The following is a 144179-nucleotide window of genomic DNA, read 5'->3' on the forward strand; positions in this document are numbered from 1 at the left end:
AATTGGTAGGTTTTTGGTAAGATGGTTATCAGCTGCAAGGCTAAAACACTGCATAGGAAGCACAGTTGAGAAGGGATTATTTCAAGAACCCAGAATGAACTCCCACAGGAAGCAATAAACACCTTAAAAGTAATTTTCTTTTCCAAACACACTTTGAGCTTGTTTTTACTAACAAATACAGTATATGCATAGGGAACTAGAACAACAAACTGCATTTGACAGTGAGTTCTTGCTTATTGAAGTCTGGGAGAGTGCTCACATGCAACAACTACAATAAACACCACAATAAACATATTTATTGACTTGTCAAAGTTAGAAATTTATAGTAGTAGCATGGAGTAGCTTACAATGCTCAGCTGAGATAATTAAATAACATTATTACTTTTTGATAACATGATCCAGATTATGCATATTTTTCTTGCGATACTTTTAAGGAATAGATCAACTGCATTTCTTGTATAAATGTTATGAAAAACAATCTAGCTGGGGAAAAAGTATTGTGTTTAGTGCAAAATCAACATTCGACACTGAAAAATGGTGCAAAAAACACTGCTGAAAAATTTACAGTAAGCCAGTAATTCTTACAATTTCACAGTTTGTTAAGAAATTCACGAAAAGTGTTTGCTTTTTGCTTTTTGTGTGTGTTAAGCCTCATTTTGAAGGCATATTATTACTTCACCTGTAGCAGTGCTGTTTCCAGAGAGGATGTTTCTAGAGGCAGAGACTTACATCTATAAAAAAAATTTTGTTACCTTCTCTCAGTTCCTCTATGCACTCTCCAGAGCTATCATTACTGGCAAAAAGTAATTATATAATGAGATTCTTTGAACTACTAAACTGCCCCTGCCTAATGGAATAGGCATTGGAATGGAATTGTTAAAAACTGTATTTTAAATATGTGCTTATAAAACAGTTAAAAGGTGTTTTGTGAGTATGATTTGGGTTCTTCCCAAACATAACAGTCAATGCAGTTACAAACAAAGGTGCAGAAAAAATTAAAGTTCTACAGTTTGAAACTGTGACTGTGTAGACAAGCAATTTTCTCTTAAGAGAAAAGCTAAATTACTGCATCAGAAACTTGAAGCTATCTTTAAGTACATCTTTCGACCACCAAACAAAGACTGCACAAATCTAAGGACTTTGGTTAAAATAAAAGGGTAAGAACTAGAAGAAGTAGTTCTCTAGCACTAAGGCTGTTTGTCTGTGGCCCTAAAAGGTAGTTCCGTCCTTTTCAATTTTGTTAAATAAAGATATTCTGGCTTTGAGAAGAACATATTCCCGAATATCTCAGATTTGACCTTTTCTTGAAACTATTGCCCTATTTACTGTATCAGAAACTTACATATAAGAACTTGAAAATGCCATGCTTTTCAGCCATCTCTGTCATATACCATAGTTAATACTGCATTTAAAATTTAATAATGTAAAACTGACCCCCACCAAAAATATATCAGGTTTTAAGGTTTATTTCTGAAATGCTGATATACACCGTATTAATTACACATTTTTTAAAAGTTATCATATTAGTGAAACGGGTTTAAGTTTTAATATAATGACAAAATTAAAGATATGAAGATATCTGAATGTGGTAACAATTCTGTTGTCACACTGCCATCCAGGTGTTTCAGTCTTATTTCTGGCCAAGCTGGGACAGCTAAACATGAAGAGACAGAAAATCATTAGGTTGCTAATCTTATTCTTTCAAACTAATATCCAGTTCATACAGTAAATATTTCTGTCCTATAAGCTTTGTTTGTCTCTGACAACCAAAAGTATGCTGTTAATAGAATATTTAATGCATACCCTCAGAGGAGAGGATCTGAGCTTCAAATCTTCAGATTTGAATAAATCTCAGAGGTACACAGTCAAGACAACAAAAATGTTAATTAAGCTGAATGAGGAGTTAAAAGCTGTTAAGTACCATTTGTCTCCTTCAAGTGCAACAAAAATTAATTTAATTCTTTAAAATGTAGTTTTGAATAACAACTTATTCTCATCTTAGTAGGACATAAAACCATAGGTGGTGACAGCTACTGAAGGGCTGCTATTTGCTGACTACCATGAATAATTTTTATTTTGTATTTATAATGGAATGAGGCATAGAGAAGTAATGGTGATGATGATGTTTAAAACCACTAAAATACAGATTTTAGTATAGGTATGGACAACAAGCTTACACTAGGCCAGCATTTATATACATACACACATCTTCTAACTGTTGCAAGAACAGCCTGGAAAGACATGTTATTTGTGAATGTATCAAGAACTAACCCAATTTTTTTCACTAGCATTTCTAAAAAGGCAATTATGAACTTGTTCTCCTGCATTACCTGTGAACTCACATTCACAACACAGTCTTCAAAAGATAATGAAAAATAACGGCTTCAAGCCCCCACTTCAAGCAAACAAAAATGATTAACAAGAATATGTATTAATCCTTCACAAATTAGTTTTTTTTGGTAAAAATCCAGGGAGAGATGTAGAGTTATATAATTCAATACACAGTTAAAGAAGTAATAAATATTACAGAGGTTATCAAAGTTATCTACCTGTTTTATAAACTGTGTAGCATTAAAAAGTTCGCTGCAGCCATACAGGACATGTTTGCCTTGTTTACCCTAAAAAAGAAAAATCCATAAGAAATAAAGTGTTTAACAGAGAGCAAAAGTGGCTTAAACTAATTATATACTAAAAGAAACCAGTAAAATCTTGATGACGTTGAAGTCTTACACTTTTGGCTGGAAAACGAATAGTTGCTCCACTGCAGGAAAAAACCTGTAAATAAACTGAAGTGGAAAATAAAGGACCAGAGGCAGAAAGTGGAAAAATGGGACATCTTATACATTTAAACTCACTAGAATGCAAAGCTCTCCGATGTATCTGTGAATGGTTTCAGGAAGCTAACAACCTTACTTGAGTAAAGCCTTACTCCCCAGAATAACTGGGCGATTCGCTAAGAATAGTGCCAACATATTTACTGTTTCTTTTGGGTTAAAGCCTGAAAACTTCCACCTGTAGTTTATTTCCATATGATGATGATATTAAAACAGTACTTTTTTTTTTAGAGGAATTCTGAAACAAAATGTTAAGTTCCCTCAGATGCATAATAAACTTAGTTTGCAGTTTAACAGTATTCGCTAGATATAGTAATGCTACCAAAGTGCAATGTTAGCATTTGGGAAGTGAAAATTAGTTTAAGTTATACATAGTTTCAGACTGAGTTTACTTCCAGTGTTGGGTTAATAATTCCCTGAGTCTTCAGAGTTCTAGCACAGGCTTGAGAAATCTGTTTCACTGATAAATTATTTTGCCTTTTCCCATATTAGTTAGGTAAAATTTACCTATTAAAGAGCAAAATAGGAATCATTGACAAAATGATTGTTTCACATAAACTGCTAATTGTGCCATTTCAGCAGAAAGTACCAGAAGCAGATTTAAACAGTCCTTAGCTGGTGGGGATGCCTACTGGGGAGATGGTAATCCTGGTTCAAGTTCTCATCTTTATTGAGTGTTTTGTAGTAATAAGCTATTCTTGTTGCTGAGCAGGATCTTGAGCTTTCATCTTCAGATGTTTCAGGCCATTCTTTCAAATCTTGATATCTGTGTTCTAAACCAGTATTTTGACAGATTCCCCTTTCCATACTGTGATTGAGAACATTTGCTTCTGCCTTGTACTAAAATTTTAAACTATACAAATAACTGTGAAATGAGACTGTTGCCTTTCAGGCAGCTCTAAGAAACATGAAGGTACACTTCCAGTTTGCCACACTCTAAAAGTGTAATTTTAAATATGTGTATGTAATTCATGTTCATTTCTTAGTTTATTCAAACAAAGAGCTATATCTGCAAATAATGACTGGAGCCAAGTTGAAACTGCTTTATATCTAAAAAACCCTCAAACTTCAGTACTCTTCAAAGTCCAGTATTTCTTAATGACTGAAAAACTATGATTGATTTAAATTTCTTGTGATTGGAACAGATTAACAAGTAGTACTTTTCTAACCATCTGCAAAAGGAAATGAAAGGATATGCTACATTCTTTTGTACAAAACAGTATGCTAGCCTTCCCTTGGAGGCTTCCTATGGATTGCAATTCTGGTGACATGGTTTCAGCATGTTGAACTGATCTTGGCCAATATATTTATTTTAAGGCACAATCTGCCTTAATGACACTATAAATATTTGCTTTTTGATATTGTGAGATAGTCCATTCTAGCACTGAACTGCAAATAATTGGATTTGAGTGTTCCTCTTAATTCTTGTACAAAAAAACCCTCAGAATGTCAAAGCTGAATGAACATTGCTTCCTGTTTTAGAAAGTTTTAAAATATTTTCTCTGTGCTTTCAGATGCAAACTGGCAAAACAGATAGTGCTTAGAAAAATAAAGCAGTGAATAAAATCTCTGTGGTATCTGCTTGCAAGAACATGTTGATTTTCTCAAGCAAGGGTTGTTGATTTTTCTCTTTTTTTTAATCTGGAGGAAGACTGATTGAATATGAGAATAATTAATAAACTACATACATCTGTTGAAACTATAGAGGCTGGAAGTGTACCATATGGAAAAGCAAATTTTATTGGATAAGCCTGTAAGAGTCACCTGGGAGAGGCACCCAAGTCTCTAGGTGGTGGTAGAATTAAGGTTTTCATTAATCTTGTCTTCTGAAGAGCAAATGGCTAAGTGGAATAAAGGTGAAGGAGTCTTTCCCCTTGGGAGGTCACCTCCCACTGCTCATGTACACCATCTGATCGGAGAAACGTACAGCACCCTTCAGCTGTGACAACTGTTCACAGGTTCCAGGAGAAGAAAAAGTATGTTCAGCCTCTGACTCTCCATAAGATCTAACATTACCATTCATGTAGTTTTCAGTTCCTTCGGTACTCTCCCTCTGTTTATCAAATGACTTCCTGTTTGCCCTCTTATTTCTCAGAAACTACAGTTTCCTGTCACTTTGTATGAAGTGCCGAGTGCTTAACTTGTCATCTTACAAATGCCCTGTATATACACGTACACAGCAAACCTCAGTTCTGTCAGTGTGCAGCTATAATCAGTGAAGTGTAGTAGCCTCTAGGGAATTCAGAGATTTTTTTTTTAGTAGGAAGTAACAAATATACACCACAAATACACATGTTGCCGGGTATCTTTTTGAATTCGTATGGTACTGAAGTGGCTTTGGGTAAACTAAGGAGCAAGCTAAATGTTTGACAGTGCACTCTGCTACAGGCAGATGCCTCACTGAATTAGTTATCAAGGATGGTGATAAGTCTAAATGACTTTAATTTCCATTCCTCTTCTATCCTTTCCCCTATCCAGACCATCTTTGTTCCAAAATGGCTGCCTGTTAGAGGGGAAAACTCAGCACACGTGTTCTGACTTTTCATTCTTCATGATTTACCTGGACATAAAGCCCTCATGTGCTTGTTTTTTGGAAGAAGTGTTTTTCAGTGACTAATGCTCCATATTTATTCTTTTGTGTGAAAAGCCTCAATCCAGTCTACCACAGGACAGGACAATTGTACCATGAATAAGGTTAGGATCAGAAAAAAAGAATGGCATGCTGCTGCTCTTAAATAATTTTTTACCTTCTTCAAAATTTTACTAAGATTCCTTTTGTATTTTTTTTATTCCTGGAAAGTGCTGGGATACCATCCCCACTCCCAGGAACTGTAATGATTTAGTTACTTTTCTCCATCCACTGATTTTGTGTTCTGCTAGACTGGTCATCTGGAACCAGAGAAATTAGACCTGTTACACAGTTGGTTACGTATTTTCTTCTTTGTGCCTATGTTTTCTTTGTGCATATCTTATGATTTCTACACAGAAGTAAATGATGCAGTGTAACAAGAATGAGCTTCCATTAACTCACGAGTGAAAACTTTTAAATGTGGGTAAGTAATAAGCACTTAGATACTGATGCTAATCTGATATTTGCTTTGACAGATAGCATAGTATTTACATAGGTTTTTGAAACCCTTTACACTCAAGTAAGATTGTCATAAAATAAGATACTGTAATCTGCAGGTTGTATTTTGAACTGACTCTACATTCCTAAGCTGCATATAAAAAAGCATTGTGGTATCTCTTTTGTAATATTTATGAAAACTAAAGAATTCTGAGCAGTTCCTTACTTTCAAGGTTACGATACGCTACAGCTGCTTTATTTAAGAACAGCAAATGAAAACTAGTAACAAGACTCTAAAACAGTAAGAACAGCCAAACTGACAGCATTTAATGTATCAGTACAGAAGAGAGGTTAATTCACTTAGCTATATCTGCTACAGTTTTCAACCATGCTGGTGTGTATGAAGACAAGATAAAGAAGAATGCATATTATTTACTCAATTCCAAAGTGCAACAGAGCAAAATAGCAGAAACAGGTCTTTCTTGGTCTGAATTAGTAATCCACAATTTCTACTGATTTCTTATGTACCTTTTTCCCAGACTCTGTATAGAACAAGGATTTTAAGGCTAATTTCATAGACTTGATCTTCCAAATGCTAAATATTACAGAAAACCTGCTATGACTGGTTTCTATCAGTAAGTTATATACTACAACCAAAGAAGTACACATACCTTTATGTAGTCAATAAGATTTTGATATTCAATATAGTTGCCTCCTCCGACTACAAACACTATGGCCTAAAAGGCAACACACACATTATCAGAGTATGCAATGAAATTCTCATAATTTCAGTAGCAAAATAGCAAATCATTAAATCCAAAACAGAAATAATCACAATTTTCTATTAAGAAGTACTTGATACAGACATGGTTTCAACACATTACTTTTTTTGTGCTTTCCCTTCCCACTTACTACTGGTAATAATCTACAATATTACAGGTAAAGGCCATCAGTATTTTCTGGGCTACGCTTAAAAGAGAACAATTAATGACGAGACAAAGGAGACTTAATAGTTGTATTGTTATTACTGACATTTTTGCTATGACCATCTGTTAGCCATATATAAGATACCACATGGTATTTCTTTTGTTCTGGAAGATAATTAGAACATTTCAGGAGAAATCTGAGACTTTTGTATGTCTTTGCCAAGGCAAAGATTTTGCTTATGAACCTTGGTAGTCAGGTCAGGTAAGTAAGACTTCTACTATTTGCAAATATTTATGTTGAAAAATACTGAAAGTTACAAGCATTTGTATGAAATGACAACATTAATTATTTTGCTTCTTTCCTTTAATTGCAGAGACTATTTAAAATAGTCATGTACATCAGTGGTCAAGACTGCTGTTTAAGGCTGGACAGAGGATTAAATCTAGAGAACATTCTCAAGATTTGGTATAAAAATGGGGTTTTAAATTACTCAGTACCCAATTAGGATATTAGTAAGTCCTTGTATTACCTTCAGAAGAATTTGCTAGATTTTTTTTCTCCAGTATTAGTTCATGCTTACACAGTTCTTTGAAGATGAAAAGCCTTCTTCAGAATAACAGCTAATTATAATTAATACTAGATATAATTAGTTTTAAGTGCTTTTTTTGCAAACAAGGCCTCTCATTTTCTTAATCATGATTATCAAAAATGACTGGTACTTCAGGATGTATTTATTTTTAACACATTGAAAAAATAATTCCTATGTGACTTACCTCCTGGAATGGATTTTTATTTCTTGGAACTGAGCTATAAAAAAAACCACACAAAAACATACAGTTCATATTTTATTAGACATGAATATAAATATGCAAAATAAGTAATATACACATCATGTTTATGAAATACTATATAATATTAGACAAAAGTATAAAATAGAACAATAATTGCCTTTGTGCATTCATCCTCCAAGTGTTTTATTTAAATTATTTGTTACAGAAAATAATTCATTCTACAGGACTGAATACATGAGTAAATAGGAGTCTTACTTCATCATTTTTAAGGTTGCTGTTTGAATCATAAGCTTTATGACAACAACTCTTCCAGAGTTTAAAAGCTCTAACTATGGTGCTGTTACCTAGGAGCAAATACCATGAGTAAAAAATGTCACCAGCATTAGCACAGTTCATGGCACTTACAAATCCTGCCTACTGGAATCTTAACCAGGTAAGCCAGTCAGTTTGCAGTGGCTGGATATAGCTTCAATCCTGCCTATTGGAATCTTAACCAGGTAAGCCAGTCAGTTTGCAGTGGCTGGATATAGCTTCAATCCTGCCTATTGGAATCTTAACCAGGTAAGCCAGTCAGTTTACAGTGGCTGGATATAGCTTCAAAATCTCAAAAACTACTCTAGGCAGGAGGTATGTGGGATCAGAATTATTTTGGGAGGAAAAGGTAAGTTACAGTTTGGTGGTACAGACTCTTCCTCTCCATTTGAATTCACAGGCAGGTAGCACGGACAGTGGGAGAAACCTTGCACCTTCAGGAGGAAGGGGAAAGCGAAGAAAAGGCTATGAAGGGTCAGTCTGCCCTCCTGCCCTTTGCTCACACACTACCACTACCTTCCTATCTGTAGCCCCAGGCAGTCAAATACATCTTATGTTCTAACACGGATTAAAAGCATTACATTTTCCCCTTCAGCTTACCTTTTCTCTTATTCCAAGAAGTTTTCTCTGAGAGACCAACAAAAATTGACTCTACACAGATTCCAGTGTACCAGAAAAACAGGTTTTAAAAGGGAATGGCTATGTCTAATATGTTGCTTTGTCCATCATGAATATTGCAGACTCCCCATAAGCAGAAGTGTTACCCCAATGCTCTCTTTTGAATATCATATAGCAAATCCACATACATTTTGTGTCATCCTTTCAGAGGACGAGGCCTGTTTATATTTGACATAGGCTTTACACAGGATATAAAGGTACTCTTTAGCTAAGACTGAATTACAGGAATGCAGTTCCTACTCTATTTAAAACATAATAGATAGCAATGCCAATATTTTTTAAAATAGTACTAGATTAGAAAATAAAATTAGTCACTTTTTAATATTGTCCCATTAATTATATTATTTGATTTCACTATTTTAAACAAGTAATACTTTGTCATGCCAGCTAACCTATGTTTTTTATCATCTACATAAATATTTGAAGGGAGAATTAGACAAACCCCTATATGGCTATATTAAGAGTTTTGTTGTCATGATCAAATATGATTTAAGGAATATAACTTAAGTTTATGCACAAAACCCAAAAAAAACCTCAAACCAGAAATTAAAAGCTTTTCCCTGCGATGACTATTACAGCTACAGAGAATGGCACGTTTATGAACTGCTGTAAATGCTTATTTTTACAATGTTTAGAGTAACATAAGAGCAATACGGAGTGGGTAAAAAAGCATATGTACATGAGAAAAACTCTTTGGCTTTAGTGAAACAAATCTTTGCACTTTTGCACAAAATCCACCAGAAATGCTACAAAAGCATTACAAAACAACGAAAGTTAAAATTAAAATACAAAATACTAGCGATTTTCTTCTCTGACACTTTCAAAATCTGCTTATCTTTGAAACTACATAATCTGCAATACTTTTCAATAAAACTTACATATTATCTGAAATTTGTTTTTTACTTTCCATGTTTCAAGAACAGATGAAGCAAGTAAATAAAACCAAGTCTGGACCTATTTTATCCACATTTGTCCCCTAATAAACTCCTGCAACTAAATGAGCTGATGATTGTTTTCCCACAGGTTTGACGAAAATTATTTTTAGAAGGTATATTAAAATAAAGTATCTTTGTTTCTAGGATGTTAAATTAGGTGTGACTATCAGCCAGTTATTGATCAAAGATACAAAGCGAAAGATAAAAATTTATAAACTTCTAGTGTAATTCCTCTTCCTCTCTTTTACTGGTAAAATAAACTATATCCAAATCTCCCTTCATATGCACATAAACATAAAATGTGCACCTACCCACACAAAAGCAAATGCAGTCAACTTTTAGCGGGTTGTTTTTCAAACAGTGGAAAACCACAAAGTTTCAGAGAAACCAAGCAGTACAACTATGAATAACTCTAACATTTATTATTGCTAAATACTAGTACAAATTCCCATGACTGAACTGATGTACATGTTAGCAGCATGTTCAGTCACTGGAACAAAGATTTTTTTTTTGCAGTGTTACAAGATATATCTGGTTGATCCAAGTTCCCATTGTGAATTCCTTCAACACCAACTGTCTTGACTTAGAATCAATGACTAAAATTAATTACTTGTAGTCAGCAAGTAAAATAAAACCAGATTTCTTAAGTTAGCCTTTTCACAGAGTACAAGGAAAGAAGCAAAACTCATAGTAAACTCACCTGTCACTGCCTCGTAGCATCTTGGGGTCAAAATACCGGTAGTCATCTGTCTCCTATTAAAAAGTATGTTTTTATCTCAAAAGTTTGGCATTTTTTAGCTTGTATCTATTATGTTAAACACAGTTCAAACCAACATAATTTCCCATCACATAATTCAAAATTAATTGTGGTGTCCACTAATATTTATAAAGTTTGGACATAACTGAACCAATACAGAATAAACAGCAGTGAGAAGCTGTAAGGGTACTATTAAGCTTTTTATTTCTGGTTCATCTAAAATTGACTATCACACACTTTCCAAAAAATACACTGGTTGCATAATAAATCCCAAGAGAAAGGCAGTATGCAGAAAGAAAAAGTACGGTGTTATCAGCTTTATAGGAACACCACACGGTTAGTTATAAATGCTAAAATTTTCCAGCTTACAGAGATTTGCTATTGTTTTAACATTATAAAACAAAACACTTCTGTGGCAATGAATGCTAAATACAAGACAGATCAAAATCTGCTACTGTTATGTAACTTATCCTTCTCATTTCATGATTTATGACTACTATTAAACCAAAATTAAGCTCTTGAAGAAGAAATGTGTTCCACAAGCATTTGAAAAGTCTGACTGTCTAAACTATACAAAAAAATTTTTTCTTCACACAAAACATTGAGGTACTTCCAATATTTTTATTGGCAACAAGTAGGATTTTTACCAATTATAATGGTTGAAAAACAAAACTTCTTAGTAACTCCTTTTGACAACTACTTGGCTTTCTGCTGTTTCTACACTACATTTTCATCCAGGTACTCTGTGGATAAACTGTATGCACGACTACAATTGAGTTCACCTGGGTGCATACATGGAAAGACCTCTCTTTTGATGATTCTGTACTACAGAAAAAATACTTCTTGAGTAGCAGACAGATTATCTGGGGAATTTATTAGAGTCAAAGTATAACTACCTCTAATACTAAAAAATATTTAATATACATGTGGTTACACACACAGAAAATAAATCTATTTTATATTAAGAACTTTTATGTAGTTATATAAAATAACTCTCTTATCCTGAAGTTTGGCTTTAAAAAAATTAATTTAGATCTAATTTCACACTGAACCTCTGTAAAATGCTTTTATATGCTCCACCGGCAATTTCAACTACATTTGTAGTCTGCCAGCATTCATGATTTTGGCAGCTTTGTACATAAAGGTGATATAGTGACTTTGAAGTAATGAGAGAGCTGGGAATGGACAGAGATTGATAAACTAAAACTGAGAGGTATTTGAGAAACATTTACCTGGGATAAAGAACTGCACTTTCTCTGCTTGTTAGAATGAATTACAGATTAATGCCAGAACTAAAAATGAGAGTTAATACACATATTACAAACATTTATTCCTGAATGTATTACTCCTGTGTTTTTTCACTGTCAGCCTGTATAAGTAGACACATGAAAAGTGGCTAAGAAATCTAAATGTTATAAATTAGTTTATTTTTTGTTGTTGTTTAAATACACCATTCCTGTTGAAACCAGTTCTGAGGGTACAGAGAAAAGAAACTCTATTTGATTTTATTTGCTTTAAGAAACAGCTAGCTTGCCAACAAAAACAACTGTATAGCTGTTTCCTTACACACAACTGAATTGTGTGAATTGTGACTTCCTGAAACAATTCAAGAAGAAAATGCATACTTTTGCATACTTAATTGTCAAGATTTCAAATTAAAATGGAAAAAATCCCATGGAAATGTCATTAACTCTCAGTATGTATTTGTTTTTCTGCAGAATCTAAGATGACTAATTTGGATTAAGGAAACCCTCTATTTTTAGAATTTTATTTTGTAATGCATGAAAGGTAATCCTACAATATATCCCAAATCTGAAAGATACCATATACACTAAAAGGGATGGTATTAACCAAAATACAGTTTCATTAATATATATCACAAATAAGATCTATCTACCTCTTAAGTCAATACAAATGTACATTCTGTATTCACTGAAGCTAAACCCCTTTGTGAAGCTTTACTTATCAAAGATTGTCCTAACTCAATAATCAAATTATTTTGTAGAAGATACTTAAAAGAACCTCCATAATTCTATAGTAAATGAGGATCATTTTCATACCTATGGGTTAAAATTCGTGTATACTTGACAATAAGATTTTTTTTGTTTTGTTTTAGGAAGATTTAAGGTTTTAATCGATCTATTAAGGGACACCAAAACAAAGCAAGTATGTTAGTAGATTTATGAACAGAACATTCCTTTGTGAAAACATTATCTTAAAAGCAATTCCTTAAAAACCTGCTTTGACCAACAAATATTATTATTTTAAAAACCCCCAAGTAACGGATTACTTTAAGGTCATGAAGGAATGCTTCTGAATAAGTATTTCAAGAAAAAATGTAACTATAGTTAATCTACACAAATTAAAAAAATTACAAGATGGTATTATTGCCCGTAAGAACTGTTCTAGCTGTTCCTGCTTCTGAAAAACTTGGAAAGCACAGGTATAGACCTGTGTCCTTGCTGGTAAGCTTGTCCTTGTGAGACAAAAGAAATAGCAGGGACAAGTAGCTCACAAAGTGATTTACAGACAACCTTACAGAGTTTTGCATAGGGTATCATTCTAAATAGGTTTAAGATTTCAACTGACAATATTTGTGAATATTTGTGGTACAAGTTGTACATTTTATATATTTACTTTATTGTTGCAGTTCATATCTAGAAATTAATTTAAATTATTTATGTTCATTGTAATAATTGTTTGACTTCTCAATAATCTGCTCTAATCTTGCATTACAACTTTTATTCATACACTGATCACTGTGGTTAATAAGATTTAATGAACCATAACAGAGATTTTTTTCTGTGTTGTAAAAATATTAAATCACGAGGGCTTTTTTTCCCCTGCCTTTGTATTTTGCCTGCAGTGCAATAGTTTTCTATTCTGGGGAACAGAAAAAGACTCCAAATATCAGAAGATAAACACAGAAGCCGCCACAATGGTGTATATCTACGCATTGACTTTTTCCAGATACAATTTCACTTCTGTTGGTGGTACAGCAAATCTAAATATATTCCACAATGACTCTCTGGCTTGCTTCTGTTAGCTGAAATTTACTCCAAAACTTGCTGTCAATTTTCTTGCAGGTTGCGAAAATCATTTTTTAGGGCTTGCCTGTTCTCCTATGACTTGAAAAGTAGTTCTCCCTGTTTCAGGCCATGAATATCAAAACATGACATGCCAGTGGAATGTGAAGCTGCTGACTGACAGACTGGCTCAATGACTGCTTTTTTCAGTCAGAAGATCAATATTTTTTCCGAATTATCAAAGTGGTGCTGGCTGTTTTCTACTAAGTAAAATGTGGCAATATCAACTCAGAACCCCCACCCTATATGACTTGTAAATTTTTCCAAATCAACTCCTAAACTTGTAGCCTAAGGAAGCTAGTGTTTATTTTGAAAAAAATTGTTTTGTTTTACACCTACTTGTAAGTTTTCTGTAGTTTTAATTTCAGCTTTCTGTGGTAAGTGTTCTGGGTGACATCTACTGGTTGACTAGCTAAAATTAGCTCTGTACATGTTTTGCAACTCTTGCAAATAGGAACAACAATCCACTAACACTGAAAAAAGTGTCAATTCCTTTGTTTGTTAAGAGAAAGCAAATTATCACTTAAGAATCATGACACATATCATCAATGAAGTACAGTTTAAGAGAATAAAGGATTACTTGCATGTTGATAATTTTCATATTTTACAATTATTTTTCTCCCTTTATATATAGTTAATAGCTGAAGGTGAAAGTGGACTAAGAATGTTTTGAATCTACTAACAAGTGTGAGATATTATAATTATACAATTATAATATATATAATACATATAAATATATAATATATAAATATAATGTCTGATGCGGATGTCATTAAATGAGGAAGATTGATATGATGTGGCAAACATATTAAAGCTTTCTAAATACTTTTAACAGGTGATTTTTTCAGGACAAGTATGTGAACAGGTTGGTCATATGTAAGAGTTTTGCAGGAACTAAATACACGGCAAGAAAAATGACTGCACTGATTATATACTAGGCATAACCAGACACAGGGCTATTTTTAGATGTAAATTCTAGCAAATGCCTTGACTATCTAGCTAACACGTAAGCATTTCAGAAGTTTGTAATACATAAATTTCAAATAATCTGAGTAAATTTTCACAGAAACAAGCCAAAAAGAGGACTTTTCCCGACAACAACTATCTCTGCTTGCAAACAGAATGACTGAATCAGTAGTAAAATATTTTCCTCTATATAGCACAGTTTAAAGATGTGGGAAATGAAATTTTCTCTAATATGCCTCTTTGTAACTACTTTACTTATGAAATTGTGCTCTTTTAAAAAAAAATCACCTTGATGCAAAGAAAACTTCAACCCACAGCTTAACACAGAAATTTAGGAGCAACAGAAGCTCAGTACAGCAGAAGAGTAATAGAAGCTCAGACCAGGAAAAACCTCAAAAATACTAGTTCCAATGAGACACAATAAATTGTCATTGTTTAGAAACAATTTAAATAAAAAAAGTCTTAGTAAATAGTTATGAAAATGGTTCTATTCTTGAAATACAGATGATTGGATTTAACTGCATTATCATGAAAAAAATTAGCCCCGTTATATTATATATCCCAGCCTCAAGATTTCATTTGTTCCACCTCTCTCCGTATGAATGCAGTTGTACTCACAGGGTTTGACTTCATCTCCATGAGATTGTCCAAAATGCGTGTGACTGGCAGATTCTGTAAAACATAATGTGAAGTTAATGGAATGCTGAAATGCTTACTAAGAACTATTTGCAGGTACACTATTATTTATGGAAGAGTTTACAGAGCATTTGAAATACTAATTTCAACATTTTCCCTCTTATATTTTGTAAAGGTTAAGCATATTTATCATCACCTAAATTACTCTTCTGTACAGAAAATGCAAACATCTGAGGTGCATCTAGCCAGAGGATGAACGTAAAGTACAAAAAGAGTGTGAAGATGGGAACAGAACTGTATTTAGGTATAAGCAACATATGCAGACGTGATCACACATGAACTTTTATTAAAAAAATTCTTTGCAGTTAAAGGAAAGAATTTTAAAGCTGAAGATGATAATTAAGGGTGTGATTCTAAGCAAAAACTAATGTTGTCAAAGAAATGGGTAAAAAAAGCAACCCTGGCAACAAATGTTTGGATGAACTGCAAAGGAATAAACTGAGGCGAGATTCAAGACCACTGTTCCGTATTTAAGATGGGAAATTTTAGCTTGGACAAAAGATCTAAGTATTAAACAGTCAAACTATTTCAGTTACAATAAACTGAGGGTGAGTTTACATAGCAACAGAATTGGAAATGTGTCTTGTTGACAGAATATATCAAAAGGACATTCCAAAGGACGATCTACACAGTACCCTGAAAAATGCTTAGTAAAAAACGAATGTAAATCCCCAAATGACTGAAGGAGAAATAAAGTTAACTTTAATAAAAATACCACAGACTTACATTAGGCTTAAAATATGAGAAGAACAGCATTTTATTTGGCTAAGCTAAAATACTCAGAGAAGGAATTAAAAGCCAGAAAAGGCATATCCTGAAAACACTGGCAAATTGACTTCTTTCTCACTCAGAACTCAAAACAATGCAAGCCATATTGTCAAGAATAATACTAACTCTTTAAAGCCACACATTTAAAGAAGTGACAAAATGTTAAATAAAAGAACAGGAAGTCTCCTTTAGAATATAATTATCTTCTATTATTACAAGTAAGAGTTCATCTGAACAGTTCTCTATAAAATATAACTTCCAAGCAAGCTGCATATTTAAAAGTTTCCTCAACCATTTTTGGTGGTATACTACTGATTTGTAACTTGTAATGCAACTTATCATATCTAGTCACAGTTAAATTCCTGCACAATTAGCTTCATTGAATAACCTACAAAAGCAAGATCCCATTTTTACAAGATAGTTGATACCTTTCATGCGTAAATTATATGTTTAACAGGGTAAATAAACAAACAATGGCAATGATAAGATTAAGTAAGTCAAAAAGATAAATGTTTAATTAAGATTTCATTTTAATTAGTTCTGATATGATGTATTTCTAAACTAAATTCTGATTTTTCAACTAAGAATTTGATGATCTTTTTCTTAGAAATATTGATGTCAAAATATTACAGAATGAAGATTATAAACTAAATATTGATTTATTGGCATCTGATGAAAGTACATATTGGAGAAAATAATGTGTCTTCTACAGGGAAGCACTTCTGCGAACCACAATTCAAAATTTCAGCTGCAAGTTATACAACCAGTTTCTTTTTTGTTGTTGTTTGTTTTCTTTTGGGGGGTGTACATTGACATTTGCATGCAAATTATCCTCAGAAATATTTTATAAAGCTTAGTAAATATTTGAAGGTGGCCATGTCATTATAAACACACTTTGATTTTCATGCACATTACAAGATTATGGTTGCTGTACATTACTTATGTGGGAAAACTAGAAAGGCTTGAACTGTAACTGAACAGAGAATTTACACTTTTCAGCCTTTCAATCATTCTGGAATAGATTCACTTAATACATACTGTTTTAAGTAAAGACACAGATTTTTTGTTTATGTTTATGTGGAATACTATTTTGAGTATTCCACAGCTACTCTTCTTATAATGCTGAAATCAGTCTTAATTGCACATACTGGAATCTAATTCCTTACAAAGAGGGATTCAAAGAAAATGTGAACATTATTTGTTACTTATGTAAAAACAGGAAATTCCAAAGTGATAGATCTATCCAGAGATTTATGTTTACTTTTTTATGTACAATGGATTTTATTAATATGATAGAGGTACTGAAATCTGTTTTCCCAAATATTCACAATACTCATGTAACAGACTTTTTAATTGTTTTTTTAAACTTACTTGTTGCTTCAGTACCAAATTCTTCACTCCTTCCATTACAAACTGTGATCCTGTATTCATAACACGTGAAAACAGACTGAAAAAAACAAAATAAAGATGATGTGTAAGACCTTTTTTATATTTTTATTCTTAAGCTTTATACTGACATCCAATTTCCATTAATGTTGATGGGACTTAAGTACCAAGTAATTCAATTTTTCATAAAACATATTCTTCATACCACACAGCAAGCAAATGTATGGGAATACATCTATAATCGGGCAGTTAGATCCTTGCCTATCAAGAGGAGTCTTGAGCTCTAGTCTTTAACCCACTGAATAGTTTATTTTACAACTTCAGCAAGCATTTGAGTGTTCAAGTGAGTGTTCTAATCACAGTTAACAGAGTCCTAATCAGAGTTAGCAGAGATGCTGAGCACCTCCAACAATTTTTCCAAGTGAAACAGCACCGGAATTCACTCCAACCATACTGCGCCATGGATTCCTTATGACAGTGACAGCACACTCCTGAAAGTAAAGTTGGTATGAGGATTCAAATCCTCTCAAGCATGGAAAGACTCAAGTCCTATACCCTGGATGGGATATATGTACCCTTAGCACAAATAACTATGCCTTTTGACAAGCAGACAGACACCCTGTCCATGACACTGTAATGAAAGAGCGGTGTGTTCTTGCATCCCTGACAGTCCAAGACCAAGAGAGAACTGATTTTGAATATACAGAGCTGTTCTTATCTTCTGCCATTGACTATGTAAGGGTTAAAATGATGGACGTCACAGATCCAGTTCCTGGTGCTGAATTCTATTCCTGTGAGAGTGAATTTAATGTATAAGTGAAGATAGCACAATATTAAGATACTTTGTGGATTTAGTCACAGATCCATTTACTTTCCTCTATGTGTTTCCTATGCACTGTTAAGGGGAGATGAGTGCTTGTAATTGTCTGTAACTTAAAACTTTTACAAATAGAGAGATACTTTGTTCTGAGCCATGTATAGTACTAATCACACTTTCAGTACTACTAAAATAACCTAAAAGAACTCAAAGGCTTACAGAAGATTAATCAAAAGCATACCCCAATGGTTTAGGCGTTGTGTTTCCATAGCTGGTTGGAGCTGAAGCCATCTTAGTGAAAGCCCTGTGAAAGCAGTGATAGAAATCAAATATTTATCTCATGGCACATAGGGCTGTAGAATGTTCCCCCCTAGTCATCTGAAAGTGAAAAAACTTCTGCATCTCAAACTCTTTTGGGAAGTAATTATTTATTATATGCATCCCTCTTGTCTACAAATACAATAGGAATTAGATTTGATACTTAAAAAACAAAGACTTTATTTTGCTACCATGTAAAACTAGAAAAACTGATAGGCAGCATCACTTTTTGGTATGAACAAAAAAACCTTTGGAGTTTGAATTAGCACAACTTTTCATTTAATTCAGTAAGTTGTTTCTGTCCTGGATCATTAAGGGCACTACTATGTGTCATTGTTCAATAGTGTTCTGGCATTACTGGAGGTTAGTTTTAAAATAACATTTGCATGTAGTACCATAACAGTAAAAAATTACACCAGAATGAATGTTTAAGGACAATTTATGATGTATGAGAAGTAACACAACTCTTGAATACAATGCTGGGTTCTGCAAAATGACCCACTAGCCTCATATAGGATAAAAAAAAAAAATACTTACTTCCATTGTTTTATGTAGCTCAAAGGAGCGAGATTACAACCTGCATCCATCAATGCTTTTTTATACTGCTCCAAATCAATCTGCAATTATGAAGTGGAGAATTACATGAGGTTGAAGGTACTCTAATATCTGTATCTAAATATTAAGCAAGCAGTGCAAAGTTATAGCATTAACCAAAGTAAGTTAAAAACTAATTATGAGTCTTAATTCTATTTCCTACAAAGTATGAAAATATAACTTAAAATAAAATTTGCCAACAGCAGCTCTTATTAAATCCTGTGCACTTTCAGATATGGAAACAGTCTTTATATCAGCATTTTTAAAAAATCCCTGACAGAATGTTGGTTTCTGTAGAATGTCACAACAGCAGATACTAAATGAAGAGGAGCTAATATACATTTATAAGAACACTGTCTATTTGCCTAACCAAACATTTTTTCCATCACATAATATTTCTACAGTGCAAGAAGATTTTTCCTTGAAATTAATAATCTTAAATTCAAAAGAAATATTAAGAAATTGTTTCCTGAATTATTCAGATATTGGTACAAGATGTATTTCTCCTTTATTCATCTGCTAGTCAACTGACTCAATTATTCTTTAATGTACAAAGATAGAGTGAAAAGAGTCATATTGCTTTATCTACTTCTATTGAGTAGTGGAGCAGAATAATACAGCATGCTAAGATGAGTCTTGCAGTAACTGATCTAAATATTCCTTCTTACTAGCCATTCATATCCTTTGAAATGGTGGTTAAAGCTTTGTGAGCAGACTTCTTTGTAACATTACAAAATTTATTTAAAGTTTTAATATTTCCTGGGCATTTCATACTTCTCTTTAAAAAGAAGCAGAAATATCTACTTACTGCTGAAACAATACAAAAAATCCTGTGTGGTAGAATCTGGTTTTAGAAGCTGTAAAGAACATACAAACCTCTGAAGGTGCCTGAGTTGAGCTTATGTAATAGATGAGAAATAATCGCATTTTATCTTCCGGGGTTCCTGCTGCAGTAAAAAATATAATAAAAAACTTCAATTATAACTATGCTGCTACATTAATTGCTCTTCAGTAATCATATATATATACATGCAGACCTTTAGTTATGACCATAACTGTTATGACCATAACTGTTATATCTATAACCAGGGGCCTGTTCAATGTATAAAACTGGTAGAATGACATACAGTAACATTATTACAAGTTGGGTTAGATATACTATTCTTTCTGAAAGTTTTACACTTTTCCCTTTTGCTTGTAGTGAGTATTATTCTTCAAATAACTTAATAAATAAGTTATGCAGTGGAATTATTACTTGTTTCATGTGGAGAGTGCAAGCATTAGCTAGGAGTAGGTCCATGAAAAAGTAGACTAAAGAAAAATCATAAAAGTAAAAGCCACAGCACATTTGTTTACGTCTACGACTTGTTTACACAGCTCTATGGTTGACTGTACTGAAATACTTGAGATTCACAAAAGCACTTATATGAACTTTTGGTCAGGAAAAAAGCGCCTGAATTTCCAACTTCTCTTCAGAAAGGATTTCACCTCCTGAATCATATGTCACACTGTCTGTTGGAGAAAAACACTTCCTATTCTTAGGAAGCATTATTAATATGACAATCAAAATTTACCTCTCCAACCAAAATGATGACGTGGCCATGACTTGAACTATAACCTACTACAGCAGATTTTGAACACCATCTTCTATTTTGTCTATAAGAGAATCACTGTTAATAAAGACTATAGTTTCAAATGAAGATTTCAGAAGTACAACTTCTCAAAACAAACATTTCAAATTAAAATTCATTAAAAAACCTGATATCTTTAGTACAATATAAGAATGCAGTTTCTTGTACTCATGGTTAAGAAAATAGACTTTTTTTCTGTTTTGTTTTTGTTATTTTTTCTTTTTCTGTTTTGTTTGTTTGTTTTGGGTGTTTTTCTCCTGCTATGGAATGTGGATCATGTTAGCAGGAGATCATCTAATCTAATCTGCAACATTTGTTTGTAAGTGAGCATATATTTAGTTTGGCAGAAGTTAAGAGTAAGTGCCGTTAAAATGAACATTTATGACTTGGTACAATCTTCTCTGGAAAGTAGGTTTCACTAACCTTTACCAAATACCAGTAAGTCAGAAGATCAAGAACTGAAGAAACTTTGTATTTATCTAAACCAAAAGCCAGCTTTCAAGGTAGACATCCACCTGGAATTCACTTAAACATTCTAAATATACAGTGTAACTGACTCTGGTTTCTGTATTTGACTTGGAAACTTGGATTCTAGCATGCCCCTTTATGGCTCGTTTCAGTACTTTGCTCATCACTAAGTTTCAGTTTCAACTGGATTAGGCTGGCATGTAATAGCATTTCCTCTCCAGGCCTGTCTGCAGTGCCTACAATGCTCCTAGAAAGTTTGTGCTCACAGAAGTGTAAGTGGTCTCACTCACATATGAGTCTAAGTGATATTTTGTCTTACTAAATAATAATAATAATAATAATAAATGTGACTGTATTGTGTATACTTTACTAAATTGTAGGAAAAACACTTTGCTTGGAAGAAGTACTTTACTCTTGACATACTACTGATGTAATCATAGTAAACAGCCTAAAGACTCAGGTCAGCTGCCTGTAAAATATTCACTACCTTTTTTCTAGGCTGTAGTCTGTGACAGCACAGAGAGCCAAATGGCTAAACAGTCTGAAGAAACTTAACTTAGCAAATGTAGAACAGACCAATTGTATTTTCCACTCAAAAACCAGCAGGCAGCCTTTAGGGCTACTGACTAACTAGCAGTACTAGCTAACTACTAGCAAAGAAAAGCCAGTAGCTCCCATTTTGTCACTCCATGATACAGTAATACCCACTGAACTGGGAGGCAACTAATAGCCCTGAGTGGTAGATTAGTCCATGAAGCTGTTAAGTGATCACAGCTCAGTACTTTTGTGAAGAGCTCTGCAGATATCACAGTCCACAAGACAAGTATCCCCATAGATAATGCAAACAAATAGTTCACTGCTAGGAGCACTGGAAGACGTGATATATTATTCCTTCAAAATGTTTTGAGTTGGTATTTCTCAGTGAATCACACAGCAGGAGTCTGGACAGTTTTACAAGAAGCACGCCCAGGAATAATCACTATGATTTAACTTAAATCCCTTTGTTATATGAACTTATCTTAAAACTAGGCAATGCACATAAAATGCTAACATACTACCATGAAAACCTGAATACTTAGCTTACGAACTAAAACTCGAGCTTGTAAATCTAATCTTTCTCTTGCATAAAACCCAGGAATCTTGCTAATGGGAATGTTGAGATGATACATCAGTCTTGGAAAACAATTTGCTTTATACTGCAATCTAAAAAGGCATAGAAAATGTGGATTCAGGTAAAAAGTAACTGATCCAGTAGGACATACAGACAAGCATAAAAATTTCTGTTTTCATATCTAAGTTTATGCAAACGTAAAAGCTGAGTCAAAATAGTACATGAAAAGTTAATTCTTAACATTGAAAAGGACTAGTTTGTATTGTTGCTTAATAAAAGTACAGATTATACATTTTCTTATTAACTTCATATTAAAAATTAATGTATGTACTGAATTACAGATTGATGTTTGACATTAAATTTTCTGAAAATTTTTTAGTTTCTAGACTTGATCCGAGATCTGTAAATTTTTAGCTCAAGACTTCTACCAATCTTCTACTGCCTTTGATTATATAGCACAGACACTACTAAAAGACTTTTGTAAAAAGTCAGCAGGATGTATATATACTCTTTATATAAATATGCATCATTATACAAACTCCAAGCCAACATTAAGTCCAGTAGGTAGCTAAAAGACTACACACATAAGCATGCAGTAACAAAACATTTTCTAAAGAGTATACTGGGAAAAGAACAGGAACCTTGGGTCTCTAAGTACGTGGGATTTGCCAATATACTTTGCCAATATGCAGACAGGTCAGTGATTACAATTTAAGTTTTACGATCTTGCTCTGCAGGTTATTTGTTCCACCCAACTGGTATCCGATCGTACTGAAATCCATCACAGGGTTATGACATACCTCAGGTTGTGAGAGATTGAATGCGAGTTGATGCTATGATACTACAAAAAGCTGAGAACTCATTTGGATCTCAACCTTTCACAGAAAGACCCTTAATGACTCCTGCTAATCGAGAATCTGAGTAACCTCAGTGTACAATGCTCTGTTATGTATGAACCACATCTGAAAGAGAAGCTGGGATGCATTGCTCTTAGACAATGAAAACAGACAGGCCATAGCTGGGTCAATGCATGCAAAGCTTCAGCTGAGTCTCAGTGAACTGGCCAATTTACATCTAGCTCCCCTTCTCTCCACCTTCTCCCTTTTATCTTTTTCCTCACACAAGCAAGAGCTACCTACATTGCAGCCCCTTGATCTAACCAAATTCTATGAAATGCCATTTTTCATTCTGTTTCTGAGGTATATATACATTACAAAACATGCAGTAGGATTTATAAGGATCAGTACTCTTCAGACAACAGAATTCCATGCTATACTAACAAATACTGGAAAAGCACAAAAATTAAAATATCTTGACTTTCAGAAACAAGGAGCTGGGAAAGGATTTTACTGGAGCTGCAAATGTTGCTAATATTTTGGATATTACTCAACTGAAATCCTAAACTCTCTAGACTGCTGCTGAAGATCAATCAGAAGCTGTTTTCTTTACAAGTCTTGCACAGGTTGCACATAAGCTCTCTACCGACCTTGAAGTCCAAGCAGGTACAGATTTATTGTGTATACAAAGTTCAGATTTGAAGTACTCACCATCTGGGTCAGAAATCATGTCCAGAAGAGATTTATCCAGAGTAGATTTGCTCATTATTTTTTCCTCATATTCAAAATACACATCCAGCTTTCGACTCTGTTTAGGAGTAAGTGTTAGGGTTAACATCTCAACACAAAGAATATTTATTTCCTCTTTAAAAGGGTATGTAGCAAGACTCTTTTTAAAATTTTATTTTTAAATAAAGTATCAGTAAAAATAACTAATCCTTGCATTATAATATGCTTCTATTAACTCTCAGGATGTTGATGTATATGTAATTATCATACTAAAAGTGAAAATGCAAGTTAAGAAAGGGATGTCCAACGTGAATGAAAAAATAATGGTCAGTGACTATTATGTCAGATTTATGTTGAACCTCCAGTCTCTCAGTCAAGGAGACAATTATTCAATGCAGGTAAGTGGGGGAAATTCCTTTATACATTAAGGTATCATCCCAGAGAAAAGTTGGCAATTGCCAACTTGGGCTGGTAATGAAATACTACCTCGGATCAAAGACTTAGAATAGTTCATTCACAACGAAGATAGATAGGTTTAATATTAGATTATCTTCCTAACACTGCAAAACAAGTCTGTCGTTATACATGACATATAGATGTTGAGAAAATTCTCTTTTAGGGAGGATGGCACAGGGACTACACAAAATTATGGAGGCAAAAGCTTTCTGGAATATATCACATGGCCATGCAACTACTGACTGCATTGCAGCACATCTGCACAAACAAGCTTAGCACTTCTTGATCATGGATTTACAATCTAAAAGTAGAAAAATGCAATCCAAAACTTATTTTAAAAAGTTCCATTACAATGCAAATCATTATGTGTGTCTGAACATTAACATGTAGCATCAAAATAAATGTTACAACTACTCAGCTTACAAAACCTTAATATCTGGTAACTAACTAAATCCTGGTGTTTGGACATATTCAGCTATGTACTGGCTCGAAAAGGAAACTGTCAGAATAGATCTCCATCTTAATGCTTTGGAAGTGTTTCAGCTCCACAGCATACCCATTGGGAGACTGAAATGATACTGCCAGAGTGAGGCAAGAGTCACCCGTGCGTTTCTTGGGTTAAGTGATTCAGGGAATTTTGCCTGATAATGCCAAAGCATGCAAAACTGCTATGGGACCTTCTACCCACTGCAGCAGTTGTTGTAACAACAGCAACATAAAAACTTTAGAAGTCTGGTTTTCACATGTTTCTGAATTTATTTAGAATTATTCCTGAGATCACAAATAAGAAAATGGAATTTCAAAAACTTATTTCCCCACCGTTCAAAAAAAAGGTACTTCTCTAACCTAAGGATATTAAGATATTGTAAAGACCTGGAGTGGATAAATAAAAGAATATTTTTACATTGAAAGCATTTGGCAATCAGCTTATGATGCAGGTGATACAACACTTCCATTTCTCAGTCACTATTTACTGAACTCCTTGAAAAGCAATTACTTGCAAAACAGCATCTTAATTTAAACCTTTTGTGGAAGCTTGTAATTACAGCTTATAAAGTAAATTACCTTGAAGAGTGCTCAAAAAATGACCCTTTGCTACTTTTAGGGGCAGAAGAATGTCTTCTTTTGATTGTCATAGTGACTGTAACTACATAGAAGGTGCATGAAGTGAAAAAAAAGAGACAGAGCTTCTTCTTGAGCTTATGTTAGAAGAGTAGTTAGCCAAAGTTAATGTGATTATCAGTGGTTATGTTACACTAGTTTAAAGTCTGAATAGAACTGAACTACCAGCCTTTTTCCAAGTCCTAAATTCAGATGCAATTTGTTATCTGGCACATCAGACATGTTCTGAGACTTCAATTCTACAGTATCTTGGAGACTATCTGCATTATAGTTTCCCATAATCTCTCTAGAGACATAAAACAATTGCAAAGAAACTACAATTTTTCTAGTCTTTCCATTACATTTAGTTACTTTTTGTGTTTTAACTACATTTGTATCTCCTTACGTGAAGCCAAATTTAATGGTTTTAAGTTTAAATTATTTTTCCCAGACAAAAGGTATCCAATAAACAAGAGATTGTCTTGAAATGTGGAAACTTAATCTTATTAAGATAAATATATTAATGTTGAATTTGGTCATGCCCATATTATCTTAGCTGGTGATCTGTTTAAGACAAATTTATTTAGATGGCATGTAAAAATGTCCAACATAAAAAGATTCACTACTTCTCTGTATTTGTTTACAGATCAACTTTTAAAGAAAATTATGTAATTCAAACATGAATTACTTTGAATTGTAAGAACAGATTCACAATTGTTAACTTACTTGGAGCACAAGCTAGGTAAAATTCTTCTCAGTCACGTGCAACTTTATGACTGTTTGACTAAGACTACTGAAAAAACCAGATTAACAGCAGCAAAGAAACGTGAATTTAGCACTTTTTGGAGAAAAAAAACCCAAACAAACTGAAAATCCTAAAACGTCCACATTTTTTTTCTATCCACTTCCTATTCTTTTTTTCTATCCACAATAGGGACATCAGAGATAAGCAGCATTATACAATTTTTGAGACTCTTTTTGATGCAATGAACAAGAGACGGATCATTACGATATGTCTAATCAGCTGCTTCTTCACTAGATAACTAATGAAAGTTACTAGCAAAGGTGCTAATTAGGGCAGTATTTTTTTATACTGGTTTTTAGGAATTAGATGGACACCTAATCAAATTTTATATGGAATACTGAATAGCCTTGAACACTACTAGTTACCTTTTGATAGATATCCCAGACATGCCACACCAACCAGACAGTTACTTCTTGAAGAGCCAACTTGTCTAGGAAGTACTGGTAAGATGCAGATGTCTCATTTAATTTAAGTAAATGCAATTTTGCTCACTCAATGGCAAACTCACAGACATGCCAAGAGGAAAAGCTGGGGATTAGGAGTTAAACAACCCTGTAGATTCAATAAAAAAACACAGCAAAGGAGAGGTTTTTATGGGTGCCAAACTGGCAAACAAGGTGAAGAAAATAAATAAAAATAAAAAATAATAAAATAAGGATCCATTTACATTTACAGTTATTCCTTTTCTGCCTCCTGCTCTTGATTTCTTACTATGACATCTTTTCCATACCAATCTCATTCAAGAGACCTTTCTGGCCACCATTTCAGGGACAGGATCTGTATTGCAGTTAAAGTGCCACACTTTACCTTGCTTTTTTTAAAATATATTTGTGAAAGTTTTCAACTTATCATCTTTAGAAACAGGCTGTTTGTAAGCCAAAACATATTTTAGGGAAAATTACTGAAGTACATGGGAAAGTCTACTTGAGTGCTGTACTCCAAAATGAACATAAAATTCCTTCTTTTTTAAGCAAAGAAGTGGAAGCAGGACTCAATGAAATATCTTAGAGTGTCATTTTTGTAAGGACTTGTTGGAAGCTCTCCTATCCTTTTTACAGTACAAAAGTTCTTAACTTTAGGGACAAAGAGAGAGAACATGCAGAAGAAGAGAGAAGAAATTAAGAAACTACTTGAGGAATTTCTCAAAGATGCTGACTGAAAACAACCAGAAATAACTGCCCCCAGAACGAGTGAGGCTGGTCAGGTAATTATAGTGTGTTCCTATCAAGAGGAAGGGAAACTCTGGAAGAAGGCTGGAAGTGGCAGTCATAGCCAATTCCCTTTCAACTGAACTGCAGAGAATGATGATGGAAAGGTCACCATAACTGAACTCAGAAAAAGTTGTTTTTGCTGGAAGGTTATTGAATGACAGAAAACCAGCATGGACTACTGCAACATATATATTTCACAAACACGTATTGTTTCTCTTACTGAACAATGAACAACGTTCACTTTACTGAACAACATTAGAGAATGAATGCAGCCCACAGATGACCATGGGAGTGAGAACGTACTGGGTCTGGCTGAGATGGTGTTCATTTCCCCATAGCAGCTGTCATAGGGCTGTGCTTCGCATTGGTAGCTAGAAGGGTGTTGATAACAATTGATAACACATCAGTGTTTTGGCTACTGCAGAGCAGTGCTGGCAAAAGCATCAGCACTCTCAATAGTCCTTCCTCCCCCCATTGATGACAATATCCTGGGAGGGGACACAAGTAGGCCAGCTGATCCAAACTAACCAAAGGGATATTCCATACCATATGATGTCAGCTCAGATATAAAGGCAAAGGAAAGGAGGGTGAAAGAGGCCATTCATCATTTACAATGTTTGCCTGCGGAGCAACTGCTAAGTGTGCTGAAGCACTGCTTCTGGGGAAGTGGCCAGACATTGCTGCTGATAGGAAGTAGAGAATAAACCTTGTTACTTTCCTCTTAGCTTGTGTGCATGCAAACTTTCACTTTTACTTTATTAAGCTGCCTTATCTCAACCCACAGGTTTCCCATCATGTCCAGCTGGGAAGGGAAGTGATAGAGCAGCTTGGTGGGCACATGGCATCCAGCCAAGGTCAACCCACTACACATGGTATAAGACAAAAATGCAACCTTATTTAAAATAGAGTAGTTAAAATAGTGGAATTCCTTTATAAAATAAGAATTTGAAAATTTGAAAGGCTACTGCCAATCCCAATAATGGAGTCACTCAAATATCAGGCCTTGAGATCAAGCAAAAGCAGAGATACATGAAAAAAATTATGCAGGAATTAAAAAAAAACTAAACCAAACAAATGTAATTTATGACAGATAATTCACATAAAATCTGCCACATAAATTCACATGTATAATTCTAGCAAGAGGTTACCTCATCTACCCCCTCTCCAACTAATCATTTTAGAAAAATGTACATGTACACCTTTTTATATGTCATGATTAAACATACATCAGTAATCCTAGTATTCAAATTACAATGACATGCAAAGATAAGCATTACTTGAAACTCTAAAGCAGCTAGGTATTCATAATTCTAGCCCTAAATCTGTTTTCTGTTGGGTCCAGTCCTTCAGTCACCAGCTTCAGCAGAGAAAAAAATCCATCAGTGCAAAACAAGGATGCATTTATTCTAAGCACTGACAACAAATATTTGATGGTTCACTTAGTGAAAAAGTGATGCATACTTTCCATTATTTCACTAAAGACTTAAGCCAGAAAACTGCCAGGACCCCTAAGTATGTCATTAATTTCTGGTTTCCTCTTGTTGTGTCTTAGAAAACAATCCAACAGAATGTAGAAAGCAGCTGTAAACTAAACATTAAAATATGACCACAAGAAAAATTAAATTCACTCAGTGTATCTAAAGCACGTACTCTTTGCATTCATCCTCATATATGTAGTGAAGAAAAATGCTCAAATCATTAATATAGCAAAAAACCACAACTGACAATGCATATAGTCTATTTTAAGGTATGAATGCACTCCCAGATTATTTTAAAAGAGAAACTATAGTAACCTGAAGAAGAGTATGGTGCCTCACTAGTTCCTCATGACTTCAGCACTTGCAAAAAAAATTCTCTCTTATCCTAATCTGGTTTAATTATTTAACTGTACATAAAACCTATTAACCATAGCCTCAAGGTGCCATGAGAATTTCTTTTAAAAGTACTGGCTGAGACAATGCCCTTTTTTTTACAGTATTCTAGAGGAATCCATTAGCTAGCGTATCATCCTGCATATTAAAATTTCACATCTCAAGACAGAAAGTTACTTTTTCTAACACCAAAGGGTTAAAAAAGAGGAGAAAATGGTCAGGAGAAAGCAGCTGGAATACACTTGACATTCATTCAGTGAAAAGGCTTTAGTGTAGGCAAATTGCAACAGAAAAAACACGTGCTTCTGCATTAGTTTAAGACAGTTTCTTAAATATCTGGAGATGAACTGATGCTTTCTAAATCAAAAGAAAAGATGATAGAGATGCACATATCATCAATGTATTGAAGAAACTGCATGGCCATTTGTCTCATGATCTTCTTCTACAGCTATACAAAAACAAGGTAAGAAGCCTGAGCACTTGCAGTTCCACAATTAAGAATCATGGAGAAATGGATGACCAATCCTACAGAACTCTCTAATAGCAGGCTCCCTGTCAGAGCAGTGAGCCAAAGGGCTAGTTGAGTGCTGTAGTAATCTGTAGGAGGATTCCCTCCACCTCTAGTTAACCAAAAGTGTGTAGCTATCACCTAATGGAGAATGAACAAGTGCATCTGACTTCAGTCCATTGCCAATAGGACACTGGTGATCAAAACTGATGTTACTGCCATCCTACATCTTGCTCTGAAACATGGTTTCCTTCCAACAAATAACACATAAAACAATACTGGTGTAGGCCTGCAGTATCTTCTTAGAAAAGTGAATTTACATCAAGGCATCAAAATACTGACATTATTGACTTCTACTTTGTCAAGGGTATTATGTACTGGTTTAAAATTGTCAGATATGAAAATTTACAAGCCTAATACTGCAAAAGCACATAAACTGGCCCCCTAATAATAAGCTAAACAGGGAGACACACTAATATCTCTTCCCCAACTTTAAAAATACGTAAAATTAATTTATTCTTTAAGTTTCAGAATGAATCCTTTGTTCATATATTGTACTTAAAAAATTCAGTCGCAGTAACAACTGAGGACAGATCTTATGCCCTTTACAAATGTTAAAGCTAGCTTAAAAACACATTGCCTTCCATGAATTATAAACAGCTTGGGGTAAAATTTTCTAATTATTGATTTTTAGTGAAACTCGGTACTTGAACTACTTTCCAAAAACAGAATTTCAGTGTTTCTGAAAGCCTCATCTATAATTTCTGTTCTCATACTGTGAAAACAGATCCATTTTCCAAGTTATCCTGGCAGTAACCATGTTCTTCACTTGATACTAAACACTCTGTGAGGTCTCTGACACAAGAGCAGCATAGTTAAACAGAAAAGAGAACAAGCATCCTTCTGAAGTGCTTAAATTATGCACAAGACATCTAACACAGACCCTGCTGGAAAGACCACTTCAGTAACTTGTGTCATAATTGCCACACCTCTAGATATTATTTTTGTTGGTGAGGAGTCAACAGTGCCCTTCTGATAAACAGATACAGAGCAGAAAATTGCTTAGACTGAAGTAATGACTTGCCATGACACATCTCTAAAATAAACAAAACATTTCCATCAGAAACTTATTTTAGAAAGATTTCAACCCACAACAGCAGTTGTGGTCACCATTAAAAAAAGACTGAGAGGATATTAGTAAATTCTGATAAGAATTGGTATGTCTTCATTTTCCATGCAGAGGAATTCAAAATTCATTCTCTGTCACCCTTCAACTCTGATGTTACACAGGAATTTCTGAAAAGGTAGCACAATTGAGAAGACTCACTTTCTTATCTTCACCAGCTCAAATATATTCCTCCAGTTAAGGAGCAGTACTAATAGAAAACTGAAGTTGGAGAGCAACCATACCTTTATGTGCTCCAAAACAGCTGTTGCAACATTTGTATGAAGATCAATGAGCCTCTTCTTTTCCAGAAGTTCTGGAAGAGAGCTGAAGAGATTAAATACAAACTAACCTGCTCATTTGCACTATTAGTTGAATTGTGTATTGTATACAGTAGGTACAAAAAGAATTATAGAATCATAGAACTTTCTGGGTTGGAAGGAATCTCTAAAGACTATTAAAATCTAAAATTATAGAACAGGATTGGAGCTAAGAAATCACAAAGTACAGAGGTAATGATTCTCATAACCATAACAGAATAACATAAAGACATAAGTCACACGTAATGTAGTCAACTAGGTTTTTGACCTTGACTAGCAAAAAATATACATAAAGGGTAATTCAATATTTCCACTGAAAGCTTGTGACCAACAACAGATACACGCCCTGCTAACCTAAACAAATAAGCTACTACATTTAGCTCATTTCTGGTACATATAGAAGTGTCAGTATCCGCCAAATAATAATACCTGTAAAAAAATCAAACTTTGTCAAATAATTATAAAATTATATTAAATAATAACATCTGTCAAATAAATACAGAACCTCTAGATATCCTGAAATTTGTCACAGGTGCTTCTGCATAGAACATAATTCTCTATGCAGGATTTGTGATTGAAATATTTTCTTTTGCGAAATGGGAAACAGAATGGTTAAATTTACTTTGTAGAAAAATTGTTACTTAAGGTGTTATGATCTACATGATTTCCACTGCTGGCACTTGGCAATCACATTTATAAAAGACTGCTTGGGATCTACACATTTTCAAATCCAAAAGCACTCTGGATACTCAGTGTCTTACTCAGTTTATAGGAAGCATGGAAATATCTGCTTGCTTTTTGGAAACTGTCTGATCCATCACACATCCTTTGTCATTCCAATCAAATCCTAGCTAGGCATAGCATACAAAACAACTTTCGAAACTCACTAAGAGACAACTAACTAATGCAGGCACACTGGATTTCACAGTACACTGGGCACATCACCCCATCTATCCTCACAATAATTACTGTTTCTTCTTCCTTCTGACTGGGTCTTAGTGAAAGGCAGCAAACTAAACATCTCCCTTCTCCAAGGCATCAGTGGAATGAAAAACAAATTTACAATGAGAAACAAGTCTAAATCTCAGACTTAAGCAGGAGAGTAAATTTCTCATGCAGAGTTGTTAATAACTATAATCTTGTAAACAGATGTTATAGTAACTACATGAATCAAAATGTAACTAATTACACACTGCGCAAAGCAAGAAGATACTTCAAGAAGTGGATTTCACTAACAATTTTCTTAATGAAAGAATGCAGAGCCATGTGTAGATGGCTCATACATATTGTGGAAGTTACATGTGCAAACACTTATCCTGCATTTAACTTTATCAGAGTTATAAAACATTTAAACTACACTGTTGAGCTGAACAGAAGAAATCAGAAATAGTTCCCAGTTAATTAAACAATAATGCATTATTGATCACTTACCTGACAGCTGAAGTTAGCTTAGCTGTATTATCTGAAAGCATACTTATTGCTCCTTCATCCTCCCCTTCTATACCCTGGGTTTTGAGGAAGGGTTTGGAAAGAGGAATAAACCAGTCATAATAAGTACAAATATCATGCATACAGAGTCAACACATTTAGAATCTATTTTCGCACATCGGGATTAATGTCTGGATAGCGTTTTTCAGTAAGTACGAAATTATATAACTGCAACGCCATTAAACACAAGAAATTGAGCCTTCTCATGAAATACGGTACTTCTAGTCCTACTTTTAGGATTGTATTATGCCTAAAATTCAGCATGCACTGGCAATTTTTGTGTGTGGGATGACAGGGTGTGCTAAGCATCTATAAAAGTCCTATAATGCTTTACATAGAGCACATACAGGTGATAAACTTACCATGATACTTTTGAGTCTTTTGACTTCATCTTCTTGGGCTCTGTAAGATTCCAGTTCTTGCTGAACAGACTCGGCTACCTCTGGAAAAGGACTAATGCAATACTCTGCATTAGGCTCAGTTAAATAACAAATTGAAACACTAGAACCAGACCAAACCTTTTTGGAAATAACAATACAGAAATCATGCACCAGTATCAAATCAGTGAAAATGACATCTCACTGTAGGTTTACTTTAACTTTCTAAGATAAATTCACTGTTTTCGATAATTTTATGTAATTTTGGTATGAACATTTTTGAGCTTTGTAACAAAAAGCTCATAAACAATTAACATGGGCAACAAATATTGACAATGATGTGGTTGGTTGACCCTGGTTTGAGCAGGTTGGGTCAAGCCACTCCTCTCAGTAGGACTGGGTGGGCAGAAAATAAGATGGAAAAAACCCCAAACTCATGGGTTGAGATATAGGCAGTTGAAAAAAATCAAAGACTGTCTGTGAAAGCAAAGGAAAACAGAAGATTTGGTTCTCTACTTTCCACTGGCAGCGATGTCTGGCCACTTCCCAGGAAGAAAGGCTTCAGTAGGCAGAGTGGTTGCTCCAGAAGACAAACGTAAAAAAAAAAATCGAATGCCCTGCCCTTCCTCCTCCTTTCTCTTCGCTTTTATTGCTGAACAGACATCATATGTTACAGAATATCTCTTTGGTCAGTTTGGGTCGGCTTTCCTGACTATGTTCCCTCCCAAAATCTTGCCTATCCCCAGACTACTGGTGAGGGGTGATGTTGGAGAGACAGCCTTGATGCTGTGCCAGCACTGCTCAGCAGTAGCCATAACACTGGTGTGTTACCAACACCTTTCTAGCTACCAATGCAAAGCACAGCACTGTAAGGGCTGCTGTGCAGAAAATGAACTCCATCTCAGCCAGACCCAATACACCTTAAAAAACCCCTCCAAACTTATAAAATATTTTCAAATAAGCTTAAAAATAGAACTATCATAATATGAAGAATATTTAGAATTTGTTTTGACTAAATTATTATAAACTGCATACCTACACAGCTTACCTGCCTTTATGCTTTTGCCAGAATTTATCAGATGCAGTTAAATCATAGGACTTCTTATTTTTTTTCTTAGGTCTAGCACCTGCTGGAGAACTTTCCATTCCTATCGATTCTTCCAAGTTAACTCTATTCAAATGAAAATCCTAAAATAAAGAGGAATCTTATATAAATATTTGACAGTTTTTAATTATTTATTCAGTCTTTCATACTCAACCAATATCTTCTAGAATATTTTCTAAAAAAATATTAACACAGCTATTTATTAGAACTTCATAAGAGGGCAGAAAACAGTTTACTAGCTAACTAGATAATAACAACAGCCATATAAGAACTCCAAAAGTATTCACAGTTACTTAAAAATACCCCCATCAAGCAATAAATATTAAGCAAAGACATTTGATTGTCTCATATGTGAGCAATCTCCTGACACTGAACTTCAGCTTTCTGCACAGAAAACATGTTATTTAGCAAAAACTGTGCTCTAATAACCATCCAAAACTAAAGCATAAAGGTGCCCGTGTTGCAGACAAAAAGTGTTTCTAAGGCTGAAGTTCACTTACACAAGGATAACTAATGTATCAAAGCTGCCAAGAAGCTCAGGACAACAGCAACAGCAATTATTTAGACTACTTAGCTACACGTTCACAGCTCTTTCCCTAATTTTTTTAAACACTAGTGAAATAGTGAATGCATCCTAAAGCAAAAGCTTGCAAAAAAGCTGCTGTTTCTCCATACAGTTTTTCTTCTTCCACAGATGCATGAACATAGAAATTTCAAAGGTGTCGTTTGCTTGGCAAACAATGATAAAGAGAATCAAATCTTCAGCTATACAGAATCAGTCATGAACCTTTTAGAACAGGTATTTTTTTCAGAAATAAAACCCCACTTTATTATGTTCATTAAAGTATACAGAAACAGATCTGTAAGTGAAACTGTCAAATCAAATTTTAAAATTTTCCTAGTTGTCCCTTGGCAAGGACTTAAAATTAAATACTACAAATGATCCATGCCAGAATAGAAACAAAACTATCTAGAAGTAAAACTAGTAGAAGCAGCTACTCAAAGAAAACTCATGCAGTCAATGAGCACAAACCTCATCTTACAAGATGTGTTTAATGTTTTAGGAATAGAAAAGTATTTTTCAAGTACACATATTCAATAAAAACTTGAAGGGAAAAAATTTATTTGATTGCAAATTTAGCTGTAGTTTTTAATGAAGATCTATGTTTTGGCTCAATTTAACTCACCAGTGACCTGAGTTTTCAAGTTACTTTTTGCATTTACAAGAATTTCCGAAAATAATTCTTATTGATTAGTGCTCCTCCTCTTAACTCCCCATTTTGTCCTTATAAGGCTTTCTATCCATACCTCTCATTTTTCTGTACCCATTCCCGAAAGGTTTTTTTATTTAGAAATAGGAATCTCTTCTCATAAGCCTGTTTATGTGTAGAAACACCACGGTTATAAACTAAACAGATGCAACACTCAACTTTGTGCCTGGGTTAGCATACAGTTCAACACTGTACAGAATTCCTGGTCTATTGTAACTGAGACCTTATGTGAAAAACAATTTGTTTCAAAGTACAGCTCACATAACCAACATCTTAGTAACACTTTCACAGTTACAATTCATGGCCTCTTAAAATGCTACTGCAGTTTTTTCATGAAATATTATGCTCGGTGCATGAAGAGCCTGGCAAGCTTGCCTTTAAGGTGAATAACTTGACTGGTTTTTAAATTAAACTTTTGCCCTTGCCATGGAATCATAGACAACTTGGTTAGAATTTCACTAAACAAATTCATAATCCTATCCACTCAGTTAAAAATAAGATGCTACATCTAACAAGTTGTTCCAGAGAAACTACTGAAGCCTGATGCAGTACAGACAAATATCCAACAATCCTCGAATCATTCTTCTAGTGTTAGTCTGATACCCCAGCATATTTGTAGTACTAGTTGTCCTCAGTTTCCAGTATATGATCACTCTGCACCTTGATGCACTGAAGTCCTATCCCAACACATGCTTGAGGCCACCCAACACTACCTTCTCCACACGGCAGATGAGCTGGAGTCAAATAGATGGAGCTTCACATGGTTTTACTACTGAGCAAGTGAGCATTTGCTGATTAAATGATTAGCAGGTGACAAACTGAAATTAGCACAGACCTTGTGCAATAGCATTTACACCTGTAAAAATTGTAATTTGGGTTTCCATACCCTACTCTTTACTATTTTTAAAAGAAATCTGCAGAAATTCAGCACTTCTACTGACAAGTCTCTAGCCAGTTATTGGAGAAAACTCAGTGCAAACTGTTCTTTTCACATATGCCTTCCCTAAAGAAACTAGGCCAAAAATTCTCTATCCGTAAAAAGCACTCTTTAAGTTAAGAGAAAGGCACTTGTCAGAAGGAATTAATCACATAAAATAGAATTTACAAATGTCCTAAAACATCCCACTAGTGCTGAAATGTCTTCATTGTAGCAATGTAAGTTTCTGGACAGCACTCTGTGTATGACCATACAGTTCTGTGGGATGATCAGGGAACCAAACACCTTTCAAGTTCACAATCAACCCTGTATAAAAACACATATGTGCACGTGCATATTTCATGTATTCCTCTAACAGTCTCAAAAATAAACTCCAAATACTTCTCAAAGCAGATATTGAAATGATTTTCATGAGAAACTCTCAGTATAAAAAAGCCTCCAGATACTAATTATTCTTATTATTTTTTATTTACTCCATACCTACACACAAAATGCATAAATCTTAGGTAAGCAGTATTAGTTTTCATTCAAGTACATTTCTACTACTGGTATTACAAAATAAACTTGAGGAAATAAAGGCAGTTTAAGGCTATACGAATTTCAAAAAAATTATTTTAAAAATCTGTTTGAGATTCCTCCAGTGGGGTTATATACCCCTTAGCATCTCTGTATTGAACACTTACACCACCTTGTGGAGAAATACAGGAAAATATGTTTTTAGAAATTCAAACTAAAACCAAAATTGGTTAAAAAATACATTAAAAACATTTATTTTTTCAAAACTGAATTGCACTTAGTGGAGTTTGGATATTACAGCACATAAAGATTATGAACTACTGAAGAAAAGGCCAGGATTGCTGAGTTATCTATCTTTTGAAGACATCAAGATTTCAACTTTTTAAGTATTTTAGAAATTATTCCTAAGTAAACCTTTTAGAGAAAATCTTCCAAGTGTTTTTTACTAAAATAACTTCCAAATAAAACAGACAAAACAGATTTGGATCAAGAGAGAATGTGGTATTAAGAACAAACTGAGTGAAAAAATAGTTTTGGTAAAAAAATCAGATTTATCCTTACCAGAACATCATGCACTAAAGCTTGGTATGTCCAAGTATGATGTAGAGGAGTTGCTAAATCTATGTTTCTGTCAACAAGGACTAATAGGGGCCTTTGGAAGCTGAAAAGATGACACTGTGTTAGTACTTCTTTAAACATGATTAAAACACCCCTGTAACATCCTGAGTGATATCAGCCACCTTCTACATTATATTTCAAATTAAAAGCAGAATTGCCTACTGCTGAGCTCCTCTAGCCTTCCCCAAAGTCACTGGGGCTGATCACTGCCAGAAATTCCAGGAATCAAATCTTAGTAATGATAAAAAGATTATTTTATTTTGTACTAAGTGAACCAACATATAAATATTGAACAGAAGTCAAAACACTGAACAGCAACTAGCCTTTTAGGTATTAACTGATACATCTTTTGTGTGGATACACATTTGAGTTCCAAACAATTGTCTGAGTGGGTAATATTCGACCTTAATCCCCATTATGAACCTCAAATATAAAATCTCTCTTCCAAGAGCTTTTAATTTCATTTTTCTCTTTGCTTGGACATAAAGTCTGTAAAAAAAAAAATTATGAACTTCTGAGATGCACTGTAGTAATTCTATCAATACTCAATTTTGTGATAAAAGAATGCATTCATGCCTAAAGGTCTTGGGTTATGGCTACATGAAAAATCTATAGCAAAGACAGGAAGACTGTGAACTGACAGAAAATTATTACCACCATTTCCCTCAAGCACATTATCCCTACAGTAAACATGCCAACTGAAGTATATTTGTATATAGTAAAAGCATGTAAATTCCTTGCAGTAAGTATTTTCACTTTAATACATAATCTCAAGAACCTTATTCACCTTAATGATTCTGAAAACCAAACTAAAGACCTGAAGCCATTTAATTGGTTGAAGTTTCCAGTGTTTCCCTTTCCTTGCATTTTAATTTTGTGGGTAATGATGCTATAGTATCAGGAAAACAGCCACTGAAGGAAAAGCAGTGGTTACAATTCAGTTCCCATGAAAATGGTATTTCACAACTATTCTCCCTCCTTTCATTCCGTTTTGCCGCCCTTGATTTTTTTGTGCCTTTTATCCAAATTCTGCTCTTAATTTGATATAAAAGACTGTTTTATATCCAGTTAGGTTATAACAGTTTCCTTCAGCTACAGTCTTGCCAATACATGTCTCACCTTTTCATGCACAGTATAAACTCCCATAATACACTTTCCTAAGGCAGCCTGTGGAATATTCAACTATCTGGGGACAACAGTACAGAGGCATGCTACTGAGAACACATTATCAGATGCAGGCAAGCATCCACAAAGGATTCAAATGGTCATGACTTAACAGACCTTAACCATCTAATTATCCAAGTGGTCGTCCTGAAGCAGTTCTCCTCTGGTGTATATAGGGATCAGCTGAGAAACACTTGCTTTTGACATAACTACAACTGGTAACAGTGTGCACAAATAAGAAAATGGGTCTTTCTTGCTTTTAATGGACTAAAGGTTGCTAACAGAAATGTTCAGACATTCGAGTGCGTATCATAGTCCTGCAAACAGTGTATTTGCATAAGCTTGGTTTAGAGAGGGAACAAAATTAACGGGTTCATTAGATTATTTTCGACTTACTGCCCTAGGACTGTACACTTATTAGCTATAAAAGTTTTAAAATGGGTTATGCTAAAACTGAAAACTGAAGACTGAAAAACTCCTTTAAGAGTATATAAATTGTTTTAATATTGAAACAAATTCTAATAAATACAATTTTCAGTACAGTGGTGACTTATCCTAATGAGATATTTCAGACAACTGAAATATGAAAAATAAAGATACATAGTTATTACTAACACAATACCTGAACTGCCCAGCTCCAAGTGTGTCGCCTGTAAAAAGACTGTTTCTGGCATCTCTTAGATTCTCTCTGAGCTTCTTATCCAATTTCTGAGGAGAGGAAAAAACAAAACCACTTTTAACAAAACAGTCGTTTCCTAACCTCTTTATCTGATCAACACTAAAAGATTTATTGTGCCCTTTTTGTAGTTTATAAAAGTCTTAGCTGCAGGAAGACCAGGTCCACTGCACATGGGAAAGAAATCAATCTTAATTCTATTTTCTCCCTCCAGCATTTATATTTATATCCAGGACCACACTGAAGATATTTCCTTTATGTCCACTAATCTCTTCCCAGACAATCAGCACAATTACCTTTCCCTAAACAGGCAAACAGAAGATACCAGCAGGAGGCACCAAGAGGCAGAACCAGCAAATTGGGCTGTCAGATACTGCCACACAAGTGTATCATAAAAAAAGAGATTATCCTCAATATGAATGCATGCACACTGAATGCTTAGGTTTAATCAGTATCATGGCTTCACTGACAAAGAAGATGTGAAGAAGACGGAAGAAATGAAGCACAGCGACCCCTAATGAAGACAGTGCTGTAGATACTGTTCATTGTGATTTAGTTTGGTCATTTCATCCCTATTTGATGATCAAGTTCAATGTCAGCTTAGTTTGATTTACTAAAAATGTCTTGTACTTATGGGATTTCCCAGTAAGATAGACAAAAATTTCTTGCTAAGACACACAGAAAAACACAAGGCCAGACAGCCACTTTTTAAACTGTGTAGATGTATCTTAATCATAATGTCAGAAAATCTTGATAAACTCTAGATTAGGATTGATTATTTATATTTAAGTTTCCAATCATCTCATTCCATAGCTCCCAATTTCTACAGAAGAGTTCCATGGAATTGAAAGCAGAAAGGAAAATGGACGTATCTCCTTTCCAGTTTTATTTCCTTCATAAGGAAAAGGATACAATAACACTAGATCTCTGTCTAGTACTGAGAAAACTAAACATGGCATTAGGAAAGTTTTAAATCAATGATAGGTGTTTAGAAAAACAGTTCTTACCACTGCCACCATTTCAGCTGCAGTTCCTCTTGAGCATCTGATTATAGGAATAGCGCCTAATAAAAGATATATTGACTTCTACGTGCATTATAATTTTCAGATTATAAATCAGTATACTTTTCATAAACAAATTTCACTAACATTCTGAGATGAATACAAACTTGCTTCAAATTTTTCTCTTGCAGTCTTTATCTATGAAACAAATACTATATAGAAATACTAAAGTTTTACAAAAGTAAGTGAATACCTCATACAAGACAACGAGAAATATAGTGCGCACTAGAAAGATAGCTATTGTATTGTGGAGGGGACAAACTATCTCACAAAGAAGCATTAAAAGTTATTTTCAAAAGGTCAGAAGTCCCCTGAAAACAATAGGAAGTATTATATCACCACCACCACAATATATCCATCACTGCAGGGTAATGCTATTTTCAAAAGCACATTTTCCATTGGTTTTCAGGTTTCAAAATATTTAGCTACTGTTTCTCACTTACCTATACAAATATGAAAATTCCAAAACCATAGAGTTTAAGTGACTGAGTAAAAGACATTCAATTTGTATCACACTAACACTTGAAAGAACTGAACAGGTCCAAGAGAATCTCTACTGAACACACTGCCCCACAGCAATCCCCAGCTCCCCTTGTAGGAAAGCTATCTCAGACTGACCAAATTCAGTTAGAACTTAGATTAAACATCATCACTATGAAAAATGTATGAGCTAAGTATCAAGAAAACTCACAATAAAATAAGTAAAATTAATGTACCTTCCTATTCCTTGAGTATTTCAGTTAGATTTTTGCAGGGTTTGTGTGAGTTTTTTTCTTCTATTTCTTTGAGTTTGGTTTCTTTTGAGTGCTACAAGTCCAAACTCAAAGCACTACTACCTTTATTGCAAACTAGGATCTTGTAAAAACAGTAATCCCAAATCTTTGCATTTTAATATTCTTCTCCCATTGATACTGAAGACTAAGACTCAACTTCCATGAAGGGACAGCCTTTACTGGACTTTGCAGTGATATAAAGCAATGATTTGAGCAAGATCATTATCCCACCCTGTGAATTATTGAGATTTTGGTCACAGATTTAATTCTGCCTTTAATTTTCTATATTAAATCACTAAACTTCTAGTTGTCTCATTGAATATGGAAAATATGCTAGAATTTGGAAACTTACCAAGTGTAACAAAAAAACAGAAGAGACTATCAACAATAGTGTCCATTATCGTTTCCATTTCTGTGTCTGTTATATCTGGTCGGTTAATGGCTAAAATAGCAAGGGAAAGAGTTAAGAATAGGGTTAAGCAAGGTTATGCCACTTTCATACAGAGAAAACAATCCTTTTCTTACCTGAGAGCTGTTAATAGTCAACAGTTTTTGTTGCAGAAGAGATTAAATCATGAAATGCCCCTCTTAGCACATATACTAGTTTCTGCTCCCTTTTTTTTTGGAAAAAAATTGGGAGAAAATTATTGCTTACTGTCTGAGGTCAAACACTACATAATTGTTTCCAACTCTCTCTGACTGCATACTTTAACTTTTGGATTGTGTCAGTACTACATTACTAAATACTTCCTAGGAAACCACATGTTATGGAAGAGAAATGGCCATCCACTTGGAAAACATTTTTCAGGAAAAAAATCCTCAAAAAATTACCTGTGCAATTTAAAAAGAATTATAGTATGCAGTTATCTATATTTAAAAATTCTAAATTCCACCTCTTGTAATGGAGATTCTTTTTTTTTTTTGCAACAAATTTACTGTCAGTCTCTAGATTAGGGATTATTATCAAGTTATAAAACATTTCATATGACAGATAAGAGAGATTTCCCTCATACATTTAGGTCAGAAGAGGAGACACGTAGCAACATTTCTCTTAAATAACTAACACTGACAAGAATATAATAGCCAACAGGAAACATCAAACCAAATCTTATCACAGATCTCAAGTCAAGCACTATCTCAGGATTCATGCCATAAATTCCACCCTTGTTTGCTTTATTTTACCTTTAAAATTTCTCACATAATTGCCTGTCTTTTCCTCTTTCTTCAAAAATGAATTTTAAAGCTCTAAATATTAATAAGCTTTCCATCCTAAATTTATGCATGGTCAATCATAACCATTCTCTAACTTTAAAGGCGCTTTTTTTCCCCTCATCTTTTCTCCTCTAAGGGGAGATGGATTATATTGGCAATTTCTATCAGCAACTATACTTAGCAAGCCAAAGTTTTGCCTTTGGCTGTTAGGATGACAGCAGCAATAGAAGTTTCAAGCTTCTGAAATATCAGCACCAAAAAAGGCAGACTGTTCCCAGTATCTGTATTTTTCTGTAATGACAAAGCTTTGAAATTAACTAGGGCTATCATTCTGTACTTACCTCCAACCAGTGGTCTCCCAGTTTACAGAGGGGAAATAACCTTATTTTTACTCTCTTGCCTTTTCCAGTTTTAAAAAGTACTCATTTATGATGGTCCAGTAATCTGCATACTGTCAGTGCCTTCTAATTTTGTATAACATGCATTTCATGAGCACATTTGTTTCTTGTACCATAGCAATCAATGCAGATATTCAGTATTACTGCTTGTTAAGTCAACCTTTGAGAAACTCCATTAATAACCTTTCAGTAAAATGTTCTGTCATGTTTTCTATATGTTCCTCTCTCTCTGCTGTAGTAAGCTTAGGGGGAATGCATTTATTTAGAGAGGTAAGTTTAGGTCTCCTACATTTTGTTGTCATTTTACAAAATTCAACAAAATGGTAAAGAATGGTAAAGAAGAATTTGCATAGCACAAAACAGGATGCCTCAAACATTGACTTTATACTAATATTACCCATATACTCTCCTTCTACACAGTCATAGAAAAACAGAACCAGAGAGAGTCTAAGGGTTATCTACTTAGTCCTCTTACCCAAAGATGAGTTAAACCCACGCAATTACTGTATCTAAACTAATTCAGAAAGATTCCCAGTCATGAAAATACCGTAACATTTATAGGTAATCTATGGTAATATTTCACTACTGTTAATGTTAGAAAGTGCTTCTAATATCAGATCAGAAACTTTCTTGTTGCAATTTAAGCTCATTACTTCTTGTAAACAGAGAGAATCTTTTGTGTCTTTTCTGTCTATGAAAGCCTTTCACATAACTGAAGAGTTTTATCACGCTTATTTGTCCCAAACATTACCCCTCTGTAAACACAGTCTTACAGACAGGAAATCAGGTTTCTGAAAATTAATCTGTTTTGTTATATTTATTCTTAGTTCACACATTCAGTTACATTAATGGCCACACATGGCAGTGCTGCTGCAAGAACAGTAGCTGTGTTCCATTACCCTCAGATTTACTTTGACTTATGTAGATCATGAAACTATTACAAACCGGCAGTTTCCTGCTAGGGTTTTTCTCCAAAGGCAAAAAAGACCACTTCTTCCTCACCCCTGCACTCCCACTGCCTCTCTGTGTCAGATCTAGAATTCACACAATGAGACAGATTGTCTCAGTGCTCTGTTGGAAAACTCATCACTCTCTATGGGAGATCAGATTTCTGTTCGATCAGCTTTTGGAAACTGCAAGCTTTCAGATGGTTTATACATAGTGTGGCAAATTTCAGTGGCCCAAGAGAGGAAAACAAGCCACACAGAAACTGATGGGTGCAAAACATTTTCAGTCATTTTAATTCAGATTCCTTGTTAGCATAAGGAATCTTATGAGAACCAGTCTTTACATACACATGAACACATCACACAACTATTATTAAAACTCTTAACAGTAGTTTTTAGTGAAAAAAATTAAAGTCTCCTTTTCAAACAAAAATGCCCTTCATTCTGCCAATGGAATCAATCCCCAGTGTGAGACACAACTGAGTATTACAGATCTAGTTTTAAAGAAAGGTATTGACTTTGGAAATTGCACAAGAGAGGAGAAAAATCTCACTGCTAAATGTTAGGCATACAAAGACTTCTCATCTCTACCAGATCAAAGCAAAATAAAATCACTTCTGGTTGTTAGCTACGACTTCAAAAATAAATTTCAAATTCAGACATTCTGGTAAAATTTTTATATAAATTTTACTTACCACGATATGAAACAAGTTCTTTGTTTTGGTTACACAATACAAACATGTCATCTTCTAAAGTAATAAAATTAAGATATTGATCAAACACCTAGAAATTAAGGAATAATGGTCAGAATAGTCCAGAGTGAAGCATAAAAAACCTATCTATGATTTACTGCTACTGAATCTTGAACATTTCACAGAAATGCCTATTCAAAGAAAGAAATGCAAGATATAATTTATTAATTAAAAAGCCTGTGTAAGGATTGAGTGATTAATACAAAATATTAGAGCACTGAAAAGTGCCAGAACAGTTCAATTGTTTCTGTGGACAAATTTTTAGTAGCCAAATATCACTAAAAAACACGTATGGAGGACATTTCAATATTATAGGACCATTTTTTGTGAACATGAAGGACTACAACATAAGCAGCACGAAGCTCTCGGGCAGGAGAAAGGGAAGAGGGCACTATCTGAAAAATACAACATTACAGCTGATGAATTCTAACTTTTCTGTAACATACCCATACATTCAGGAAAAAAATTAAATCTCTCTATGGAATAAATTACTCATGGGATATCACACCGGAAAAACAGATTTAAGGAAGTTAGTTTACACTGCTACACCAACTTACTCCTGCTGAGGATCTAAGGCCTAAACAACACAAGTAGAGTTCATTTCATTTCACAACAGATTCTTTGTCTCATGCCAGTAGTACTAACTGGAGTGAGAAAAAGCAAATATATTTAATTATATATGAAAATAATAACTTAATTTACAGGTTTTGGTACAGGCATCCAACAAAAGAGTAAATACCTAACACCTGCCTTTAACTCAGAAAGGTATGGGAGTGTACTCATAAGAGTGTGTTTGTATGAAATATTATTTAAAATGACAACTGCACTCATACTGTTCTTTTTGTGTACTTAGGAGTTAAAACCTCACCTCAACATATATGCACTGAAGGCACTCTGTTAGCTGATGAGATCAGGAATACTCTGAAACCTCTTATCATTTAGCACAAAAGTCTTGCAGCACTTGGACTTTTGACTAAGCTGAAGTATGGTACTAAGCTACATTAATGAGATGACTGTAGATTCCCTTTTTTCCCCAGGATGCCTGACAGTAAGAATGCAATAACACCTGAAATGGTGTTAACATTAGGGACTGGGAGACTTTCTTACCTTAGCCACTTGAGTTACTGCATTAGCACCTATAGCAGCATTTGCAATATCTTCCAGTTTACTTCTTGAAATGGCAGAAATAAAGTTTAAATAATAAGATTCATAAAGCTGGTTTCGAAGATCCTAAAAAAATAAAAGGAAAAACACAACCCTTTTCCTGAAAAAGTACTAATATATTTCTGACTAATTAAAAAAAATCCATACTTTTACTATGTGGTGTTACAATTATCCACAGTCAAACTGAATTTTCAGAAGTGCTTGGCTGTCTGTTCATACAGCTCTGCACAGTGTTTTGATTACATATCCAGATATAAACAACCTAACTTAGAACTGCAAAAAAACAGGAAATGAAATTTAATCTAAAAGACAGTAATCACTATTCCACACCTTACTGCTGACCAAAATTACCCTTTGCTCTTTTTTTAACTTTGGCAAAGATATCAACCTTCCATCTCCTCCCAGAGAACGTAAAAAACTGAGATTAGTCTAACCCAAGCCTCCTGCTCAAAGCAGCGTCAAACAGTACAGGTGGCTCAGAATTGTGTCCAGTCAGGTTTAGAACATCTCCAAGGATGGAGACTCCACAGACTCTCCAGGCAATCTGTTCCAGTGTTTGTCTACACTCATTAAAACAGCTTTTTCTTATGTTTAAATGGAATGTTTGTACCCACTGTCTCTTGTCTTTTCACTCCCTACACTCTCTCTCTGAAACACATAAGACATATTTACCCTTCTATTTTCTGGGAAATTGAAGTTTTGCACGTAAACATTTCGGGTAATATTTTTATGACAAATATGTGCTTACGTGTGGAAAATGTCAGCAAAGGTGTTTAGACACACACAAGAATTATATATAGAACAGTCACACTCCAGTGACTGCACAATTACTTAACGCACTGTTGTGCCCACTCATCTGAAACATTAAGCATGCAAGTTACCTGGCACATTCTGTCAATATTTTCTTCTGTTGGCATTACAAAGTAAACAGCTGGAACATCTGGAATAGCGTCCCGATCTGAATGCAAAAGCCTGACAGGAACAAAAAATCCATCTTTAATGTGCTGCTTCTCTGATATGTGTAAAATTAAAAAAGTTAAAGAAATTTTTTATTTGTACAGATAAATGTAATTTTCTACAATGTTGTCCTATATTTAGCTATATTTTTAGCAAGAATGAGACACGAAAAGAAAAGCAAAAAATCACAGTTGTATAATTTTTGGCTGAATATATTAATAGATGTCTCCGAAGTTTATTCAAAGCTTGAGAAAAGGCTTTAGAAATCTTCAAAAATAGATTATCCATTCAGAGGAAGCTAAAATACTGCATCCACAAAGTTCACATGCAAACTGTTGACATGATAAAAAACCCCTGCATATCTCATTCTATTAAACTTGCCTTTCCTGCTTAAAGGTAAGGTTCTTAGATGTTTTTCTCACATATCTGCTAATGTGTTAACATGTTAAACTGTGTTTCTATTTCTAGTCTTCACTTAGCAAAAGTTTATCAAATTTTGAAAAAATAAATGTATCTTCAAAGTTTCTTCATGATTATTACCACAGTTAAGGAATGACAATGAGCTAAGTAAATGTAATCTGGGGAAAGAGAAATGGGAAATGTCTTAAAATAATACTTAAAGATTCCATATGTTTGACAGCAGACAATTAAATTCTATGTGTAAAAAGACAAGCAGAAAACATACACAGTCCCATGAAACAGCTTGTGTCAATATAATTTTAACATATATGATTACAGAGGCATTTGTAAAGACAGATTCCAAAAGAATACCTCTTGGGTAATTTTTGAACAGGGGCCTCCTGTACTTAGCAAGAAATTCTACTGAACAGTGTTTGGAACTCTCTCTCCACTCCCTGATTCTGAATAATGCCATCAGATTTTAGGAACAAGTCAGGATATAAACTTTAGTAGCTATTTTTCACTATTTTGTTCATGATTTGCAGCAATATTAAAAAAAGTTCTCTTCAGCAAAAAATCAAAATTTTTAAAAAACACTTACAGATGCAAAGTGATCCCCATATCTCTCAGCTCTTTCACTGACAGCAAAGGTGAGATTATATCTTGGCCAAATCTGTCATAAATGAGAACCTGAAATAGATACACATCATCTTAAAAAGTGCTGTAAAAAGTGGATACTGGAGAATATAGGATACAGTGGATGCAGCAACTCAGGTTTAGGAAACTACTACCCTAACGTGAAAAGTGCTTAAACATCTACCAATTTAAAATAAATCATTAATTTGTCATGGACTTCCATTTGTGCTTATGAATAAATAAAATATAAAAAAAAACAAAAAGAAACTCAGTCAAAAAAAGAGGGAAAAAGAACCATCACGTCTATCTTCTGCAAACTGTCTTGACAAACAAGTCTGCTGTCAGAAATTTGTTATTGTATGTGCAGAGTTTTTCTGACTGCATTTGGGGGAAAACAGTAGGAGATGCAGAGAGGAATTAGTGAAAAAAGACAACAGATGAAGAGACAGAATATATGCTTTGTAGTAGCAACATCTCATGAACTACAAGTTACATTTTAAAGGTAATAAAGGTAGCTCAGCTTGTTCAAGGCTAACAATAGTTCTTCCCTTTGTATGGGCTTCTTTCTGACTTTGAGTTTACCTATAAGGTATCATGCAAGCTTCTGCCAATGGTACGAATGAGATCTAAGTATATTTCAAAAATATCCTCCTCAGTTACTCAGTAAAATATTGCCTAAAGAATCAGTTAGTCATTTAGTCCTTCAGTCATCAAGCAAACAACATCTGAATTTTTCTCAGCAGTTCTGATAATCAATTCCGTATATTTATAATACAGGAAAAAATATTTTGTACAAGTTAACATAGGGAAGATGAACTTGAGTTAGTAAAAATTCGCAAATCTGAACTTTTCTGAACACTAAAAGATTCTCATATTCCTGTTCAAATAGTTCTTACCTTCCACACTGGTTCTCCTGTGCTGTTTTTAACAGGAGGGACATTGAAGTTCAGCATACGTTTCAAAGCCACTGGAAAACAAAGCCAAATTACTCTCTTTACATTTCAACAACAGTGATTAAACACATTAGCAGTGTTTCATTAAACATTTCATTTGAGAGGAAAACCATCATAAAATATAAAGGCAACAAATCAAATTTTCATTACTTTTATACAGCTTTGACTGACAAGTGGCTTATGTCAGATAGAATTTATGGGGTCCAGAAGACACTGGAAAAGGAAAATAAGCAAGTTCCAAAACATTAACTCTTCTTAGTTATACAGGCTATATGACATGGTTTGTGTTAAAATAAGTCCAGTACCTTCCTTAAGGTGCATTCTAGACATGAGGAACTAGTTTGCTTTATTCCCTGATCTGCTTTTCCTACTCCACTGGAACAACACTATACACACAAACAAAAAATACCTTTATGCCTGACTAAAACTAATACACATTTTAAAACATTTTGAGAAGTCATAAGAGGAAATTGCTGCTTTAAGGGGTACAAAAACATCCTTAATTTGCAGCAGGAAAACTCTTTGAAACAGGAATGAACTTTCATGTAACTTGCCATTCAACACAGAAACCAAAGCAGATTCCTTCACCTACTGCTAATGTATAAATCTATTAAGTAATGAGTTCTTCCTCAGTTACCTGATTAAACAACACACTGTGTGCTGCTCTCCCATCTTTGACTAACAGCAAAGGACTATTTGCATCATTATAAATTAGTGGCTATTCTCTTCAAACTCATAACCAAAATCATCACAAGGTTTTGCAAAGAGGAAAATCAGAGCAATGTATATCACTTTGCTCATAAACAGAAAGCAGTAGAAACAGTTAACTTCTGACTCTGGCTGAATGAAGCCTGTGAGCATACTCAGTGCAGTTCCCTGGGATTTACAGTATCACAGGACGGGTCAGGCAGGAGAGGACTTTGAGAAACCTCCAGTGCAACCTACTGCTCAAGCAGGGTCATCTGTGAGGCTAGGCCAGGCTGCTCAGGGCTTTATCCAGTCAAGTCTCGAGGGGCGGATATCCTACAACCACACTGTGCAACCTGTGGCACTGACTGTCCTTGTGGGGAAAAAGTTTTTCCTTATATCCAGTTTGAACATCTCATTTATGTTATGTAGTTTATGCCAGTTGTCCCTCACCCTATTGCCATACACCAGTTCAAAGGAGCCTGGCTCCACCTTCTCAGTGCTGCCTATAGGTATTGGGGAGCTGCTGTTTGGTCACCCCTGAAGCCACCTTTCCTTCAGGCAGAACTAGCCCTACTGCTACAGCCTCGTCTCACTGCTCAAGCCCCTGATAACCCTGGTAGTCCCCACTGACTCCCTCCAACTGTTGGATGGCTTTCCTGCACTGTAGCCACAAACTGGATGCAGCATCTAGACACTGTTTCCTGGGGCTGGGCAGGGGAAATAATCACTCCCCTCCATCTACTGGCTGTGCTCCTGTGAACATGGCCCAGGATGCTGCTATGCAGGGGCTCACTGTGGGCTCACGTTCAGCTCGCCATCCACTGAGACCCCCTGCAGGCAGCTGCTCTCCACCAATCAGTCTGGCAATCCCAGACTGCTCTCTAGTCTGACAAAACACTGTTGCCTGTATGTTGCAAGGGGTTCTTCCTTTCTAGGTGCAGGAATTTACATTTGTCATTGTTAAATTCCAAAAGATCTCTGCTGGTCTATTCCTCTTGCCCATATAGGTGCCTCTGAGTCGCAGCTCTGCCCTCAAGTAGAACAGGCTCCCCTAGTTTGCTGTCACTTGCACACTTAATCAGAGTACGCTCTGACACTTCCTCCAGGTGACCAATAAGAGATTTGAAACAGGAGAGGTCACAGAATATGCTCATGCGGTGCTCCAGTTGTTACTAGCCTCTAGGTACATTATGTTTGATTAATCACAACCCTCTGAGCCTGATCATCCAGCCTTTTTGCTTTATGTATCTAGTTGCTCATCCATTCAGTCTGTAACATCCTAACCTGGATACAAGAACACAACATCAAAAGCCTTGCTGACGTCAAGGTAAATGACACACTCTACTGTCCCACTGCCTACAAGTCCAGTCATTTTCTTGCTGAAGGCAATTAGGTTGGTCAGACATGATTTACCATACATAGATCCACACCCGCCTTTTCCTTCATGTGATGAGAAGTATTTTCCAATAGGACTCACTCCATGATTGACTCCAAAGTGACACAAAGGCTGGAAGATCGTTGCTGAAGACTGAGGCAAAGGCAGCATTGTGTTCCTCAGCCTTATCTGTACCTATCACCACTAAATGACCAGGTCTATTTAGCAATGAGCCAACGTTTCTTCTTATTCACATTTTTGCTACTAATGTTGCAGCAGAAGCACTTCTCATTTCTCTAGACATTAGCTGCACCGTTCAACTTCACTTGAACTTCGGCTTTCCTAACACTATCTATTCACATCCAGGCAATGTTTCCGAATTTCTCTTTCGCAGCCTGTCCCTGCTTCCTCCTGGGTACTGTCCTTTCAAATCACATTACTAGCAGTGCAACGTGACTGTGGGAAAATCCAACTCAGCAGTGAGTGCTGAGTCTCCCTGGAAACCAGCATTCCACTTCCTTCATACTTTTTTATTTTCTTCTTTTTTAAACACCAATGGAGCAGTCCTGAAAGTTGATTACAGAATGCTCCTGGATTCTTTGGTCCCTCGCCACTGGTGACATCTTCAGCCATTATGAGCAATTTTTTTAAAGCTCTACGGTTATGTATTTTGGTACTACTGGAGCTGAAACAGCTGCTTTGCAGTTTATCATCTAAAGTAAAACTTAGCATAAGCTCTCTGTGAAGGAAGACGGTAATCAGACTAGTTATGTGCTGTGACAATCAAGATAAACATTCAGCAAGTCTCTGAGTTTCTTTTTTTGTACTGATATTGCCATTTCATTTACTTTTATGCTGAATGTTCCCTGGGGCAAGGATCATACTTTTACTGTGCTTGCACAATGATATGCTTTGACTGGTTATGAACCAGGATAAAGGTCACAACAGATGGTGTACATACGTGGTAATACAAACACTAAATGATAATAAATCTTTCCCTTTTTCCATGTATCTTTTAGTTCCTGAATCTATCTCCTTGCAAAAGACACAAGAGAAGACAATACAGGTTCAGTGGTAAAGGCTGACTGAAATAATCAAGTAACAGTTGTCAGCAAATGGACAGGGGGACTGAGTGTCCCCTCAGCAGGTTTGCCAATGACATCAAGCTGCGTGATGAGGTCACAGAATCACAGAATTATTTAGGTTGGAAAAGACCCCTGAGACCATCAAGTCCAACTGCTGACTGATCGCCACCTTGTCAACTAAACCATGGCACAATTGCCACGTCCAGTTGTTTCTTGAACACCTGCAGGGATGGTAACTTCACCATCTCCCTGGGCAGTCATTCCAATGTTTAACAATCCACTCCGTGAAGAAATTCCTCCTCAATAAGCTGGAGTGAAGGGATGCCATTTAGAGGGACCTTGACAGGCCTGAGAGGTGGGACTGTGCAAACCTCATGAAGTTCAACAAGGTCAAGTGCAAGGTCCCGCAGTTAGGTTGGGGCAATCCCAAGCACAAATACAGGCTGGGCAGAGAATGGATTTAGAGCAACCCTGAGCAGAAGGACCTGGGGGTGTTGGTGGATGAGCTGGCGATGTGCACTTGCAGCCCAGAAAGCCAACTGTATCCTGGGCTGCATCACAAGCAGCGTGGCCAGCAGGGCAAGAGAGGGGATTCTGCCCTTCTGCTCTGGTGAGACCCCACCTGGAACACTGCATCCAGCTCTGGATGTGGACCTGTTGAATTAAGTCCAGAAAAGATCCAGCAAAATGATCTGGACACTGGAATACCTTTTCTAAGAACACAGGCAGAGGGAGCTGGGTTTGTTCAGCCTGGAGAAGGCTTTGGGGAGACCTTACAGCAGCCTTCCAGTACCTAAGGCAGGTTAGAACAATGCTGGAGAGGGACTTTTCACAAGGGCTTGTAGTGATAGGACAAGGGGGAATGGCCTTAAACTGAAAGAGAGTAGGTTTAGATTAAATATAAGGTAGAAAGTCTTCCTTATGAGGATGGTGAGGCACTAGAACTGGTTATTCAGAGAAGATGTGGATGCCCCATCCCTTGGAAGTGTTCTAGGCCAGGTTGGATGGGGCTTTGAGTAGGTGTCCCTGCCGAGAGAGGGAAGAGGTTGGAACTAGATGATCCTTAACCCAACCCACTCCATGAACATGGTGAAGCACAATAGAAAAGAATAAAGCTGTACAGAACATGAGCACAAAGAAATGGGCTTTATTAGACAGGTAGAAAAGAGAAGAAAAGCAAAAGATTGGAAAGGAACATCAAGTAGCACTGTCAATGGCAGATGGACATAGGAATGAGATTGCAGAAAGGACTCCTGGTACAAAAAGATGGAGCATACTAGTCAATACTTGAGGCACACACAGAGACTGACTATTTTAGTCAGATGATTTTAAACATTTCATGCTAAATAAATGCATCCAGAATCGTCTATACCACCAAAGATACCGCAGTTGTCAATGAGAAAGTGACAGGATTACAGCTCAAACTACTTTCAACTTTGGCAAGCAAGGGAAGTAGACAGGACTATGGAGTCGACATCCTCTATGCTTTAGGAGTATATTCAAGGCTCTACAGAGATTAAAGAGTCAATTAAGGACTCAGCAATCTGTAAGAAGGGACTGAATAACAAACACTTTACTCACAGAAAACCTGCATCATTAGTTGTTAATCTCGTGTTCTCAATTTCTTGACAGTCAGTACGTAGTATTGTCTTAACACGAGCATCACAACAGCAGCCTTATTTAACGCTATTTCCCGTTGATCCTTCTCACGGGTAGGAGGAAACCAAGACGGAGGGTGCGCGTCCATGGTCGCGAGAGAAGACACCGTTCCCGTCCCGGGCCCGCTCAAGTTCCTCCCCGGGGGCGCCTTCCACACCCCGGCGGCACCTACGGCCGGGGCCCGGGGGCCACAGCGGGGCCGGGGCTCCTCGGCGAAAGCCGCAGCCCGAGGCCCCCGAGTAGAGGCGGCGGAGCGGCGCCCCAGCTGCCGCCGAAGCAGAGGGCGGTGGAGGGGCCGCCACCCCCTTGCCGGGAGACCCAAGCCAGGAGAGAGGGTGCGAATCCCCGGCGGAGGCGAGGCGGCGCCCACAGCCCGCCCCGCAGGGAGACAGGCAGGCGCCCCCGGCGGCAGCGTGCGGCTGACCCGGCTCCCTCCCTGCCCCGAGCCCCGGGAAGGCGCCGCACGGCGAGGACGGCGGCCGGCGCTCACCTGTCTGCTTGTCCCGGATACCGGCCGCCATCTTCCCGCCCGCCGTCCCGGCCGCCCCGCCCCGCCCCGCCCCGCCCCGCCCCGCCCGCCGCCTGCGCAGCCGCCGGGACACGTGGCGGCCCCTGCGCGGGGGGCGGGCCCGGCCCGGCCGCGCCTCCGGCCCCGCCAGGTGCGCGGGGAGCGGCCGTGCGGGAACCGCTGCTCACGGTCCGGCAGCGGGGCTGTGCTTTAGCCCGGCTGACTACGGCATCTTCCACCTTTCCCCACCCCCCAGCAAAAAGCCGCAGGAGCAGTGTTTGCTCTCGCACTGAAGCTTCATGGAGGGAACTGGAACAGCTCGGATGCAAGCAGCTAAGCTGCACTCAGATTTCAGTACATGAAAGGACTGAAGTTTCAAAACCAGCCAGCTAGCTATAAATAAAGTCATCAAGAAAAGATAGTTTCGAGTTTGCTTGCCTCTGCCGCAGGTAGCACATCTCCAGAGGCAGCCTTCCTTGGATTCTCCATGCTCTTACAGCATCCTACAGTGGGAAGAGCCCCATTCGCCCTAACACAGTTTTGGATATCTGGATAAACATGCTATATATTTATATAGGTACACAAAGGAAATTACAGAAAAGAGCGATAACTTAATGGGTTTTAACCCTGTAAGTGTTAACAAAAAAAAACGCTGAAGAAAGTTCCATATTTAACCCTTTATTGCACTTTGAACATATACATAACATTTCCCACAATTACTGATTATTTCAAAATTGATGCTACACCTGTCACATATAATGTTGCTTGAAGATGCAACAGTTCAGGTACTGATCCGGCAGTTCAAGTTAGAGCTAAAAATATTTACAAAATTACATTTTTTTAATTACCATAAGTTTAAAAAGAACATCGTTTATGCAATATAAAAATCAGAGGATTGAATTGTTGGTTTGGGTTTTTTTACATACATTAATGTTTCAAAAACTACTTTCTGTATGCATATGATTTGACACTTCAAAAGTTTAAGCATTTTAATTTTTCTTTTGTCCAACTAGGAACTCCCTTAAGTAAAAATCAGTAAAGTTTGAGCTTTAAAATGCTATACCATATAATACAGAATCAAGATAAACTTTAAACTAATATTTTGTAGGCTCCAAAGTTGCATTTCTCTCTATTTAAAACATTTTTTTAATACTATTTTCAAAATGTATATGTAAAATGTGAGTCTGAATTAATGACCAATACTCTCAAAACCCTCAGGTCTTCACAGGCTGAACATCTTAATGAAAAATGTCAAAATTGCAGCACACAATCATTTAGACTAAGTATAAATGAAGTTCTCCTTTTGACTCCATTTCACTCTTAAGCCAGTTAGTTAAAAATGCTAATACCTTTTTCTGGTAAGCATCCTTTGAATGGGTGAAAGCAAGTCAGAAATTTCTTATTCCTTTGCTTTTCAAACATAGAGCTAAAATACTTGAGGGTGTTTTTTATTGTATGTGCATTGTTAAGGAGACCATACTAAACCCACTAATATACTATTGTTTAGTATAAAATTATCACTCTAGAAAATAAATAGCTTATTTGATATGCTAATTCCAGATGGATGCTTAGGGTTTGATGCAGAAACTGTGGGGTGAAGTTTTGTGGCCAAACACAAAGAGCACTGCCAACAAATTTTACAGAAGATGCAAATTCTGTAAGAATATATTTACTACATAACTAATGTATATACAATTATTCTCTCTGTTACAGAAATACTGAAACTAAGCAAATTCCCTAATTTCCAGGTGTGCCTCAGATTATGTTTATGTAAAATGAAAACTACTCGATAATATTGCACTTTAGATACCTGCTATAATAATAAAAAACCTGACGGTCCTTTTAGCTATGTAAACTGCTCTTACATTTGAAGGACAAGGGAGACCTTTCTGTGTTTTGATGAATCGGTAGTTAGCTTATTCAGTGGAATTCTAATGAACAGTTTCAATAAATTCAAGATTGGTCTATATAAACAAATGCTGAAAACGCGAAGAGGAGAGGAATACAACTGGAATATACTGGAATGTCTAGATAGAGCTGATCAAACCAACAAAAAAGGAAAGAAAACTTGTCCTGAATGCATAGACATCAGTATTAGAAAATGGGAACCAATTCTATGTTAGAGAAACCCTTTCAAGCAATATTAGATACTACATAATTTTACAAATTCAGTGTTTGGATATAGCATTGTACAGCAGAAGGTTTTAAAGTTAACATTTCCTACAGCTGACCTAAAGGTTAATTCTACCTTTATATAAAACCCTTTCAACTGCTAAATTCAAAGGAAATAAGCAATAAAAGGTGTGAACTCTACTTTTGTTATTTCAGGTATGTTTTTGAAGCCCTGTATTCACATTAATCTTTGTATTTCTTTCTCCATTGAAGGTTTTAAAATGTAGTTTATTTAGTTCCAAGTTCTGAACAGTTTCCCTTGTCACTGCAGATGCCGGAAGTCCAGGAATTGTCCATTAAAATTATTCACACTCTGTTTGGTACTCCTGTAAGTTCTGTACTTCTCACACAGAAAAATCACATAATATTACAGAAGACATTTATCTTTAACTAGGCAAGAAAAAGGAATACTGCACTGGGTACTCTGCTCATTTTTGAAGTACAATATTTGCAGGAGACTCATTGCTGTATTTTAAAAATACAAACATACAATATGAATCCTTATTATGCAAAAAAAATTTGCACCAAGCCATTCTCCTTATAATGGCAATAGACCATTCTGAAGGCTAAGACTACAAAGAAGTTATTGGAAGAATGAGACTCAAAAATTATGCAGAGATGAGAAACATGGAACATTATTGGAGGAAAAAATAGACAGTGAGAAAATGCTTAGTATATAAACAAGTCAAATTACATTCTCCAAGAGTTCATACATTAATTTTAAGGTAGAGTTTAATATGCTTTTGACTAAGAACCAAAAAACACTGTTAGTCCTGTGTTAATTTCTTATATTCTTAAATTTCTAATGATGGGACTTTGATGAGATTAGAATGTTTTAGCTACTTGAAAGTAGTAAGAAATATCTGATCTAAGGCTTGTAATAATTTCCTTAGACTTTGAAATAAAAAAAAAAATAATTAAAAATTAAGGGGCAACGTGGCATACCTGCTTTTGTTACCCAGTGATGAAAATAGGTCTTAATATAAAAAGATTAGCACCTCTCCCAGGATCAAGAAAGAAAGAGAAGCTGCAGCAGTTTAAAAAAGATTTCAAAACACCTGCATCACAGTTTTACTTGAAACAAAGCCCTACAGAAATTATCTTCAAGATGTGCCCGACTTGCCTTTGATAAACAAGTTACTGAAGTATGTGATACAATCCACAGACTTACCTGTTACAGAGTTTGGTACTTATACTTGTCTACAGCAAAAGTAGATATTTAAAATACTTCTGCAAGAGACTGTTGACTCAAGTCAACTTCAAAAGGAGAATTATTCAAGAAATAAAGCATATTCTGATTTGAAAATTGTTTTTCATCTTACAATATTACTACTTTTACCATATCTTTGGAGGAAAAGTGGGAAAAGACTGAGAGTACATTGTCCAAAAATACAGTAGCAAATTGGAAGTAGATGTTCTTGCAGAAAACTGAAATTTCCAACATCCAGTTTAATTGCAAAAATACTTATTCACTTTCAGCTCTTAATGTGTTCCTGATGGTGAGTTCCATTTTATTTTTAAACTGCTGGTATGTATTTGTTATAGGGAGTTCTAAGCAATTCAGGAGTCTGTTTCCAATGGGATACCTTATACGCAAAAATTTAATAGTAGGTTCAGGATCAAAACCAATGGATGGTATAGAAGAGGAGCCTGTTACGAACAGCAGAATATCCTCAAACGTCACTACAGACTCACCACCTAAAAAAACAGGATTAGGTGTTATTTATCACTGATGGTCTATTACACATAAACCATTATCCTACATGCTAAGCATTAGATCAAAAAAAGCCCACACAAAATGAGATCAATATGCTGAATAAATATGCAGTTCTATGGCTAAATAAGAAAATGTTTAACAAGCAAAACTCACTTGGGTTAGTTCTGAAAAATCTTAAGTGAATAGAAAAAAACTCTTCTGTAAGAAAAAGATAGAAAATAGTGGGCTTTAAGACTTTAGACAAACTATCTAATAAAGGATTTTTCTGTGTCACTTGTGTTCTGTTTTCTTTTTAAATTCACAGGAACTCTAGTTCCTATCTTTCCTTTATTGACCCCTCTAAAGTTTGATTATAATTGGACAACAGTTTCAGAAATTCTAATTAGTAAGAAAGAGGGTGAAGAACAACAATTAGGAACTGCCAGTGACTGCAAACCCTTGGATTTATTTATCCCACTGAACTCTATAAATCAAACCCTGTATATATATATATACCCTGAACAGGGAAGGGGAGAGAAAAAAAAAATTACTTACTTTCCACATCTTGCAAATAGCCCATCCAAAAATCAGCACCTTTAACTTTATTTACATCTGATGAGGAATGGATTGAAAAGAGATCACAAATAGTTTCTGCTGAAAGTCTTTCGGGTTTGTGGCACAATACGCTAGAGAATGCATCTGGATGCATTTGCATTTTCTCTAGAATACCAAGAGTTTTCAAACCTTGCCTAAAACTAGGAGAGGGAAAAGAAAAAAAAAAGAAAAAGAGTGACCATGCATCAGAACTCTCTGTTTTATAAAGCTGCAAGATTGGATACAATAAATCTCCATCTGCTGTCTCCAAGTCTTGTCAATAAGGTCTACATAGTAGTCCCATTTTAGCTTGCAAAATATGTTTAACTCCCATTTTAACAATCTAGATGTTCCTATGGAGCTTTTTGGGCAGATGAAAGAAATACCAGTGATATGCAGAAATTACTTCCTAGTACTTGACTGTATGTGCAGTTTACTTTTAACTTTTACATAAAACATAACGAATCTCTTTCTTACAAACATCTCTTCAGAAAACAGTTAAAATTCCTTGTCTTTAGGTAAAATGAGATGTCTTAAAAGATAGCCTTTGCTTGGCTTCTGCAAGTCTGCATGTGCTTATATGCTATTATTTCTCCCTGTGGCAAATGCAGATAACAGTATCCTGGGCTGTACTAGGAATTATGGTGCCAGCAGATCAAAGGAAATGATCCTTTAACTCTGCTCAGCACTGGTACGGCCACACTTGAAAGGCTGAGAGAGTTGGGATGCTTCAGCCTGGAGAAAAGGTGGTTCAGGTAGAATCTCAATATCTACAAGTATTTGAAGGGAGTGTGCAAGGAAGTCAAGAGACAAGCTCTTTTAAGTGGTGGTGCCCCGTGACAGGACCAGTGGCACTGAACACAATCTGAAACACAGAAGGTTCCATCCGAACATCAGGACCCACTTTTTTACTGTCTGGGTGACTGAGCACTGGCACAGGTTGCCCAGAGAGTCTGTAAAGCCTAAATCAACAGAGGTATTAAAAAGCTGTCTGGACATGGTCCTGGGCAACTGATTCTAGATGGCCTGGCTTAAGCAGGGGTGGTAGACAAGATAAGTTCCAGAAGTCCCTTCCACCGTACACACCAATCTGACTCTGTAATTTAACTACATGCATTTAAACACACTTGCCTCTCCAAAACCAAAATCAAACCAAAGCAAAGAACCCAACAGCTCTGTAGGTTGAAAAAAATTTCACTTGTTACTGTGCATTGGACAAGAACATTTCAAGCAACTGGCTTTACAATTTGGCTGCCATAATCACAATTAAAATTTTACTTCAGGTGTTTACTCATAATTTCTTACACACCAATAGGCTGAATCAATAAAATTCAGAAAAAACATGTTGAAAGTGTACAGTCAGGGTGTAGAATATTTAACAGCTAAAATGACCAACTCTCAGTCCTTGATAGTGACAAGCAAATTCTTGTTCTACTCACTTATGCACATTTAAGCCCATTTCCAAAAATGCACAAAACCACATTACCCCATAAACAAACAGGCTAATTATTATGTTTTACTTTCCAACTGACAAGTTTTAAAATACGATATATATTGTTCAAATATGCCAGAGGGCCTTGACTGAAAGACTAATTGCTTTGAACTTTATTTTAAAAAAAATCCTCACATTCAAAATTAGTTTTTATAGCTCATGGAGATTCAGTTGATTCAAATTTGTCAAAGGTAACACTATAAATGTTTTAAGTATAAATCCAGCTATATTAGAATAATTAGCATCTAATGCCTTTTTACTGAGCAGATGAAGAATTGGAAGTAATGTCAGTGATTAATCAAAGAATAGTCAACAGCTGCAGCTTTTCCAGCTAATGAGGTCATCACTACCTCACGGAAACATCAATGCAAAGCTGATGCTCTAAGCACATCAGCTTGTTGACATTATTGCCCTCCTAATGGCAAACACAAACTCCCTGATTAGAACTCTGGAAAGCTCATTAAAATTTGAAACATATGTTTAACATTTCTAAAATTTAAAGATTCTAAATTCAAACAATGCTGAGTTAAAAATGAACACAAGCTTAAGAGATTTTGTAGTCTTTGTGATGCTTTAAAAACTTAAAAGTGAAAAAAAAAAAGTTTAAAAACTGTGAATCTGCCTTCTTCACAAGGCTGAAAAAGGAATGCGACCAAAAAGTGGAACAGAGCAGATATGTAGAGAAATAATTTCAGTCCTTCAGTTTAATTAGTCCTTCATATAATTAATCCACTGAAAATTACAGTACACTCCATTGTTTAAAATGAAGAATAAGTAAGAACATGTGAAAGATAGTTTCAGTGACATATTATTTAGTATTTCAGTGAGGAAAAAACCCAAGTAGCATGAAAACTCAAACAAAACAAACCTTTCTAAGGGTGAAATAATTCTCTTGATTACATGATGGATCAATATGTCATTCACCAGCATGTTCTTATCACACAAAGCTGTTATAGGTCTAAAACATCCAGCAGCAGCAAGGAATTCACAGCAGTCATGTATTGTAGACTGTAGGCTGGACAGACTATTTGCATATTTTATCTGTATAAAAAGACAAAAGTAGAAATTGGTTTACTACATGCCTGTATATATGTGAAAAAAAAAGCTTTTTAATTTCAATGAAAGTTCTATTCAGTAAGTCTTTATCTCCAAATATGGTCTCGAATTAGAAATATAACTTATTGCATATTACCATTTTTATTGTTTGTGCTACATCAACGTCAGCAACATCTTCCAAAGCTGGCTTCACATTCTCTGGACCATAGACAAGACAATCAAATAGTGTTTTGGAAAAGAAACCAGGAGATGGACCGCCGTGAACCAGAGAAACTGCAATCATTTTACCAGCTTCGAAATAAAGGTTTTCTTTTACAGCTGTAAATAGAAGAATATATTTGCTATTTATGCATAGAAATGATTTGTGATCCTCACTTTTTAAAAGAAAGTGTCATAATGCAATTTCTTCTTATTTTAGGAAAGGCAACAAATGAGGTTTGCTATCTCCTGATGGTTGAAAGAATAAGATCACATTTTTACATAGGAGTACCATATTATTTTACTTCAACTCTTCAGCCCCTATTCAAGGTTTGGGAGATGTAACTTCCTCTTCCACTTTGTACCACATGCACATTTAATTCTGAAGCATAAGAACTCAAAGAAGGTAACTTGGGGTCTCTAGGGAGCATGCCGTAAGAGATAACGTCCTAGAAATTTGAGGAAAGGAAAATAAGTAGCAGAAAAAGTGAGTAAGGAAGAAAGGAATTCACTTGACAAGAACAAGTCTAATTATTTGCTGTATTTCTTCCTTCGTTGTCATCATTTCCAACTAAACCAATTTTTTTTTGCTATTACAAATCCACACTCCAACTGCCTTCAGAATTGAAAAAAAAAAAGGCAAACAAAAAATCCAAACAATTTTTTGTCATCAAGATGATACTTGTGAACTGACACTCATACTGGCTGAAGACTAAAAAATGTTTAAAGTTACATAGTTCTCAATGTATTTTTGAACAAAGCATTTAATTACCTTGAAAATCAAGGGACAAATTCTTCGCAGAAGAGCCCTCAAACAGTGATGAATTCTGAAGGTGAAGCATTAATAATTGGAAGAAATGGTGTTTTGATGCAGCAGAAGTATCTGTCTTTGATCTATTTTTGCAGTTTGTGAAATTTATTTCAATGGTGTTTGTAGGACTGAAGTTGCGCTGTCTAAATCCTTTTAAAGCACTATTCCAGATATCGTCTGCATTGATGTTAAGCCTTGTTGTTTTTGTATTAACCTGTTCCTTTAACTCCTTCAGAATATTACAAGCTTCCCTTCTTCGCTCTCTTAAATGCCTATGAGAAAATTAGATGCATTTTCAGATGAAATCTCTGATTCATAATTATCAACAGTTATACAGGAAACATTCTTACAAATCTATTACGAAGAACACTTCTTTAAACACTATGGCACATTCAGGTATGGCCTAAATTATATCAGTAAAATATTCAGTGTAGATTTTTTAAATTTTAACTCTGTAGTAGTAAATTTTAAAGTACCTCTAAGAACTAGAAAAAAGGAGGTAGAAATAATTACCTTGGCATAAAACAAGTAGTGATTTTTATAAATCAATGACACCAACACAGTGACAAACAATTCTCACGCTGTCAGTCTACATTTGAACAATGTAAAACGAGTGAGAAATTGAACTTTACCATTTTGTGTTAAAGCGATATTTTCAATCAAATCAGAATAATCTTTGTTGCTATAATTAAAAAGACATTTGAATAGGAAGAAATGTTGCAGTTCTTATATAAAAAAATAAGACCTCTTCTTTGTTTTCTAACTTCCAACCAAATGTTTCAAATACCCGATCTACTAGAAGTAACTAATTCCTTCATCAGAATTTTTAGCTCATAAGGTAGAATTCATCAATTAACTACTCACAGCCAGATAAAGAATTTTACATCCTTAAAATGAATATTTTATATTAAAACATGTTGTTTTAGCACTGGTTTTAGTACAGTCGTGAACTATGCCTATGCTACAAGTGCAAAAACCTTGAACATTCAAAACATGTCTAATTAGAAGAAAGCAACTAGGATTCTTTTTATTCCCTATTTTCTAAAGAATAACTAGCCATGCTTTAGTAAGGACGAATATACATTTCTGAGTTTTCATCCCCTTACTACCTGACCTAAAAATTCTCAATAGGTATCATCATTCTTTTCTCCTCACACCCCTCTAGCATTTATAAAAAGCAGAAGCCTTTATTGAGCTATGACTCCAGGTTTTCAGTGTACTCATTCCATTTTTCCAGTGACTATATACATACATCTATACACATAAATATATCACACAGCTGGTACAATCTGGGCCAGAAGACTCCTAAGAAACCTGGATCACAACTTTATGGAACAGGTTCTAAGGGAGCCAACTCAGAGTGGACCTTGTGAGTGAAGTGGAGATTGGTGGCCGTCTTGGCCACAGTGACCATGAGCCAGCTGAGTTTAAAAGCTCTGTTGACAGGAGAAGTGCCAGCAAAACCTCAGTTCTGGACATGAGGAGAGCAAACTTCAGGTTGCCCAGGGAATTAGTAAGTAAAGTCCCCTGGGAAAATGTTTTTGCAGGTGCTGGGGTCTGTGTGATATATATATATATATATATATATATATAGGTACAATACACTCCTCTCTCCACCCCCCCCTTTGATATTTTGTGGGAATTATGGTATAAAGCCATATGCTAGATTACTCTTCAACATAAAAAAAATTAAAAGAAAATACTTTTGCCTCAGGGACCAGTTTCTGTTTGACATCAGTGGAGGTAAGGACATTGTCACTCTGTTGGATGCTGGACGTTCTAGGTGCGAGCAAGGTGACAAGTTGTTCTGGTACATTATCTTTGGTGATCTATAAGTCAAAACAGTATTTTAAGAAGAGATACAATTGAAGAATGCATAACCACTTCTTATTGGAAGATAGCTGTATAGTTTCCCCCTACCATGAAGTCCACCAGTGCCTGAACTACAATTTTAAAAATAGTAATTCAGTATTTTATTACATGGTGGTTTCAGGATCTGCTTTTAGTTGCATCCCATAGATGAGATGGAAGTCCTGACTGATACATTAAGTAAAAACTAAAATCATTTATTTCTACAGACTTGACAAAATTTTAATTCAGCACAGGAAAATATTATTATAAACACCTGTAAGTTAGATTTCTAGAACACTATTAAAATGGAAAAAAACCCAATAAACAAACTTAAAGTTTTGCCATTTGTATATTCTCAGTTACCTCTAAATTGTTAAGGTTCCTTTAGAAAGAATCTATTTTTATCAAACTAAAAAGTGGTTTTCATGCCACCAAATCCATATAACTATTGTTCATGGCTTACTCAGAAAACTTCAATCACTAAAAACTCTAGTTTTAATCAATTAGCAATTTAGCGTAAGAAGTTTCTCCTACAGAATAAGCCATCGCCTCCTCATGTTTGAATATTATGTAATAATCAGTTTCTGCTCGAAAACAGAAAATTACACACTGGAGTAGAAAATTGCGTTGGGATCCAGATGACTGCCGAGGGGTCTTTGGAGATGGCTCTTCCATCAAACAAGTTGTCCCATCTGTCTCTTCAGAGGTAGCCAAAGCACGCTTTTTCTTTCTGCTGTACTTCCCTGTATGATTAAATTATATTAACTAGTATATTTGCTAGCTTATGTAACTTAAAGTTATCGTTTAAGAAGTCACTATCACATTCATAACTTTACCTGATTTTGCCAAGATACTTCTGCATTCTATGCACTCCCAGTTTTGCTCCCATGACTTCAGAGATGAACAGGCCAAATGAGTCCCACGAGAACCACAACACTGACAACGTTTTATTTCCCATTTACTAAAATTAAAAACTTAGGTATTTAGTATTAGACAGAAGAAAAGTTAAAATGAAGGCTATTCAATAGTAAGTGCAATCCAGACACTAAACTTAACAAAGCATAATTTTATCAGCCTGGTAGAAATTATTATAATCAAGGGGAACTTTCTTCATACAAGATGTACTCACAAGAAGAAAAAAGCAGCTCCTGTTTCAGGACCTTGTATTAAATGAAGCTATGAATTAGTGTGCTCCCCTGTCAATAGTTTACAGATAGTATTTTCTCCTCGTGTTGCTAGTCAGGAAAATCCTCTTTATCTTATGGGTATCCACCAGTTGACTTTTCCAAATGGTAATTTTTTTTACAGGAGAGCCCTCTTGGGAAAAATTCAAACTACTGACGTGTTGGTGAACAGATATTTTAGCAGGGCCTGTTGTGACAGGACAAAGTTCACTTCCAACCCAAACCATTTTATGATGCTATGATGATTCTTACATTCTGAAGAAGACTCTTCATTAATGACAGCGTTATGTTTTTTATTTTATGTTTTTATTAATGACTACTATGTTTTTGTCTAGATTTCTTCAATTTTGCTTAAACATACAATGGAAAAATGTGACTGATTAGTTGAAATACTGGAAGCCTAAGGTACAACTTTTTAAGGCAAAGTAAATCCTGAGGTGCACACCTACCATGAATGAACCATGGAATGCTTGGTCAAAACCATATAAAGCAAAGCTAATGTCTACAGGGAATAACCACCACAGTACTACAGAAACAAGTCTTCAAAGTAGAGGCTCTGACAGCTTTGAGCTTACTCACACCAATGAAAAATAAAAATTTCAGAAGCACACAAACAAAACAAAAATTCATGCAGAAAATGAACTTATTAAAAAAAAATTAAGCAAGTGGTAGAGCAGAATAAAGCCTTTCACATGACCTCTTATTGCACTATCAGTAGTATTCTATCTGCCACTTGCATGCAGCGGGACAGCTTGCAGCTAGATTGGTTTTACTAGCCTTTACACAGCTAGTTAATTTTCACATAAGTCTAGTACTTTAACAATAATTACTCGTAAAGGCTCTAAGTATTTTAGCACTTATTAAATTGCTGAATTAAACTCAATGAAAGACACAATGTTCATTTACGTACAAGCTAATCTGCGTGTTATGTTGATGCACAAATTCTATTTCAGCTCTGTATCAAATGAGAACAAGGACAAGATAACCGATAAGCCATTAAAGTTGGTTTTCTTGGCTTTCATAACCTAGTTAGAGAAATTTAGTATTGAAATATGGAGTAAAATAAACACTTTATTTAGACAGTGTGCTGGCTTGACATTAAAACCTGATGCTGAAAAGTATCAAAGGATTTAAATAAATAAATAAATTATAATGATAATAAAAGGCAACAACCAAACCACACCAAAGAACTATTCTATTGTAGGTTATACTTTCCTGCTAAAGCATCATACCTATCAGGTTCATTATAGTCTCTTCCTTTCTTGCAGAGACATCTTCTAATATCACAGTGTTGATAACATTGCAGTAAGTCTTGATATGCATTCTCTTCAAGTTCCCAAGACGCGTCCCTATAAACACAACCGAAGATCAGATATTAGAATTCTATTTCCAATTGTTTAAATGGGTTACGTCTTTTTCCAAATACAGAGTACATAATAAACACATGAATATATTTCAACCAGCAATGTTCTAAGCAACGGTTAAGACAACTGAGAGGGGGAAGAAAAAAGTCTAGTAACTAAAATAATACTGTAAAATACAGACAGACTTGTGTACAGTTACTTTGATATGAAGTATTTATTATTTTTCACATGACCTCAGTGTGTGTTTGCTCTGATTCACATTATTTCACTTTCTCTCTCACAAGAAACACAGATATTTGTTTAGGTAACCTACTCAAGTTACCACTGAAAATGGACTCATGAAAGGTAAACTCAGAATTTTCCAGGCCAGTATGGCAAAGTTCATCAAATATTTTGACTCTACTTCCTCTCAAAAATCTTGAGCTTCGGACTCGAGGAAATTAATGGCACTCTCTGAAGAATAATAGTTATTAGAGAATACTACTTCTAACAAAGAAACATCATCCTGATCACTTTCTGTCGTATTTTGAGCCTCATCAAGTGAGGGAAACTTATGAAAAACAACTCAGAATTTTGGAAGCAGTTATTATGCTAAACATATCCTTAGCAATACCTTGGCAGAAGATAGAAGCTGTATGGCTAAGTAATCAGTCAATTACAATTCTGTCTGGATAGAAATTCAGATAATTAGAAAACCTGGGCACAGAAAGCACACTTCCGAGCAACCTCTATGTTAAGGCAAAATTATTGTATTTATGAAGCTTTTATCTTTTAATTGGATTCCTAGTTGAATCATGGCATTAAAAATGACTTTTCAGAGCTTTCTGTTTTATGTTTGAGATAATTTGACCTTTGCCAATTTTTATGCATAACTAAAAGGAAACAGGCTACTCCTTACCAAAGTGAACAATTCTACAACTGAAGGTAGAACTAAAGTTTCATATATTAATAGATGCAGTTCTATAGAGTATCAAAGTTTTTGTAGAGGAGTGATTATCACAAAATTACTTACCTTTCTGGAATGTATATGCCCATTCTCAACATTTCTTTTTGAAATTTGTCCATGTTATTGCATACTGTGCACCTAAAGAAAAATATCCCAGCACTCAAAGCTTGATACTGTGTCAAGAAAAAAAAAAAAAACACAACAAAAAAACCAAACCAATTATTGAATTACTACCATCCTTAAGATGCCAATAAATGTCTTAATATTGATGAACATTACATTCAAGGATGCAATCCTCACACGGATGTTAAAGCTGACATCAGTCATGATATCACTTGATACTGATGCAAATGGTGAGCATTTTCTCTTCCTTTAAGGGAGAGAGATCACATGCTAGATCAAGGTTCATAAACAAAAGCACAGTCCTTTTCAAGTCAACCTCTCCAAATCCAGAATAAATTTACCAAAAATAATTGTAACTTTTTCTGGCTTTGGACTTAGGCAAAGAGAACTGATGATGGACAAACGACATTTTTAGCATTCAGATTCTGCACATAATGATTTGCAAGAAAGTAACTACCTAGGTTGAACTTCAGTTCCTAAACATAAGTGAAGGCATGAAGTGTGTATCACACATGCAGAAACGTGGGGGTGAGGAGAGGAAAAATTAATAGCATTAAAAAACCAAAATCCTTTTTTGTCTCCGTAACACAATTTTAGCATTGTCCTTCAAACCTATTTCCATACCAACTATCTCAATTAACATTAAGCAATTTCACACAATTTTAAGCAGCTATTCCATTGTTTTTAAACAGAGAAGAAATGTGATCTCTGTGGATGCAAAAAGCAAGGGAGAACCTGTGTTACCTGCAAGCATTCTCGATGAAACCAAGCACTTTTACAGCAAGGACTTTTCAATACAGTGTATGCTGGAAGATGTTCAACCAAATCCAGACATATTGTGCACTGTGACGCTCCTGTAGATTCTTTATCCAAAAAAGTTTGGACTGGTTTATGTTCCCAACAGTAAGATCTAAAAATAATAATTTACAGTTCCCTTATCAATATAACATAGAGTTAAATGTCTGAATAGCAGCTTGAATGGATGGTGCTGTGTTTTGGACCTGTGAAGAAAAGTGTTGATAGTACAGGCATGTTTTAATTATTGCTAAGCAGTGCTTGCAGAGTCCAGACCTCTTCTGTTTCTCATACCACCCCAGGAGCAAGCAGGCTGGGGATGCACAAGCAACTGGGACACAGCCAGAACATATGACTCCAACCAACCAAAGGGATATTCTGTACCATGACATCAAGCTCAGCAATAAAGCTGAGGGAAAGGAGGAAGGGGAGACACTAATTGCTACACATGATGAAGCCCTGCATTCCTGGGGATAGCTGAATACCTGTCTGCTGATGAGAAGTGGCGAATGAATTCCTTGTTTTGCTTGCGTGCACAGCTTTTGCTTTACTTAAACTGTCTTTATCTTGACTAAGGAGTTTTCTTGCTTTTACCCTTCCAGTTCTCTCCCTGATCTGCTGAGGGTAGTGAGTAAGCAGCTGTGCTTGCTCTTCTGCCTGTCTGGGTTAAACTACAACACATGTAAACAAATTATGTATCTAACAGAGCAAGTCAACAGAATGACAGTAAGGAAGAATCACGGTGCCAACTGATGCTCTGTAAATTATAGAGGTCATATATGTCCTTTCTCTCAAAACTTCTGGTCCAAATAACACGTTTTTTGTCCTCAGAACTCCAAGTTCTTCCTGTATTTCAATGTTACCATGACATTAAAGAAGAAACTTTTGAGTTTGCATACTGATTCAGCAGTCTAGGTAGTGCGATAAATTTTATAATTTAGCAAATTTTTAAAGACATAAGACATCCAAGAAGTGCAGCTCTAGAAGAAACCTTTCTGAAACTGCATAATCTTTACATGTGTATGTAACGTGAGTCATTTTTTAAGTTGAAGTGCCTGCCAGAGTTCAACCCATCCACCCTGCAAACTCAGCTCACAGTAGGCAGAATAACACACTCGAGCATTTTGACTACAGCCAAGATGCTAGATAGATGATAGCAAAAGAAAATAAACATTTTTTAGACATTTGATGTTAAATCCATTTCTCCTGCAGTCCATCTCCAGTAAGCTTCGAAACACAACAGAATGGCACACAGTGTGTTGTCATTGCTAAGAGATATAGGTACCTGAACCTCTGCCATTTCAACAAAGGCACAGGAGATAGGCAAACAAAAAAACCCCAAATCAGTCATTATGCAGTTTATTTCAGAGTCTGGAATTTAATGATCAATTTTATAAAGAATTTAACTACTTGTAGAAGCACTAAATTATGTATTTAGAAGTGTTGAGAACTTAGTTTCTAGGTATTAGGTATGCAATATAACTGTTGGCCTCCCTGTCTTCCACAAATACAATATTTTTTTCCTAGATAACCCTATGTCATTTATAATTAACAACCTATCCAATTACAAGTAAAGAAAAAAACAAGCCATCTCCTGTATAAATATAATGAATTGAAAATGGAAAACAACAAAACCCCAAAACTCACCTGAAGTCTTCCATGAACTGGAAAATACATTCCCTTTTTATCCCACAAGGAAAATGGTAACTTCGTTTGCATTTGGGAGCTACACATCCTATCGAAGCACCCTTTTTCTTACAGATATTACATTTCTAAAAATAATTTTAGAAATAAAAGAATATTAGCATCTAAAGTCCAAGTAAAATTACAGGAATTAAACCAATAGAAAAATTATAAATAGTGTGTAAGAAAGAATATTGGCTAATAGATTGTAACTATGACAAGACTAATGTGGTTTAGCTCTGTTTCAATGAGTAAATATATATAGTTATTTCACAGACTTTATGTATTGGTTTATATGCATATTGTCTCGTGACATGTAAGTTAAAATACAAGCTATTTTACTAGTACCTATAGTTTAGTTGCATCTATAAAATTATATACTGCCAGCTTGAGGCTCAGCACAATGTCTGGAGGTATTATGAAAGTGTAATTTGCTAATATTCATTTATCTGCAACATACCCAGGGAATAAAAATATTTGCAAACTTTAGAGGCCCAGAGAAGCTGACTGTGGTTGCAGGACGCATTGTGGTAGCAAATCCCCACCCCCTAGGCCACACTGTGATCTGAGAAATGCTCTTTAGACCTTGGCCTTGATAAACTGTACCTGGACTAAGTCTCTCTTGAGCTTATCAGAAACACTGTTCCCAGGAACTAATAGGTATCTAATGAGCTCCTGTTTTTTAACAAATATCCTTGGAAACATATTTTTCTTGGCTGACTAACAACCCAAGAGGAATAATACTTTTGTTACTGAACCTTCAAAGAAAGTTACTGACTCGAATTGTGGCCAGGATGGAAAATTACTAGGACTAAAACTCACTTTCTTGTGACCCTATAAACAGCGGTCCAAAGTGAGAGCCTTTGAGTTCTCAATTCCTAGAAGATAAGGGACTAATGTGTATGTCTCAAACACTAATAACTGGATGGATATGGAGACAGCCAAGGACTGTCAGTAATACAAGAGTTGCTGGTAATAACCAAGGACTATTAGTATTAACACGACATGGGAAAGAACAAGATTTGGCTGGAAAAGGGATGCCAGGCAAAGATGGGGCAACACTTTTCTGTAAGAAAGAACCACAACACAGTACAGCACAAGCACAGGAATAAGTGGCAGGAAGTGAGCATGAATTATAGGGTAAGGATTAAGACCACCAAAGACCCCCAAAGCCCTCCAACCCATTTTCAGAAAGGCTGGAAAGAACGGACTGCGTATGATAACTAATTTACATAGAAAGCAAGAGATCTATCTTCAAGGGCAGAGAAACTCATCTTCCTGGTGGAGAAACCTGTCCACAAAAAGTACCCCTCCCTCTCAAGACCAGGCAGCACCCCCAGGACTGATACAACTGGAGAGATGCTGAAACCAGGACTGACATTCTCTCAGCTGGATCAATACTGGAACCAGGACTGGTAATGTCTCTCTCTTCTCTCTTTCTTTAATTCTCTCTTTTAATCCTTTTCCTTTTTCTTTCTTTCTTTAATTTATCTTTCCCTCTTTAATTTCTCTCCTGCTTTTCACCCTACCCCTTTAACCAAAACCCACTGCTGTGTGCTTATATAGGTAGGTCAGGGACTAACATACCAATTTCCATGCCAAGCACATAATTTACTAACAAAACTTTCTAGTTGTTTTCAGACCCTATGACTTTAGTCGTTCCTTTTGCCCAACAAGCATTTACGAGTCTTAGGTGCTTCCTGCCCTTTAAGGGTGGGTCGTCACAACTTCTGCAGGTTTTATTTTCCCTCATGGTTTCCAAAAACTCAACAGACATGTTACTTAAATGTAAAATTCAGATTCTTGAATGGGCTCGGCACACTGTCCATTGGAAAAAGAAAAGAAAACAAATCCTGCAGGCAACACCAAATGCACTTAAAAGTTACTTTTTCCCTTATGATGATACCAAAGACATCACTCTTACCAGTTTTGCAGCTCTATTTACTTCTTTTCTAATATCTGTGATTAAGAATCCATCCACACCTTCGTCTTCTTCCCCTCTCTGCCAAATACCACTTGACATTAACTATGAAAAGAAATTAATTATTTTAAAACATTTACCTACCTTAAGATTTAAAATGATGTACACTGTGCTTCTCAAGTAAGAGAGAAGTTTAGTCTAACAAAGCTTGTATGCAAATATTTAAATGATTAAAAAGCTGATCCAAAACATTTACATATTTTTGTCTGATATGACAGTAGGGAATAGTAACCAGTAACATGAAAATAAATATTTCATAACATCAAAGTATTGTGTAATACTTTAGATCCCGAGACAGTGTATTTTGCCTTCCTTTTTGAAGTATACAGACTATTCAGATAATTGTCAAACAATTACTTTCAGCATATAAATCTTCAGAGGAAGTAAAATTAAATTAGCTGAGTTAATATGAATGACAATTGTGCTGTGGAGATAATGAAGCACAGTAGGAAGTAACTGTACTGAAGTGCTACCTAAGAGGAAAAGTAATTCGCTTTAGAGGAGATTCAAATAAACACAGAATCAAGTAACTAGGCAAATCAAAAGAGCCATAAGATAATTTAGATCAAAGTTAGTTAGGGAGCTACATCACAATCTTCAAATAACTAAACAGTTTCACAACTTGATGCCTTCTCTATTCTTTACAATCTCATTTTATAATTTCAACATAGCATCATTTTAAAAACAATTTTATCAATATTTTAGTCAAATAAATGTAAAATTATGTATTAAAACCAATTAAATATATTTTCCAACTGTGAGACATTTGGCAAAAAAACCCCGAAACTGCACCACTCATTGGTCTCTTTCTAGAACTCTTTTCTTATATAACATGCACTATATTTAACTAAAATCCAGGGGGTTTGTTTGCTTGCTTTTAAAAGTAGACACACCATAAAAGATACTGTGATGAGTTTCCTGCAGTTAAAATATCTTATAAATTGTAAGGTTCAGGATTGCAAGCATGCCCTTTCCTAGCTGTTCTGTTCCATCAGGATAGGACTTCTTCCTATCGTTTCATATGACCTTATATAAGACAAAATTATCGCAAACAGACCTATATTTCCTTCCAGCTGCTTCAAATTTATTTAAGAAAATAAAACTCTATCTTTGTTTAACTTAAGAAAACCTCCACTCTCCTTAGTCTTCAAAGGATTCGGTATCCAACCTATAAAGCCACCTACAATCAACACTCCTGAAAAAACTTGTTGAGAAAACATACCCCCCAAATTATTCCCGATACTGCTGAGACTTTTTTTAAACTTGGGGGAAAAAAATTCAAACAAAAAACTTGTTGTGTGGGTTTGCTTTTTTTTAGGTAGTCATATTATTTTAAAGACCTGCAAAAATTTAGAATTTGAGAGATAGTTGAAGTATACCTTTAAGAATATGAAGCTTGAAAAATGTCAAGTGTGGTAACTATTCAACTGCAGTTTATATCCATAGCTTTGTTTAAATTACAAACTTTTACTAATTAGTGATATTGTAGCAATATGATCAGTAGGGTATGTATTACTTAACTGAGAAGTAGGATTATTGTTTGTTACAAAGTCCTGTGGAACCTCAGAGAATAGCTCACAGCCAAAAAAGAACTAAATGAGAAAAAGAAAACCTTTCTCTATTTTTTCCCACAAGAGGTGAAATTTTCACATTCCAAATTTTCAAACTACACTTCTTTTACAGAAGGAAATATGTAGGTGCAAACGTACCTTCATTGCTATATGCCAGGATAGATTGGGAGAATTAAATTCATTTAAATGGACCATGAATAGAATTTAGCTTTGAATAAAAGCTTGTTGGGATTTACTTACTTCATCTGCTTCACCTGACAAGTACAAGCCTTCAAGGAAATGAGTTAAAGCTCACAGTTCAAGCTTTAAAACAACAAAACTGTTAAAATGACTGGACAGATTATTACTATTAAATACTTTTTGCACTTACATTTGTTTTTCCCAGATAAAACATAAAACTCCAAGATCAACACCAACACTTACCAAACAGTAATAATGAACAGTAAGATTGCATTCCACAAAGGTTTTTTTTTCTCCATACTTTTCAGGGCAGTCATCTGTTTGTCCACAGAGAACACAGACTAAAACAAAGAATCATGTTTATTATCACAGTGAATGTACTGGAATTACTACTGATCAGCTATAGAGGAGTAGCTTTCATCTCTTTTAATCACACGCACTTTCAAGTAGATTCCTGGATAAAGGACAGTAGATACCCCTTTCCTTAATGTTGAATTTTATAGTAGATACAGAATAGAGTACTATTTGTTCCTTCTCTAGTTACTAAAAAGAAAATACTTCACCAGCCTGCTGATTCAGGAGAGGTCCATGAGCCAAGCTAAATTCACAAGCAGCTTGTGCTCCCAGCTGAAATGTTCTTCCCCAAACGCCTGAAGATATCAAATGGCCAACAATGTCCAGGTGCATATGAAATATATAATCTAATTGTTTTTAGTATTGTACATAAAGTCATCACCATATCAGAATCCATGAATCGACTTAACTATTTCTTTGTCTACTTATGCGATAACAGTGAAAAGCATATGAATGGTACCCTGACAGTGCCAAGTCATATGCTACCACTGCTTTTAAAACACTGAAGGCTTTGAGACAACATTGGATTTAACTAAAACCTTGAGGATTACTCACTAACTGAAGTTCCTAGCCGACTAACATACCTCCACAGACATTTAACAGCTTCCCTTTAATTCACAGTAGATAAATAAAAGACAGATTAACAATATTCTAACAGCAAGAACAGTCATAATAGTGACAAGAATAGGGGTACTGCTTCAGCTCAAGGAAGCCCTGAATGGTACATCTCAAACACAGCTCTGTGTGATTTGGCAGCTGAATTCACAAGGTTAAAATACTGAAAAACACCGTTTTAAAATATTCAAATTATAGCAAACAAATCCAACAAAGTTTATTAGTTGGTTCTTTTTCATGTCCTGAGACAAGTGGTTCCAATGCAATTTCACAGAATTGTTGGGGTTGGAAGGGGCCTCTGGAGATCACCTAGTCCAACTCCCCTACCAAGTCAGGGTCACCTAGAGCAGGAATGCTCTCAGGTGGGTTTGGAATGTCTCCAGAGAAGGAGACCCCACAACCTCCCTGGGCAGCCTATTCCAGTGCTCTGCCACTGTCAATGTATAGAAGTTCTTTCTCATATTGAGATGGAACTTCTGGTGTTTCAGTTTATGGCCATTGCTCCTTTTCCTGTCTCTGGACACCATTGAAAAGAGTCTGGCACCATCATCTTGACACCTGCCTTTGAGATATTTATATGCATTAATGAGATCCCCTCTCAGCCTTCTTTTCTCCAGACTAAACAGGTCCAGCTCCTGCAGTCTCCACTCATAACAGAGATGCTCCAGACCCCTAACCATCTTTATGGTCCTCTGTTGAACCCTCTCCAGTAGGTCCTTGTCTTTCTTGTACTGAGTGGGCCAGAACTGGGCACTGTAACTTGATTACTGAAACCCACCTGTTCTTTGAGCCCAAATAAAACCAGTTACAACTGGCATTATATATGCAGATTAAATATTTCTGAAACTATGTAATAAAAACTTTACTTACATGTAGTTTGACTGTCAGTATTATTTGGTTTACTCATCCTGAGTTCTTCTGGCTGGCTCTCTGTCATGAAAAAGAAACAAGGTAATAAATACATCCAGTACCTTAATGGCCATTATATACCTCTTTTACATTTTGTTTAAAATTGTAAAGATGAGCATAACCTCAATAAACTAAAAGCAGGAACTATAATAAAAGAATATTAGAATTCAACCGTTATTTTGAGAGATAAGGGTTCAGAAAGCAGGATGCAAACAGTCTAAGAATATTTTTTCTGAAAAATGAAACATACAGCAGCTTTTAACTATTTTCCCAAACTAACAAACACACAATATATTTTATTTTCCAAAGACAAAAAAAAGTCCAATGCAACAGCTAATTATGTACAAATGTAATTGTACAGAAGAGTTCTTACTTATTTTAAGCATCAAAAATAATGGTCCAAGGACAACCTAGGCAGTAGCTGTGACTTCCGCTTAAGTAAAGATTGTACTAACACGAAGAACTTGGAATAAAAAAATAACTGTGAACTGTGTAGGGTAATGATGTAACTGAATATAGTCTCTACTGTTTGGAGAAAATGAAGGATCCTGGCCTAGTCAAAGACATCCTGATCCATAAAAAAGTCAAACAAAACAAAAGAAAACAAAAAAAAAAAGAAAAGAAGAATCCAAAATTGGGACACGCATACAGGGGAATTTACATCACTTAGAACTATGCATTTAACATTTTGAAGTGGAGAATAATTTATTCAAAAACATCGACCTAACTCACATTTCTTTCAAGCATCACATGAGCTGCCCTTCACTATGTGCCATGCCATGCATCAAAGGCCACCTTGGAAAAAAAACAAACGAACAAGCAAAATCCCTTGTTTCTTCACTGCAGCACTAAGATGATAATTCTTTATCAAAACCCTTCTAGGAACATATGTATAGATCTTTGACTTGCCTTCCCTTAGAAAGCTGAAGAAAGCATTACCTAAGTTTTGCAAGCCAAGAATCATGGGTGATTGCCTGCAGATCCATGCTTGACCTCATGCAGGCGGATAACTCCCTCCTCACACGCTGAAGTGGGCAGGGAAGAAGCCAGCAACAAATCCAAGGTCCAAACCAGAAGCCTGACAGACTCCGACCTATCGGTGGTCTGGTACTTAGTTTTGATGATTGCCAGATATCAGCTTCAGGGAGAAACCTCAGGCTAATCCAAACTATTGCAAACAAAGTACTGCAGCCATTTACTGGAGTTTTAGGATAGTTCTATTGAGAAAGAAAGATAAATAAAAGGAGGCAGAAGTCTCAGGCATAAGGAAACTGCTCTATGCCACTGCACTTTTAGAGGACCAGAGTAGTTGTACACAAAAGACCTTTGCCAAAAAGCGGTCTAAAAGGAGAACAAACCAAAAAGCACCACAACCAATTTAGGAGAAGAGGCTCTTAAAAGCACACACTGCACCGACAGTCAGATGAAATAACCGATTACAGTTTTCACAAAAACACATTTTCCTCTTTCTAAACTACAAAGGAATAAATATACTTAATCCGGTACAAAGGGAGTAAAAGACAACCACAAAGCTCACACACGTTCCCCAGCACGGTCACTGTCAGTTCCACAGTCACCAAAGTCCTAGGGTAATACAACAAAAGTACTATCTGTATATGACCACACAAGACCAGACTTTGTTGTAAAAAGCTTTATCAGGTGGAAAAAGCACACATGTGGCTTGAAATCAGAAACCATCTTCCTAACTTTCCTTGGCTTCAGCAAAACACACACACACAAAAAAATCGCTATACCACTCCCACCCGCAATTCCTTCTACTTTTCTCGAATTCTTTAGAGAAATGAACCCGAAGTTCAAAGTTAAAAGTTACGCGAGAAAAATCGCTGAGGCCCCATGCACTGAGGCTCCTATGGGGCTTTTCACAGAAACAATGCATTTCGCGGTCTGTTTGCAAGACAATTTGGCACCATATTAAAAACAGCATCCTGCAATCCTCTGAAGAATCCTTAGGGTTCTCCCTCAAGAAGAACAAGGACTGGTTTGATGAAAACAATCAAGAAATCCAGGATTTGTTGAGGAAGAAGAGAACCGCCCACCAAGCACACCTTGCACTGCCATCCTGTCACGGGAGCCTTTCTGTCACGCATGCAGCAGGCTCCAACAGAAACTCTGTGACATCCAGAACAAGTGGTGGATTGATCTAGCTGGAAAAACTCAATGTGACATCCAGAACAAGTGGTGGATAGATCTAGCTGGAAAAACTCAATTATGCACAGTTCCGGGTGATCACAAAGGTTTCTATGAGGCCTTGAAACATCCATTCTGAATCGATGGTCTGAACACTTTCAGACTCTTTTCAGTACCAACCGTGTAGTCCAAGACTCAGCAATTCAGTCCATCCCACAACAACCAGTAAAGTACGAATTGGATACTGCCCCCACTTTAGGAGAAACCCTCAAGGCCATACAGCAGGTGAAAATCGGCAAGGCAGTTGGGGTTGATGGAATTCCACCCGAAGTCTGGAAACATGGGGGTCTTGCACTCCACACCAAATTTCACGAGTTTGTACTACGCTGTTGGGAACTCGGTGAACTACCATCAGACCTTCGTGATGCAGTCATCATCACTTTGTGTAAGAAGAAAGGAATTAAATCAGACTGCTCAAATTACTGTGGTATTACTCTGCTCTCCATTGCTGGCAAAATCCTGGCAAGAATATTCTTGAACAGACTAATACCCGCTATAGCAGAAGGAATCCTACCTGAAAGTCAGAGTGGTTTCAGAGCCAACAGGAGCACCACAGACATGGTATTTGTTCTCAGACAACTGCAAGAGAAGTGCAGGGAACAGAACAAAGGTCTCTATGTAACCTTTGTCGACCTCACCAAGGCTTTTGATACTGTGAGCAGAAAAGGTCTGTGGCAGATTTTGGAACGTTTAGGTTGTCCCCCCAAGTTCCTTAAAATGATCATCTCACTCCATGAGGATCAGCACGGCCAAGTCAGATATGCGAGACAAGAACGAACACGTTATGTCCCAGAGTCTACAAAACCAGTGTAAATAAAACGTACCTACTTCGCCTAAACAGGCTAGAAAAGTCCTCAGAGTGGGTATTTAGGTTTTGCTAAATTCTGAAACTCTTAACTGCTCCGGGACGTCAGGTGTTTGGAGACTTTTAACTACAGGATGGGCAAAGAAAAAAAAAAACAAAAACCCCACGAGGCACCTATCAGGCATACGTGGTATCCCCAGCACACAAAGGAACTCTCCCGGAGCCCATCCCTGCATCCTGCGTGTCCCGAATTTACACACAGCCTCCAGCCAGCTCATCCCGCCGTTGTTCCCCGGCGCAGGGAGAGACCCGTCCCTCCGCATCCCCCGACAGGCGGGCACGGGGGAGCTCCCGCCGCGTCACGAGGATCCCGGCCGGGATTCAGACAGCCCGTGCTGCCCGCACCTCGGGGGGAGCTCAGCCGCGACGTCCGGCCCGCACCGGGGCCCCGGCGGGTCCTGCCAGCGACGCCCGCCCGCGGCTGCACGGCCGAGTCTCCCCGGGACCCCGCTCGCCTCTCGCTAGTTTTTCCTCTCAGGAGCGTGGTGGGAAGACGAGGATGCTCCCTTTGGTTAGTTACTAATGCACCTCCTGCCACCAGCCAAGCGGCGGGAGCCAGGCAGCACTGACTCCCCCGAGCGCGGGCTGAGAGGCCGCCGCACGCCGCTCCCCGCAAAGCGAAGGAAGAGGCTCCCGCCCCCCTGCCCCGGCGGCTCACACCGCCCCTCCGGCGCCGCCCCGAGCCCTCCGCCGGCCGGCACCGGCACCCGCCCCCGAGCCCGGAGCCCCCGAGGGCGCCACTCACCGCGCGCGGCCCCGCGATCCCCGCGCGCACCAACCGACGGCCAATTCAAACCCCAACATCCGCCGCCCGCCGGAAGCTGCGCCGGCCCCGCCCCCGGCGCCGGCCCCGCCCGCGGAGCGGCGTTCGGGGCCCCGCAGCACGGCGTGGTCTGTGCCGGGAGCCTGGGTCGGGGTGCGTTTGCTGCAGTAAAATAGTTTCCCAACTAAAGCTCTGTATTTGATGTTTGTGCTGATGTTTTGCCACCGGAGTGCCACTGGTAGTGCACTGCATCACAAGGGAGCTCATTCCAGCGGCTGCGGGACGCACGCCAGTGCTGCTTCCTTGTCCAGTACAGCTGGGCTGCCGCAGTCCCGAGGTCTACCCAGTGGGAATGCCGAGCGGGGTGCAGTTCCACACCCATACACTGGACAGTGTCGGTGGGAGATCTCCCACCTCGCCCCCACCTCCCTACCCAGGCAGGTCTCTCCAGTACCCAGCGCAGACCTTTATACCCTCGGTAGCTTGGCTGTTGAATCCGGGATCTCTGCAGTAACTCCAGACTCAAGCTCTTCCCAGTATCCAGGTCCTAGGCCACGAACCCTGTTCACTACCTACCCTGGTTTGAAGTTCGCTAGCGGCACACGCAGGCAGAACACAGGGCTTACCTGGGAACCTCGGTGGGACTTGGCCAGGCATGTGTGCTGACCAGCAGCTCGTTTTCACATAACTGGCCCCATTGTCCCACTGCCTTTTTTCTGTGCTTGTTCACACACTATGTACCTTTCTAACACAGTTAGAAAATTCCAGTTTAATCTCCTTCAGACTGGGCCCTTCAATGGGCCATCAGTGGCCCGAGATTCCGATTGGCACCGTCTCTGTTATATCCTGCGTTTGTGTATCTGGGGCTTAGCTAGTTGCCCAAGTCTTGTTATGTTAAACAGCTGTTAATCAGATACCCTTTCAGTGTGTACTTCTGAGGAAAAAAAAAAAAAAAGAAGAAGGATGTCTATGGATGGGGAACAGGACAGAAAGTAGAGATAGATTCTATGTAATTATTTGCTTGTTAAAAAAAGAATTTAAAGAAATTACATTGTTTTTCCTAAATGTACCTCAGTATGGTGGGTGTGCCATTTTATCCAATAACCAACAACCTACCTGCTATATGAAAAATTCGGAATAGCTTCCATTCTCCCATATGGATACAAATGTACATTTTCAAGAAGTATAGAGTATCATTCTTGTCTGTATCCTCTCTAGCTTGCTGAGTATTCTAATATATAAAAGGAATTATCACACTACCAGTGGGAATGATGAGCTTTAATATCATTTGAGAGTCAGCCCCCAGTCTGCCACATTCTGGATAACTGTCCGAAGTAATGGTCTACTGAATAAATAATGTTACTGTTATTATACTACCCCCATCTTTTTTAATATATACCATTATTTTCTTTGCTATATGCTGTTAGGTTCCATATACAGAATGTTTCATTTTGGTTCAGCTGATATGTTAGATTTACAAAAATTATTATTCTCAGTAAAAAATAAAAGGAACATTTTTGTTTTCTTTCAGTCTTTATCAGTCATTCAAGTAGTCCTATGCATAAGGGAGAAAAAGCTCTAAAGGAAGAATCAATGTTTGAATGTGTCTATGTGTTTTCCTGGGTTTTATGGATTTTTTTTTTTAATTTAATGAGCCTCAAATATTTTTCTATATGTAAAACTCTGACTAGCAGTACATCATCCTCTAAACATCTGAAATATGGTAGGCTGTCTAAAACTCCAAATCACGTATGGAGATGCTCAGTCATGGCATAGCTTATTAAGTTTTTAGGACCTAACCATGATGACAGCATGTTATGCTCAATTTGCATGGTAATATATTAATAAAATTAAAAGAATAACTAATAAGGTCCTTATTCTTAATTGTTCTTAGAAGAAGATGGCCAGGCTACTTTAAAATTTTTATATATTGTTTTTAATTATGAACTCCCTCTTTTTTTTGTTCTCACATAACCCTTTGAAAAGTACTAGCTCATTATTTACCACAAAACACAAGTGTTTCTTTTCCTAGTTCTCCCCTATTATATTTTCTGGTTCTTGTTTGAATGTTTTGGTATGAAGTCACTTTTTAATGTTCTCAATGTCTTTTGAGCTCAAACATACCACCTCTTGGCAGCAGGAACTGCCTCACAAAACAGCAATTTCAGGTCTCCTGGTACTTACTGGATTGCTCTGATAATAAGCAGATATGTGAGCAGCAGTGATTAGGGGTGATATTTCTCCTGCAGCAAGTCAGTGAGGCTTCCCCTTGCAGAGCTGATGTGCTGCCTGCATTGCTGTGTTCATTCCGGGTCAGGAGCTTAATGTGCCTGTACAAATGCAACAACGCTGTTCCGCTCCTCAGCTTTTCAGGTGGGACAGAAGCTAAATTGCTTACAATTTTTCATTTCCAAGCTAAAATTTTAATTAGTGCTTCTCTTTTGATGTATCTGGACACTGTGATCCATGGCCAGTGCTCTGCCCAGGGCAGTTGCATTGCATAGATGAACCATGATATCGATATTGAGGTGAAAGTGATTACACATTGTATCAGCTACCCTTCCTGAAGTTGACAAAATACTTAAAATTGTCTTTCTATATGTGATGACTAGTTGTTGTTTATGTATCTCTGTTTCTTTACTTGATAGTTTATTGAGATTTTTAGGTTCATTAAAAAAACTTTAACAGTTTTTCCTTTTTCATCCTGTAAATAGTCACAAAACTTCTACTTCTCCCAATCCGAATGAACATCTAGCCTGTAGATGCAAATGTGTTGTTTTACTTGAATAGTTCATGTTTTGTTTTATGTTTGAAAGTTATATTTAAATGTCACTAATATTTATCTTGCAGAAAGCATTTTGTAGAGTCATTGATCGCAGATTGTGGGTGATGCTGATGATACTTCATGAAGTATTTGATTAAGATGCAAATAGCCAGCCACAACATCTTTTCCAAGAGCAAGATACACCCTGTATTTTAAAGGACAGAAGAACACTCTTAGGTCATAAAGAGAGGTGGTCTTATATAGCTTCCTCAGCTCTCTGAATTAGTTTCTGTAAAGAAAAATACTTTTGGTTCAGAGACTTACAAAATATTCCAAAAGAAAAGTGTATCTGTTTTTGCACAGTAAGTAGCTTTAGAGGAAATAGTTAGTTGGTAAAATGTTTTCATGTTCTACTACCACTTAGTTCTTTGCATGTTGAAGTCTTCCAGTATTTCTTAAACCTTTAAAACAGTTTAATATTTCTTGAGATGTTTGTTTGAGCATACAAATATTTAACATAACTTCGGAGATAGGTGGCTTTACTTATAAAATTCCTAATCCACCTTGGAATCTTACCTATAAAGGTTAAGTAGAATATAAAACATTTTCTTTGAGCATTGAAATAAATACTTATTTTAAAGGTGGGTAGGGCTTGTTCTTTTAAGGGCTGTTATTTTCTGTTTAGTTTATTGTAGAAATCTTATATTTTATAAATAAGCAGAAGTAAGCAAATTTAGCTGAAATCTGCTGAACCAAAGTATCTCAGTTGGGTAGACTTTAGTCAGCTTATTCATCCAGTAATAACTAAACAGTGAAGAGTGAAACAGGTTACCTTAAGCTGTCCAAGAAGACTCAGATGAGGGAGCAGTCACTGGACAGAGAAGTCAGTAAAAATTCAAATTAATCAAATTAATCAAAAGTGCACATTAGATGATGATTTTTTAAAATTTTAATTTGAAGAAGGTTTTTGTCTGTTCCCTTGTTAGCATGTTACTTCTGCCAAAAACTCATGGGGAACTCTACTGGAGAGGTGATTAATACTAGTTTTTCTTTCTTAATAGACTAGGACTTATTCTTTTGCTGATCTTCAATGAGAAGACTCAGATTTTGGAAAGCATGGAAGCACTGGGAAACACATCCCTGAATTGTCATTGAGGGCTAACCATCATGCAGAGTTGACTCTAAATTCCTTTCACCTAATGTCCAGTCAATCATATTTTCTTTTCCTTTCATACCGATGCTCTGAACATAATTCACAACTAAGATGGTTAAGTTCCTCACAATTTTTACAGATACGTACAGACAAATCTTCACACACCAAAAAAGAAGCTGCCCTGACAAAAGTGAGTTATTGTTTTTTTTTAAAGACATGGTTTTTTAAGACCTTTGTGTTTAACTGTGACAATCAAGACACTAATTTTGCCTTCATAGGCAATGGTGGATCATCCTTCAGGACACTTTGCAAACACTTTGTTTTCATCAGACCCAGGCAAGACAGAAACCAGTCCAGAGTACAGTAGTGGTCCTGTGCAGCACAAATGCCTTTGAATTATGTATGAATGAAGATACCAGCTTCAAGGTCCAGAATGCCCAAGGCAACTTTGTTGATTTATAAAACTTCATGTCTTTTAAAAAGTTTTAGATGCTAATATAGGAATTTTACCACAAAACATTAGTTCTGGAGTCTGACAAAAGCAGAAGAAAAATGGTGATGGCCTCACTGATGTCTTTGTGATTTATTTCACTTGAGAAGGTATTGGGTTTGCATGATTAGGTTTTGGAGGGAGTTGGGGGGGAGCTACAGGGGTGGCTTCTGTTAGAAGCTGCCAGAAGCTGTCCCCATGTCCGACAGCCAATGCCAGTCAGCTCCAAGGCAGAGATAATCAGCAGTGGTAGTAACGCCTCTGTGATAACATATTTAAGAAGGAAAAAGAATTATTCTGCAGATATAATTGTGTCCAGAGAAGAGAGGAGTGAGAATATGTGAGAGGAACAACTCTGTAGGCACCAAGGTCAGTGGAGAAGCAGAGACGGGAGGTGGTCCAGGCAACAGAGCTGGGATTCCCCTCTGGCCTATGGTGCAGACCATGGGCTAGCAGGATGTGCCCCTGCAGCCCATGGAGGTCGATGAGGGTGCAGAGACTCATCTGCAGCCCCCGGAGAAGAGCCACGCCAGGGCAGATGTATGCCTGAAAGAGAGTTGTGACCCCATGGGAAGTCCACACCTCAGCAGGCTCCTGGCAGGGACCCGAGGAGACAGTGTGCCAATTTTAGGAGCTCTGTAAATACAGACACAGAGTCTAGCTTAGAAAGGAGATATTGTTTATTCTGTGCGGAGTGCAAGGTGGAGGTTTCCACAAAACAAGCACACCAACTATCAAAACTTTTTACTTTTTATACATTTTAACAACTAAAGGCATAAATATGCCTTGGCTACAAGTTACATATTTCTCTTTTAATTAGCATTCTCTCTTCTAGTGGTTAATGAGTCTCTTGCTTCTCATGCTAATTAGTCTGCATGCTGAGTCTTTCTCTTCTTTTGAGTCTGTGAGTTTCTTGAGTCAGTGGTCGCCATCCCCCCCTGCCGGAGTTACCTTTTACCCAGTCGGAGCTGATTTCAGTACAATTGCTGAGTTGGCTTTATCAGTTTCTTCCTTATCTTGAGAGTTCTGACAAAAGTCCTTGTGGCTCGTAAATTCTGCATTCTTTATGCCTACTATCAGTGGTACACTCTTCCCAACCTTTGTTAACCTCCCTGTAGGTCTGAGATCATTGAAGCATGTCAAGTCCCAAACCTAAACAAGGCCAACAAGTAGTTTGTCTTTCTAACACCTGGACATCACTTAGAGCTTGCTTTTTAGTTGCTATCTGATTGACAGATTAAATCTCCTTTCTTATTGATTAGGCTTAAAAGTATACAAAGATCAAACATCAAAGAACATCCTTTCTTAATAGAATTTTTACATATTCCACATTTTGCAATAATAAGGCAGGACCCGGTTTCATAACCCCCTTCTCATTCATTGTAACTCTCTCGGCAAATTGTTAAATATTTCTGACTCTTAAGATGTTAGCCTCAAGAGGAGCCCACGCTAGAGCAGGTTTCCTGTTAGGACTTGTGACTCTGTGGGGAATCCACTCTGGGGCAGCCTGTTCGTGAAGAGCAGTACCCCGTGGGAAGAACTCACACCGGAGAAGTTTGTGGAGGACTGTCTCTTGTGCGAGGGACCCCACGCTGGAGCAGGGGAAGGACTCCTTTGCCGTTGAGCAGCGGCAGAAACAACCTGTGATGAACTGACCGTAATCCCCATTTCCTGCCTGCCTGGGTCACCGAGCAGGGAGGGGCAGGGGGAGGGAGGGAAGAGAATGTATAACCCTGAAAAAGGATGGAAGGGTGGGGGGAAGGTGTTTTAAGATTTTCTTTTACTTCTCATTATCCTCCTCCGATTTTGATTGGTAATAAATTCAATTAATGTCCCCAAATCGAGTTTGTTTTGCCTGTGAAGGCAGTCGATGAGTGATCTCTCATGTTCTTTATCTCAACTCATGAGCTTTTTATTATATTTTCTTTCTTCCCCTATCCAGTTGTGGAGGGGAGCAATAGCGTGGCTTTGGTGGGTAAAAGTAAAAAGCAGGAAGATATCAAGGGGTTGCAATATCTACATTTTTTTTCCCCAATAAAGACTCTGTGGGGGAAGGACCTGCGCTTACGAAGTTTGTGGATAGATGTAAGGGAAATATCAGATGAACAAACAGCAGCCAAGGAAGCATTATTGACTGGTGACAAATGAGTCCGAGTCTTCATTTGTGTATTTATTACTAATGTCTTCTTTTGTATTTACAGAGAAAGAAAATTTGTTCTTAGAGCTCTCTATTATTTCTTCTCAAGTGCTGAGATGAGGTTAAATTCTCAACTCTGAAATGGCTAGACAACCTGAAATCTTGATTGTTTTAATGATTATGATATATTCTGCACCTGAATTTAGCTGTGGTACACTTACATAAGGATTCTGTGTTTAATTTGCTATCCTCTATTCTATCAAGGAAGACCTTCTTTGGAGAACAGAAATAGTTTAAGTTGAGATGTTGTCTCATAAGTGTTATCTCATTGCAGAAATTTAGAGCTAAAACTCACTAGCACAATCCATGATTATCCAGACTTCTCACATTCTTCAAATTGCCAAAGATATGAAAATTGGCTAGACAAAAGATTGAAAATAGCAGGAGATTACTTAATACCTTGAATACATTCTTTTATTGATCATTATCAAGGGAGAACAGCCTTTATTATTTTAAAAAATACAAATAGTTACAAATGAAGAATTTTATTATGAAATAGATAGTTTTTTAACTAGAAGCCTGGGAAATTATGCTTATTAAGAGGTCTGTTCAGACAATTTTCCTTTCTCTAAGGTATGACTGTAATAGGAGAAGAAGGTTCTAATATACAGCTATAAGACTGCAGTACTAGAACTATGCACTGGGGATCATCTCTGTGGTGTAATTTAAAAGGCAAATAGAAAAGTGCCGGTACCTGACACTGCTATTTTTAATACATTAATAAGCTGGGTTTTTTACAGCTCTGTAATGCTGCATGATTTACCATGAAATATATAGTTACTGTGTTTTTTTCAAGTTCTGCATTTGTTGTGTTGATCTACATCTCATTTATAAACAGTCAGAAGCGAGCTCATCATCAGATCAAACTACTTATACCAAATTATTAGTAAGATGCCGTAGAGGATGTAATATATCCTAACTGACAGACCCCTTGCTAGGCTGCAGTTAGCTCATATGAAGACCTGAAGTCACCCTGTATCTCCATTATTTGAAAATTTTTAAAAAAGAACTTTTCCTCTATTTTTTTTTTTGTTTGTTTTGATAATCTGAGAGATAACTATTCTATGAAATTCCAGCATTTTTTTAACTGGTTTTCTACAGAGTCACTCTCAGTTGTCTAGAGAATTATTTAAAAATGCTCTGTTCATTCACAGGAGTTGACAAGGACAGCATGTAGAATACAACTACTTTGTCCTAGAAGCAATGTACTGAACACTGAACATAATGGTTTGGGAGAAGGAATGCTAGTAGCTAAAAATTTCTTCAGTTCAGTGAATTTTCATTAGTAGTCTTGTCAAAGGAAGATAGGTTAGAGTGGGAGAGGGCTCAGGTGTAGAAATTCTGTAAATCAACTGTGGTTGATTAAAACAGCAGAGGGTAAGCAACCTTTTTTAATGACATGTAATATTTATACTGCCTTTAGGAGACCGCTCTGTTTGCCAAGTTTACTCATTCAAAATAATATTTGGGTAATTTCACCAGTGAATGTTTTCATAATTCAAATTTTAGCTCTGAAAGCTCAGTTTACTATAGTGCTCATCCTTTGCTCAGTGTCATAGGTGTTATGGCTGTGTAGACTATGACTGATAATCAGATCAAACTTGAGTTGAACCCCAATCCTTGTGCTTATGGAATTATGTTTATTTCTGTCAGTAACTGATATTTTTCTCGTAGTTGTTCAAAATTTATTGATTGCTTTCCAAATTATTAATTGGGAAGTGTTATGTATTTGACTTTACATAGAATAGAACAGTATTTATGACATTTTTGTTGCCCTGTCATGGAAACTCTGGAGATGAATACTGGGCCTCCTTCCTGAGGTCCACCATATTGCTTGAATATAACAAGTATTATTGTAAAAATAGAAATAAAAATTAACCTTTTTTGATGTCCAAATTCCCTCAAAGCCCCAAACCTTCAAAATGTTAAAATCACTTTTCTCTGTGGTTCCTTTGATTCTAATCACTGTAGACTTAATTTTCATTTCAATGACCCTGAGTAAACATGTGGAAGCCTCCCCATTACTGCTTTCCACTTCTCTCAGACTTCTCAGGCATACTTATATTTTAGTTGTTATATAAACAAGAATATCCAAAATTACTTCATCTGAATTAAATGCTTTTGAAAAATTACAGTTATGGCCCTGGGGATTTGACCTGTTGTTTGGTGTTGTTCTGTTTTGTTTTATGGAATAAGGTAGATTGGGGAGTGGCAGTGTAAATTTCTTCATGCCATGCTGTCACTTTGATTCAATTGTACATTGTGTGGGGTCTGAATAAGCAGAACATATTCTGAAGTCTGAGTCTATATTGTCTCAGAGGGCTGCAAATGTGGTTACTTGTAATGACTGAGGTGGTGGCTGTAGTGATACGACTACCCCCTCTAAGTTATAAAAAAGAAAAATACAATTTCATTTCATTAATTTAATTTAATTTCATTTCATCATATCAGTCACCGTTAGTCTACTGGTGATCTGAGGCAAAGCCATGCACGGAGAAAGATTGTCTCCCTCATCCTTGTTCTCTGGGGGACAACCCTGTTGGGGAAGCTGAGGTTCTTGTCCACGTTCTGGCACTAGTCAAAATTGTCTAATTTCCCTCTCTCAGCTTCCCAAGCTAAGTGTATGAAAAATGATGTTGAATTTCTTTGCAGAATATCTTGAGCACTGGTTTTGGAAGAGATGTGGGCATTACTAGCCATTGATTTTCTGGATTGTTGTTATCTGTTGTTGTTTCTTGGCTTGTAACAAATTAAAACTAAAGTTTGGAATTTAGTTCTCTACTGAAGCAGAGTTGCAAGTGAAAATTACAGAAAATTACCACTAGATGGAGTCAATGATTTTCTAAATTATTCTTCATAGCTCGATATAATAGAGCTGCAAAATGATTATGATCACTGAGTTAAGTGGAATATGATAATTTATGTAGCTCCCCTGTATCTTGTTATAATTACATTACCTGTTCTTTGAGCTTTAAAATTCTATGATTTTTCACCTCATCTAAAAGGATTTTTTACAATTTGATGCTGAATAGCAATATTTGAATAGAATTCTTTATGAGACTTACAACATCCTGTATCAGCGCTCACTTTCCGTATTCATGTATCCAAGTTGTTCTTATGATTCTCTTCAGCCTTGTCATTTCAAAGGGTAAGTTCAATTCTAATGTTTTCATCCTTTTCATTAATTAGAAATTGATAAATAGGGTGAATTGCCAGACTTATAGTTTTTAGTTCATGTTTAAATAAAAATACTGTTATGCACTTTTCTGAAAAGCAACTTGGATATCATCAACAATCATGAAATCCCATTTGTTAGGAGTAAATTGTGCTAAATTTATAAGCACAAAGATTCCTCTGTCAGGATCTGCAAAGTTCACCTTAGACCAGGATTATTGTAAAAATTTTTTCATGTTGCATTACTTAGTATAGTCTAGCTTCTGTAAAATAAAACTTGTTTTCACTAAAGAATTGTCCAGATATGCCAACTTTCTTCCAATGGGCCACTTCTGAATATGTCTCTTCTGAAGTTGTGCAGAATATACAACCATTCTCAGCTTCATTTTCTGAGGATTTTGCCCTGCAAATAGACCCAATGGGGTTATCTTTTGTACAAAATGAAAAAAGAAGATAAGGTTTCCTTTCAATAACATTGCTTTTCTTGGACTACAAGTACTAGGCAGATTTGTAGTAATTTGTTGAAGAAACCGCTTCATTTCTGGCAAAACAAGTATGTGGCAGTACTTAAAAGGAACTCTCACCTTTTAGTGAATATGATCACTAGGTCATAACTCTTTTACCAATGCTGAATCTCTTCTAATACAGCTTTTACCCTACTTTGTTTCTTCTTACAATAGCAACAAAAAACCCAAATAAAAATAAAAAGCTCATCTTACATTTAATGTTTCTTTTACTAGGCACATTAGTTAATGCCTTCAGTATATTGCTTTTACTCAGCTTTCTAGAATATTGATTTATACCAATAAAGGAAATAGTAATGATACTGAAAATAGAAGATAAAAATTTTTTATATGCATACTACATAGTAAAAAACCACAAAAACAGAAAAGTATGCATTATTTAAATACTATAGAAAAAATGATGGGAAAAGTATAATTTGAAAATCTATTGTTGGCTGTAAATAATAAAAATTATAACTATTTAAAGAAAGCAGATGATTTGCATTGTATTTTTGATTACCCTTATCATAAAATGATATTGAAAAGAGATTAAAAGTTTTAGGTGAATCCCTTGCTTGTTTGCTTTTCATCATCTTGTGTTTAGTGAAAAAGATAAAATTGATGAGGAAGAAAAGGAAAACAGACTTTTTTGATCCAGAAGCCTGTGCTTTGTTAAATATCTAAAATGTGAGCTCTATTATTCCTTTATAGTATTACTGTAGAACACAAATAGTCATATTCAAACCTATCTATAGGTAGCTTTTTCTATTCAGGTTGCTGAAAGCCAGACTGAGAATTTATCTAAATTCTGTTAATTATTTTTCTTAGAATCATAGAATATCCTTAGTTGCAAGGGACCACAAGGATCATCCAATCCAACTCCTGGCACTGCACAAGACACCCCAAGAATCACACCATGTGCCTGAGCGTGTTGTCCAAAGGCTTCTTGAACTCTGTCAGGCTTGGTGATGTGACCACTTCCCTGGGGAGCCTGTTCCAACCATCAGCCATCCTCTGGGTGAAGAACCTCTTCCTATTATCCAGCCTGAAGCTTTCCTGAAACGGCTTCATTCCATTCCCTCAAGTCCTGTCACTGGTCATCACAGAGAAGAGATCAGTGTCTGCCCCTCCTCTTCCCCTCACAAGGAAGTTGTAAACTGCAGTCTCTTCTTCAGGCTGAACAAGCCAAGTGACCTCAGCCATTCCTTACATGGCTTCCCCTCTAGACCCTTCCCCATCTTCATAGCCCTCCTTTGGACATTCTCTAATAGCTTTATAACCTTCTTATATTGCAGTGCCCAAAACTGCATACAATACTCAAGGTGAGCAGAGTAGAGTGGGACAATTACCTCAATCAGGATGCTGTGCCTGATGCACCCCAGGACACAGTTGTCCCTTTTGACTGCCAGGGCACACTGGTGACTGATATTTGTTTTTGGTTAAGTATTGTCCAAAAAACAATTATTTTGCAGACTAGAGTCAGGTTCCTTGATGAAAACTACTGCTGCAGGGCCATAGGTTTAAAAATACACAGTGCAATTACTTTCATACACAATGAGGTAGCTAAAACTTTAATAGTTTGTGGTATCTTTTCAAATCTAAACAAATGGCTTTATACAACAATTGCATTGAATAAAGACCACACACTAACAAATGAAATGGAACACACTATACAGGCTTAATTTTGTAAAGTTTACAAAGATTATTTTTAAAACATCTGTAGGCTCACAGTCAGTTTTATTGTGCATCTGATGATACAGTCATCTCTTGGAATAGTTTGTTTGATTATCCAATCAATTTCAGAATTATACTGCATGGATTTGACATGTTTGTTTTATGCATTCATAGCTGTTATCAAGAACTTTAATGGCTTACTAACCCCCACCTGTGAATAAAGCTTTTTCTTTTGTTAAACTGGAAGGATGTGGCAGAATAGAAGCAAGAAGGGTTTTTACACCTCCTCTTGTCAGTCTGAATGATTCACTAGTCATGGTAGGCTCTATGCTCTATATCAATACAATTAAATAATCAGTACCTGTAAGTTAAATCACTTCTCACACCCACTAGTAAAAATATGACATTAAAGCTATTCCCACTATAGTTTTTTCTCTTTTCATTGAAAGTAGCTGCATATAGTTTAGAGACTACAGCTACAAGACATAAAAAGTTATGTAAAACTTCTTTTCTGTAGGTAATAAACTAAACAGAAGAAAAGATACATTTCTGTAGAAGTGCGGTACATAATTTTTATACGGACAAGACACTGAGAGATGGTAAAGTATCTTTTGTTCATTAATTGTAGGCCTTGTAAATGTCATTAGGATCCTAGACAAACAGTATTTTTGACTTGAGAATTAACTGGGATGCAGTAGTTATAAAATGAACAGATAAAACTTTTTTTTAAAAAGTGAAGTATTGGTTTAGAACTTAAACTCATTCAGTAGGAAGAAAGTGCTTATTTTTACTATGAGTTACATGGCTAAATCTTCTAATAACCTGCACTGGGCCTTGGCAGCTCAAAAGTTCTGCTAATTCCATGTAAAACCTATGGTCCCTATATTAGATTTCCATTAGAAACACAGGTTCGCAGAGTTTTTTATCTAAAATGAAGTTGTTACTAATGTGGTTGCTATAATGTAAAAAATATCATTATGATTAATAAGATTTAGTGTCTCCGGACTTGTGACTTTCTTAAGCTACTCTCGGCTATATTCAGGCACCATGAGAAGTTCAGCTCTCTGTCTTTTTAATTCTATTTTAATAGTGGCTTAAAGAAACAGTGAGAAAACAATAAGGTTAATCTCTTTAGGTTTATATTCTACAATGATTTCTGCTCTAGTGGTTGCTCTAACTCCCCAACCTTGGGCTGTCTACATCTTAGAAATGCAGATAAAAGACAACTCCTATCTTTTGTTGTGCTTGAGTAGTGACTACCTAAAAAATGTAGTTGAGCCCTTTTTGGCACCATCGGCACTGGCTTACAAAATTAAGCATTTCAGGGAAGCTCTAGGCATGAAATTTAGATGCTCAGTCTAGACAGATAGTACAATCAAGCATTAGTATTTTGACACTGCAAGTGGCATTCAACATGCATGAAATATATATTGTACATTGTCTTTTGGTGACTTATGTTGTCATTTTAATGTAGGGATGGTAATGAAAACTTTGAAGTGATGCACCTGACCATTAGTGAGAAAAAGCTAGAAGAGGAAGAACTTCAAGGGTTTTTTTTCGAGGGTTTTCTGTAGGAAGGTTTCGTTTTGCCTTATAAAGTATTGTATATAGCCCTGACACTCTAGAACCTTTTTAGTATGAGAAAATATTTAAGTCTTCTTTAGGGAAACAATTAAGTTTTCAGCTTTTAGACTTCCTGTCCTTTTGCCATGTTTAGACTGAGCACAAATGTCTAATTAAAGGAAAGATGACTTTCTGGATCATATTGCAGTTTCTCAGGCAGGGAAAATGTTATATGAAGAAGTTACAGGGCAAAGCAAGAAATTTTGAGGAATATGTCTTGACAAACTTATTTTGTTGGCTTGCAGTGAAATGGACTGCAGACTTCATGTACTGAAGTCCGAAAATAAATGTAATAATTTAGCGCAGTTATCTATGAAACTTGAGGAATACAATATTTGATAGTATAATGCAATGCCATTTTAGAATGCAAATATGTCTTCATTACTGATAGAGTCATAGGAATAGGAGTGACCACACTGGAGGTTTTTGGGACAGACAGCATTGTTAGTATTGATGCATTATAGGAGGGCTGCAGGAAGCTTTTTTTTTTTTTTGGATGGACACCTAAAGCAAAAGCAGAAGTTTGTGCTGATATTAAAACTGGCATTTTTATTGAGTTTACAGCTAATCTTAAATGCATAGGCAGAGTTATTTTATATACTAGATGGAGAATGTCTCAGAGTAGCCAGATAGTGCAGCACTTGTTAGTCCAAGACTGCAAAGAACCCCTTCTGCCCTGACCCCTCACATTTTCTGAAGCACAATTCTATTATGTGTCTTCTAGCAAGGTACAGGAGCCAACGAGCCTGCATTCATAATGCTTTCTGAGACTCTTTTAGGGACCAAATCACTCATATGCATGCTGAAGGTCTACAATATGCCCTGAGTCCTGTGACATACCATGGAAATACGGGTATGCTGAAGTGACCTTTGTTCCCCTATAAATGTGGTGTTGTTCCATAGTGGAGTTCAGTGCAGGGATGGTAGAAAGGACCAGAGAAGAGGAAAACGCACAGAATTTTCGTTCATGTCTATCAGTAAAGATATCTGGTGGTATTTCAGAGTTCTCTCAGCTGAGTTTATAACCTGTGCTTCTAGACTGGCAGGGAGATTCACAGGTGTTTTATTTCAGCTGCTATGCACTGACCATACAAATTGGGATAAAATGGCTTGTGATGAGCAGACTCATGCCAAAATGAGGGATGGCCTGTGATGCCACAGATAAGGCTGATTCCCACAGCTGAAAGCTGCTTCTGACTTTTTTTTTCCCCTTTTCTTTTGCTTTTCCCAAAATTGATGCTGATGCTAGGCTACCCTTTGACACACCCTGGGAGAAGGCAGGAAAAAGAGATATGCCTGGTTTGTCAGCTATTATCTTGCAGAGTGGCTTAACAGGTACAAATGGTATTTGAAATATGTGCAATTAACCACGACTAATGAAGTCTGTGTGTTTGGGTAGGGGTGTTAGCTATGAGTGATTGTTAAAACAGGTTATGTGGAAATGCTGGCAAGAATGTGCTGGAGTGGAGGCTCCGGAGAGTTGGGGTAGGGGTCACACTGCCTCTCGAAGGTAGAGGCTGTAGGAGGTATGGGTTGCAGCTACTGTGAGCCATTGTCGTGGGTTTACTAGCCCCCTGCAACTGAAGATGGAGCGAGGAGCGGCAGCAGCGCATGGCACGGAGCGTGCCCAGGAGCGGAGTGGAGAGAGAAGCACAGCCAGCACAGCTACCACCGCCACTCAAATTTGCAACTCGGAGAGAGATAGAGAGAGAAGCCACGCTGAGCAGGTTTATTCTGAGTGGGACTCTGGTGAAAACTATCAGGGTATAAAGACTGAGATGAACCCCAAAACCTGTGACTGGGGGGAGGTATGGTCCTGACTTGGAGGGGTCCCCCGAGAATTTATTCCCCTGGGAGGGACCCCATGTAGCAGCAAAAAGACTCAGAGCTTTAACTCTCCGTGATATGTGGTGAAGATCATGGTGAAGGGAGTTGCCCCCTCACAGCCCATGAAAGACCATTGGAGGGGTGCGGAGACCCCCTGCACTCTGATGAAGAGAGACTTCAGCTATCGCCCTGAGACTTTTTCCTCCTTCATTGATGCAAGGGGCCAAGGGGTGGTTAAAAGTGTGTTTAATACTGTGTATTTTATTACTTTTTAGTTTCTATTCTGTTAGCAATAAATTTAATATTATTCCTCATAAAAAATCTGTCTTGCCTGTTGTGAACCTCTCTCACCTTTTAGCAATTTTTTAGGGGTTTGAATCCGGCCACAGTAAACTCACGACAGCCATTCAGGCCATGCATAAAAGTTTGGCAAGCTTTCATCCAGGCCTGAACATACAGTATTCTTTCGTTTGTGACAATACTTTGCTCTGCACCGATGCCATGCATCTCCCCAGCACGTATGTTACAGCTGTGGCAGCATGGGTGGCCCAGGGAATCAGTCCTAACAACACAAACCAGGCAAGATAATGGACTGTAACTGCTGAATTTTGTGAATGCTGAGCAAATGGCAGTGGGTATCTGTTTCCTTTACCTGGGTAGATGTCTGTAATATCGCATTTCCCAGAGTGGCTTAAATTGAACTTTGGTCTTGGGACAGTTTTTTAAACATTTTATTGTGATTTTTCCAGCCTTAATTTAAGCGACATTTACATCAGTAAGTGACTCATATCAATAATTAGATCCTTACTCACACAGCTTAGTGAGCACTCTGCTTATAATATTTAAGTTAGCTATTTCCTTTCTGAGACAGAAAAAGTACTGTGAATAGTTCTGCTGTGCAATTTGTGATTCTGGTGTGTAGGTATTTGAAGTAATTCTTCCCATTTCTTTATTTTTCCTTATGATTGCCAAACTCGAGGAATGTTCTTATATGTTTGAGCCATATTTTGTATGTATTTCTTTGTGTTCTTATTCTACTGAACTGTTTATTCAACAGTTAATATAAGCAGAAGGATACAAATGAAGTTGTTAGCTGGAGTGCTGACTGATTAGTTTTCTGAGAGAAGGACATCGATAGTATGGTTTTAAGATACACAACACTGGTGATATTTATGAACACATGGTAGGTGTATATAAATGAGTATGTTTGTGGCATTTTATTGAAGAATCTGAGGTGGGTTGTCATGGAGATAAAAAGCTTCAGAATACTATTCCTTGGTATTAGTTGTGTTTGCTGGGCATAAAGGTATTCATTCTGCTACTCTGAAACTTTCGTTGTAAAAACAGCTACACTTCTACCTGTTTTGCAAAGGCTATTCTAGCAGGAAAAGTAAATAAACACCTGATGAGCACACTAAAGTTGAAGAAAATAAACTGTGTTCTATTTTTGATTAACATCACAATTTTAGTTTTGAAGCCATTAAGAGACTTGTCTTTTAACTGTGTAGTGTTTTCAGGCTATTTATAAGGTAGCAGAAAATTGTCAACTTCTCCAAACCTCCCTACCACCCACCAAGAAAAAAATAAAGTTCTGGTCACTGGTAAATGAAAGTATTTTCTTTAGATGGAAATGTTATAGACATGAAAAGCATCAAATATATTTTGCTGGTATATACTTTTACAGTAGTATATACACTTTCAGATTTCTCTGTATGAAAAGCTAGGAACTTTCTGGTGCTCTTTCCTTAAGTAATGAGAAAAAACACTTATAGACCAGTTAACCTGTGTAAAGCATTGGTTTCTGCATGAGGTCATTGATATGTTGCTATTAGTATGGTTGTTTTTTTAACCAATAAATCAATGAAAATACTGCAACAAATGCTGCATACATAACATCACACACACTCTGAATGAGTAATACAGTTTTCATAACAGACTTGAAGTGATGACTATTAACTAGAATTATATATATTTATATTTAAACTGACACTACAGAATTCTTTTGACTCTTAACAGATCTGTGGAATATTTAAATGGAGTAATTGTAGTTACCAGGCCTCCTGGGATTAACCTGCTGGAAAGAAAGTGACATTTTGCAAAGAGAAAAATGAATTTATAATGTGGAAAAAAAAGCTAAAAATGAGGTTATGGTGAGCCTGTTTATAACCATTCAGGAGGAAAATATGTTTATATCAAGTCACTAATACAGTGTAGCAGTATACTTCACTTACACTTAATTATAGAGGGGCTTTGCATATAACTTATTGGGTCCTATGTTTCCTGAAATAGAATAAGCCATACTGAAAGGAAACTTAAGCGTTATTTTATTTTGGGTAAATTAATGTTTAAGAGTTGATTCTCTGCTATTTGTAATTTCACCAGGAATAACTTTACTAAATTCAACATACTCTATACTAATAAAGGAAAAAACCATCCAAAAGAGAACAATAGCAACCTCTCCCTCTGTGGCACAAACTACTTTAAATAAATCACACCCTTTCACTTATAAGAGAGACCTATTCTGTCAGACATACTCAGATTTTCAATTAGAGTAGTTTTTTCAATGGCAAACACTGCCTGCTGAGCTCTCCTGAACTGAATAGAATCCCAGAATCACAACATAATTTAGGTTGGAAGAGAACTTTTGAGGTCATCTGGCCCCACTCAAAGCAGGATCAACTTAATTAGGTTACTCAGTACCTTGCCTGATTGAGTTTTGAGTGATGGCGATGCCACAACTTCTCTGGGAAACCTGTTCCACTGTTTGACTATGATGAAAATATTTTTCCTACTATCTACTTGGAATTTCCCATGTTACAATTTGTGCTCACCAACTCTCATCCTATAATTGTGTCCACTAGAAGGACTTAGGCTCTGTTCTTCCATACCCTCCTAGCAAGTAGTTGAAGACAGCAAGAAGGTCACTAAGATCTCCCTTTGTTTGTTCTTCTCAGGACTGAATGAACTGCTTCTTTCAGCCCCTTCTTGTGCACTGTGTGGTCTGGTGGCTGGCTGGTACAGACAGCCAATGTCCACGGAGATTTGCTTGCTGATTGCCAAGATGAGAACTAGAAAAAAATCACAATTAAGTGGAAAGAGCTTGTTTTAGAAGAAGGAAGTGAATAAGTATGTGTTTCTTGAGGAACTTGTGGAGATCTAATGTCAAGTGTATGTCCAATGGAACAAATAATGCCATCCATGGGCTCGCAAGGAAAACTAAGGCATAAGAACCTATGAAATTACAATTTGAGAGAAACATGGCATTCATGGGTATTGAAGTAACTTAACTGATGATCTACTTATGCACTCTGATATTGTCTACAGCACAAAATAAAAGTGAGGCATGGAGAGTGACAACTATGTCTCCTGCATTATAGAATTTTCATTTCATCACAATTTTTACATTATGATAAATACAATAATATTTTTTAAAATTAACATATTTATAATATTTTTCTCACCATCCCTCAATCAGTCAGGACACCATGAGTAATTTTCTTCTTCTAAATGCTACAGAATAATAAATCAATAATGCATCACCAAGATGAGGTGAAACTCACACATGACCCACCTTCTCTTACATGCTATTTAGCAGCGAAAATCTGGAGTTCCTACCATTGCTTTTCCTGTATTTTCCTGTTATTAGTTAATTTCAACTGCTATTACTAGAGAAAAAAAATACTGTCCCTAGTCTCTTTTCAGCAACAAAAATGTCTTTTTTTTTTCTCACAACAGAATCATTCAGCCTTTACTGAAAGCTACACTGAAAGCTATAGCTCAGAAATAGTACCTGCTGCTATGCTCTTTAGTCTCTCTCTTCCCTTGACCAGGCAGCAAAAGAAGATTTAAAAAAAAAAAATCTCCACTATAAATTACTCTAATGAACCATGCAACTTGTTAAATAAATATAAGCATTTCTTTGCAAAACAAGTATTACTTGAAGGCAATTACATGCAATTCCAAATACAAAATGACCACCCCATCCTTGAGAAGTAACTGTGGTAAATGAAGACTAAATACAAGAAAAAACCCCACAAACATGCAAAGTCTCCTTTAAAATATTTTACTCTGGTCTTACACTATCTTGTATCTTCATCAGAGTAGTGTCAGCATCATGTAGTTGTGCATTAAGTGAAGTGTATAATGAATGGTTCATTCCTTTTTTTAACTTCTCCTCAGAGGGAGAGTTAAATGTGCACTCTTACATCCTGTTTTGGTGGGGTTTTATTTTTTAATTTTTTAGAAGATTTATGCAGAAAGTGCCTGAATTGCAGAAAGTTGTCAGAATGAAGGACTCAGGGGACAGAGAATTATAGAGCAGAACATTATTATGTATCCTAGTAACTATTCTTTTTAATCCTGTCTCGATCTATACAACCACAAAGGTGCAGAAGGAGGAATAAAGGCCTATTTCCCTTATTTCTTGAGTCTGCATGGGATCCTGCAAAGCAAGGCAAGCATTGAAAGGTTGAACTGCTGAGAGCTCTGCTGGACAGTGGGATCTTCTCAGGGTGTGGAGGAAGGTAGGAAGTGTCATCCCACCCACAAGCTGTCCTAGGGGTTTTCTTTTCAGGAGGTGCACACAGCAAAGACAAACCATTTTGGAAGGGGGTCTGCAATATAGGTCTTTGCTATCCAAGGGGCATGTACTACATACCAAACAAGAGGTGACAGGTGTGTTTCTGAGTTCCTCTTGTTTGAGGCCGCTTAGCACAGATACTAATTCTTCATTTGAAATGAGAAGGTGGGCATGTACAGGAGTCAAAGGCTGAAGGCTGCATAGAGTTCCACAAAATGTCTGCATGCCCAGCACCTATATAATAGAGGAATTTTAATAAGATTTGTGTCTTTTTTTTTTTTTTTTGTCTTTTGGATTTCACTGTGAAGGAAACACTGTAGCAAAACTAAGTAGAATCTTTAGATAAAACTTAGTAGATGTGTCCTTTTCCCCACTTTATTCTTTCTTGTTTTGCTGAATATTGGATGAATAGAAATACATGAAAGAGGGAAATATTTCCCTAATATGAAAGAGAGAATTACAAAATGAGCATTCATTTTGAAGAGAATGTCAGGGAACAACAGTACCTTATACTGCACTCTGAAAAATTGTAAAAAGTACAAAGGTTCTTAACATATTGTAAAGAAAATTCTTTAGAACTTGCTCTGTTATCTTGGAGGTAACAGACGCACCATATGCCGTGTCTGGCAGTTGCTATGGCAACTACTTTTAAAATTTAAGCATGGGGAAACTATTGCCTAAAATCTCCATGACTTGGGGCCAAATCTTGCTTGATGCTGAGCACCAAGGGAGAGTAAAAAAAGATATAAAGGAAATATTAAAATATCTTTTTTGTTTGCTTCTGAAATTTTATGTTGAAATACTTCTTATTTGTGCCAAGGGATTGCAAGCCCTGGACTCCTGAGGACAATGAAAAAGAGATGAATGGGATGATTAAAATATCTTAAATTTAATACCATGCCAACTGTTTACAATGAAAAATAGGAAAAAAACATTTGTTCCTTGAGGCATTTTACATAAAAATCCTGATATTTGTCTGAAAGTAATCTCTTTGTCACTGTTTTATGTGTTTGAGAATTCTTGCTTAGAAGTCAAAGAATAGTAAAATTTTGAAGGAAATATATGGGAGGGTAATACATCTTAATAATTTGCCAGTACTTATTAGAAGTTAGCATATGCAGATTTGTTTCCTTGGAAAAGTAGTTTCAACTTTTGAATAATGTTTTCCCTATCCCGCCAGCAGCCTGCATAATGTACTTCTAAGGCAAAATAGGCTTAAAATGTCAAATAAGGATGCTTCTAAGAAAAAAGCAGTACAAATAAAATTAAGAAGATTTTGTTGTTCTTCACCTAAAAAGGTCTATTAGACCATGGTACAATTAATGCGGTTATAAACAAATCCAGCACCTGTGATCAAGTTACATCATAAATTCTATCTTGCCCACATGCATTCTACAGGGCCTCCTAGTCTGCAAAGGTGGGACATAATTTAGACAGAAAACAATAGTTGAGTACTGTAGGTCTTAACAAAACTACCATACAAATTGCACGTGTGGCCTGGAGTCATTCAGTAATGGTCTGAAGCAAAGTCAATGAAATCGGTTGTTGTTTCTCTATAATGTCCCAGGCTTTGTTTGAGGTGCTGTCCATGCTGCCGACCTTATATTGATACTTGTTGGATTAATCAGTACCAAAAATATGTCATGTTTTGAGCACACATCATGTAATACTGGCTTTTCAAAAGTAAATTTTAAAAATTATATTAAAAATTCTTAAGATTATATGAGATCTTTGCAAGAAAGTGTTATTGGTCTCAAGTGTGTTTATCTCACGCTGTTAGTTCTCACTGGGGTGACAACCTTCTGTAAGTTCCCTCTCCAAAATAATGCATCCTGTGAGCTATTATTCTGTGATTCTGGCTTTCATAAGCTGCTACAAAATTGCCAGTACTATTGTTCACCAGAGAAAGAGTTAGAACTTAAAACCTATTTAAGCACTAGTCTACTCAGGGATCTTGAAATTAATTATTTACATTGTAAAGTAAAATATGTGTTTTAAATGCCCCCTGTTCAACTACATGGATCATTTTTCTATCTTTCTTGCTTTGTCTGCTGCTCATTAGTGAGAGCACCTTAATTTAACTTCTTGGAAAAATTTTTGATGGACAACAGCAACAGAAAAGGTTAAACTGACTTGCAAATAATGTGACATTGACTAGATTATGAATATTACAAATACATTCCTTATATGAGAAATTATTAATATGTAGGGAATCTGAAAGAGTAGCAGAGATTGGAAGAAAGTGAGGAAAATGCTTCTTCTTTGGCTGCCAATCCTGTTTAAGTTTTAGGCAAGGAAATGTGAAAGGATCAAGACTGTACAGAAGGAGACCTGATTTAAATTGGCAGAACCAGCCCTTAAAATCGCAGCTGGTTTCTGGACCTACTGTTCAAAAGAGTTTTAGCACATTTTTGCCACTACTGCCTCTCTGGGGACATGGTGACCAGCTCCTTCTGCTCTTTTCCCTGTCCACTCAGGTTTGGACCTGAAAGTCACTGCCATGTTTATGAGAGCTGAGTGTTTGTTCCTGTCTCTGTCCTCTGGCTCTATCTCTGTACTATCTGTCCTTCTAGAAATGTCAAATATTTACTTGGCAGATGATTTCTTAAGGGGATACACATGGTTTTGCCAGAGATCTGACAATTCTGGGTGTCACGTTAAGATATTTGCTTGCAAAAACTAACTTGCTGCTGAGTAGACATTAAGGCACTGATGTTCACAGTATAGCTGATAGCTGGTGGAAATGAAATAATCTGTATTGACACATTTGGAAGTTTCACATCTTTTTCCGCTTAACATGCTAACGTGATAATTGCTAGACTGATGATTTTTCCTGTGACATGTCTCCTTTTGTCAATATTTAGACCTGTGTATAGAAAACTTATCTATCACACCTGGCTAATTTTCACTTAATTTAAAAATAAATGAAACATGTTTAGTTTTCAGGGTTAGCAGAACAAAACGAGATTTTTATAAACATTTTTCTTGAAACATCCTTTGAAGGATAGGAAAAGGTAGTGACAAAAAGTATATAAAACCTGGCTAAAAGGAAGGTAGATTCCATGAAACAGTAAATTATTTTAATGTTTAAATAAAACTAATTGAACACTGAAGTTGAGACTTCATTTTGCTTAACACTTACTGCAAATGAAACCTTAAACATAATGCCAAATAAAACCAGCAACAAATGCCCAGTAAAATCACTTAGCAGCACAGTCCAGGAGACAGGCAAATTTGTAGCCAAAGTGATTCTACATTCCACTAGACATTTCTTCATAGGATTTAAATATTGAATCTCAGGGCTTTATTATCCAAACAATTAATTCATCTAGGCTTCTATCATAGCATTTCTTTTCTGTGTGTGCAATGACTTTCACTATTAGTGATTAGGTAACAATTTGTCAGTGAAGGAACATAGGCTGTAGTATTTTGAGTATCCTGACATAATTGTAAGCTTTAGTTTTCTTTAGTTTGGTGCTTTTTGGAGGACTGATCCTCAGTAATGAGTGTGACCAGACTGCAAGAATAGCTATCATGACCATGGAATGAATCACTTCACCATTATTTGGAAAGGTTGAAGTCACAACATTTCGTCTACATGCAATTATCATTCTTGCCGTAGTTCTGTTTTCACACCAATGTCTTGCAACTGTGTTCTACAGCACTTCTGTAAAGAGGAATTTTGTTCACCTACTTAGAGCTCTTATTCCATAATACTTCTTGAATAGTTTTGCTTTATTGTGGTAAACGCTGATTTTCCAGTCACATGATTGGGAATTCAGTCATGGTCAGCTTTTACTTAGTCTGAATGGTTATGAATCTGAATCTTACATGTAATACAGCTATTTCACATGGTTTTCAGTATTATACTTTTCATATATTGTAATTTTGGACATCATCAAGCTAGTTAAGGTGTTTTTCTTCCCCACCTCTTTCTTCAGATAATGAGGACCCACCTTTGGGTTTTGCATTCAGACTTTTGTTTCACAATCTGAAGGATGGCTAGTATTCCAGAAAAAAGCCATTGTGAATTATGCAACATCCATCTACACATAAAAGAGGCATAATTTATACCTTTTTCCACGAGGTCATCATAATTCCTAATCCTTCTTTAATGTGGAAAATATGTCATCTGAAAAAAATTTCTGCACATTTTTATGAAATCCAAGAAAGAATCTTTTTCTGCACAACTGTGGTCATCATGGCAGGTATGTCTTCTAGTTACATGCTTATTAATAAACTTCTGCTGTTCTTTACACTGTGTGGTACAACTTGTGCTGAAACATGGAAGCTGACTGGTTTTACTGTGTGTCACATGGTGCTTCTTTACTGAAAATCTCTGAAATTGTTTCCATGTGTCTTAGAAAAAAATCTGATATTTGCCATTTGACTATATTCATATTCTGTTTTAATACCCATTTAGTAATTTTTATTTAGCAGACATTATTTCAAATATTATCTCTTAATAGATGGTTTTAGTTTATCTTTCAAAGAGTTGTGATTGCTTATGAAATAGCTTGCCTTTGATCAGATATCGGGGATTCTGTGTGCAGCTTTTACTAGTTTTTAGGCTTCATATAACTTCACCATTATCGTGTAGGCCTTTAAAATCACAAAGTGTGGGTAAGTGGAAAGGAAATGTGCTTTTGCAATCAATAGTCTTGTTAGAAATATTCTGAATTATTCTGTCTTGGAAGCCTTTCAAAGGACTCTCTCATTCTGCAGAAAGATTATGTCGTAGCTTTCCATAGACACAGCTGAGTATCTGATTTCCTGAGTGGTAGTGCTTTTTTTTTTTTTTCCCTACAAAAATCTGGAAACATTGCCTTCATTTCTTTCAATTCTCAAGTTCCTATCCAGACTTAGAGATTTAGATGTCTTATTTTTTTCCAGAATAAAAATAAAATTCTCCCATTCCATATAAGTGTCAGAACATTTTCAGAATGTCAGTTACTTGAAAAGGTCAGGATTATAATAGATTTGTACCCTTTCATATGACAGTACCCATAAACTTCTAGAATAATAAAACTATAGTGCAGCCCATGGATCCAATATTGTCATCTTCCAAATTTTATCACAGTTTTGTGATATGTGATGCATTTCTGTATGTTTCAGCTGCTAAAATAATTTGTATAGAGGGGGAATCTGAGGATTTGTTTTAATGAAAACATAAATTCATAACTTCATGTTTCTAAAAAAATTAATATATTATCTAGATTTTCACAAGACTTATCAAAATGGAAGGTAAATAAAATATGTTATTAAATGTATAATTTCAAATCTTTATAATTTCGGTCCCAAAGCAAAGGACATGGGGTATTTTATGATGTTTGAATGCTTGTGGCTGATAATGTTGTGAAAAAGGACACAATTTTGCCAAATCTGTGTCATTTTTGGAACTACCAAATTTCTGTATACATATGTTTATCTGTAGGTATATTTGCACAGAAGGGGAACATTAGGACACTGGTAGGGAATGCATAAAAACAGAGAGACTAGCTTTACCTTAAGACTAGACAGTGTTAAAATCACCCTCCACAGCTTTGGGAAACAGGAGTCTTGGTTTTGCATTTAAATCTGTTTGGCAATATGCACTATGTCTCCCAGCCACTTGGCTATTTGTAGAATTTGCTGTATTCAGGGGGTTTGAAATACTTTAAAGCAAATTGAGCTGAATGGGCATTTTAAATCATTTCCTGATTGGTTGTCTCCTAGCCCCTAATGTGCCTTTCTAGGTCTTAGTTATTTCCTTTTCATAAAAAAATAATTGCTCTTAAAAATGTCTGCTTGGATTTCTTTTGTAAAGAGAGCCGAACTGAGGAGCTCTAGGCAGATTAACTGGACTGCGTCGTTTAGTAGGCTCTCTGAGCTTTGAAGAATGCTTGAAAAGTATGGAATAAAGCTCTTTTTCTTCCTATTTTTACATGGGCTAACAACTTCCCAGTCTTCTAATTTGCTGTCCTGTTGCATTAGAGTTCATTATCTTTGTGTTTCAGTTTAGTAATTCTGTCTGAGTTCCTATCCTTTCTCTCTTCTGAGTCCCTGCTGAAAATGGCAATACAAGTAACACAGCAGAAGCTTGTATACTGACAGAAGATACAATGAGAATAGTACTTCTTGTGGGAATTAAATGCTGCATCAGAGGGTTTCATTTGTAAATATCTGCAATGGAAAGGCATGTTTAAAAGTGCATTCAGATTCACTGTTTGGAGTCTCTTCTCTTTTGTACTATGCCTGCACTGTTAACATTGCAAAACAAGGGATGCAGTTTGGGCTTGATTGAGGGTTAGATATGTAAATTTGGAGGAAACAAAGTCAGAACATGGTTTTAAAATAAAAACAAAAATGACTTTTAATGTACAACAGAAACACAAAGCAATTTGCAAATATTGGTCGATAATGGCTTTATAAACAAGAAATTCGAACAAAGACTGCAAGTGACTTATCCAATGTTGTTTGGCCAGATAGTGGCCAAATACAGGCCTTCAAATGATAGTTCCCATGTACTGACTTCTCAAGGAGATCATCACATTGACTGTGAACACACATACTGTGTTCTGAGTGGAAAACCTGACCTGTCTTGTACCAGTCCAGAAGCCTTTTACAGCATAATAAAAGGTGGGGAGAATGGATATGGATCGTTTACACATGGAACTGTTAATTCAGTGAAAAGGCTATAGCTGTTTTCATAACTATATGGAGTTACAGTTACTAACTGAGAGAAAGGAAAAAGAATATACTCTGTGGAAAAAATTATACTGGCTCTTGTATGAGAATTGTTCCTTTTGACCTTGGAAGGGTCTTCCATCAACTCCTTACCTTTTGTAAGATGAAAATTGGGAAAAGCTTAAAACGTCAACGAAGATATTTTTTTCTTTTAGTAAGAAAGAATGCAAAACCTCCAGAAAGGTACTCTTGACGTTCAAAGAGATCTTGTCAGTTCTGTTGATGTCAGTATGAAAAGAAGTTGATAATTATCTGAAGAAAACACATTTCTCTTAGTTACTTTCTTTCTCATACAAAATTTCTCAGGTTAATCATAGCAGCAGATCTGCAGGGGTATGTACTGTGTGCCTTCACTTTTGCAGCACATTGTCTAAATGCTACCAAGATTCATACAGGCAACTGTTGCATTATACCTTCGCTGACATGACTAAACTTATGTTGGATAGGCTGCAAAGAGAAAACCCCAGTAGTTATCTTAAACATGTATTTCTTGTACAGTATAATTATACCAAAGGAGTGGTTTGCCTTTTTGCTATCTACAGGTCACGTGTTTGGCCATGTTGTATATCATTTAAAAGGAACTACTGCAGGTGTTGAAGGTGAACAGGTAACTTATGGAGAATTGTGAGTGCATTTCACTTCTGTCTGATTAGCGTTTATTTGAGACAAGTAAACCTCTGCATTATTATGGAGTTCTTCAGCCAGAACAGACTCTATTCTGTGGAGCATTTGTCCTGATTTTGATCTGTACACCACTTCTCAAAGAGTGTTAACTTGTGAAGCCACTGGAGGACTTCTTGATGAGAATTTAATTTCTAACTGAATTGCCATCAAGATCAGTTCTGAAAATCATCTAGATGATAAAAGAAATCAAAAGGCCTTACTGCAAATGAAGCAGTGATCATTTTTTCTTTTCTACAAGGAATAAAAGAAATTCTAATATAGTACTGCTCTTTGGATTCTCTTTAAAATTTCCCTCAGAATGCAATAGGATAATCCTGTCTACAACTTCCTTTGCTTGGGATCATGCAGTATGATTCAGACAATGACATTTTCAATTCTACTCAACAGGATTTATCAGCAGAATAGTGCACGGCAACATTTTTTCATTTATTTATTATGTTCCATTTTACAGGGTTTTTTTAAGGTCTTATAGCTTAAAAAGCCATGTGTTTTGCCCATTATGTTTCCTTCAAAGCTGCATCCACTAAAAGTAAAAGGAGCTTGGAAATGCTAGAAATTCAAAATTTCTTACATACTAATTTGCTCTCCTTTGGATTTTTCATAAAGACAAATCAGGCAGCACATTTCTGTGCCTTAGTTTCCTCAGCTGGAGAAGGAGGGGGAAAAAAAGAAGCTGTGCTAACTCCCACATATATTGGGAGGATACATGCATTTGATAGGCTTGAATGGAAAGCTTTACATGAGAATATTTGCAATAACCAGTGCTTTACTTTGTCTGGCCTCTCATGAAAAGAAGCACAGGTTTAATTCTGGAAGCTAATTCTTGGAGCTATGCTGTTGTATAAATCTAACCTTGATATTATTCAGTCCTATGTTCTAAAAAACATCACATTTTTTTCTCTTCCTCCTCCGCCCCACCCCCCCAATAGTACTACACCATAATTACAATTGCCATAAAGGCAGGAGCAAAGCAATTAAATTCCCCATAGGTGTCGCATGTAATTGTTCCTAGCGAATCAGGAGATTAAACATGGCAACAGTGCACAGCACAAGATAGCCTAAACTCAGTTTTCCTACAGAACTGCAAATAGTAGCAAATCAAAAGACTGTTCTCCTTAATTACCACTGTATGAGGCATCAGGCTAAAAGCAGGCTCACTCCGTAATGTTTTCTATACAATTACAGTATGTACATACAATGCAAGCCCTTATGCACCACCTAATAGACAATACTATACACACAATTATTGGTAACTTTTATTTTACAGGGAGAAATCACTGGTGAGTCTAGGACATTGGCCTCTCAGCTTCCACAGCAAGCAATGTGTTGACTAAACTAAGGGAACAGTTTTACTTCCTGAAGCTAGTAGAGACTATTTATACTTAAACACATTTCTTCACAACTTACAGCATGTTATATTAGGTGAGAGCTTGCGAGCTGGATGGGCTGCAATCTCTGTGAGGTTTGCAAGCTGGAGCTTGTGGAGTACTTTGCCAAGTTTACACATTTTCTCTCTCTCCGTATTCTGAAATCAGCTACCCTGCTGATCAGAAGTCCATTTGGGACTTGAACTCAAGTCAGCAAGAGTCAAAGAGCTGAAACAATAAAAACAGTGTGGCGTTTTAGGGAAGAAATTGTCATTCTTGTACATTGATGTAACATGCAGCAGTCTGATCAACATTTTTTGTTGTTGTTCTGAGGCAAAATAAGTATTGGTACAAGCTGAAATATGTGTCATTATCCTCCCTGTCACTTTTGCCAGGATTTTATATAGTTTCCCGTCATTATTTCTTTAATCAGCTTTTCAAATGCTGTAAGGCAGCAAGCTATCCTAGTAATGAGTTTCTTCCTATTGTAGGTTAACTGCTCGTTGAGATTTCCATTCAGTTGGAGAAACCATTTTGCTCTCTGACATGTTTTTACTGATTATCAGGGTTACTGGATACACTGTGCACTGAATTTTAATTGGCACCAAGCTATATATTTTTAGTGAGAAAAATGGAAAGCACTTTTCATTAAATCCTTGGGAATTCAAGTGCTGTCTTTGAGGATAAACTGATTCATAAGATTTACTGATTCGCACATCAGAAGCAGATTATAAAGCAACCTCACTAGAGGCATACACAAAGGAAACAAAATTGTGAAAATCCTTATTAAACATACAATTATTCGTGTTGTTACAGCAAGTATTATTTTACTTACTTGTACAAGGTCACCAGCTGGATTTTAACTTCCAGCATATTCACCTGGTTTTATTTATGAATTGAAATAACTGTACCAAAAAATATCTGAAAACAGTTGCATTTTATAAAGGTTTCTTCTAGCATTATTAACACAAAGTAACAGTTATCTTTTTCTTTTCACATTAATAAAATGCAACGTTGGATGGAAAGTGAACTAAGCTTAAGGAGATTCGTACTGTTTTTTAATATGAGTAACCAGAGAGATGTACAGGTTTAAATTTCATAACAAGCGAATCAGAAAGAAATACACAAGTAGGAGTGAATCAAACATTTGTTCAATATGGCATAGTAGACAATCTCATCCACCAAGGAAGCCCAGGTGCTACCTTTCTAGCCCCTAGTTCTGAAATTCATTACTTCATCTTCTGGAAAAGAGAGAAAATATTGTATATTCTCTCACATTATCACAGTCCAGCCAGCTGAGGGGCAAAAAATGAACTCTCTAACGCAGCTTTTAATTCCACATATTTGCCACCAGTTAATTAAAAAATAATGTCTGTAATTTGTATTTCCTTCAGTAAAAGGAAGGTAAAAGGATAGAAAGAATCATTAAGAAATACTGTAGCTTAGGTAACATCATGCTTTTGTGGAAATAAGATACACATCTTTGGAGACCATTTTATTAGTGCAGATTATACAAAAGCAAAAATTTTCGTTACATATGTTAGCAAAGAACTTGCATCTATATTTATTCCTTTGGAAATGTTTTAAATACTGTAGAATGAACCAGCCTAAAAATGAAATGCAATGTAGATGGTTTTCTGATTTGCATAAGGTGATAACCCACTGTTAAGCTACAAATCATGGAAAGAAAGGGAATGAAAAATATGCTAATGAACATATTGCAAAGAAACTCTGTCAATGAGTTTCTCAATACCTGTGTCTATTTTCCTTCGAACATGGCCTGATTTGTAGTTGTTTTCACAGTTATTAATAGTTTAATTTTATTAGTTCACTGCAGAAAAACCTGATTTACATCTTGTGCAATTAAGTGATGAGTCAGACTCAATCACATACTAATCTCGATTTCTTGAATGCAACATTGAAGGTGACCTCAAGATGTTTTTGACATTGAACTTACAAAAAGTGTTCTGAAAAACAAAATTTTGTATTGCACCTTAAGAAAAGTATACCTCCTAGGACAGAACTTCACTGCCTCTTTCAAAATTGATGGGGGCGACTAAATGCTGATTCCAGTGAAACCATAATTAATGAACTTCTGGTTTTACACTATTTTAAATTTTAGAAATGTAGCCAGTAGCCATCTGGTGAAAAAGGTAATCTTGCACAAACAGAAAGAATATTTTGGGATGGGAAATAGTCTAACTTGTGTGCTGAATAGCTATGTAGGAATTTGCTGCAGTAATTACCCTCCTATCATTAGTGACAAGTAATTGCTATAGCAACCCCACTGCCACCTGTCTCACACACTCTCTCTTTCAAACACATACACACACACAGACACACACACACACAGACACACACTCACACACTCTCTCACTACATGTTCATAGTTTTGAAACAAAAGCAGAGAAGCTAGTAAGTTAATGTCATTTATTGAATCACTGTTTTTTCTAATCATCAAAATATAACCTCTTCCTCCCCTGCCAACTCCTCATAAATATTTATTAAAAGTAAAACATTTGTGTTGTAGAAAGTAGTGCTGTTCAACCAAAGTATCTCTATTCATTCAACACTAATTCTCTGAGGGAGGGGGAAGAGAATTCTCACAGCTCGATTCCTTTTTTTTATTTTATTACATACACTGGGCCTGAGACGGATTTTGCAGATATATAGGTGAATTGTAACAAGGGCAACCATCTAATATATGTAGAATTGGTTTGATATTCACAACTAGGGCAGCTGAGATTTGCTCTCTTTCATTTAGACACATCCAAAACCACCGTGTGATTCTTTGTCAGCACCAGGTATTGCTTTATTGCAGGCAAACACTTCCTGTTTGTACACAATATTTTTAACTTGTTGGCAGTGGGTGGAGACTGAAGAACAGGCTGGCTAGCATAGATTCACTATGGCTTCGTCTAACCCTGGTTCTAGTTTTCTATTTTGCTACCCCTTTTGACAGTATCAGTGGAACTTGCCTTTGAAATCCTAAAATAAACTACAAGAATAAGTTTCTTTATATTTGAAAGTACCAGAAGTTTGCTGTTCCCTATGATTAGACAGTGAAAGAGGGGAGCGGTTGCTGAGCCTTTTCTTCTGCATCTTACAAAATGCGAGCCTTACACCCACATTTACAAGCATTCTTCATAATGTGATGATCCTGCTACATCAACATAGGACAGAAATCCGGCTAACAGTTTTGTCACCACTAGATGTCATCAAAATACCAATAAACAGGGTTTAGACGTGCAAATTTAAAAACACTAGGTCTCTCTAACCCTATCACTCAGCATGTTCTAATGTGAAGATTAAATAAAACAGCATTTGAAATCTGAAAGAACAGTTAGGCAATGCAGGAACAGCATGCCTCGACATCAGGCATTTGTGTCCCACATGCTTATTCCAACACTTTTGATCAAAGGAGACCATTCACATTTAATTCTTAATATACGTATTTTTTCCTAAATAAGACACAGATTTTCTCACACTGCTCACTCCATCTAAAAATAACTCTGGGCTACAGTTCCTCATGTTGCTGAGGCAGAGAAGGGAGATGTCTAATGAAGTACAAAGGTATTCAATTTTTTCAGATAAGCAATGGAATGTATGGAATATTATTTCAGTTAAAAGCTTGCTTGCGAAAAAGTAAATCCATGTAATATTTTTATGGAAGCGAATCTTACTGTTTTCATTATTTTGTTGAATACAAAAATGGATTAAAAATTTTCAGATCAACTGGATAGTAGTTGTAATTTTAAAATTACTTTACAGGCTTTTATTAAGGGCACTAAAAGCTATGTGCCTCTTTAAATCCACAGAACAACTCACTGCATCTCCTAGCAATCTGAATGTTTTATTTATTTGGTTTAAAAACTAGCAGGAAGAAACCTGCTTCTGATCAGCTCACCATTTAGTGTGGAATGGTTGGCCGGTCATGTGAAGCATGGGCAGACTTCAGCTTTCAAGAAGGAAATCCATGTACTGTCCCTTACACAATTTGTCTCATTTATTTCTGATTAAATTATTCATTCTTTTTCTGACATTCTATCTCAAGATAATACAGCCTGTCAAAATACAGGGTTTGCAAGCAGAAAGTAGTCCACATTTCCCAGACGTGTGTAGTCCTCCTGTGCAAAATCTTTAAGCAGTATACATTAATTTGAGGGATTTGTTTGTAAATTATGTCCTGTATTTTGTCACTCATATGACTTGAATTGTTCCACATATTTGAAGATTGAAGGGGCATATATATTTTTAATGGGAAATTTCTACCTTATAACAACTGACAATACTTAAAAGGCAAACAATAACAAAAAAAACCCCTCTACAAACGGATAAAACATGAAATGCTGTTTCAAAAACCTTATGGTAAGATCTATCTAATAGTTTATGATGAAGAGGAGGCAGGGATTTTTAATTTCCATCAGAAATAAATTGGTGCTAAAAATGAGTTGCAGGAGTTGCAGTGCTTCCTTGAAAAGTGCCAGGGGGGCATTCAGCCAATGCCCAATACTGTGACGTAGCTCTGCTCCACTGTACGTTGAGAGAGTTTAATGTTTTACAGAAATACTGGTCTTATGAATTCAGGCACCTATTTTGAGTCCCTAAGAAAAAAATAATTCCAGAGATTTCCCTGAAGCTTACTCTTAGAAATGAACAATTCAGTCCATTATTTCTGTGCTCAGTTCAGCAAACAAATAAATTAACTTTACTTTTAGCAACAAAGAGCCATTTATACAATTTATCTTCTGAACATCAGTGCACTATGAAAGACAAAAACCTGTGATGATGAGTATTAAAATTCAGTAACTGCTCAAGACTCCAGTGTTTAATAGCACCTGAGCTTCTTAGTTTATCTCTTCCTGATCCTACCCATTTAATGACTCCTCCCAGAGGAGGAGACAGAACTTCCTGTGGGCAGTTCTAGGAGATTGTACTCCCGTAGCTTGATTGATGCTTGCAAGAAAACTTACAACAGTGCCTTCATATTTGCTGATGGAAATAGTATGCACAGCTCTTAAGTCCATGGGTAACAAGGCTGGTTATTTCTCTAATGCAGTGGAAATAACAGAAGAAAATATACAGTTCACACCTGACTGTGGGTTCTGCAGACCTAAGGATCATTCTATTAAAGTCAAAGCCCATTAGCAGTGTGTAAACATCTTAGACACTGAATGTTCATGTTGAATATATTTTTACATGTTTTCAGTTCTCATTCAAGGCAGAAATGTCAACACTTTTGCCAGACAGTAAAGGGCAGACATTAAAGGGTGCTACAATCTTGAGGCTGCCATCTGTTATCCTTGAGTGCCAGTCCTGATGGAAAGGAGAGGTGATACTTAAGAAGGATGACAACAGAGAGGCAGCAGGAGGGACTGAAGGGGAGGAGGCATTGTCAAGAATTTCTGTTGCTCTTTCACATTGAATTTACACTGAAATCTTGCACATAAATGATTTTTTTTGTTTTTTTTGTTCTGAAGCTGAAAACTGCTGTCCTCCCAAAATCTGCTTGGTATCTTATGAAATCTCAGCGCCTTATGCATGTGATTCAAATACAAGTAAAGGATTGATGCCATTTATAACATTTTCTACAGAAGGCATATTGATGGGGATTCATGAGTCACAAACAAATTGCACATGTGAAAGCAAACTCTATTTGAACACATTGCACTTCTATCCAGAGGCTGTTTTAGGAAGCTAAATACTACAGCTTACTCAGTATTGGAGAAAACCGCATTTTAAATGATAGTGGAATATATTCTCTGACACAACGGATGAAGAATGTCCTTTTCCTCTTTTGCCAAAAGAGGAAGAAAAACTGTCACCCCAGTAGGATGGCAGATGTTTGAGGATCCAAGAGAATGTAGATTGTGTTGTTTTCTTCCCACTGGACTTATGCTCAAATGGAATTCCCAGGTCATTCCTAGGTAATTAGGGATGAGGAAATCAGAATCTATTTTATATTTTCTGTCAAAGATGAATGGTTTTATTTCCCTTTCTGACCAACCGCTTCTATCCTTAAAACATCAAATCTATATTTACATCCAGAGACTTTTGGTGAGATTCTAGTTTTCTAGCTGTCATGACAGATATTTGGAATCATTTTGCCTGAAAATCAGTAATTATTTGTCAGATAGAATATACTAAGTATTCAATCAGCTGATGAAGGTAGATGATTATCAAAAGACTAACCACATTCTAGAAAGTTGGTGTGGGTTTTGAACCTCTGTTGTACCTTGTGATATGATAGACCAAAATTCAAAATGAATTGTACTTCACTAGGCTGAGAGACTTAATATGAGTATAGTTACACTGGTGTAGCTGAAAGCAAACATAGCAAATATGAAAAGCATCAGACCAAGATGTTACTCAGATCAAAATTATGAGACTGTCTGGTGCTGCAAAATCAACCATTAAAGATCGAGGTTTCCATTTGGAAGCATCATTCAGAAAGTGAGTTAAAATATCATCCAAGATAGGTCATGTGGAAAATTATGCCAAACTAACTGGTAACTCAGTAGCAATCTGAAGATTCTTTCTGTCTACTTGCAGACTGATCGTATTTTTAAAGTGAAAAACTGGGGTGTTGTGTTCAGGCGTTCTCAGGGAAACATTCTGGCACAGGGAAAATGGAAGTTGGCCGGAAATTAAAAAAAAAGATCGAACCAACCAACCAACCAAAAAAAAAAAACGAAAAAAGGGGGCACTCTTCATCTTGCTTTCAGTACTAAAATAGAAAACTCTGACATTTTGTAGTAAGGACAGGTTGGGATAAATTTTTATCAGTGTCACCTTTTCCCTGTCTTCACTCTCAGTTTCATTCATTCGCATCTAGCTCAAGCCTTGTCCTCTTATGTCAACATGCACACCACCAATTCTATATGTGATTTATTTTACATTTTCTTCTGCTCTGAGTTTTGACAACATAATTGAACCATTTTGAGCTCATACTTAAGATCTCCAAGAGAAATTAAGCTCTGTCTTCAGAAATGTTATCCCATTTCATGTTATCCCATTTCCTCTTCCTCCTGTTTGATCATTTTGCACTCAGGACCAACACTTCAACACTGAAACTTCCATCACTTGACACTTTGAGGCTCAGGGTATTGTTCTTCTCTCTTTCCTTTCCCACATTCCCTTTCAAGATCAAAGCTTTTCCTTTGATTGAAAGCTCACTTCCCTTTATAATAAAGCCCATATCTCGCCATAGCCCTACAACTCACACGCATACCCTGTCCTGCACCACCAGCACTACTTACTGACTGAAGAGTCTGAGCATATAGCTACAAAGTCAATGATGAATTTTGCATGGAGGGAGACTGCCTGTGTTAGCTACAGACTTTTCTATCTCTTCAGTCTCCCCAAGAGAATAATGTACAGAACTATTACAATATCTTTCACAATATTTAATCAGAATCAATAATCATGAGCTTTATAAGAAGAAGAACATACGCTTTATTGCCAAATTTCAGTATGTTCTTCAGCAAAAAATAGTAAACAGTAGCAAAACAATCCAGAAAAACCTACCTAAACAATAATGGAACAGGAATGCCAAACAGTTAGCCCAAGCAATAACTTGGAAAATATGTTCGAGTTTAAAAAGAAAGTAGCTGGCAACCCATCACAGTAAAAATATTACTATCAATTTATCAGTGGTCATACATTATAAGTGCTCAAAGCTCAATTTTCAGCAAGAACAGATGATATTCAACAAAATTAATGAAAATGTTTTTTCTCAGACTACGAACACCAGCTCTTTTTCAACGGCAGAACAACCATGTGAAACATGGAAACTTTACAACATAGGAAACTTTAATGCTTTGGAATTCAATGGACATAAAATCCATTAAATTTAAGCACAGGTTACACCTTTACAGCCTCAGCACCTGAGTAGAAAATGCAGACTATACAGTTTAAAATCTGTACAGTGAATGAAAATCTATAAATACAGAATTTAATTCAGTCAAAATCATTGTGACTTTAATTCTATAAGATTTTGGTCTGCCACTTCTGATTATCAGACTTGGAAGGTACTGTGTTTAATTTGCATTTGATTTAATAAATTAGTTGTCCAAGAAGTAGGTTAGAGGTTGATGAAAACCGATGAATATTCATCCCTGTTATGTTATAATGGTATAACTATTTAGTAGCAAGGACTTCAAGCAATTTGAGAAAGAAAAATAAGATAGAAAAAATATAAGCTAACTTCAATACAGGTATGTTAGTAGAGTGAAGTTGTGGAGTTCTTGTCTCTGGAGATAATCTTAACACCTGACTAGACTTGGTCCTGAGAAACCTGCATTAGCTGACCCAACCTCAACCCTTCTGTGATCCTCCCAGGCTAATTTCTTTCATTAGCTAGAAACAGCCAAGATTTCCTATTAAAATTCTGTTGCTGCAAAATAGGATATAAAGGATATATCCTGTTTATAAATATGATCTTGTTACCACCAGGAAATAAACTGTCAGTTACTTTAATTAATTAAAAAAATAAAAACACATCTCAGATGAAAGCTAGCTTGGAAGTAGCCCAGAGGTCAGAAACTGAAATCTTTGATGTATGCTTGATTATCTCAGTCTTCAACATATGTCCTTGCATGATGCTGTCTGTAAGTTTCTGAAAATGGTGAAGACGCTCCACATTTCCAGTGGGTGTAGGAACAGTGAAAACAAGCAAGAAAGTGAATTCCTGGATAAATGCAATAGAAATAGCATCTCTATGCTCATCTGAAACTTCATTAAACCAGCTAAGATTTACACTCAGTCTAACATTACAGTGCTAAATTCATTCAGAGGCTCAACTGGCTTAGTGAAAGTGAAAACAATATTGCAAGCATTAATGTAATTTCTGAATTTGACGCTGGGCACAGATAATTTGGTGTATTATTGGTTGAGTCTGAGCATTTAAGTCTGCCTATGTAAGCTACATCAAAATGACAAAAAATTTTTGTATTAAAACCCTAAGATGATTAAAACCTCAAGAACTTGTAAAATAATTCTTCCCTTATTAAGGAATCTGTGCAAGAAAATAAATATTTGAAAGAGATTAAAATTATCATGTTTTCACTAGTATTTTGCTAATTGAACAAGTTTGGACCTGAATTTTTAGAGCATTTTAAATAACAAGCATAGATCCAACTCATTTCAGCCCAGCTGCAATCACTTGGCACTTCTATGAATCTGCCAAGGATGACTCAAATAGGTACCTAGAAAATGTGGCCATTTTTAGCAGCCATTAGCAGCCATATGAAAATGTTGGTGTAAGTGTCTCAATTACCATCACATTAGAACTTTGTGGTAGATGCAGTTCTCACTGTCATGATTCAAATCCATTATCCTTCACCTGCCATTTCCAGACATACCCTGGTCCTACAGACTTTCCTAGTTATATGATGGATTAATCAGTTTTCTTTTGGTCATTATTGTCCCTCACGGTTTATGCTTTATATGCTTCCAGAACAGAATGTATTCTATTTAATTAGCCAGAATGTGAAAAAAATTCTTCCATGAACAGATAAATAAGGAACTACAAACTAAAATGTAGATGTGAGGGCTGAATTAACATTGCTGAATCAACCTTATTTCTTGGGTTTCCTAAGTTTTGAACTTAGAAAGTTAACGTTCTTGTACTGCAATACATACAACTTCTGATTTTATTTTTTCCTGCAGAAAATAAATAGCAAAAATTAGCTGTAAAGTAATAATGCATATATATCTCTTGTATGTAATTAACAGAACAGAACTTTAGTAATATATCTGAAAAAATAGGTGGTAAGTAATAGGCTATTTTCTTTAAGCTGATGTTACAGCCATTTCCCCAGCGTGCTTCACAGGTATTTTTTCTCGCAACAGAAGAATTCCAGAGCAATTAAGTGGGAAATAGTATAATTATGTTGGCAGATTGATGCTCTGTAGCTAATGAGCCTGTGGTCTTAGCAGGTGTATTAGAATGGATGCAGTTTGGATCTGACATGCCTAAACCATTTCTGGACTTTTTAAATTGGAATACATTGGACTGTATGGGCATGTTGGCTGCTGGGTAGAGTTGAAGGATGCCTAGTGCACAAACTCAATTTTTGAGTTAGTTAAGTATGTCTATTGGTCAGGAAATTATATCACTCAATTCTAAAATCTTCTTACTGAGATCTAGTATGTGATATTCCTTAGTACAAGATGAATTGTAATATCTTAAAGTTTATAACTTGGCTGTATTTGGCTGGACAAAATTGAGATTTTTCCTTCAAAGCACATATGGGCTAAGAATTCCTTATGAAAGAATTTTATAATAGCAAGTTTTCATCCATGCAGTATTTGGCATCCAACTTGAGAATTTCAGTCCTGACTTGAGAATTTCAGTCCAGAGTTTGAAAATTTAGCAAATTTAAATGTAAGTCAAATTTGAATATTAAAATGGTAAAGCATTAGACAACTTTAAGTCCAGATATTTAGTAAAATTAGTATCTTTTATGTGTAGGAGCATGCGTAACATGATAATATAAAATTACTACCTTTTTGTTAGCCTACTCCTTACCTGCTTTCAAACAAATTGAAAAGCATTTTGATTTTGGTTTGGCTTCTATGATCCTAGATTCTTTTCTCCCCTGTTTCTTGAAACATGTCTAAGTCAGTTTTCATAAGGCCTCTTCAGAAGGGAAATGGATGTTTGCTTCTGTTTCCTGTGGTGGCGTGTATGTGACTAAATATTGTCAAGGATGTATAAATTTGTATAAAAAACTTCAAAGAGGAATTAATGGGAAGATAATGCAGATATATCTTCAGTTTCAGATAGAACATCTCAGTTTCAGATAGAACAGATATATATTCTCCCTCAGAAAAAACACTCTTCCATGTTAGTGACCTCATTACTATAAATTTCTCAAATGATGAGTAGACCAAAGATTGGGGAAAAAGTTTGATATGGTTTTATTTCATGATATTACTAATATTTTGTAATATATGGCAGTGATGAATAACCTTTCATGTATGTTTACAAAGTAATGGCATAATTGTTCATGCTTGCATGATAATTAAATGTGTTGATGTTTACAGTTAGATATAATAACATAAAGATGGTCTGAACATTTGCCAATGCATCTTCTATCAGGATCTTTTAAAAAATAATATACAGTGACTAATTAGGTGACTAATCTTCATGACAGTTTACAAGTGGTCTGCATGATACACACACAAGCAGACACACATACACACATTTACATTCTTACCTACTTTCACAGAATGAGGTGGATAAAATTGGTACATTTTTAGTATAAGTACCTTACTTCAGTCTAGGGCATATTATCCTTGCAGAACACCTGACTGGGTTTAAATTGAAATACAATATATGTAATAGCGAAGTATTTTATAATAAAGTTTACGTTATCTGACATTATGAAAAGAAAATTTTTTTAGTGCTCTGATTTGTATGTATATTTTAGACTAGTAGCATGAATCAATCAGCTCCTGTAGAGGAATGACAAAAGAGGTCATTTAGATGTCTGAAGTAGAATTTGCATAAGAATAGATGGTTTTTGTATTTTGTTAAAGGTGATTCTTGTTCACTAAAACTGAAAACTTTGAATGACTTTTTTCTTGCAGTGACAGTATAAAGGACAAAAAGCTATAAGTATTATCACTTCTGAAAAATGCACAACACAATCTTTAACCATTGCAATTAATCACAATTTCCTTACAGAAAAATATAAATCATGGGCTAATTAAATACCCATAAATGAATACTAATATGTTTCTGTTTTCAAACCTTCTTTGGGAAATCTTGGCTTAAGTTTTAAGTTTTCAAGGACTGAGGATTAATGTGGCTACTGTACACTTCTGAAGAAATAAACATTTTATTAAAACTGATCGGTAGGAAACTTAAACACAGCAGGAACTTAATAACCTTTGTCCATTGAAGCTTTACAGAACCTAGAAAAGGGTACAGTCCATAAGTTCTGCTTAACACATCTGATATGTTACAGTTGTAAAACTGTAACTATGAGCAGCTAATCTAATTTTAAAAAAATAATCAGAAGTGATTATTAAACTTCAAGGGAGCTGTGAACAAGGATTCGTGATTGAAGAATATGTGGGACTTCCATTCAAACAGTCAAATTATGTGATCAGCCCCTATTTAGGAGCCTTTTCAATATATTTTATACCCTGGGGAATCTAGATCCAACCAAGAGCCATGGCCTGTGGTTGTTCTGCCTACATTTGCAACAGCTTGAGGTATGCCATCTCACATGGCTTAGGGAAATTGCTGCCAGCATAAGCCAAATAATTCCCTCCCTCTGGTCCTCAAGAATAGCTGGAAAGTGTAATCTCTCATTATCAAACCTTCTGCTTTATTCTGTCCTGCTGTAGCTCAGTGTCACTGGCCTTGTTCACAGTCATCTCATCTTTGTCACAGATACATTTTTTTAATGTGACAGAACTGCGTTTAGTAATCATGAGCTTGACAGATATGTATCTGTAAAATGAAAAATTATAGAGGGCAAATTTGGAAAGTTTTCATCAGTTTAATGCAAAAATGTCTACATTTTTGCCCATGTAGGTTCACACATTTTAGTTGAAAAGATAAAGCCTTGATTACAGTGTAACCTTTACCTAAATAATAATGAAGATTGTTTATTTTCAGTGTTTTTTCTCCCCATTCCGATGATTCCTTCAAATTTATTGAATTCAATAGCTTCATATTTAATCCGTAAAATCAAACCTTGAATTTTATATTTGTCAGGACCATTACTTTATTGCTTTTTTGTATGTTGGTAACTCTCTCCAGTGTAAGCAGATTTCACTAGGGATAAAAGAGTGCTCACTTGCCACTGTCATAAACCAGCCCAAAGGTACAATCTTACCATTCATACGCTCAATCTGTGACATAGTTTTCCAGCCAAGAACATTCAGATATAATTACTTTGCCTTATTCAAATTACTTCACCTGACTCTAATCAGCAACAGGGATGCCCTGTCTCACAACATCTGAGCAATCTGAAAACATGAGGCTTTATGGCTATCAGTACTGAATGATAATATCGCTGTTGCTCAAATTGGCAAGACAAGCGTACAAACAACTGAAAGGCACATGATCTTTTGGTGATTGCAAAGGCTCTCATCCCCTTCTGGTCTGTGGGAATATATTATATGAGTGTAATCAGTAGAAACAGGACCTTACTTGCTGAGTAATAGGGGAAATGGCAGAGGACATGCTCCAACATCTCCAAATAGACTCGTTAGAAAGGACAGAACCAAAGCACTGTCACTGGAAGATCTGAGGAAAACATTGCATTTGACATTTTATAGCAAATCAGAGACAGAATCAAGATTGAAGTAAATGTTTTTGAAGAGCAGTTCTATATATTCAAACCCTAAAAATTTTACATAAGACAATTTACATATATTTCTTTTTTTCTAGTAACTTCTACCTAAAGAGATGTTATTAGATATTAGAGTGTGATATAAGTATAACGCATAATAATGAGAAAAACAGGTAGAAAAAAAAGTATACCTGAATTTATATAGCCCAAACTACATACTGAGAGGTGCCTCAAAGGGCCACTACAAGAAATTGGTCTCTCTTAGACAAAACCAGTGCTTTTCTCTTTATGTGCAATACAACATTTTTATTTTTAAAGTAGTTATATGGAGAAGAAACAGCAAAAGCTTTGCAAAGGAAGTGTTATTACATCCCTTGAACATGGTGTTCTTTCCCAACCAGATTTTGGAACCTGATTTTATTTATCCCATCACAACTAATTTCCATCTCTAATTCTTTTGATCAGGCTCCTTTAATAGTAATTGGGGGAAAGTTTCTCTCTTGCTCTGACTGATTTCCAATATACCCCAGGTTATTTTCCTCAAAAGAACAAAAAGCAGTAGTGTAGGTAGAAACAGTTTAGGATGAGTGGGGAGAAAAGAATGACTGGACCAGACTGTCTCCCACACTCCAATCATTGCACATTAGCTCACTTATGCTATGTATATCTTTTCTTTCTACAGGTCAATGACCACCTTGCCTTACACACTCTAGTTTTTGGAAGAAAATTTGATTTAGTGGATGATGGTTTTATAACCTCCAAATTAATTTACTGGACTTACTCCACTCTTCATACTGCAGGAAGAGATTAAAGCATGGGAATAGTTATATGGTTGTCACATGTAATATTGGGAATTCTTAAGAATACCAGCTATATTCTGTCTTGGGAATTCAATGATCCATCACTATCAAAATTCCATGTTTCCACATTTCTTATTTTTTTAAATTGTGCACTTGTACACAAATATCATAGGGACCTGCCACCCATGCAGACAACATAATTAACACACAGTGCCCAGTATTGCAGATGTCAACCATGAGATTAACTAGTGTTGTTCGAACCTTCCCTATTTCGTCAGTCATTTCAAAGCTGTTATTGCAGAAAACTTACATATTTTATATCAAAAATAATTTGACAAACACATTCACTTTCCTCAGGAACTGTGCAGAAACGTGTTGTGACTTTTCATCAGTAATAAGACTTTGTTCAGTATAGAAAAAATTACAAACTCTGATTAATAAAGAAGACTACACAAATCATTTTAATATTGAGTTTCAGATTATGCCTGATTAGGCTGAAGTTTTCTGGTCCCTATAACCTTTGAACATGCATATATGCCTGGGTGAAGATATATGTAATTCAGAAATGAAGTCAAAGTTGTTTACCTCTGTTATTCCAACCTTGTTTCCATCCTGCAAAGAGGGCATGGTACTCTCAGCACCCCCATTAGTATTTGCGTAGCTCAGTAGGTGAGCTATACGGACTGCCAGACCACAGATCTGGCATAACATGTCACTATGACACTTGTAATATCATTATATGATGCAATATTTTGCAATGACACCCACCACATTTCTCAGATGGCTACGTTTCTCTGAGAGAAGTTTAAGGTCTGTCATGAGCTAAATTTTGCATTGTGAAAATGGAGTTTATGAACAATCAACCTGCAGACAAGAGATTACATGGAGACTTGCAAATTCAGCTTTTTTAAAAAATTTTTTTTCTACCTAAAGATATGTTTTATTTTATTGTTTTTAACACTTTTTTGGACTTACAGTTTTTGAGTGTGTCTTTCAATGCAGGTATTTTAAAGGAGAAGCTGAAGCACTCAAAACCTCATCCAGTCTTGGTTTAGCCCCATCCAATCAGCCTACTTACACTGACATTGCTTTAGATTTAAAATATACTGAAATTTAATTTAAATTGATGATTTTGTTGAAAGGTTCATTTCTGCTAGCGATGATAATATAATTTTGAACTTAAAAAAAATTCCCTTTGCATCTTTTTGCTTCAGTTTTTATTGTGAGCCATATTTAAGAAGGAATGGAGGTCAGTATTAAAAAAAATTTTTTGGGGTGTTGTTTTAATTTTATTATCTAAGTGATTATTATAAGCACCGCATCAGCTGTTAAGAACTCTTGAGCATTTCCTTTTGGAGAAGTGTAGAAGGTAAATAACGTCTAGAAAAAATTAAAAAGGAAATTGTTTTTCAGTGTTTCAAGTGATTAGAATGGCATAAGCTAGGCCTTAGATACAGAGGCCTGTGTGATAAAGCTGAGACACGAAATAAAAGAAAACAGGCATAGAAAACTCATCAAGTAGGAATTCTGATGGGAGGGTCATCCGCCTCTGTTAGAGCCAGTGGTGGAAGCAGATAAGAAAGAGAGACTGGTACAAAATACTGAGAGGGATTTTTCAGAGGTTAAAAATAGCAGAAGTTATCTGACTCTTAAATTCGTCGGAGTCAAGGGTCATTTGTCGTGTAAGAAAGACAGGTGGGAGCACAAGGAGGTGCTTCAGCCCTTGGTAACAAACAGCGTTGCAAAGTATGTCGGTTATTCATTCAAAGTGGAGAATTTGTTTTCAAAATCACCTATTTGGGGTAGGGAACATGGGTTTAGGTGTTCAAACAACATTTCTCTTACAGAGATTGTTAATTCCTCATAAAAAAATTTAAGTAGATGGCAACTTTTCTTTGTTTTACGCTGAACCAGTCTTGTGACAGGTACTTGTTAAGTAACAGTTATTGATTTTGATGACTATTAGAATGTAAATTTTATCCTCTTATCTTGTTTTTTGCTGCTTTTTAAATAAAGCAATACATACCTATTCCAGTTGGGTTCTGGTGTCCTAAATTACAATTTGTTTTTTATGCAACCAGTACGTAATGACGCTGTCCCAGGCAAATGTTGAATATCTATTTTGTCTTGACTCTTAAAAATGCTGTTTTCATATTTCATAGTGAGCTGAACAGAGGAACTCTACAGGAATTGGTCTGAAACCCATTTTCTACAGTCATTCTATACTGAGGGGGAAAGTAACATTCCTACAACTATACTGTTACCACATCATTTCATTAAAGGCACATTTAAAATCATACCTGTGTTCCGTCTTTCACTTTTGCTCTCAGATATGATATGTTAGCTAAATTTACATAAAAATGCGCATGTATGTTCCTCAGTCTCTGCTAAACTCTATATTTTTCCAAGGCAAGTGACTTTTTAAACCCTTATTCTTGCTGTTTCATAGCACTTATTCTTTCAAATACTATTTTTCTCTTTCGCATACTTGAATAACAGAAAGCTGCTCCCACTATCACATGACCTAAATATTCACTTACAGTGAAATATTTTCAAAGCAGTGACCTTCCATGGCAGGCTACAAAATTGATAGTAAAAGCTATTCTATTGATGCTTCTCTTTTCCTTTTTTCCTTTCTCCTAAGGAAAGTAGATTGGAAATACAGCAATTATTCTGCCTGGATATTGAAAGAGATTTCTGAGCAACCTTGCACAATTGAGCTGGCACATGTAAAAACTGTTTCTGACTCACTGAGCTGGCATATACTGCTAAATCAGCATTGGCAGGACTCCAGGCAGCCTGTCACCAACACTGGATATTGCAGTAAGTACCAGTTCTGAGTATTGTATCCAAATTGGTTTTATTGAATTGTTTCATTCAGTGCTGCAAGGTCTGGCGTAAGAAACTAAAGCCTTGGACAAAAAATAAAGAGACCACAGTGAAACTAAACGTGTGCCAGCTGAGCTGCAGTAACTGAGTATGCTATTAATAAAAAGACTTTGCCTAAATTCCTTTCAATGCCCATATTTTCTTACTCAGACTTTTAAATATTTTACAAAGGTATCAATTAGTTTACAACTTATCTTTATGAAACAGTTCAGAAAATAAGCACACAGACCAAAACATATGAAGGTTGATTATAAAGTGTAATTCCCATGATTTTCTCAGCAATCTTTTCTTTTCTGGAGGGGATCCCTTAGAAACTCTTCTCCTTTATAGGTAACTAGGTAAATCTTGATGTAGTCAATTAGTCAAGTTCTCATTTCAATTTAAGCTCTGCCATATTTTCTTTCACTTGCTGCAGACTAGGGACATCCATGGAGACAGCAATCACAGTTCAGACATTCATACAGATTTACTAAATCTGTAATATTTCAGTTGCATCTAGGCTGTATGCTTGGTATATAAATAGTGGCACCCACTTTTGACAAGAATTATCCCACTTGAACTTAGCACACACCAAGGACTTTCCAGCATACTTGATGGAAAAAAAATAGCTAGGTCTCCAGGAAGGTTCATGTATTAAATGTTTTTGACTTTAGAGAGAAAGAGAAGATGGTAGAGGTAAAAATATCGAGAAATAGCGCATTAGAATAATAGAGTCTGAGATCATGCATCCTGGATGCCAGAAAGCCTATAAAGCTCTAAAAAGTCTGTGAGAACTTCATTGCTCTTCCTGTCTGTGTGAACTGGGCTAAAGTTAGTCTCTGTCACTTTTCTAGGCTTTAATATTGCCTTTATTTGCATAATAGACATACTCATAGGCTTTTAGAAAATATAAAAGGACCGTAAGAAATTATCTGATCTACCAATCTCTTGCAAAACAGAATGAACTGCATCTGAACAAATCTTGTTGTGTCTTAGAAAATCTGGTCTTAAAAGCCTTCAGGAATGGATTTAGAGATGGTCTGAAACATTCTAAACAATTTGTTTGGTTGACATCTAAAACCTGTTTAATTGTATGTGTCTACATTACAAACTCTCCACTTACAGCACGGTCAGTGTCAGCTAATATTATGATGGGTAATGCTAGAGTGCTTGATTGTCCCTATCTGCACGTTCTGCACCTACTTTCAAATGGAATAAATCTTTTGTCACAGAAGAACTAAATACACCTTGTTTGAGATATGGGTGAAATAAACGTGTTCATTTATAAAATAAAAAGAATGCAGGTACTAAGAAAATTGGTACAGAAATTAAAAGATGACTACAGTTCTACGTAGGAACTTCTGAAAGTTTTTCTCACCCTATTTGTATCTAGCTGTCAAGCTGAAACATACTTCATGGTTTCTGGCTGATTTACAGCCTTGCATCTTCAAGATGTATTAATGGGAAGGAATCTGTCAGTGGGGAATCAAACTTATTTTTATAGCAGATTATCTATGAGAGTTATTCATACAGCTCCCCCTCCCTCCCACCTTTTCTGGTTTTCTTTAACTCAGTGATGAAAAGTTTCCTTTCATCACTCCATTACCTTCCCTTTCCAGCCAAGGCCTTCTGGGCATGTTGGATGCCATTATAACATGCTGAAATACTCAGTGTTGCTTAGAGGTGAATTGCTACCAAAACAAAAAGGAAAATGCTCTTTTCTACCTCCGAAAAGCTTAGTCATTTTTACCTTAATACTTATGAAGATAAATTACACTTTACATTTCATGTAAATGTGTAAATTGACAATCAAACTTCTGCAAATGGGATTAATCCTTACTTTTGATTAAGATTGTGTCACTTTATTGGTTTTTGATTAAGACTGGATAATAAAAACTGACTTTGGGGTGATATTGAGCTTGAGATGAACTAAGCCATCAAACCTGTCTTTAAGGTTCATGTAGCTACTGGTGATTCTGCAGTCTGCCGAATATATTTACAGCCATATGTTATTATACTTTCAATTTATGTGGTAGTTTTCAAGGTCTAATTTAACTTTCCTGCAATTTCAGGCTATTTTTTCTCATCATATCCAACACAGGCCAGGTTAATAACAGATTCTCTTCCTTGCTGCCTTTTCTCAGCCTTTTTTAGTTACTTTCTTCCAGCCTGTAGTCATATATCATGTTTTCCAGATCTCTGTCCATTTTACTTCCTCCTTTCTGGACTCTGGATATACACAGTTTTCTTTAACTATCATTTGCCAAGACTGGATGGAGTTCTCTGGCTGATCTCAAGCACAGTGAAAAGATAAGTCAACACAACTTGGACAAAAAGTATGAGACTTACTATTGCAGACCATGTTCTGCAGATCATGTTCTCTCTCATCTCGTACTGCCCATGCCCTGCCTGTATAGCTAATCATTGCTGCTAATATGTAATACTTTGACATTTGTTCCCTCTGAGCAGTAGCCCCTTTTCAGCATCACCTTTTCAGCTTACGAAAAACCTTTTGAATGCAATTATAGTTTCCATTATACATGCAACTTGTCCTAAGTTGTGTCATCAAATGTGATGTCTGTTTTCTATTCCATGATGCAAATCAATAACAAGAATACAGAAGTAAACACAAGACGGATTCTTGTGGAACCTGTGATGATGTATCATTCTAGTTAGATAATGTGGAAGGATTTTCGGTGCACTTGGTATTGTTGTACAATAATTTGCTTCTGAGGATGTTATAGTGGATAGGGCAAAAAACATTATCAGGTCAATATAAATTAACTCTCTTATTGTATTTACATACAAACAAATTTACACATTTTTTTCAGCAATAGCGTAGATATATTCAAACAATATATTTTAACACACAAAATTACAGAATGTAAATGAATGCAACTATTTCTGATAAGCATTATTTTACTCAATAAATACAGTTAAATTCATATGTATTTGTTGATACTAGAGAGGCTTCTCTGAAAAAAAAAGAATATATGAAAATCTGCATTGAACTCAACTTCAGTGCCTTAACAGTCCATAGATAGCCAAAGGAGTAGGTCTCAAGACTTCTGAAAGAAAAATGCTGAGTTTTTCAGACTCCCCTGCTGTAGTCATCTGATTTTCTCTGTGATGTCACTATTTTTTTACACTTTCAGCTTATGAAGATGTGCATACTGAAATCCCTTGAATCAGTTGCTCTTCTAGAACTGACTAACTCAAAGGAATTTAGTTAGCAGGGCAGTAGCCTTTCAAACCCTGCTGTAAGGAACCAGCTTTGGTTATCACTTCAGCAAAAAAGGTTTTTATCCTTAGCTGTGTAATGTATTGTGTAGTATGATTAATTCTAAGAGCTTTGCTAACAAATTCTATGGTTAGACATTCATCAAAACTGAAGTATTTGAATTGCTTTGAACAGATAGCTAAAGGATGTCTTCCTATGTCCATGAAAGAACACTGATGATGATCATATATAGCACACTAAATACCTTTGCAAACCACTCTACTCTGGATTATTCAGTGATTTTGCTTTGGAAATCTTTGTAATTCCTATGACCTATACAGTTAAAAAAACCCATGAACCCACAGCTATATTTTTCCAAAAGCAGAACAAAGAAAAGAAATAACATACCTTTCACAAGGGACTTGTTATTATCCGAAACCCTATAATACAAATCTCATTCTGTTTCTTCAGTCAGTTGAGTGATTTTGGTAGGTGTGCCTGCAATCCAATCAATTTTAAACCAGCTGTAAAAATAGATTTCATTCACTGACATCCTACTCATGGATTAACAGCAAAGTTAATAAACATAAAAGAGAGTGTGATGAACTACAAATATTCTGATAGTATCATGTATTTTACCCCAAGATTGTAATTTTTCAGTGATATTTGCGGTAACTGCTTCTTTGGAACCCACCACTATAGCTGAGGAATAATATATTTTATATATATATTAAAAAATCTTACTTTATCTAGCAGCAGAGAGAGGTCTCTGCCAAGGAGATCTTATTGAACACCATAATAACTGGTTAACACTCATCTGTAAGTTTTAAAAGGATGTTCACATAATAAAATATCATCATAATTTCAGACATACAGAGTATGCTATAGTTGAGATCAGCTATGGTAGCCTTGCTAATACTTTGATCTTATGTGTACTTTCTTGAGAACAAAGAATGTTTTGTTAGAGATAGTTCTCAGAATATGAGATCCAGCTCTGAATGGTGACAGCAATCATTCATTGTGTTATACTAATACTGTTTCTGGTGACAATAAATTAAATTTCTCTTCTTTAAAACATGGTGAATATCGAAGGGTTGAGCGTGAGGAAGCCATAATATGAAGTACGCTAGGAGAAACACTGAAGTATTTTGCAGTGCATTTCCACTTCCAATAACAAAATATTAGTATTATTCTCTGTGTTACAATGAACACAGAAAAAGGAACATCTAAACAGGAAAAAAATTACCCAGCAGGAAAACTCAGCAAATTTCTTGCTTTCATGTTTCCAAAGGCAAAGAAATCAGAAACAGAAGGGGTCCAATATACTGGTGCAAAAATCAAGCTTCTGCTTGGTCCTTCTTCAGAAGAATATTCTGAGTTTTATTTAATAAAATACAGTCACACATATATTATGAACAAGAAATTCTCTACACTTTCAGTTCAGTTCCTCACTCTATAAATTGGCAGATACTTCAGGGGCACAGATGACTCCACAGTAAGCATACCTGAAATTACCTAATAAGAGGAAAACAACTTTTTGTTAACTTTCTTTATGATGGCTTGTTCATCAGCATGACATTTTCTCATTTTCTATGACTTTCAAATCCCGGATTTATTAGGCATTAGTAGTATTTCATAGCAATGAGTTCCCTAGGTTGAATATCTATGACATATATTCTCTTCTTCAGCTTGTTCTACACTTTTCTTCTTTCCTCTAATGAAACTGCTGATCTTTCACATTACTCAAATTTGCCAAGCCATTTGCATTTCTTCAGTAATGTGTTTTGAAAACCTTTTCTATTATTGATGTGATCTTTTTTGAGGTAAGATTGCCAGGACTGAAATCAATTTAACGGGAAAGCATACTACTAATTTATATGCCTTCAGAATTATTTCTTTCTTACTCTTTCTTACAATAAACTCTTTATTTTCATAGTTGAATTACATACAAGGAATCCCCTCCCCAAAAATGTAGTTCCATTTGAATGGAGGTAGTAGAGATATTATTTGATACAGGGTCTCAAAAAACTTCTTGTTTACAGGTCATCTCATTTTAACATCCTGTGCCAAATATCAGTTTAATTCATGCTAGCAAACATCTAACAATATTTTAATGTGATATGTGTGCTTCCTATTCATTTAATGTGACAATATCCAAATAGTTTCCTGTGCAAGTTATTGAATGATTAATGTCTGTGGAAATCTAGAAGTCTGTAGATTTTACTTTATCTCAGCAACAGTAGATTTGAACTTATTTGAGACATTAATAGTGCATTGACGCCCTTTAGCTCACCCTGTTAAATGTTATCTACGTTCAGAGGCAGTCTATGTCTTCTCTTAAATGATACACAGTTTATTTTTTCTAAAATAATTCTGTGTATTTCATGAAAGTCATTGAAATGGGGAATCTTGTGTTCTTCCTAATACAGATACTGATATGTGTTACATGTGAAAGGTACCCTTCAGGAATAGCCTTGTCCTTGGTTGAGGGTTCTCTCCCACAATACTCTCTTGCATTCTTTTTTTGATGTATCATTTCATCACCCACAAAATCACTGAGAATTTAACCTGAAAATTTAATTTCCTGTCATTCTGCTACTGAGTATGACAAATGGGAGTTCTACCTATTAATATTAATTAAAATTCCAAACTAGTACAAAAAAAACCAATGGCAGATTGAAATTCCAAGAATAAAAATTGCAAGAAACCACATGAACATGATCAATAGATTTGGTAGAATTGTGATAGAATAATAGATGTGATAGAATGACTATGCCTTGCAATGTCAAGGCATAGTTTGGACACCTCTGTCCTAAATCCCCACTAGGTGTGGAAGGTCTATAAGCTGAAACTCTACTGGAACCAACGCACACTCCATTATAGAGCATAACGATCAATGAGACTTTCACTTTGCAAGCAAATTACCTGGGACTATAGTGTTCTCTCCTGCCTCCTTAGTCTTAATTTGCACTGAGTTTACCTCTCTATACTCAGGAAAATATAAGAAAAAATCTTCTTCTATTTGTGATAATAGGTTACAGTTTTAGAAACCATTTACTGCAATTGATGCTGTTCTAATCACAAGTATAATGAGTTATGAGGGAAGTCATCCTTATATCTACTACAAGGTACTTTTCTGTTACTACACAAACCCATACTGAAGGTCCAGCAACTTCTTGTCTGTGCTGTTCTGAAGATGATGTGCTTTGGGGATGCTTTGTCTGCTGAATCCTTTCTAATACAGACTACTCATAGAATGTGTTATATTATGCTCCTCCGCACACCCACAAATGAGCACAGAGAAATGGTGGCTTCTGGGGGAGGTTTGTTCCAGGCCTCTCACAGAAGCCTCAGCCCATCAAAGACCCATATCCAGGTGACCAGAGGAGCACAGGGGCAAAAAATCAGGTGAGGAATGCAAATTAGGGACTGAAAGAAATGGACATTCTATCAAACCTCTTCCAGGACAGACTGAGCCTCATCGTCCAGGTGTGAAACCCATTAAGGGTTTCAATGCTGGAGCACCTCTTGTTCTGATGGGGGTTGCTGCCTAAAGGTATGGGACACATTATCAGATGCAGGAAAAGAACATTTCAGGATTGCACAGGATTTACCATAGGATGTTTAGGGGAGGAACTAACAGCAGGAAAATGGAGGAAATTACGTGATTTGAGGAAGTGTGCGGAAAATGGAGGAATAAGGGGAAAAAAAGAACCTGTCTTGTAAATAGTTTGCTGATGGGTATGCTTATGTGGCCACGCCTTGTGCCTCAGAAGTGCAATCTGTTCTATCTTTTTGAATTCCCCTCCCACTCTTTCTTGGGTGAGGGACTCTCTATTCTGCGAGCATGTGTGGGGGGAGGCTCTGAGTGCACCAACGGGAATCAGACCATGGGTTGGAGGGTCCCTGTGTCTGTGGTGCCAGTAACTGGAGGATGTGCAGGCAAGTGAATGAGCCTGTGAACACTAGTGAAGATCACACTGGACTAACTAGCACGTGGGTGAAGCAGCCAGGGAACCATGTGCGTGTGTGTGTGTGTGTGTGTGTGTGTGTGTGTGTGTGTCTGCTTGTCTGCCTAAGGGTGAGACCATGGGAAGAGCTGACTGTTGGAGGAACCAGAGGAGTCCCAACCTGATCTAGAGAAAAACCGGAAAGACTGTGGAGTTTGCTGGTCTGTAGAGGTGAGAGCTGACGTTTGTGTATCTCACAGGGGGATTGGCTGCTGGGGGCTTCGCTGCTCTCAGGCATTTCAATCCAGCAGCATTACCCCTTGCAGAACAAACAAATGTTTTGGTGTGAACAGTGTCATCACTCATGGAGACTCTTCTAATGTATTCCACTGTGCCCTCTTCTGACTTCCCCCCAGTCACAGACATTTCACCTGAAAGGTCACTTTATGTCTTTCCACTACAGAAAGCTGATGAACTAAAATGCTCTGCATTAGTATAATTCCAAGTCCCAGGCTAACGTAGAAAAAAATATTACAGGCTATGTATTCAAACATGCTTCTATCTCACAAATGGAAACCAGATGCAATTCTGCTGAAAATAAGCATATAGTAAATAACAGACATGTTATCAATTATATCCCACATAGACTCTATAGTTGGCTCATAATTCAGAGAATGATTTTTTATCCACAACTCTTTCTGCAAAGTTACAGTGGACTGAAGATCCAGTGAACAGTCAGCAGAATGGCTGTTGCTTTGGCAGATACTGAAGACCTTCAAGTGTGAAGGTTATGATGGAAAAACTAAACCTGTAGCCAATTACAGTATCGCCTTTACATTCAGTGCTGTTCACAAACAAATGGCTTTCCCTTTATGCATTCTGCGTTTTCAGTCATTGTGACTCTGAGGGTAATTAAAGTGATTAGAAATAACTTTAAAAATATTTATTAATTTACAATATTTTTATGGGTAATTTTCACAGTGTTTGATACACAGAGTTTGAGATTTCATTCAAGTTTTTAAATGACAGACTTGCCCAGAAACAACAGCAGTTCAAAGCATCAGTGCTTTCCTGGCAATGCTGATATCAGAGCATTAGTGTTGTTTTAAGACTCTGCCTCTGAATATAGCGTATAGTTTATATTTAGAAAGAAAATGCTTCTGGGATTCTGTAAATCTGCAAAATGGTCAGACTTTCATGCTGTTAACAGTTCACTGCACAGCAGCATTTCTGTGTATGACTCAGGAATAAAAACTGCTAGGTCAGCTTCAACATACACAGAGCCAAAGAGTAGAATCTTAATCTTGGTTGAAAGGCATTTTGAACATTTGGGTAGCTTTTGTTATAATTATTTTTCCTATCCCGCAACACCAGCTTGCTAACCATGAAAGAATTCAGGTGTATGCATAGCAAGCATGTGCAAACAATCTGCTCTTGCCATTCAGAAAGTATAGAATTTGCACTATTTTGAAACTGCACACCAGCACTCTGTTCTTTACTGTGTTCTTAAAGAGATTCAGAGGCTTAAAAAAGCAAGAAAAGAACTGTCCTGTACCTAGATAAAATGTCTTCCTTTTTGCAGGTGTCAGATGAAATTACTTTCAAAGTATTTAATTCATCAATAGATGGATATATACTTCTATATATTTTGCCTATGTCTGTTATTCCTGGTTTCTGTTAGGAAGAAAATTTTTAAAAACTGCATCAGAAAAATCTATATTCCTGGATTTGGTACTCCCCACTTTCAAAAAAGTTTTTGCACTTTAATTTTACTTACTAACTGACTAAACTTCTGCATGTAAAATGCAAACTTTTTCATATGACACAGTTCTCAATGTATCTTTCACATTTCAGTATCTCACTTAGAAGGTTTGTATAGTATTAACTGATGAATACAATTGATTTACAAAGTCCACAAACCAGTACCAACTTAAAAGCTATTTACTGTGTTCGTTAGAAATTTGCAGGATCTGAAGACTAGATTTCAACTTTTAAAATTGTGTTTTATGACTGTAGCTCTAATATCTGTATCTGAGTTTTCTTTTTAGTTTTTTATTATGATAGGTATACAAAAAATGGAAAGACCATTCATGAAAACTCAGTTAAATTTTACATAAAGAGGAAATTCACAAATTGTAAAAAAATAAGTGCTGCACAGATAAATTAATCACCATTCTTGGCAGAATGCTAGTCTTACTGTCATGCAAGCAATTTCTTCTGTCTTAAAACATTCTTAGCTATTGGATTCTAAATGATGAGAAACAAAAAAAATCATGCACTTAGTAGAGTGTGCTTGAGTGTTTGTGCCAAAGATTGCTTTAATTTAAATGTCTCAACTTATTTCTATATCCATGGAGCAAACTGGAGCATAAACAGTATGAATGAGGATGTTCATTTTGCTTTACTGTAGTTCTGTGACTGTAAGCTAAGTTTATGTAGACAGAATCAAGACACTGTGCATGCTACGTCAGTGTTACTTGCTCTGATTTACATTCATGATGATGTAGGGAATGCATCTTCACTGATACTACAGCGTCCTAATGACAATATTGTATTATTGACACTCAGAGGCTTGATCTTATATATATACTTTCAAATAAATATGTTTAAATACAAGTGAATATATTATATATGAGTGGACTGGCACGGCAAAATGGTTAGTGTTTTACCTGAGTTTTACCTGAGTCTCATTAAAAGTACCACTTATCAAGTTCTCCATTTGTGGGCCTGAAAAAATTTGATGACACTAATGACACAAGAGAAATGCATATCACACAGGAACCTCTGTATTCCACAGAAGTTGAGAGCTAAGCGTAAACAAGGTTATCCTCTTCAGATGCTTTCCTCAGTGCATTCCAGCAGTGGTGAAATTCATATTGGGCTCTGACAGAGGAGCAGCAGCAACTCGCTGTGCTGCCGGGGAGGTGAGCCAGACCCAAAGGCAGCAGGACAATGGCCTGACAGACAAGTCCCACAGCACCTCAACAAGAGAGGCAGAGCACGGCTGGGGACAGTGAGCCAACAAGCTGGACAGCAGGAAAGTCCAGAAGAAGTAAGGCAGGTGCAAGGTCAAGCCAGGAAATCCTGGCCAGCAGTTTGGGTTCAGATGTGAGGTATGTGACTGGGCACTCGCACAAATGCAGTACAGCCCAGACGGAGAAAAAGGGCTATTTTCCAGCTTTAATGCAGCTCCTGAGTGTAAGGGGACAGCTTGTGCTAAGGCTTCTCACAGCTCCTCCTCAAACAGCTCTGATTTGGGGCTGCACAGCTGCGCTGCTGTCAGTGCTGGCTCTAAGCTAAAGCAGCCAAAACCCCACGAAGGGGCTTTGACACCAACTTCCTCTGGTTCATTCTTTCTCATTACCTGATTGCAGACAGGAAGAGAAAACCCACAGATCTCACAGATTTGAGCACTGCCCAGAGTGACTTGTCACCCCACTGAAGTGAGCATTCACACTGTGTCATTATTTCCCTTACTGACCTCGCATACCTATCAAATAGGATGTTACACTTTATATGGTCTGTACACACTCATCACATAGCATGAGAACGTGTTTAAAAGTCTCCTTATTATCTCTCTGTGATCCTTTGGCTATTGTGCTCATTTTGGCTGGGATAGACAATTTTTTTCACAGTGGCTGATATGGGACTGTATTTTGGATTTGTGCTGAACACTGTGATGATAATATAGTGATGTTTTTGGTATTTCTGAGCAGTGCTTACACAGAGCCACTTTTCTGCTTTTTGTACTGCTAGGCTGGCAAGGGAGTTGGAAGTGCATGGGAAGTTGTGAGGAGATGCAACCAGGACAGGTGACCCAAACTGACCAAAGGAATATTCTATACCATATGGCATCATGCTCATTATATAAAGTGAGGGGAAGAAGGAGGAAGGAGGGACATTTGGAATGATGCTGTTTGTCTTCGCAAGTAAACATTACGTGTAATGGGGCTCTGCTTTCCTGTGGATGGCTGAACACCTGCCTGCCCACGGGAAATGGTGAATGAATTCCTTGTTCTGCTTTGCTTGTGTATGCTACTTTTGCTTTCTCTTTTAAACTGTCTTTATCTCAACCCGTGAGTTTTCTCACTTTTTCTCTTTTGGTCCTCTACCCAATCCCGCTGGTGGGGGAGTGAGTGAGGGGCTGTGTGGGCCTTGGCTGCCAGCTGGGGTCAAACCACCACACAGTTGAACTGGCTACCTTTAGAACTAGAGGTTCAACTTCATTTCAAGTTGAGAGATGGCATTAACTGCATACAAACCCTGTGTTCATTTCTGTCAGTCCATTTCTTTCCTAATCTAAGTAAAATACAATAGCTGCCTATTTCTTTCAGGTTATTGTCTTCCAGTGTTCAGAATTTTTAAAGAATCGATTAGACACGTTCAATGCAACTTAAGAGCTTTTATTGTAAATGTAATATGCACATTGGTAACATGTTATGAGGAATTTGAATATAATCTACCCTGGAAAAATCTACCTTGTCTCTAAAATTTAAGAGGTCCTATCTCAATATTTCAATCATTACAAAGTTACTACAGCCTCTCTTTTAAATTCTGTATGAGATAATGAAACTCTGGAGTAATTATGATTTTATTATATGTGCTTTTATTTAAGTAATTTCACTCCTCTCTGCAATCTGTTCATCAGCTTCCACATTCTACAAATCAGTATAACACTAAGTTCACTGTGGTCAAATTCACCTGAAAAAGGCAGATATAAGTATCACATAAATCTTTGCAATTTGAAGTGACACCCATAGCTCAGGGCATTATCAATGGATTAGAGTTACTATACAATATAAATGTTTATGCTGTTTTGCAGTGTAATACAGATAAGACTACACAATCAAAGCTTTCACAGACATAAACAGACATCACACACTGTAATTATATTTGTCTGCAAGATTATAATAATCATAGATGGCAGGTATTAGAAGGCGGTTCTTTTTTTCTGGTTAACCCATTGAGTATACTCACCTTAATCCAAAAGCAATTTCCATTAATGGGTTAAAAGTCTGGGTTTGCTATATAATTATGCTATACATATATATATATATATATTTGCTATATAATTATGATGGGAAATTTCTATAAAATAGACGCAAAAGCAAATTATTAATTTACGGTGCTTGTTGCCTTTTCACTTAGTTTTACTATGTAATATTTTGTTTTGACTCAACTCTTTACTTTCACTTTTTATTGGATAACTTTTCAAGAGCTTCAAGCACGTGACCATAAAATGACTTAAAAAATGACCCTCAGAACCAAAGGTTTATGTGTCACTTGCAACTAGCTCAGTGTCATACTGTGTGAATCAATGCATAAGGATGTCAGCCCTTCTTCTGCCTGTGTTTGTCCAGAAGTAAAGTGGTGGATCTAGTTTTCTCCTACAGTTATGGTACAGAAAAGGATAAGAAACACTCTGCTAGGAATGCAATAGAATTTTCATTCTATTCCATTTCTATTGCAGCTCTATCATTTCTGCTCATGGAATTACACTAATTACCACTGTTGTAATAAAGGTTTTATTTATGCCTACAACTCGCAGATCATGTATACACTAGCATTTGCCAATATTTCCTGTATTTTATTCGTGTTTTTTTGCATATCAGTATTTTATAGCCTACAAACTACTTAACTATATTTTAATGAAAATATTTAACTGTACGAGAGGGTTTCTCATAAGTATACCTGAACATAAGGTAATTCTAAAAACTGAGAAATATATGAATATTACAAAACAGCAAAAACAATTTCACCTCTCTCAGTTACAATACAAGAGGTGTTTAAGTTATCTTTGTCCTTCTGCTTCATTTTCACTTATATTGTGACACTTCATGATAAATAAAGTCTTTTCTTTCAAATGTAAAGCTTTGATCCTTAGAGAAATTAAGATAAATTTCAGTCATTAGGCTTTAGTTAGTGACCAAATTTTATGTAAAATATATAAAATATATAAATGAATATTGAGAGAAAAAATTGCTAAAAGGTTAAAACACACATGAAATTAGGATAACTGCTTCTCTGAATCTGGTATTGGTAATTACATTATACATGTGTTTCAATTACCTATATAAGTCAGGTTTTTTCCAGGTCTTCCTTCCTGTGCATTTCCTGCTCATATTAAGTCCAGTCCTTCAGAGAGTAAACAGACCAGTCAGCTTTCCTGAAGTGGGGACACAGGAATGAGCTTCAAGTCAGTGCCTTTGCATTTCATGTGTAACTCTTCAGCATATGTTTTTGGAAAAAAATACATGTTTACCACTTATCTGAATTATTCTAATTCATAAAAATATCATGCCATTTATGCATAAAATGTGATTAATAACAGAGATTTGAAGGACTGAATTGACACAATAGAGAATTTTTAGTTGCTCTGCTGAATATGAAAGGAACTTGCATCAGAAAGGAGTAAAGAACTGATACTTTGACAAAGTCTGCACAGCTTCTGTCAGTCCAGCTACCTCCTTATAATCAGTAAATAAACCAGTTCAGCACTGTGAGAACTAGTATTATATAAAAAACCAAAACAAGCCTCTTCCAATTATTTCTAAACACTACCATATAGAAATTTTCCCTCTTTTCCTACAACTGTGCCCTTCACAGGATTTCTTTTTCTGTATCCATTTCTGAAAATACTGATGCCAGATACTTTTGGCATGTTGTGCATCTCTAAATGGAACTGTAGCCTGGTATATTTACAATGCATTACTTGAAAGGGTATTTGAATATAATCTTATTAAGATGAAGTATAATTAACAGTAGAGAATTGATAAGCCTATTATTATTCTAATAACAAAGATTAAATTCTTTATTACAATGAATTGTTGTTTCTGTCCATTTAAGTATCACAGCTATGTTACTACAGTGTGGACTGTGAATATTGAGTTGCTATGACTATCTACAATCAGAAGTGACTTCACTGTTATCTGTAATGGTTACACTGATAAGATTTAAAGCTGGCCAATCCCTTTTAATACAGTCAGGCAGAGGCTTGCATGAAATTTTATGCTCTTTTACCTATGAAGAGACAGAGAACATTTACAGTATTATTATATAGGTTTAGAATTTTTTCATTATAATGTTTTTAAATACATCAGTGGCCAAAATTGAGAATCCCTTTTAATGAGCATTAGAAAAAAGGCCAGGCTGACAAATAAAAGCAGATGGTTTGCAAAGACAAAATCAGAATTTTCTCTAGAGCGTGAAATCTTAGGTAAAATATTTTATAAATAACACAGCTATCTGATATTTAAAATGTAGTGCCAAAAGTTTCACATGAACATCTTTAAGCGCTGAACTGTAAATACTTAAATAAACTATGCTATAGACTTATTTATCAGCAATTTGTTGTTAGGCCTGGCTGCTAATGAAATCACTAAGAATTTTGCCATTGTCTTAAATAGTGGTCTTTTTTCCAAGTACAATTTCCACAAACTAGGGTGCTTGTTTCTCCATGAAAAAAACTGAAATAAAACACAACTCTTCTGGAGATAGCTTCCAAAGCTTGCCACACTGCTACACCTAATGTTGTTAAATGGAAGAGGGACATAGAAAAGCCAGTTTTACAGTATTCTTGTCAGTACTGCTTTCCATAAAGACTTATTGGGTTCTCACTGGTAACAATTCCAGTCACAATTGTGTAACAGTTTGCTCCTGAGTACCTATGATGTACAAAGATTATAAAAAAGGAGTGCAGTCTTCTGGTCTTCAGAAGCATACCTACCAAGAAGGAATACCTATACAGCAGAACTTGAAACAAACAATGCATTGATCCTCAAAAATATTTAATGAACTATAGCTGTAATGTGCCACATATTCACCAAGTCAGTAAATTCAAAATAAACTTCCATAATTCAGCCTTATTTTACTGCAAAAGAGACTGAAACGAATGAATAGATTTTGAGAAAACTAACACGAATATTATGAAATTCAACAAGGGTAAACATAAGATCTTGCACATGGGAAAACATAATCTAGGAGTGCAGCACAGTTTGGGATCTACCAGTCTAGCAAGTAGCTCAGGGGAACAGGTTCTCCGTGTCCTGGTGGACAACAAGCTCAATATGAGTGAACAGTGAGCTGCTGTGTCAAAGAAAGCCAAGAGGATGCTGAGTTGAATCAACAAGGACATCAGCAGCAGAGATAAAGAAGTTGTTATCCTACTCTGCTCAGTGATTGTCAGGCCACATCTGAAATACTGTGGTTGGTTTTGGTCCCTGCTATTCAAGAAAGACGTGAACAGGCTGGAGATGGTCCAGAGGAGGGCTGCAAAGGTAATCCAAGGTTATCTTGGGACTAGGGACTGGGGAGCCTGCCGTATGAGGAAAAGCTGAGAGAAGTGGGGTTGTTCAGCCTTGAGAAAAGAAGGCATAGAGGACACCTCATCACCTAGTTCCAGTATTTAAAGGGTGGCTACAGAGAAGACAGAGACTCCCTTTTTTACAAGGAGTCACATGGAAAAGACAAGGTAAATTACTCCCATGGAGATTTCAATTGGACAAAAGAGCAATATTTTTCACCATGAGAACAATCAGCCATTGGAATAATCTTTCCAAGGAAGTGATGTATTCCCCAACACTGGACACTTTTAAAATTTGGCTGGAGAAGATGCAGGGTCATCTTGTCTAGACTGCAGTTTTTACAAGAAAGGTTGGACCAGATATTCCTTCCAACCTGGTATTCTATGATTCTATTACTAAGTCATGAATGTGTATGGAAAAGCTGAATTATATTTCTTTCTTAGTAATTCCAAGGGTTACTACTGAAATACTCTCTCAGTTGAAGCCTGGACAGAGATTGTGAAAAAAACAATTGGATTTCTGAATAGTAAATTATGAGTTTTCTTAGAAAAATGCAAAGGCCTCAACACTGAAATTTCTGGTTCATATACAACACTTTACAACTGATTTCTGAAAATGAAAGTAGCATATTTTAATTAATTTTCAAGGCCTTAAAGGAGACATTCTCACAACACTCAGTAATAAATTTCCTGATTCATATTTTTGGCTATAATCCTAATTTACATCTCTTTAAGCTAGATCATGGGCTTAGCCTTCCAAGTCCTAAAAAATGCAACACGACATGAATAGGAGAGACTCCAAATTGAATATAATATCAACATTTATCATCATCATATAGAATTTCATGAAAGCAGCTTGATATTATTACAGAAATTATTTCATTGATAATGAAAAAAATTATTTCTGTTCTTGTTTATAGAAAAAATAAGAGAAATGAATACAAGTGCAATGGAAGGCAGTGTAAGCTCCATCTCAATTAATGAAAAATACAACACAAGGCTATTATTGTGTTTGTCTTGGATGTTGCTACATGACTGCTGATTAAGTTATACTGCTCAAAACAAGGCAAAACATCAAAACATGTAAATGCTTGAATATATCCAGTGACATTTAATAAGGTTTTCAAGGATGAAGCTAATTTTAACACAGTACACAGTACTGGAGTAGCAAAACAAGAACTGGCTAGAAAACACTTGAGGGATTCAATGGGATCTGAAAATAATGCCTTATCTACATTTTAGGGATATTTTGATATCACTCTTATCTTACTTCTTATTCAGATTTTAGTCTTCCATGAAAAAGATGTCTATCCTGTCCTTGGGAAGACAGGACATTCTGAGAATCCCTCTGAAGCAGAATGCAATGGGAATATACAAATTTAAAGTCTCTCATTGCTGATGCATTTAGGGAGAAGGAATGTATATGAGGCAAAATATGAAGATATGGTGATAAAAATGGATGGAAGTATAAAGAAATGGGTGAATGATCATTGAAAAGATCCAAAAGCATCCTCTGTCCTCTGCTTGTATAAAAACAGTATTAACAAATTCCTGTTACAAAGAAAGGCAGAATCTTAGGCAGTAAAGGGATCATATAACCAGTATTTTGATATCTGGCTTTGTGCTGAAAGGGGATTCCCTGAAGTTGATGGACAGTAGAAACCTGTCGACTGTGGTAGCAGTTTAACATGGCTTTCTCTCCACTGACAAAGGATGCACAGCTTGTATGGCTGAACTTCAAATGTAACCCAATTTACTGAAACATTCCTTATTTCATTAAAATACGTGGCCCCACTTTCGAGGTGTCTGTACCAAATTGTCTTCCACCAACAATCATTATGTGAAGAACACAGCTGTTTACTCCACTGTGACCTGAGTGCCTGTCTTGCCCATTCTGTCCTATCAGTTCTAGAAAGATGTGTTGTGCAAAACCCTAAATGGTGATGCAGTTAAAATACATTGAAATATTTTTGTATCGTCTTCTTAGCAAGCAAAATGAATTCCCATTGAGAACAAATGTATACATTAAATTGCAAAATTGAAGAATGTAATTACAAACAGAAAGTACATAAAAATAAAAGAATAAATAAAGAATTTAAAATACACAGAAACAGAAATATTTTTAAGAAAGAGAAATGGTAGTTTGTGTGAATGGCTCTGAGAAGCAGAGATGAAAAGTTAAATCCATGGATGCTCTGAGTGCAAGAAGAGCAAGTACCAACACACAAAGCAGAACCTCCATAAACTGATGATTTCCCAATAGACTTGGCAGGAAAGGGGGATGTTACCTTAGGAGTCATTCTTGAAATTGAGATAGCCAATATGCAAATATGTAATTGATAAATACAGGATATTGGGTTTTGTAGCTTGCTGTTAGTACACTAGACTTACAAAACACAATGGTTTTATGGACACATTCACAAACTTAATTCACTGAGACATTAGGAAAGATGTTTCCTTTCTCTTTGTGAAGAATAGATATAGTTTTTTTCCTGCCAGATCCTAGTGTTCCTTCTCATCCCTCCACCAATGCCTTTTTAAGTAGTACAAGTGCTGAAGTTGGAGCTGACACTCAAGATTTGCCCCCAGATCGTGAAGATAACATTGCAGATGAACTGTAAAGATATAGTATTTTTGTAATCACTGGGTTTAAATTTATCTTTGCTAATGAATAAAGTTAATAGTATGGCAGATGGGACAAATCCACTTCATGAGTTAATGAGAAAACGCATAAGTATACAAACCCTGATGTTATAAATGTTGACATGCATCCATGTATGTATTATTGAAGTATATATAGGAGAAGCTGGTCAAATATTTCAAAAGACTGTTTATAAGCATTTGTTCAATTTTGAACAGCTATTCAAATTAACTATCTTTATACACCTCATTATTTGCTGTTTACAAGCACTTATGCTTCTATCAACATTCTGGAAGTACTAGTCTTGAGAAAAAAAATAAAGAAAAGAATGGTGAATAGTCAATAGCTCAATTTACTTTCTTTTAAGTTATTTATTTTAAATAATGTAGATATTCTTTAAAGTGTAGAAACAAGCTATTTTTACAGTATTCTTGCCACACACAACAAAATATAAACAACTCACTAACAGCCTTAGCCAGAACTTTGTCAGTATAAATTGTTGTTCAAGACTTTCTAATGGCAAATAAGTTTGAACACTGCAATATCCAGTGTTTAGGACTATCTAGGCTGTGCTCAGTTGAGCAACAGGGAAAAAATAACAAAAGTTACCATTGTGCAAACAAAGCCCTTGGCGTAATAGAGACTGTTTTGACCTTATGGCACAAATTAACACTGCCTCAGGGTTCCTTTAATTTAGGCCACCCTGCAATAGCCTCTGGCAGTCAGGGATTATCAGATGAAAGCAAAACTCTTTGCTGTGAACAGAGATTCAGGAGACCTTCATTCAATTCTTGACTGTATCATAGAGTCTTTGAGTGATATTAGGAAGTATTGAAGTTTCTGTGCCTTCTGCTGCTGTATGTTGGAGCAGCAGTAACATTTACATACTTTATAAATATGCTATGAAAATAATTTAAAATCTTTTTGGAAACTTTGAGCATAAAGCCTTAGAAGTCCACTATCAGTTTTGTCAGTCTTTGGATGGTCTGTGATAGAAGATTCCCTAACTCACAGCTGACTACTCAGGCTTCAATACATGAAGGATTTT

General features: G+C 36.2%; 2 protein-coding genes across 6 annotated transcripts; both read right to left on the minus strand.

Moving 5' to 3' along the window:
- Window positions 1-1452: 1452 nt before the first annotated feature.
- SCFD1 (sec1 family domain containing 1) lies at window positions 1453-53964 on the minus strand. 3 transcript variants are annotated; one of them, XM_051806265.1, is made up of 25 exons: window positions 53848-53964; window positions 48492-48562; window positions 47561-47649; window positions 46485-46575; window positions 45547-45669; window positions 44383-44470; window positions 41483-41572; window positions 40304-40359; window positions 39243-39328; window positions 37400-37499; window positions 34058-34197; window positions 32995-33085; window positions 32576-32649; window positions 31070-31151; window positions 23690-23786; window positions 19809-19879; window positions 18876-18955; window positions 18262-18324; window positions 17189-17264; window positions 14972-15025; window positions 10245-10297; window positions 7602-7635; window positions 6573-6638; window positions 2550-2618; window positions 1453-1654 (listed from the first exon to the last, which is right to left on the minus strand). In XM_051806265.1, exons 1-25 carry the CDS (start codon window positions 53876-53878, stop codon window positions 1631-1633), a joined length of 1899 nt encoding a protein of 632 aa, XP_051662225.1. In that variant the 5' UTR covers window positions 53879-53964; the 3' UTR covers window positions 1453-1630. The 3 variants fall into 3 exon arrangements, with proteins under 3 accessions (XP_051662225.1, XP_051662226.1, XP_051662227.1); XM_051806266.1 differs by having other exon boundaries at window positions 19809-19876; window positions 53848-53919; XM_051806267.1 differs by lacking the exon at window positions 53848-53964 and adding an exon at window positions 53280-53573.
- A 559-nt stretch (window positions 53965-54523) lies between these two features.
- On the minus strand, window positions 54524-79354 carry G2E3 (G2/M-phase specific E3 ubiquitin protein ligase). Of its 3 annotated transcripts, XM_051806263.1 has the most exons (17): window positions 79259-79314; window positions 78163-78227; window positions 75402-75461; window positions 73806-73903; window positions 71755-71856; window positions 69795-69919; window positions 68097-68262; window positions 67296-67402; window positions 66152-66268; window positions 64572-64696; window positions 64346-64478; window positions 63588-63713; window positions 61846-62156; window positions 61012-61193; window positions 60688-60860; window positions 58289-58488; window positions 54524-57735 (listed from the first exon to the last, which is right to left on the minus strand). In XM_051806263.1, exons 3-17 carry the CDS (start codon window positions 75436-75438, stop codon window positions 57503-57505), a joined length of 2235 nt encoding a protein of 744 aa, XP_051662223.1. In that variant the 5' UTR covers window positions 75439-75461; window positions 78163-78227; window positions 79259-79314; the 3' UTR covers window positions 54524-57502. The 3 variants fall into 3 exon arrangements, with proteins under 3 accessions (XP_051662223.1, XP_051662222.1, XP_051662224.1); XM_051806262.1 differs by lacking the exon at window positions 78163-78227 and having other exon boundaries at window positions 79259-79354; XM_051806264.1 differs by lacking the exons at window positions 78163-78227; window positions 79259-79314 and adding an exon at window positions 76173-76232.
- Between the last annotated feature and the right edge of the window lie 64825 nt (window positions 79355-144179).

This window comes from Manacus candei, unplaced genomic scaffold, assembly GCF_025592945.1.
Source record: "Manacus candei isolate 608988 ecotype Guabito, Panama unplaced genomic scaffold, ASM2559294v1 h1tg000067l, whole genome shotgun sequence".
Classification (NCBI taxonomy): Eukaryota; Metazoa; Chordata; class Aves; order Passeriformes; family Pipridae; genus Manacus; species Manacus candei.

Excerpts from the sequence above, each read along its gene's own strand:
- SCFD1 (XM_051806265.1), bottom strand. The coding sequence starts at position 53,878 with ATGGCGGCCGGTATCCGGGACAAGCAGACAG. Across the intron at positions 17,265-18,261 it reads ACAACGCCTAAACCATTGGG|TCTGTTTTCACGTGTTATGA; the intron begins GTATGCTTTTGA and ends TGTTTTTTTCAG. Across the intron at positions 1,655-2,549 it reads CTACACAGTTTATAAAACAG|CTGTCCCAGCTTGGCCAGAA; the intron begins GTAGATAACTTT and ends CTTCATGTTTAG.
- G2E3 (XM_051806262.1), bottom strand. The coding sequence starts at position 75,438 with ATGAGTAAACCAAATAATACTGACAGTCAAACTACAT. Across the intron at positions 71,857-73,805 it reads CTGTTCATTATTACTGTTTG|TTAATGTCAAGTGGTATTTG; the intron begins GTAAGTGTTGGT and ends TTCTTTTCATAG. Across the intron at positions 64,697-66,151 it reads GACTATAATGAACCTGATAG|TAAATGGGAAATAAAACGTT; the intron begins GTATGATGCTTT and ends TTTTAATTTTAG.